Raw genomic sequence first — 144,179 nt, forward strand, 5'->3', positions numbered from 1 at the left:
TCCTGGATCAGACACAGAGCGAAACTCCTCCACACCTTCCCATCACACATTCCCAGGGTCAGACACATAGTGAAGCTCCCTCCACACCATCCCATCACACACTCCTGGGTCAGACACAGAGTGAAACTCCCTCCACACCGTCCCATCACACACTCCTGGATCAGACACAGAGCGAAACTCTCTCCACACTGTCCCATCACACACTCCTGGGTCAGACACAGAATGAAACTCCCTCCACACTGTCCCATCACACACTCCTGGGTCAGACACAGAGCGAAACTCCCTCCACACTGTCCCATCACACATTCCCAAGGTCAGACGCAGAGTGAAACTCCCTCCACACGGTACCATCATGCATTCCTGGATCAGACACGGAGTGAAACTCCTTCCGCACTGTCCCATCACACGCTCCTGGGGTCAGACACAGAATGAAACTCCCTCCGCACATTCCCATCATACACTCCTGCATCAGACAGAGCTAAGCTCCCTCCACACCGTCCGATCACACACTCCTGGATGAGACACAGAGTGAAACTCCCTCCACACCATCCCATCACACACTCCTGGATCAGATACAAAGCGAATCTCCCTCCACACCGTCCCAACACACACTCCTGGATCAGACACAGAGTGAAACTCCCTCCATACCGTCCCATCACACACTCCTGGATCAGACACAGAGGGAAACTCCCTCCACACTGTCCGATCACACACTCCTGGTCAGACACAGAGCTAAACTCCCTCCACACTGTCCCATCAACACACTCCTGGGTCAGACACAGAATAAAACTCCCTGCACACTATCCCATCACAAACTCCTGAGTCAGACACAGAATGAAACTCCCTGCACACTGTTCCATCACACACTCCTGGGTCAGACACAGAGCGAAACTCCCTCCACACTGTCCCATCACACACTCCCAGGGTCAGACACAGAGTGAAACTCCCTCCACACTGTCCCATCACACACTCCTGGATCAGACACAGAGTGAAACTCCCTCCACACCATCCCATCACACACTCCTGGATCAGATACAAAGCGAATCTCCTTCCACACCATCCCAACACACACTCCTGGATCAGACACAGAGTGAAACTCCCTCCATGTTGTCCCATCACACACTGCTGAATCAGACACAGAGTGATGCTCCCTCCACACTGTCCCATCACACACTCCCGGATAAGACACAGAGCAAAACTCCCTCCACGCTGTCCGATCACACACTCCTGGATCAGACAGAGCAAAACTCCCTCCACACCATCCCATCACACATTCCCAAGGTTAGACACAGAGTGAAGCTCCCTCCACACCATCCCATCACACACTCCTGGATCAGACACAGAATGAAACTCCCTCCACACTGTCACATCACACACTCCTGGGTCAGACACAGAGTGAAGCTCCCTCCACACCGTCCCATCACACATTCCTGGATCAGACACAGAGTGAAACTCCTTCCGAACTGTCCCATCACATGCTCCTGGGGTCAGAAACAGAATGAAACTCCCTCCGCACTGTCACATCATACACTCCTGGATCAGACAGAGCAAAACTCCCTCCACACCATCCCATCACACATTCCCAGGTTTGACACAGAGTGAAACTCCCTCCACACCGTCCCATCACACACTCCTGGATCAGACACAGAGGGAAACTCCTTCCACACCGTCCCAACACACACTCCTAGATCAGACACAGAGTGAAACTCCCTCCATGTTGTCCCATCACACACTGCTGAATCAGACACAGAATGAAATTCCCTCCACACTGTCCCATCAACACACTCCTGGGTCAGACACAGAATAAAACTCCCTCCACACCATCCCATCACACACTCCTGGATCAGATACAAAGCGAATCTCCTTCCACACCGTCCCAACACACACTCCTAGATCAGACACAGAGTGAAACTCCCTCCATGTTGTCCCATCACACACTGCTGAATCAGACACAGAATGAAATTCCCTCCACACTGTCCCATCAACACACTCCTGGATCAGACACAGAATAAAACTCCCTCCACACTGTCCCATCACAAACTCCTGAGTGAGACACAGAATGAAACTCCCTGCACACTGTTCCATCACACACTCCTGGGTCAGACACAGAGCGAAACTCCCTCCACGCTGTCCCATCACACACTGTTCAATAAGACACAGAGTGATGTTCCCTCCACACTTTCCCATCACACACTCCTGGATCAGACACAGAGTGAAACTCCCTCCACACCATCCCATCACAAACTCCTGAGTGAGACACAGAATGAAACTCCCTGCACACTGTTCCATCACACACTCCTGGGTCAGACACAGAGCGAAACTCCCTCCACGCTGTCCCATCACACACTGTTCAATAAGACACAGAGTGAAACTCCCTCCACACTGTCCCATCACACACTCCTGGATCAGACACAGAGGGAAACTCCTTCCGAACTGTCCCATCACATGCTCCTGGATCAGACAGAGCAAACTCCCTCCACACCATCCCATCACACATTCCCAGGGTTAGACACAGAGTGAATCTCTCTCCGCACGCCCGATCACACACTCTTGGATCAGACAGAGCAAGACTTCCTCCACCCCATCCCATCACACATTCCCAAGGTCAGACACAGAGTGAAACTCCCTCCACACCGTCCCATCACACACTCCTGGACCAGATACAGAGCGAAACTCTCTCCACACTGTTCCATCACACACTCCTGGGTCAGACAGAGAATGTAACTCCCTCCACACTGTCCCATCACACACTCCTGGATCAGACACACAATGAAACTCCCTCCACACTGTTCCATCACAGACTCTTGGGTCAGACACAGAATGAAACTCCCTCCACCCTGTCCCATCCCATACTCCTGGGTCAGACACAGAGTGAAACTCCCTCCACTTTATCCCATCACACACTCCCGGATCAGACACAGAGCAAAACTCCCTCCAAGCTGTCCGATCACACACTCCTGGATCAGACAGAGCTAAACTCCCTCCACACCATCCCATCACACATTCCCAAGGTCAGACACAGAGTGAAGCTCCCTCCACACCGTCCCATCACACATTCCTGGATCAGGCACAGAGTGAAACTCCGTCCGGACTGTCCCATCACATGCTCCTGGGGTCAGACACAGAATGAAACTCCATCCGCACTGTCACATCATACACTCCTGGATCAGACAGAGCAAAACTCCCTCCACACCATCCCATCACACATTCCCAGAGTTAGACACAGAGTGAATCTCCCTCCACACCATGCATTCACACATTCCTCGATCAGACACAGAATGAAACTCTCTCCGCACATTCCCATCATACACTCCTGGATCAGACACAGAATGAAACTCCCTCCACACGCCCGATCACACACTCTTGGATCAGACAGAGCAAGACTCCCTCCACACCATCCCATCATACATTCCCAAGGTCAGACACAGAGTGAAACTCCCTCCACACTGTCCCATCACACACTCCTGTGTCTGACACAGAATGAAACTCCCTCCACACTGTCCCATCACACACTCCTGGATCAGACACAGAGTGAAACTCCCTCCACGCCGTCCCATCACACACTCCTGGACCAGATACAGAGTGAATCTCACTCCACACCGTCCCATCAAACACTCCTGGATTACACACAGAGCGAAACTCTCTCCACACTGTCCCATCACACACTCCTGGGTCAGACACAGAATGAAACTCCCTCCACACTGTCCCATCACACACTCCTGTGTCAGACACAGAGCTAAACTCCCTCCACACTGTCCCATCACACATTCCCAAGGTCAGACGCAGAGTGAAACTCCCTCCACACGGTACCATCATGCATTCCTGGATCAGACACAGAGTGAAACTCCTTCCGCACTGTCCCATCACACGCTCCTGGGGTCAGACGCAGAATGAAACTCCCTCCGCACATTCCCATCATACATTCCTGGATCAGACAGAGCAAAGCTCCCTCTACACGATCCCATCACACATTCCCAAGATCAGCCCCAGAGTGAAGCTCCCTCCACTCCGTCCCATCACACACTCCTGGATGAGACACAGAGTGAAACTCCCTCCACACCGTCCCATCACATACTCCTGGAGCAGACACTGAGGGAAACTCCCTCCACACTGTCCCATCACACACTCCTGTGTCAGACACAGAGCTAAACTCCCTCCACACTGTCCCATCAACACACTCCTGGGTCAGACACAGAATAAAACTCCCTCCACACTGTCCCATCACAATCTCCTGAGTCAGACACAGAATGAAACTCCCTGCACACTGTTCCATCACACACTCCTGGGTCAGACACAGAGCGAAACTCCCTCCACGCTGTCCCATCACACACTGTTCAATAAGACACAGAGGGAAACTCCCTCCACACTGTCCCATCACACACTCCTGGGTCAGACACAGAGGGAAACTCCCTCCACACTGTCCCATCACACACTCCTGGATCAGACACAGAATGATCTCCCTCCACACCATCCCATCACACACTCCTGGATTAGACACAGAGCGAAATTCTCTCCACACTGTCCCATCACACACTCCTGGGTCAGACACAGAATGAAACTCCCTCCACACTGCCTGATCACACACTCTTGGATCAGACAGAGCAAGACTCCTTCCACCCCATCCCATCACACATTCCCAAGGTCAGACACAGAGTGAAACTCCCTCCACACCATCTAATCACACACTCCTGGGTCAGACAGAGAATGAAACTCTCTCCACACTGTTCCATCACACACTCCTGGGTCAGACACAGAATGAAACTCCCTCCACCCTGTCCCATCGCATACTGCTGGGTCAGACACAGAGTGAAGCTCCCTCCACACCGTCCCATCACACATTCCTGGATCAGACACAGAGTGAAACTCCTTCCGAACTGTCCCATCACATGCTCCTGGGGTCAGACACAGAATGAAACTCCCTCCGCACTGTCACATCATACACTCCTGGATCAGACAGAGCAACACTCCCTCCACACCATCCCATCACTCATTCCCAGGGTGAGACACAGAGTGAATCTCCCTACACACCATCCCATCACACACTCCTGGATCAGATACAGAGTGAATCTCCCTCCACACCGTCCCATCACACACTCCTGGATCAGACACAAAGTGAAACTGCTTCCGCACTGACCCATCACACGCTCCTGGGTTCAGACACAGAATGAAACTCCCTCCGCACATTCTCATTATACACTCCTGGATCAGACAGAGCAAAGCTCCCTCGACACGATCCCATCACACATTCCCAAGATCAGACACAGAGTGAAGCTCCCTCCATACCGTCCCATCACACACTCCTGGATCAGACACAGATTTGAAGTTCCCTCCACACCATCCCATCACACACTCCTGGATCAGATAGAAAGCGAATCTCCCTCCACACCGTCCCAACACACACCCCTGAATCAGACACAGAGCGAATCTCCCTCCACACCATCCCATCACACACTTCCAGGGTCAGACACAGAGGGAAACTCCCTCCACACTGTCCCATCACACACTCCTGGATCAGACACAGAGTGAAACTCCCTCCACACTGTCCCATCACACACTTCAATAAGAGACAAAGTGATATTACCTCCACACTATCCCATCGCACACTCCTGGATCAGAACAGAGCAAAACTCCCTCCACACTGTCCAATCACACACTCCTGGATCAGACAGAGCAAAACTCCATCCACACCATCCCATCACACATTCCCAAGGTCAGACACAGAGTAAAGCTCCCTCCACACCATCCCATCACACACTCCTGGATCAGATACAAAGCGAATCTCCCTCCACACCTACCCAGCACACACTCCTGGGTCAGACACAGAATGAAACTCCCTCCGCACTGTCCCATCACACACTCCTGGGTCAGACACAGAATGAAACTCCCTCCGCACTGTCTGATCACACACTCCTGGATTAGACACAGAGTGATGTTCCCTCCACACTGTCCCATCAAACACTCCTGGATTAGACACGGAGCGAAACTCTCTCCACACTGTCCCATCACACACTCCTGGGTCAGACACAGAATGAAACTCCCTCCACACTGCCCGATCACACACTCTTGGATCAGACAGAGCAAGACTCCCTCCACACCATCCCATCACACATTCCCAAGGTCAGATACAGAGTGAAACTCCCTCCACGCCGTACCATCACGCATTCCTGGATCAGACACAGAGTGAAACTCCTTCCGCACTGTCGCATTACACGCTCCTGGGGACAGACACAGAGTGAATCTCCCTCCACACTGTCCCATCACACACTACTGGGTCAGAAACAGAGAGAAACTCCCTCCATGCTGTCCAATTACACACTCCCGGTTTCAGACACAGAGTGAAACTCCCTCCACACTGTCCCATCAACACACTGCTGAATCAGACACAGAGTGATGCTCCCTCCACACTGTTCCATCACACACTCCCGGATCAGACACAGAGCAAAACTCCCTCCACGCTGTCCGATCACACACTCCTGGATCAGACAGAGCTAAATTCCCTCCACACCATCACATCACACATTCCTGGATCAGACACACAGTGAAACTCCTTCCGAACTGTCCCATCACATGCTCCTGGGGTCAGACACGGAATGAAACTCCCTCCGCACTGTCACATCATACACTCCTGGATCAGACAGAGCAAAACTCCCTCCACACCATCCCATCACACACTCCTGGATCAGACACAGAGCAAAATTCCCTCCACACTGTCCAATCACACACTCCTGCATCAGACAGAGCAAAACTCCCTCCACACCATCCCATTACACATTCCCAAGGTCAGACACAGAGTGAAGCTCCCTCCACACCGTCCCATCACACACTCCCTGGATCAGACATAGAGTGAAACTCCCCACAAACAGTCCCATCACACATTCCCAGGGTCAGACACAGAGCTAAACTCCCTCCACACTGTCCCATCACACACTCCTGGGATCAGACACAGAGCATAACTCCCTCCACACCATCCCATCACACACTCCAAGGTCAGACACAGAGTGAAGCTCCCTCCACACCATCCCATCACACATTCCCAGTGTCAGACACAGAGTGAATCTTCCTACACACCATCCTATCACACATTCCTGGATCAGACACAGAGTGAAACTCCTTCCGCACTGTCCCATCACACACTCCTGGGTGAGACACAGAATGAAACTCCCTCCGCACATTCCCATCATATACTCCTGGATCAGACAGAGCAAAGCTCCCTCCACACGATCCCATCACAAATTCCCAAGATCAGCCACAGAGTGAAGCTCCCTCCACACTGTCCATCACGCACTCCTGGATCAGACACTGAATGAAACTCCCTCCACACTGTCCCATCACACACCCCTGGGTCAGGCACAGAGCGAAACTTTCTCCACACTGTCCCATCACACACTCCTGGGTCAGACACAGAATGAAACTCCCTCCACACTGCCCGATCACACACTCTTGGATCAGACAGAGCAAGACTCCCTCCACACCATCCCATCGCACATTCCCAAGGTCAGACACAGAGTGAAGCTCCCTCCACACTGTCCCATCACACACTCCTGGATCAGACACTGAATGAAACTCCCTCCACACAGTCCCATCACACACTCCTGGGTCAGGCACAGACAGAAACTCCCTCCATGCTGTCCAATCACACACTCCCGGTGTCAGACACAGAGTGAAACTCCCTCCACACTGTCCCATCAACACACTCCTGGGTCAGACACAGAATGAAACTCCCTCCACACTGTCCCATCACACACTCCTGTGTCAGAAACAGAATAAAACACCCTCCACACTGACCCAGCACACACAGCTGGATCAGACACAGAGCAAAGCTCCCTCCACGCTGTCCGATCACACACTACTGGATCAGACAGAGCAAAACTCCCTACACACCATCCCATCACACATTCCCAAGGTCGGACACAGAGTGAAGCTCCCTCCACACCATCCCATCACACATTCCTGGATTAGATACAAAGCGAATCTCCCTCCACAACGTCCCGTCAGACAGTCCTGGATCAGACACAGAGTGAAACTCCCTCCACACCGTCCAATCACACACTCCTGGATCAGAGACAGAGTGAAACTCCCTCCACACCGTCCCATCACACACTCCCAGGGTCAGACACAGAGTGAATCTCCCTCCACACCATCCCATCACACACTCCTGGGTCAGACACAGAATGAAACTCCCTCCGCACTGTCCGATCAAACAGTCCTGGATCAGACACAGAGCGAATCTCCCACCACACCATCGCATCACACATTCCCAAGGTCAGACACAGAGTGAAGCTCCCTCCACACCATCCAATCACACACTCCCAGGGTCAGACATAGAGTGAAACTCCCCACAAACAATCCCATCACACATTCCCAGGGTCAGACACAGAGCTAAACTCCCTCCACACTGTCCCATCACACACTCCTGGGATCAGACACAGAGTGAAGCTCCCGCCACACCATCCCATCACACACTCCAGGGTTAGACACAGAATGAAACTTCCTACACATCGTCCTATCACACATTCCCAGGGTGTCAGACAGAGTGAAACTCTCTCCGCACTGTCCCAACACACACTCCTAGGTCAGACACAGAATGAAACTCCCTCCACACTGCCCCATCACACACTCCTGGGTCAGACACAGAGAGAAACTGCCTCTACGCTGCCCCATCACACACTCCTGGGTCAGACACAGAATGAAACTCCATCCACACTGTCCCATCACACACTCCGGGATAAGACACAGAGCAAAACTCCCTCCACACTGTCCCATCACATACTGCTGAATCAGACACAGAATGACACTCTCTCCACGCTGTCCCATCACAAACTCCTGGATCAGACACAGAGCGAATCTCCTCCACACCATCCCATCACACACTCCTGGATCAGACACAGAGTGATCTCCCTACACACCATCCCATCACACACTCCTGGATCAGATGCAGAGTGAATCTCCCTCCACACCGCCCCATCACACTCTCCTGGATCAGACACAGAGCGAAACTTTATCCACACTGTCCCATCACACACTCCTGGGTCAGACACAGAATGAAGCTCCCTCCACACTGCCCCATCACAAATTCCTGGGTCAGAGACAGAGAGAAACTCCCTCAACGCTGGCCCACCACACTGCTGAATCAGACACAGAGAGAAACTCCCTCCACACCGTCCTATCACACACTCCCAGGGTCAGACACAGAGTGATGCTCCCTCGACACTGTCCGATCACACACTCCTGGGGTCAGACACACAGTGAATCTCCCTCCACACCGTCCCATTACGCAGTGCTGGATCAGACACAGAGCGAATCCCCCTCCACACCGGCCCAACACACATTCCTGGATCAGACACAGAGCGAAACCTCTCCACACTGTCCGATCACACACTCCTGGGTCTGACACAGAGCGAAACGTCTCCACACTGTCCGATCATACACTGCTGGATTAGATACAAAGCGAATCTCCCTTCACACCGTCACATCACACACTCCTGGATCAGACACAGAGTGAAACTCCCTCCACACCGTCCCATCACACACTCCTGAATCAGACACAGAGCGAATCTCCCTCCACCCCATCCCATCACACACTCCCAGGGTCAGACACAGAGTGAAACTCCCTCCACACCGTCCCATCACACATTCCTGGATCAGACAGAGAGTGAAACTGCTCCGCACTGTCCCATCACACGCTCCTGGGGTCAGACACAGAATGAAACTCCCTACGCACATTTCCATTATACACTCCTGGATCAGACAGAGGAAAGCTCCCTCCACACCATCCCATCACACATTCCCAAGATCAGACACAGAGTGAAGCTCCCTCCATACCGTCCCATCACACGCTCCTGGATCAGACACAGCGTGAAACTCCCTCCACAACATCCCATCACACACTCCTGGATCAGATACAAAGCGAATCTCCCTCCACACCTTCCCAGCACACACTCCTGGATCAGACGCAGAGCGAAACTCTCTCCACACTGTTCCATCTCACCCTCCTGGGTCAGACACAGAATGAAACTCCTTCCACACTGTCACATCACACACTCCTGGGTCAGAGACAGAATGAAACTCCCTCCACACTGCCCCATCACAAATACCTGGGTCAGAGACAGAGAGAAACTCCCTCTACGCTGGCCCATCACACACTGCTGAATGAGACACAGAGAGAAACTCGCTCCACACTGTCCTATCACACATTCCCAGGGTCAGACACAGAGTGATGCTCCCTCGACACTGTCCGATCACACACTCCCAGGGTCAGACACAGAGAGGAGCTGTGCTGACTGAGCTGGGAGAAATCGAAGGAAAACTACTGGATAAAGTTCGTGGAATACTTTGGAGGTGGCTCTAAAAGTCTCTTGGACAACTGAGTGAGTTACGGCGTTGGCGTGGAAGCTCGGTGTGGAGTTTTTGCTGCCGGTTTGGACTGGGTTTGTTGGCGGCTGCTTACTGCGTAGCTCCCAGCTGCGGCCGCTGGCAACTCGCCAGTAAGCCGGTTCGCTCCAAAACCGGAGGCAAACGCCGTCGTTTTCCCCCCATTGACATCGGGGCAACGTTCCTCCTCCATTGTTTTCCTGATTTTTCGTCCGGTGTCGGTGTCGGTGCCGGTGCCGGAGCATCTGGAAGGACGTTTCGGCCTCTCCCGGCCTGGGTCTCTGCAAGTCCGACGGAGCCTTTCCTGGCGCCGAGCCAGCGAGGAACTGTCGACTGCAAACTTTCCCGGCCAGTTATTCGACTCGCTCCAGGACTTCTAACTGGCACCGCCGCAAAATTCTCGGACTGGAAAGAGCGCCAGCATGCCGGACCGGTCTCCAGGGAGTCGCGGGCCTTCGGGGAGTTACGCAAGGGCGGCTGCCTCCCCGGCCTCGGACAACGCCCTGTTTCGGTCGGTGAAGGTGGAACGTGGGGTGCAATGTATTTTGCGCCCTGGAATGACACTAGAAAAGTGTACGGAGGCAATGGAGGACCTTGTGGGGAAAGGTGGTATTCTGGCCACCGAGAAGGAGTTCGGAAAGGCGGTGTTCTATCTGGTGAATGAAGAGCTAGTGCACCGGGCCCTAAGCAGGGGAGTCACGGTGGACACCATCTTTTTACCTATGGAGCTGGTGACGGCCCCCACGCAACGTATCGTGCTTGGGCATGTTAAGCCTTTCATTCCAAATGAGGACTTGCTTCCCCCACTGGCCCGTTTAGGGCAAGTAAGGTCGGAGATTACTGCCATCCGACACAAATTTAAGAGACGCACCCTCCGCACCGTAATCTCTTTCCGGCGTCAGGTTTTCATGCAGCTGGAAAGGGAGGACGATGTTGAGGGCCGCTTTACTGTCCGGCACGAGGGAGTAGATTATCAGGTGTACTGGAGCTCCGAGCGCCCACGGTGCCATGCGTGCAGGGAGGTGGGGCACTTTCGGAGGGACTGTCCTGCCGCCCGGAACCCGAGGGAGCCCACTTCGGGCACCAGTGCCGCAGCTACCTCTGCCCCTGATCCTACTCCTGCGCGTGCGCCTGCACCTGCATCTGACCCTGCCCCTACCCCTCACCCTGCCCCTACCCCTACCCCTGTCCCTACTTCTACGGTTGGGTCGGTCCCTGCTCCTCTCCCTGTAGTTCAGGTGGGGGACGGGGTGGAGTCTGTGCGGAGTAAGAAGGCAAAGGGGAAATCTAAACATAGTAAGAAGCGGGCCTTTGAGGCCGCAGAGCTCACACCCATTTCGTCTGAAGTGGAGCGTGGGGCTCGGGGAGGTGCGCAAGCAGACGGGGCGATGGAAACAGAAGGCGCCGCCCCATCGGTGAAGCCTGCACCTGTGTGCTCCTCCAGCGTGAAGAGGAGAAGGGAACGTTCCCGCAAGAGGGCAGGGGATGTAGATGCGGGGGAGTCCCAGGAAGGGGTGGGAATCCGGGTAGGGGTTGGTTCTAAACCTGAGTCCTCAGATGTAGCCACCAGTCCTGGGGTAGATGGTGTGGTTGTGCAAAAGGCTTGTGATAGGCCTGTTTGCACAAATGAGGCAGCCCTGGAGGCCTCCACCCAGGACCTACAAGTCAGCGCCTCTCTGGAGGCCAGTGTACCGAATAGTGTAAGAGGAGACGAGGCAAAGCTCTCTCATTCTCAGCACCAGGCGGCTTATGAATCCCTTGGACCAAAGGTGCCGGGTTCCCCTCTATGCCTGCCCCCTAGGGAGGACGATATTCTGTGCACATCGACCCCAGCAATAAATGACTTGCAGGGAGTCCCTGGGGATTGTCTCTCCACTGTCGCAAATGTGGATGAGGCTGATGCGACGGTGGAGAAGGCAGGTAAGAGCGAGGTGCCCGCTGCGCGGTGTGGGTCGCAGGCGCAGCCATCTATTGGAACATGCGGGGAGGCCGATGGGGATTCTGTCTGCAGTGACGGGTTGGAGGGGGACTCTTTCGATAGTGAAACAATGGACATCCTCACCCCTCCTGAGAAATCCCCATTGATACCTGTAGAGGAAATTAAGCATTTCATTCTCACCTCTGAGGGTGCCAAGCACCGGCCTCAGCTAGCCTCGCTTCGCTGGCCCAGCATGCCGAGGCTGGTGAGGTCCCTGCGAGTCATCCTCAGACGAAAGGGAAAGGGAAAGAGGAATGCGGTGGTGGGGAACGACAGACGGCAACTAAAATCTTTCCTGGATGACCTAGTAAGGGACATCAGAGGGAGAAGCAGCCTCGCTCCTACGGGGGATGGTGGGTCACAGGGTGTTGCTGGTACCGCTCGAGCCCGGAAAGCAAAAGGTATCCTTGCTTTCTTTCCGGACAGTGTGGTGGAAGGCGCCTCCGCTCTCACCGAAATGGGCGCAGCTGCTGAGACCTAGTGTGTTCCCGCCATGAAGCTTACCATAGCTAGTCTCAATGTAAACGGCAGCAGGGGTCCTCTTCGCAGGCATAACAATCTCTCAGTCCTCAGGGATGGGCGGTATACGGTGAGTTTCCTGCAGGAAACCCATACCATCCCTGGGGACGAGTCTGCTTGGCTCCTGGAGTGGCAGGGCGGGGTCTACATGAGCCACCTCAGCTCCATTTCTAGCGGGGTGGCGATCCTGTTGGCCCCGACCTTCCAGCCAGTAATTGAAAGAGTCCAAGACGTTGTGCCCGGCCGTCTGCTCCACCTGGTTGTGCGCCTGGATGGCGTACCATTGCATTTTATCAATGTGTACGCTCCCAGGCGCGGTGTGATGCAGACGCGCCTATTCTGTCAGCTGTCCACCCTGCTGAGCTCCATCGATCCTGGGGACTGCGTCATCCTCGGGGGAGATTTCAATTGTACCCTCGAGGCGGAGGACCGTTCGGGCCTCCAACGCGACCCAGCATCGGCAAAAAAGTTAAAGGAGCTAGTCGGCTCCTTTGACTTGGTGGACAGCTGGCGGAATTTTCACCCCAACTCTAGCGCCTTCTCGAGAAGGTCTAGAGAAGGAGGTTCCAGGATAGACCGCATTTACATCTCTCGGGCCTACGCCTCCCGCGTGTCGGCGTCCTCCATGCGGCCAGTGTCGTGCTCGGATCATCACCTTGTGTGGATGGAATTTATTCCACTACACCCTCGGGTGGGATCCGGGTATTGGCATTTTAACAACCGGCTGCTGGAGGACAGCCGTTTCCGGGATTCGTTCCGAGCGTTCTGGGTCTCCTGGAAGGAGAGGCGGGAGAGTTCTGCTCCCTACGGCTATGGTGGGATGTGGGCAAAGCCCACATCCGGTTTTTATGTCGGGAGTACACTAGGGGGTCGACAAAAAGGCGGGGCTCTGAGATTGAGCGGCTTGAGAGAGCATTGCTTGACCTGGAGTCCCGCCTCGGTCCGACCACTGGAGACCAGCAGCTGTGGCAGGAATACCAGGAGAAGAAGGACGCACTAAGGGACTTGCAGCTTCAGCAGTCCCGAGGTGCGTACGTGAGGTCACGGATCCAAATGCTGCAGGATTTGGACCGTGGCTCACCCTTCTTCTACTCGTTGGAGAGGTGGCGGGGAGTTCAAAAGCAGCTAGTGGAATTGCTGGCTGCCGATGGCTCCTCCATCACGGACCCTGATGGAATTAACAACGAGGTCCGTTCATTCTATCGGTCCTTATTCTCGCCTGATCCGTCAAATGCGGAGGCGTGCAATGAGGTCTGGAAGGATTTGCCTAAGGTCAGTCCAGAGGATGCAGTGCGTCTGGATGCCCCCCTGACTCGGGAGGAGCTGTCCACTGCCCTTCGGCAACTCCGGAGGGGCAAGTCCCCTGGTTTGGATGGACTGAGTGTTGAGTTTTATCAGGCTTTTTGGGATGTCCTGGGGGATGATTACAGCCTTGTCCTAGGGGAGAGCCTAGCCACCGGAGAAATGCCCCTCTCATGGCGAAGAGCTGTTGTGGTCCTACTGCCCAAGAAGGGAGACCTCCGCCTGCTAAAGAACTGGCGGCCGGTCTCCCTCTTGTGCGCGGACTACAAGATCTTCGCCCGGGCAATGGCCAACCGTCTGGGTTCGGTAATTGGACAGGTGGTCCATCCTGACCAATCTTACACGGTCCCGGGCCGCTCCATCCAGGACAATGTCCACCTAGTACGGGACCTGATCCACCTGCTCCAGGAGACTGGGACCCCGGCGGCGTTTCTTTCTCTTGACCAGGAGAAGGCGTTTGACCGGGTGGACCACAGTTTCCTGCTGGGCACCCTGCAGGCTTTTGGGCTCGGACCACACTTTGTGGCCCGAGTTCGGCTCCTGTACTCTGCCGCAGAGTGCCTAGTTAAGATCAACGGATCACTGACAGGACCTATCCACTTCCGAAGAGGAGTGCGTCAAGGGTGCCCCATGTCCGGTCAACTGTATGCGATCTGTGTCGAGCCATTCCTCGGCCTTCTTCGGCGAAGGCTGACAGGTCTGGTTCTGCGCGAACCGGACATGAGGGTCGTCCTCTCGGCCTACGCCGATGACGTACTCCTCATGATGACAGACCCCTGTGACCTGCGGAGGATGCGCGAGTGCCAAGATGTTTTCTCGGCGGCATCCTCCGCCAGGATCAACTGGGCGAAATGTTCCGGACTCTTAGTAGGCCAGTGGCAGGTGGACTCCCTGCCGGAGGAGATGAGAGCTTTTGAGTGGAGCACCAGACGTCTTCTCTATCTGGGAGTCTACCTGAGTCCTTCTGGGGAGACCTGGCTGGCGAACTGGCAGGACCTGGAGACAAAGGTCATGGCCCGGCTAGGGCGCTGGTCAGGCCTTCTCAGGGTGCTTTCCTATCGAGGCAGGGTGGTGGTCATAAACCAGCTGGTGGCCTCCATGTTGTGGTACCGGATGGTCACCTTGGCCCCCCCTGCCCCTTTTGTTGCGAGAATGCAGAGGAAGCTGGTGGACTTCTTCTGGGGAAACAGGAAACACTGGGTCTCTGCAGCGGTTCTGAGTCTCCCAGTAGGAGAGGGCGGACAGTCGCTGGTGTGTGTACGCACACGACTGGCGGCTCTCCGCCTCAGGACTCTGCAGAGATTCCTGTACGCCGAGCGCCCTCCCAGGTGGCACGTGTTGGCGACTTTCTTCCTCCGGAGGGGCTGCTGCCTTCACGAAGATATGCAGCTACCACCGGCAGGCGTCAGCCGTGCTGCTTTGCAGAGGCTGCCCGGCTTCTATCAGGACCTACTGAGAGTCTGGAACATGGTTGCCTCAGGCCGGGAATCCCCTCCTCTGGCAGAGGGCGGGGTCCTGGCCGACCCTTGCCCTGCCTCAGCGGATGTCGGTGCGGCTCAGGTGTGTGGATCGACTCAAGCTGAGCTGCTCGTCGGGCCCAGGCCCCGCAGCCTTACCCGAGAGACGAATCCACACAACTTGAGCCGTCTTTCATCGACACCCACAATCCCATTCAGGGATGCAGGCAGGAGGTACCTTTATGGGCTGCTGCTCCACACCCTCCACTTCCTCGCCTTTGTCCACCGTCCCGACACGCCATGGCGGTCGGTCTTTCCAGCTGGAGGTGAGGGGGGTCCCCAATGGAAGTCCCTTTACAAGGGAGTCCTCCCCATGCACCTTGGGGATCTCGGCTGGAGGGTGCTGCATAAAGCGGTGCCCTGCAATAAGTTCTTCAGTCTGTACACGGATCTCCCAGCCGCGTGTCACTTCTGCGGGCTGGAGGAGACCGTGTACCACATGTACGTGGAGTGTGTGAGGCTGCAGCCCCTTTTCGCGTTTTTGCGTGGGCTGCTTCTCGCCTTCTGGTTGCATTTCAGTCCCACCCTATTTATATATGGTCATCCAGTAAGGAGGGGGGCACAGAGGGATGAGGATGTCCTTGTCAACTTGCTCCTGGGGCTGGCGAAAATTGCCATCCGTGGCTCCTGGAAAAGGGTGGCAGGAGGTTCTCCCCGGGCGGACTGCCTGGCTATGTTTAGGGGGTATGTTCGTGCCCGGGTGAACATTGAAAAGGAATACGCACAGTCCACGGCGACCGTAGAGGTGTTCCGGGACCGTTGGGCTCCGCGGGGTGTAAATGCCATCATTGATGAGGATGGCAATATATTGGTTTAAGATGTATTGTCTGTATGTAGTGTAGTAAATATGTTAGTCACTGGGTTTGTAAATATTGTATAGCACCGACATTTGTAATAAAGAATTTTGTAAAAAAAAAAAAAAAAAGGGGTCAGTGACACAGTGAATCTCCCTCCACACCGTCCCATCACGCAGTGCTGGATCAGACACAGAGCAAATCTCCCTCCACACCATCCCAACACACACTCCTGGGTCAAACACAGAGCGTAACCTCTCCACACTGTCCCATCACACACTCCTGGATCAGATACAAAGCTAATCTCCCTCAACACCGTCCCATCACTCACTCCTGGATCAGACACAGAGTGAAACTCCCTCCACACCGTCCCATCACACACTCCTGTGTCAGACACAGAGTGAAACTCCCTGCACACTGTCCCATCACACACTCCTGGGTCAGACACAGAATGAAACTCCCTCCACCCTGTCCCATCACACACTCCTGGGTCAGACACAGAGTGAAACTCCCTCCACGCTGACCATCACACACTGTTGATTCAGACACAGAGTAATGCTCCCTCCACACCATCCCATCACACACTCCTGGATCAAATACAGAGTGAATCTCCCTGCACTCCGTCCCATCACACACTCCTGGGTTAAGACACAGAGTGAAACTCCATTCACACCTTTCCATCACACACTCCTGGGTCAGACACAGAGCGAAACCCTCTCCACACTGTTCCATCACACACTCCTGGGTCAGACACAGAATGAAACTCCCTCCACACTGTCACATCACACACTCCTGGGTCAGACACAGAATGAAACTCCCTCCACACTGCCCCATCACAAATTCCTGCGTCAGACACAGAGAGAAACTCCCTCTACGCTGGCCCATCACATACTCGCAGGGTCAGACACAGAGAGATGCTCCCTCGACACTGTCCCAGCACACACTCCTGGGGATAGAGAAACAGTGAATCTCGCTCCACACCGTCCCATCACGCAGTGCTGGATCAGACACAGAGCGAATCTCCCTCCATACCGTCAGAACACACACTACTGGATCAGACACAGAGCGAAACTCTCTCCACACTGTCCCATCACACACTCCTGGGTCAAACACAGAGCGTAACCTCTCCACACTGTCCCATCACACACTCCTGGATCAGATACAAAGCTAATCTCCCTCCACACTGTCCCATCCCACACTCCTGGATCAGACACAGAGCAAATCTCCCCCCACACTGTCCGGTCACACACTCCTGGATAAGGCAGAGCAAAACTCCCTCCACACCGTCCCATCACACATTCCTGGGGTCAGACACAGAGCGAAACTACCTCCACACCATTCCATCACACATTCCTGCGGTCAGACACAGTGAAACTCCATCCACACCGTCCTATCACACACTCCTGGGTCAGACACAGAATGAAACTCCCTCCACACTGCCCGATCACACACTCTTGGATCAGACAGAGCAAGACTCCCTCCACACCATCCCATCACACATTCCCAAGGTCAGACACAGAGTGAAACTCCCTCCACACCGTCCCATCACATATTCCTGGATCAGACAGAGAGTGAAACTGCTTCCGCACTGTCCCATCACACGCTCCTCGGGTCAGAGACAGAATGAAACTCCCTATGCACATTCCCATCATACACTCCAGGATCAGACAGAGCAAAGCTCCCTCCACACGATCCCATCACACATTCCCAAGATCAGACACAGAGTGAAGCTCCCTCCACACCATCCCATCACACACTCCTGGATCAGATACAAAGCGAATCTCCCTCCACACCGTCCCAACACACACTCCTGGGTCAGACACAGAATGAAACTCCCTCCACCCTGTCCCATCACACACTCCTGGGTCAGACACAGAATGAAACTCCCTCCACCCTGTCCAATCACACACTCCTGGGTCAGACAGAGCAAAACTCACCCCACACCATCCCATCACGCATTCCCAGGGTGAGACACAGAGTGCATCTCCCTCCACACCATCCCATCACACACTCCTGGATCAGACACAGAGTGAAACTCCATCCACACCGTCCTATCACACACTCGTGGGACAGACACACAATGAAGCTCCCTCCGCACTGTCACATCATAAACTCCTGGATCAGACAGAGCAAAACTCCGTCCATACCATCCCATCACACATTCCCAGGGTTAGACACAGAGTGAATCTCCCTCCACACCATTCCATCACACACGCCTGGATGAGACACAGAGTGATCTCCCTCCACACCAACCCATCACACACTCCTGGGTCAGACACAGAGCAAAACTCCCTCCTCGCTGTCCCATCACACACTGCTGAATCAGACACAGAGTGATGCTCCCTCCACACTGTCCCATCACACACTCCTGGATCAGACACAGAGCAAATCTCCCCCCACACTGTCCGATCACACACTCCTGGATAAGACTGAGCAAAACTCCCTCCACACCGTCCCATCACACATTCCTGGGGTCAGACACAGTGAAACTCCATCCACACCGTCCTATCACACACTCCTGGGTCAGACACACAATGAAACTCCCTCCGCACTGTCACATCAAACACTCCTGGATCAGACAGAGCAAAACTCTGTCCATACCATCAGATCACACATTCCCAGGGTTAGACCAGAGTGCATCTCCCTCCACACCATCCCATCACACACTCCTGGATCAGACACAGAGTGAAACTCCATCCACACCGTCCTATCACACACTCGTGGGACAGACACACAATGAAGCTCCCTCCGCACTGTCACATCATACACTCCTGGATCAGACAGAGCAAAACTCCGTCCATACCATCCCATCACACATTCCCAGGGTTAGACACAGAGTGAATCTCCCTCCACACCATTCCATCACACACGCCTGGATGAGACACAGAGTGATCTCCCTCCACACCAACCCATCACACACTCCTGGGTCAGACACAGAGCAAAACTCCCTCCTCGCTGTCCCATCACACACTGCTGAATCAGACACAGAGTGATGCTCCCTCCACACTGTCCCATCACACACTCCTGGATCAGACACAGAGCAAATCTCCCCCCACACTGTCCGATCACACACTCCTGGATAAGACTGAGCAAAACTCCCTCCACACCGTCCCATCACACATTCCTGGGGTCAGACACAGTGAAACTCCATCCACACCGTCCTATCACACACTCCTGGGTCAGACACACAATGAAACTCCCTCCGCACTGTCACATCAAACACTCCTGGATCAGACAGAGCAAAACTCTGTCCATACCATCAGATCACACATTCCCAGGGTTAGACCAGAGTGCATCTCCCTCCACACCATCCCATCACACACTCCTGGATCAGACACAGAGTGAAACTCCTTCCGTACTGTCCCATCACACACTCCTGGTGTCAGACACAGAATAAAACTCCCTCCATCCTGTCCCATCACACTCTCCTGGGTCAGAGACAGAGCGAAACTCCCTCCACACCATCCCGTCACACACTCCTGGATCAGACACAGAGTGAAGCTCCCTCCACACCATCCCATCACACACTCCTGGATCAAATACAGAGTGAATCTCCCTCCACACCGTCCCATCACACACTCCTGGGATAAGACACAGAGCGAAACACCATCCGCACAAAGAGCGAAACTCTCTCCACACTGTCCCATCACACACTCCTGGGTCAAACACAGAGCGTAACCTCTCCACACTGTCCCATCACACACTCCTGGATCAGATACAAAGCTAATCTCCCTCCACACCGTCCCATCACTCACTCCTGGATCAGACACAGAGTGAAACTCCCTCCACACCGTCCCATCACACACTCCTGGGTCAGACACAGAATGAAACTCCATCCACCCTGTCCCATCACACACTCCTGGGTCAGACACAGAGTGAAGCTCCCTCCACACCGTCCCATCACACACTCCTGGGTCAGACACAGAATGAAACTCCCTCCACCCTGTCCCATCACTCACTCCCGGATCAGGCACAGAGAAAAACTCCCTCCACGCTGTCCGATCACATACTCCTGGATCAGACAGAACAAAACTCCCCCCACACCATCCCATCACACATTCCCAGGGTTAGACACAGAATGCATCTCCCTCCACACCATCCCATCACACACTCCTGCATCAGACACAGAGTGAAGCTCCCTCCACACCATCCCATCACACACTCCTGGATCAAATACAGAGTGAATCTCCCTGCACTCCGTCCCATCACACACTCCTGGGTTAAGACACAGAGTGAAACTCCATCCACACCTTTCCATCACACACTCCTGGGTCAGACACAGAGCGAAACCCTCTCTGCACTGTTCCATCACACACTCCTGGTTCAGACACAGAATGAAACTCCCTCCACACTGTCACTTCACATATTCCCAAGGTCAGAGACAGAGTGAAACTCCCTCCACACCGTCCCATCACATATTCCTGGATCAGACAGAGAGTGAAACTGCTTCCGCACTGTCCCATCACACACTCCTGGATCAGATATAAAGCGAATCTCCCTCCACACCTTCCCAGCACACACTCCTGGATCAGACACAGAGCGAAACTCTCTCCACACGGTTCCATCACACACTCCTGGCTCAGACACAGAATGAAACTCCTTCCACACTGTCACATCACACACTCCTGTGTCAGACACAGAATGAAACTCCCTCCACAATGACCCATCACAAATTCCTGGGTCAGAGACAGAGAGAAACTCCCTCTACGCTGGCCCATCACACACTGCTGAATCAGACACAGAGAGAAACTCCCTCCACACTGTCCTATCACACACTTCCGGGGTCAGACACAGAGAGGAGCTGTGCTGACTGAGCTGGGAGAAATCGAAGGAAAACTACTGGATAAAGTTCGTGGAATACTTTGGAGGTGGCTCTAAAAGTCTCTTGGATAACTGAGTGAGTGACGGCGTTGGTGTGGAAGCTCGCTGTGGAGTTTTACTGCCAGTTTGGACTGAGTTTGTCGGCGGCTGCTTACTGCGTAGCTCCCAGCTGCGGCCGCTGGCAACTCGCCAGGAAGCTGGTTTCGCTCCAAAACCGGAGGCAAAGCCGTCGTTTTCCCCCCATTGACATCGGGGCAACGTTCCTCCTCCATTGTTTTCCTGATTTTTCGTCAGGTGCCGGTGCCGGAGCATCTTGAAGGACGTTTCGGCCTCTCCCGGCCTGGGTCTCTGCAAGTCCGACGGAGCCTTTCCTGGCGCCGAGCCAGCGAGGAACTGTCGACTGCAAACTTTCCCGGCCAGTTACTCGTTTCGCTCCGGGACTTCTAATCGACAGCGCTGTAGGATTCTCGGACTGGAAAGAGCGCCAGCATGCCGGACCGGTCTCCAGGGAGTCGCGGGCCTTCGGGGAGTTACGCAAGGGCGGCTGCCTCCCCGGCCTCGGACAACGCCCTGTTTCGGTCGGTGAAGGTGGAACGTGGGGTGCAATGTATTTTGCGCCCTGGAATGACACTAGAAAAGTGTACGGAGGCAATGGAGGACCTTGTGGGGAAAGGTGGTATTCTGGCCACCGAGAAGGAGTTCGGAAAGGCGGTGTTCTATCTGGTGAATGAAGAGCTAATGCACCGGGCCCTAAGCAGGGGAGTCACGGTGGACAACATCTTTTTACCTATGGAGCTGGTGACGGCCCCCACGCAACGTATCGTGCTTGGGCATGTTAATCCTTTCATTCCAAATGAGGACTTGCTTCCCCCACTGGCCCGTTTAGGGCAAGTAAGGTCGGAGATTACTGCCATCCGACACAAATTTAAGAGACGCACCCTCCGCACCGTAATCTCTTTCTGGCGTCAGGTTTTCATGCAGCTGGAGAGGGAGGACGATGTTGAGGGCCGCTTTACTGTCCGGCACGAGGGAGTAGATTATCAGGTGTACTGGAGCTCCGAGCGCCCACGGTGCCATGCGTGCAGGGAGGTGGGGCACTTTCGGAGGGACTGTCCTGCCGCCCGGAACCCGAGGGAGCCCACTTCGGGCACCAGTGCCGCAGCTACCTCTGCCCCTGATCCTACTCCTGCGCGTGCGCCTGCACCTGCATCTGACCCTGCCCCCGCCCGTGATCCTGCCCCAGCCCCTCACCCTGCCCCTACCCCTACCCCTGTCCCTACTTCTACGGTTGGGTCGGTCCCTGCTCCTCTCCCTGTAGTTCAGGTGGGGGACGGGGTGGAGTCTGTGCGGAGTAAGAAGGCAAAGGGGAAATCCAAACATAGTAAGAAGCGGGCCTTTGAGGCCGCAGAGCTCACACCCATTTCGTCTGAAGTGGAGCGTGGGGCTCGGGGAGGTGCGCAAGCAGACGGGGCGATGGAAACAGAAGGCGCCGCCCCATCGGTGAAGCCTGCACCTGTGTGCTCCTCCAGCGTGAAGAGGAGAAGGGAACGTTCCCGCAAGAGGGCAGGGGATGTAGATGCGGGGGAGTCCCAGGAAGGGGTGGGAATCCGGGTAGGGGTTGGTTCTAAACCTGAGTCCTCAGATGTAGCCACCAGTCCTGGGGTAGATGGTGTGGTTGTGCAAAAAGCTTGTGATAGGCCTGTTTGCACAAATGAGGCAGCCCTGGAGGCCTCCACCCAGGACCTACAAGACAGCGCCTCTCTGGAGGCCAGTGTACCGAATAGTGTAAGAGGAGACGAGGCAAAGCTCTCTCATTCTCAGCACCAGGCGGCTTATGAATCCCTTGGACCAAAGGTGCCGGGTTCCCCTCTATGCCTGCCCCCTAGGGGGACGATATTCTGTGCACATCGACCCCAGCAATAAATGACTTGCAGGGAGTCCCTGGGATTGTCTCTCCACTGTCGCAAATGTGGATGAGGCTGATGCGACGGTGGAGAAGGCAGGTAAGAGCGAGGTGCCCGCTGCGCGGTGTGGGTCGCAGGCGCAGCCATCTATTGGAACATGCGGGGAGGCCGATGGGGATTCTGTCTGCAGTGACGGGTTGGAGGGGGACTCTTTCGATAGTGAAACAATGGACATCCTCACCCGTCCTGAGAAATCCCCATTGATACCTGTAGAGGAAATTAAGCATTTCATTCTCACCTCTGAGGGTGCCAAGCACCGGCCTCAACTAGCCTCGCTTCGCTGGCCCAGCATGCCGAGGCTGGTGAGGTCCCTGCGAGTCATCCTCAGACGAAAGGGAAAGGGAAAGAGGAATGCGGTGGTGGGGAACGACAGACGGCAACTAAAATCTTTCCTAGATGACCTAGTAAGGGACATCAGAGGGAGAAGCAGCCTCGCTCCTACGGGGGATGGTGGGTCACAGGGTGTTGCTGGTACCGCTCGAGCCCAGAAGGCAAAAAGTATCCTTGCTTTCTTTCCGGACAGTGTGGTGGAAGGCGCCTCCGCTCTCACCGAAATGGGCGCAGCTGCTGAGACCTAGTGTGCTCCCGCCATGAAGCTTACCATAGCTAGTCTCAATGTAAACGGCAGCAGGGGTCCTCTTCGCAGGCATAACAATCTCTCAGTCCTCAGGGATGGGCGGTATACGGTGAGTTTCCTGCAGGAAACCCATACCATCCCTGGGGACGAGTCTGCTTGGCACCTGGAGTGGCAGGGCGGGGTCTACATGAGCCACCTCAGCTCCATTTCTAGCGGGGTGGCGATCCTGTTGGCCCCGACCTTCCAGCCAGTAATTGAAAGGGTCCAAGACGTTGTGCCCGGCCGTCTGCTCCACCTGGTTGTGCGCCTGGATGGCGTACCATTGCATTTTATCAATGTGTACGCTCCCAGGCGCGGTGTGATGCAGACGCGCCTATTCTGTCAGCTGTCCACCCTGCTGAGCTCCATCGATCCTGGGGACTGCGTCATCCTCGGGGGAGATTTCAATTGTACCCTCGAGGCGGAGGACCGTTCGGGCCTCCAACGCGACCCAGCATCAGCAAAAAAGTTAAAGGAGCTAGTCGGCTCCTTTGACTTGGTGGACAGCTGGCGGAATTTTCACCCCAACTCTAGCGCCTTCTCGAGAAGGTCTAGAGAAGGAGGTTCCAGGATAGACCGCTTTTACATCTCTCGGGCCCACGCCTCCCGCGTGTCGGCGTCCTCCATGCGGCCAGTGTCGTGCTCGGATCATCACCTTGTGTGGATGGAATTTATTCCACTACACCCTCGGGTGGGATCCGGGTATTGGCATTTTAACAACCGGCTGCTGGAGGACAGCCGTTTCCGGGATTCGTTCCGAGCGTTCTGGGTGTCCTGGAAGGAGAGGCGGAGAGAGTTCTGCTCCCTACGGCTATGGTGGGATGTGGGCAAAGCCCACATCCGGTTTTTATGTCGGGAGTACACTAGGGGGTCGACCAAAGGGCGGGGCTCTGAGATTGAGCGGCTTGAGAGAGCGTTGCTTGACCTGGAGTCCCGCCTCGGTCCGACCACTGGAGACCAGCAGCTGTGGCAGGAATACCAGGAGAAGAAGGACGCACTAAGGGACTTGCAGCTTCAGCAGTCCCGAGGTGCGTACGTGAGGTCACGGATCCAAATGCTGCAGGATTTGGACCGTGGCTCACCCTTCTTCTACTCGTTGGAGAGGTGGCGGGGAGTTCAAAAGCAGCTAGTGGAATTGCTGGCTGCCGATGGCTCCTCCATCACGGACCCTGATGGAATTAACAACGAGGTCCGTTCATTCTATCGGTCCTTATTCTCGCCTGATCCGTCAAATGCGGAGGCGTGCAATGAGGTCTGGAAGGATTTGCCTAAGGTCAGTCCAGAGGATGCAGTGCGTCTGGATGCCCCCCTGACTCGGGAGGAGCTGTCCACTGCCCTTCGGCAACTCCGGAGGGGCAAGTCCCCTGGTTTGGATGGACTGAGTGTTGAGTTTTATCAGGCTTTTTCGGATGTCCTGGGGGATGATTACAGCCTTGTCCTAGGGGAGAGCCTAGCCACCGGAGAAATGCCCCTCTCATGGCGAAGAGCTGTTGTGGTCCTACTGCCCAAGAAGGGAGACCTCCGCCTGCTAAAGAACTGGCGGCCGGTCTCCCTCTTGTGCGCGGACTACAAGATCTTCGCCCGGGCAATGGCCAACCTTCTGGGTTCGGTAATTGGGCAGGTGGTCCATCCTGACCAATCTTACACGGTCCCGGGCCGCTCCATCCAGGACAATGTCCACCTAGTACGGGACCTGATCCACCTGCTCCAGGAGACTGGGACCCCGGCAGCGTTTCTTTCTCTTGACCAGGAGAAGGCGTTTGACCGGGTGGACCACAGTTTCCTGCTGGGCACCCTGCAGGCTTTTGGGCTCGGACCACACTTTGTGGCCCGAGTTCGGCTCCTGTACTCTGCCGCAGAGTGCCTAGTTAAGATCAACGGATCACTGACAGGACCTATCCACTTCCGAAGAGGAGTGCGTCAAGGGTGCCCCATGTCCGGTCAACTGTATGCGATCTGTGTCGAGCCATTCCTCGGCCTTCTTCGGCGAAGGCTGACAGGTCTGGTTCTGCGCGAACCGGACATGAGGGTCGTCCTCTCGGCCTACGCCGATGACGTACTCCTCATGATGACAGACCCCTGTGACCTGCGGAGGATGCGCGAGTGCCAAGATGTTTTCTCGGCGGCATCCTCCGCCAGGATCAACTGGGCGAAATGTTCCGGACTCTTAGTAGGCCAGTGGCAGGTGGACTCCCTGCCGGAGGAGATGAGAGCTTTTGAGTGGAGCACCAGACGTCTTCTCTATCTGGGAGTCTACCTGAGTCCTTCTGGGGAGACCTGGCTGGCGAACTGGCAGGACCTGGAGACAAAGGTCATGGCCCGGCTAGGGCGCTGGTCAGGCCTTCTCAGGGTGCTTTCCTATCGAGGCAGCGTGGTGGTTATAAACCAGCTGGTGGCCTCCATGTTGTGGTACCGGATGGTCACCTTGGCCCCCCCTGCCCCTTTTGTTGCGAGAATGCAGAGGAAGCTGGTGGACTTCTTCTGGGGAAACAGGAAACACTGGGTCTCTGCAGCGGTTCTGAGTCTCCCAGTAGGAGAGGGCGGACAGTCGCTGGTGTGTGTACGCACACGACTGGCGGCTCTCCGCCTCAGGACTCTGCAGAGATTCCTGTACGCCGAGCACCCTCCCAGGTGGCACGTGTTGGCGACTTTCTTCCTCCGGAGGGGCTGCTGCCTTCACGAAGATATGCAGCTACCACCGGCAGGCGTCAGCCGTGCTGCTTTGCAGAGGCTGCCCGGCTTCTATCAGGACCTACTGAGAGTCTGGAACATGGTTGCCTCAGGCCGGGAATCCCCTCCTCTGGCAGAGGGCGGGGTCCTGGCCGACCCTTGCCCTGCCTCAGCGGATGTCGGTGCGGCTCAGGTGTGTGGATCGACTCAAGCTGAGCTGCTCGTCGGGCCCAGGCCCCGCAGCCTTACCCGAGAGACGAATCCACACAACTTGAGCCGTCTTTCATCGACACCCACAATCCCATTCAGGGATGCAGGCAGGAGGTACCTTTATGGGCTGCTGCTCCACACCCTCCACTTCCTAGCCTTTGTCCACCGTCCCGACACGCCATGGCCGTCGGTCTTTCCAGCTGGAGGTGAGGGGGGTCCCCAATGGAAGTCCCTTTACAAGGGAGTCCTCCCCATGCACCTTGGGGATCTCGGCTGGAGGGTGCTGCATAAAGCGGTGCCCTGCAATAAGTTCTTTAGTCTGTACACGGATCTCCCAGCCGCGTGTCACTTCTGCGGGCTGGAGGAGACCGTGTACCACATGTACACGGAGTGTGTGAGGCTGCAGCCCCTTTTCGCGTTTTTGCGTGGGCTGCTTCTCGCCTTCTGGTTGCATTTCAGTCCCACCCTATTTATATATGGTCATCCAGTAAGGAGGGGGGCACAGAGGGATGAGGATGTCCTTGTCAACTTGCTCCTGGGGCTGGCGAAAATTGCCATCCGTGGCTCCTGGAAAAGGGTGGCAAGAGGTTCTCCCCGGGCGGACTGCCTGGCTATGTTTAGGGGGTATGTTCGTGCCCGGGTGAACATTGAAAAGAAATACGCACAGTCCACGGCGACCGTAGAGGTGTTCCGGGACCGTTGGGCTCCGCGGGGTGTAAATGCCATCATTGATGAGGATGGCAATATATTGGTTTAAGATGTATTGTCTGTTTGTAGTGTAGTAAATATGTTAGTCACTGGGTTTGTAAATATTGTATAGCACCGACATTTGTAATAAAGAATTTTGTAAAAAAAAAGGGGTCAGAGACACAGTGAATCTCCCTCCACACCGTCCCATCACGCAGTGCTGGATCAGACACAGAGCGAATCTCCCTCCACACCGTCCCAACACACACTCCTGGATCAGACACAGAGCGAAACTCTCTCCACACTGTCCCATCACACACTCCTGGGTCAAACACAGAGCGTAACCTCTCCACACTGTCCCATCACACACTCCTGGATCAGATACAAAGCTAATCTCCCTCCACACCATCCCATCACTCACTCCTGGGTCAGACACGGAGTGAAACTCCCTGCACACTGTCCCATCACACACTCCTGGGTCAGACACAGAATGAAACTCCCTCCACCTTGTCCCATCACACACTGCTGAATCAGACACAGAGTGTTGCTCCCTCCACACCGTCCCATCACACATTCCTGGATCAGACACAGAGCAAATCTCCCCCCACACTGTCCGGTCACACACTCCTAGATAAGGCAGAGCAAAACTCCCTCCACACCATCCCATCACACATTCCCAAGGTTAGTCACAGAGTGAATCTCCCTCCACACCATCCCATCACACATTCCTGGATCAGACACAGAGTGAAACTCCCTCCGCACCGTCCCATCACATACTCCCAGGGTCAGACACAGAGAGGAGTTGTGCTGACTGAGCTGGGAGAAATCGAAGGAAAACTACTGGATAAAGTTCGTGGAATACTTTGGAGGTGGCGCTAAAAGTTTCTTGGACAAATGAGTGAGTGACGGCGTTGGCGTGGAAGCTCGGTGTGGAGTTTTGCTACCGGTTTGGACTGGGTTTGTTGGCGGCTGCTTACTGCGTAGCTCCCAGCTGCGGCCGCTGGCAACTCGCCAGTAAGCCGGTTCGCTCCAAAACCGGAGGCAAACGCCGTCGTTTCCCCCCATTGACATCGGGGCAACGTTCCTCCTCCATTGTTTTCCTGATTTTCGTCCGGTGTCGGTGCCGGAGCATCTGGAAGGACGTTTCGGCCTCTCCCGGCCTGGGTCTCTGCAAGTCCGACGGAGCCTTTCCTGGCGCCGAGCCAGCGAGGAACTGTCGACTGCAAACTTTCCCGGCCAGTTACTCGTTTCGCTCCGGGACTTCTAATCGACACCGCTGTAGGATTCTCGGACTGGAAAGAGCGCCAGCATGCCGGACCGGTCTCCAGGGAGTCGCGGGCCTTCGGGGAGTTACGCTAGGGCGGCTGCCTCCCCGGCCTCGGACAACGCCCTGTTTCGGTCGGTGAAGGTGGAACGTGGGGTGCAATGTATTTTGCGCCCTGGAATGACACTAGAAAAGTGTGCGGAGGCAATGGAGGACCTTGTGGGGAAAGGTGGTATTCTGGCCACCGAGAAGGATTTCGGAAAGGCGGTGTTCTATCTGGCGAATGAAGAGCTAATGCACCGGGCCCTCAGCAGGGGAGTCACGGTGGACAACATCTTTTTACCTATGGAGCTGGTGACGGCCCCCACGCAACGTATCGTGCTTGGGCATGTTAAGCCTTTCATTCCAAATGAGGACTTGCTTCCCCCACTGGCCCGTTTAGGGCAAGTAAAGTCGGAGATCACTGCCATCCGACACAAATTTAAGAGACGCACCCTCCGCACCGTAATCTCTTTCCGGCGTCAGGTATTCATGCAGCTGGAAAGGGAGGACGATGTTGAGGGCCGGTTTACTGTCCGGCACGAGGGAGTAGATATCCAGTAGATGTACTGGAGCTCCGAGCGCCCATGGTGCCATGCGTGCAGGGAGCTGGGGCACTTTCGGAGGGACTGCCCCACCACCCGGAACCCAAGGGAGCCCACTTCGGGCACCAGTGCTCCAGCTACCTCTGCCCCTGATCCTACTCCTGCGCGTGCGCCTGCGCCTGCATCTGACCCTGCCCCCGCCCCTGATCCTGCCCCAGCCCCTCACCCTGCCCCTACTCCTACGGTTGGGTCGGTCCCTACTCCTCTCCCTGTGGTTCAGGTGGGGGATGGGGTGGAGTCTGTGCGGAGTAAGAAGGCAAAGGGGAAATCCAAACACAGTAAGAAGTCGACCTCTGAGGCCGCAGAGCTCACGCCCATTTCGCCTGAAGTGGAGCGTGGGGCTCGGGGAGGTGCACAAGCAGACGGGGCGATGGAAACAGAAAGCGCCGCCCCATCGGTGAAGCCTGCACCTGTGTGCTCCTCCAGCGTGAAGAGGAGAAGGGAACGTTCCCGCAAGAGGGCAGGGGATGTAGATGCGGGGGAGTCCCAGGAAGGGGTGGGAATCCGGGTAGGGGTTGGTTCTAAACCTGAGTCCTCAGATGTAGCCACCAGTCCTGGGGTAGATGGTGTGGTTGTGCAAAAAGCTTGTGATAGCCCTGTTTGCACAAATGAGGCAGCCCTGGAGGCCTCCACCCAGGACCTACAAGTCAGCGCCTCTCTGGAGGCCAGTGTACCGAATAGTGTAAGAGGAGACGAGGCAAAGCTCTCTCAGTCTCAGCACCAGGCGGCTTGTGAATCCCTTGGACCAAAGGTGCCGGGTTCCCCTCTATGCCTGCCCCCTGGGGAGGACGATATTCTGTGCACGTCGACCCCAGCAATAAATGACTTGCAGGGAGTCCCTGGGGATTGTCCCTCCACTGTCGCAAATGTGGATGAGGCTGATGCGACGGTGGAGCGGGCAGGTAAGAGCGAGGTGCCCGCTGCGCGGTATGGGTCACAAGCGCAGCCATCTATTGGAACATGCGGGGAGGCTGATGGGGATTCTGTCTGCAGTGACGGGTTGGAGGGGGACTCCTTCGATAGTGAAACAATGGACATCTTCACCCCTCCTGAGAAGTCCCCATTGATACCTGTAGAGGAAATTAAGCATTTCATTCTCACCTCTGAGGGTGCCAAGCACCGGCCTCAACTAGCCTCGCTTCGCTGGCCCAGCATGCCGAGGCTGGTGAGGTCCCTGCGAGTCATCCTCAGACGGAAGGGAAAGGGAAAGAGGAATGCGGTGGCGGGGAACGACAGACGGCAACTAAATCTTTCCTAGATGACCTAGTAAGGGACATCAGAGGGAGAAGCAGCCTCGCTCCTACGGGGGATGATGGGTCACAGGGTGTTGCTGGTACCGCTCGAGCCCAGAAGGCAAAAAGTATCCTTGCTTTCTTTCCGGACAGTGTGGTGGAGGGTACCTCCGCTCTCACCGAAATGGGCACAGCTGCCGAGGCCTAGTGTGCTCCCGACATGAAGCTTACCATAGCTAGTCTCAATGTAAACGGCAGCAGGGATCCTCTTCGCAGGCATAACAATTTCTCAGTCCTCAGGGATGGGCGGTACACGGTGAGTTTCCTGCAGGAAACCCATACCATCCCTGGGGACGAGTCTGCTTGGCTCCTGGAGTGGCAGGGCGGGGTCTGCATGAGCCACCTCAGCTCCATTTCTAGCGGGGTGCGATCCTGTTGGCCCCGACCTTCCAGCCAGTAATTGAAAGGGTCCAAGATGTTGTGCCCGGCCATCTGCTCCACCTGGATGGCGTACCATTGCATTTTATCAATGTGTACGCTCCCAGGCGCGGTGTGATGCAGACGCGCCTATTCTGTCAGCTGTCCACCCTGCTGAGCTCCATCGATCCTGGGGACTGCGTCATCCTCGGGGGAGATTTCAATTGTACCCTCGAGGCGGAGGACCGCTCGGGCCTCCAACGCGACCCAGCATCAGCAAAAAAGTTAAAGGAGCTAGTCGGCTCCTTTGACTTGGTGGATAGCTGGCGGAATTTTCACCCCAACTCTAGCGCCTTCTCGAGAAGGTCTAGAGAAGGAGGTTCCAGGATAGACCGCATGTACATCTCTCGGGCCTACGCCTCCCGCGTGTCGGCGTCCTCCATGCGGCCAGTGTCGTGCTCGGATCATCACCTTGTGTGGATGGAATTTATTCCACTACACCCTCGGGTGGGATCCGGGAGAACAGCCGATTCCGGGATTCGTTCCGTGCGTTCTGGGTCTCCTGGAAGGAGAGGCGGAGAGAGTTCTGCTCCCTACGGCTATGGTGGGATGTGGGCAAAGCCCACATCCGGTTTTTATGTCGGGAGTACACTAGGGGGTCGACAAAGAGGCAGGGCTCTGAGATTGAGCGGCTTGAGAGAGCGTTGCTTGACCTGGAGTCCCGTCTTGGTCCGACCGCTGGAGACCAGCAGCTGTGGCAGGAATACCAGGAGAAGAAGGACGCACTAAGGAACCTGCAGCTTCAGCAGTCCCGAGGTCCGTACGTGAGGTCACGGATCCAAATGCTGCAGGATTTGGACCGTGGCTCACCCTTCTTCTACTCGTTGGAGAGGTGGCGGGGAGTTCAACAGCAGCTAGTGGAATTGCTGGCTGCCGATGGCTCCTCCATCACGGACCCTGATGGAATTAACAACGAAGTCCGTTCATTCTATCGGTCCTTATTGTCGCCTGATCCGTCAAATGCGGAGGCGTGTAGTGAGGTCTGGAAGGATTTGCCTAAGGTTAGTCCAGAGGACGCAGTGCCTCTGGACGCCCCCCTGACTCGGGAGGAGCTGTCCACTGTCCTTCGGCAAATCGGGAGGGGCAAGTCCCCTGGCTTGGATGGACTGAGTGTTGAGTTTTATCAGGCTTTTTGGGATGTCCTGGGGGATGATTACAGCCTTGTCCTAGGGGAGAGCCTAGCCACCGGAGAAATGCCCCTCTCATGGCGAAGAGCTGTTGTGGTCCTACTGCCCAAGAAGGGGGACCTCCGCCTGCTAAAGAACTGGCGGCCGGTCTCCCTCTTGTGCGCGGACTACAAGATCTTCGCCCGGGCAATGGCCAACCTTCTGGGTTCGGTAATTGGACAGGTGGTCCATCCTGACCAATCTTACACGGTCCCGGGCCGCTCCATCCAGGACAATGTCCACTTAGTACGGGACCTGATCCACCTACTCCAGGAGACTGGGACCCCGGCAGCGTTTCTTTCTCTTGACCAGGAGAAGGCGTTTGACCGGGTAGACGACAGTTTCCTGCTGGGCACCCTGCAGGCTTTTGGGCTCGGACCACACTTTGTGGCCCGAGTTCGGCTCCTGTACTCTGTCGCAGAGTGCCTAGTTAAGATTAACGGATCATTGACAGGACCTATTCCCTTCCGAAGAGGAGTGCGTCAAGGGTGCCCCGTGTCCGGTCAACTATGCGATCTGTGTCGAGCCATTCTTCAGTCTTCTTCGGCGAAGGCTGACAGATCTGGTTCGGCGCAAACCGGACATGGGGGTCGTCCTCACGGCCTACGCCGATGATGTACTCCTCATGATGACAGACCCCTGTGACCTGCGGAGGATGCGCGAGTGCCAAGATGTTTTCTCGGCGGCATCCTCCGCGAGGATCAACTGGGCGAAATGTTCCGGACTCTTAGTAGGCCAGTGGCAGGTGGACTCCCTGCCGGAGGAGATGAGAGCTTTTGAGTGGAGCACCAGACGCCTTCTCTATCTGGGAGTCTACCTGAGTCCTTCTGGGGAGACCTGGCTGGCGAACTGGCAGGACCTGGAGACAAAGGTCATGGCCCGGCTAGGGCGCTGGTCAGGCCTTCTCAGGGTGCTTTCCTATCGAGGCAGGGTGGTGGTCATAAACCAGCTGGTGGCCTCCATGTTGTGGTACCGGATGGTCACCTTGCCCCCCCCCCCCGCCCCTTTTGTCGCGAGAATGCAGAGGAAGCTAGTGGACTTCTTCTGGGGAAACAGGAAACACTGGGTCTCTGCAGCGGTTCTGAGTCTCCCAGTAGGAGAGGGCGGACAGTCGCTGGTGTGTGTACGCACACGACTGGCGGCTCTCCGCCTCAGGACTCTGCAGAGATTCCTGTACGCCGAGCACCCTCCCAGGTGGCACGTGTTGGCGACTTTCTTCCTCCGGAGGGGCTGCTGCCTTCACGAAGATATGCAGCTACCACCGGCGGGCGTCAGCCGTGCTGCTTTGCGGAGTCTGCCCGGCTTCTATCAGGACCTACTGAGAGTCTGGAACATGGTTGCCTCAGGCCAGGAATCCCCTCCTCTGGCAGAGGGCGGGGTCCTGGCCGACCCTTGCCCTGCCTCAGCGGATGTCGGTGCGGCTCAGGTGTGTGGATCGACTCAAGCTGAGCTGCTCGTTGGGCCCAGGCCCCGCAGCCTTACCCGAGAGACGAATCCACACAACTTGAGCCGTCTTTCATCGACACCCACAATCCCATTCAGGGATGCAGGCAGGAGGTACCTTTATGGGCTGCTGCTCCACACCCTCCACTTCCTAGCCCTTGTCCACCGTCCCGACACGCCATGGCGGTCGGTCTTCCCACCTGGAGGTGAGGGGGGTCCCGAGTGGAAGTCCCTTTACAAGGGAGTCCTCCCCATGCACCTTGGGGATCTCGGCTGGAGGGTGCTGCATAAAGCGGTGCCCTGCAATAAGTTCTTTAGTCTGTACACGGATCTCCCAGCCGCGTGTCACTTCTGCGGGCTGGAGGAGACCGTGTACCTTATGTACGTGGAGTGTGTGAGGCTGCAGCCCCTTTTCGCGTATTTGCGTGGGCTGCTTCTCGCCTTCTGATTGCATTTCAGTCCCACCCTATTTATATATGGTCATCCAGTAAGGAGGGAGGCACAGAGGGATGAGGATGTCCTTGTCAACTTGCTCCTGGGGCTGGCGAAAATTGCCATCCGTGGCTCCTGGAAAAGGGTGGCAGGAGGTTCTCCCCGGGCGGACTGCCTGGCTATGTTTAGGGGGTATGTTCGTGCCCGGGTGAACATTGAAAAGGAATATGCACAGTCCACGGCGACCGTAGAGGTGTTCCGGGACCGTTGGGCTCCGCGGGGTGTAAATGCCATCATTGATGAGGATGGCAATATATTGGTTTAACATGTATTGTCTGTTTGTAGTGTAGTAAATGTGTTAGTCACTGGTTTTGTAAATATTGTATAGCACCGACATTTGTAATAAAGAATTTTGTTTTAAAAAAAGGGTCAGACACAGAGTGAAACTCCTTGCACACTGTCCCATCACACATTCCCAGGGTCAGACACAGAGCGAAACTCCCTCCACACCGTTCCATCACACATTCCTGGGGTCAGACACAGAGCGAAACTCTCTCCACACTGTCCTATCACACACTCCTGGGTCAGACACAGAGTGAAACTCCCTTCGCACTGTCCGATCACACACTCCTAGATCAGACACAGAGCGAATCTCCCTCCACACTGTCCCATCACACACTCCTGGGTCAGACACAGAGCGAAACTCTCTCCACACTGTCCCATCACACACTCCTGGGTCAGACACAGAATGAAACTCCCTCCACACTGTCCCATCACACACTCCTGGGTCAGACACAGAGAGAAATTCCCTCCACGCTGTCCCATCACACACTCCCGGGGTCAAACAGAGTGAAACTCCCTCCAATGCAAGGCCACAGGAGACAGATAAATGGTGACTGTCAGCAGAGTAAAGGGAGAACATCAGATAGTAGAGAGTACCCCTGTGACCTTCCCCCTCAACAATAAGTACTCCATCTTGAGTACTGGTGGGAGGGGGAGGGACCTACAGCGACTGTGCTTTTGGCTTGGAGTCTGGCCCTGTGACTCTGAGGAGAGAGGAACCTAAGAGGATGGCAGCGGTAATAGGAGACTCTATAGTTTGGGGGACAGATAGGCGATTCTGTGGACATGAAAAACAAACACAAATGGTAGTTTGCCTTCCAGGTGCCAAGGTCTGCAATGTTTCTGATCAGCTCCACAATATTCTGAAACGAGACGGTGAGCAGCTAGAAATTGTGGCAGACATTGGTACCAATGACATAGGTTGAAAAAGGGAAAAGGTCCTAAAAACAGAATACAGGGAGTTAGGAAGGAAGTTGTGAAGCAGGACCTCAAGGGTAGTAATCGGGATTGCTGCCTGTGCCTTGCGACAGCGAGGATAGGAATAGAATGAGGTGTCAGATAAATGCGTGGCTGAATAATTGGAGCAGGAAGCAGGGATTATGATTTCTGGATAACTGGGACCTCTTCTGGGGCAAGTGTGATCTGTTCAAAAGGGATGAGTTGCACTTGAATCCGAGTTGCACTTAAATTCTTGCAGGCAGGTTTACTAGCTGGAGCTGTCAGGAGTAGTTTAAACTAATATGGCAGGGGGACGGGAACCAGTATGACAGAGCTGAGAATGAGTCAGCGGGTTTACATGATGGGTGTAACATGAATGTAAGGAAGGTCAAGCCAATGATTGGGTACAAATGCAGACAGGGAAAAGAGTTAAATTGCACCACAGAGGTAAAATTTAAAAGGATGAAGAATGCAGGACTGAAAGTTCTGTATTTAAATGTGGGTAGTATTCAGAATAAGGTGGACGAACTTGTGGGGCAATTAGAGATTGGTCAGAATGACGTGGGCATCACTGAGTCATGGCTGAAAGAAGGCCATAGTAGGGAGCTTAACATCAAAGGACATACCTTGTATCGAAAGGACAGGTCGGAAGGCGTAGGCGGTGGTGTGGTTGTGTTGGTAAGAGATTGATTACATCTTCACAAAAAGGTGACAGGGTCAGAGAGTGTTAAATCTTTGTAGGTGTAGTTAAGAAACTGCAAGGGTAAAAAAAAATTATGAAATCCAAATAGTAGCCAAGATGTGGGGTTGAGATTGCAAAGGGAGCTGGAAAAGGCTTGTAATAAGGGTAATGACACAATTGTAATGGGGGACTTCAATATGCAAGGGGAAAATCAGGTTGGCATCAGTTCGCGAGAGGGAACTTGTTGAATGCCTACAAGATGGGTTTGTAGAGCAGCTTGGGCTTAAGCCTACTCAGGGAAAGGCCATCTTCAACTGGGTGTTGTGTAATAACCCAGATCTTATTAGGGAACTCAACATAAATAAGTTCTTGATTAGCCAGGGCATCAAAGGGTATGGGGTGAAAGCAGGGGAGTGGGGATGACCATAAGAATTGGATCAGCCCATGATTGAATGGCGGAGCAGACTTGATGGGCCGAATGGCCTACTTCTGCTTCTATATCTTGTGGTCTTATAAAGGAACCCTTAGGAGGCAGTGATCATATCATTGAATTCATACTGCAATTTGAGAGGGAGAAGCATAAGTCACAAGTATCAGTATCACAATGGAATAAAGGGAATTGCAGAGGCATGAGAGAGGAGCTTGCCCAGGTAGATTGGAGGAGGATACTGGCGGGGATGACGGCAGAGCAGAGGTGACTGGTTTCTAGGAATAGTTCACAAGGCACAGGGCAAATATGTCCCACTGAAGAAGTAGTTCTCCGATGGCAGGGGAGGCAACCATGGCTGACAAGGGAAGTTAGGGACTGCATAAAAGCCAAGGAAAGGGCATATATGGTAGCAAAAATGAGTAGGAAGTTGGATGATTTGGAAGTTTTCAAGTCCAACAAAAGGCAACTAAAAAAGCTAGCCAATAATATAAATCAGGTTACTAAAAGTTTCTTTAGTTACATAAAGAGTAAAGGGGAGTTGAAAGTTGATATTGGAGCACTGGAAAATGATGCTGGTGAGGTAGTAATGGGGGACAAAGAAATGGCAGATGAACTTCATGAGAACTTTGCATCTATCTTCACTGAGGAAGACACTAGCAGTGTGTCAGTGGTCCGTGTGTGTTGGGGGGTAGAAGTGAGTGCCATTGTGACTACAAAGGAAAGAAATTGCCAGGCAATGCAAAGGTCTAAAGGTGGATAAGTTACCTGGGCCAGATGGTCTACATCCTGAGAGAGGTTGCTGAAGAAATAATGGATGATCTTTCAAGAATCACCTGATTCTGGCATGGTTCTGGAGGACTGCAATTTGCAAATATCACTCCACTCTTTAAGAAGGGAGGAAAGCAAAAGGAAATGATTGGCCAGTTAGCCTAAGCTCAGTGGTTGTGAAATGTTGGACTCTATTATTAAGGATGAGGTTTCAGGATACTTTGATAAAATAAGTCAAAGTCAGCATGGTTTCTGTAAAGGGAAATCTTGCCTGACAAGTTCTTTGAAGAAGTAACAAGCAGGGTGGACATAGGAGAGGCAGTGGATGTCATTTATTTGGATTTCCAAAAGGCATTTGATAAGGTGCCACACATGAGGCCGCTTAACAAGATAAAATCCTATGGTGTTACAGGAAAGATAATGGAATTGATGGCTTTGTGGCTAAGTTTGCGGATGATACGAAGATAGGTGAAGGAGTATGTAGTGCTGAGGAAAGAACGCAATTGCAGCAGGACTTAGACAAATTAGAAGAATGGGCAAAAAAGCGGCAGATGGAATACAGTGTTGAAAAATGTATGATAATGCATTTTGGTAAAAGGAACAATAGTGTGGACTATTATCTAAATGGGAAGAAAATTCAAACTTCAGAGGTGCAGAGGGTCTCAGAAGTCCTTGTGCAAGACTCCCAGAAGATTAATATACAGGTTGAGTCTGTGGTAAAGAAGGCAAATACAGTGTTCACTTTTATTTCATAAGGAATAGAATATAAAAACGAGGAGATAATGTTGAGCCTCTATAAGATACAAGTCAGGCTGCACTTGGAGTATTGTCAACTGTTTCGGGCCCCATTTCTCAGAAAGGATGTGTTGTTATTGGAGATGGTCTAGAGGAGTTTCACGAGGATGATTCCAGGAATGAAGGGTAAACATATGGGGAGTGTTTTGGTAGCTTTGGGTCTGCACAGACCGGAATTTAGAAGAATGCAGGGGATCACATTAAAACCTACCGAATGGTTAAATGACTAGACAAGGTGGATGTGGAGAGGATGTTTCCTCTGGTGGGGGTATCCAGAACCAGAGAGCACAGCTTCAGAGTTGAGGGTGACCTTCTAGAATGGAGGTAAGGAAGATCTGTGGAATCCTCAATCCCCAGCAGGACCAAACAATCCCAAAGCACATGGACACCCTACAAGTACAGAAGATACAGGAGTGGAACTAGGCCATTTAACACATCCGCCATTTCATTATGGCTGATCTATTTTTCCTCTCAGCCTTAATCTCCTTCCAATTTCCCCCATATTGCTTCATGCCCTGACTAATCAGGAATCTATCAACCTCTGGCTTAAATATACATAAAGACTTGGCCTCCACAGCTGCCTGTGTCAACAGATCCACAGATTCACCACTCTCTGGCTAAAGAAATGACTTCTTAACACCATTCTAAAAGGACACCTCTATTCTGAGGCCTTTAACTCTCCCACTCTTGAAGATATCCTCTTCACATTCACTCTATCAAGGTCTTTCACCATTCAATGAGCTCCCCCTTCAGTCTTCTGAATTCCAGTGAATACAGGTCAAGAGCCATCAAACACTCTTCATTGACAAGCCATTCGATCCTGGAATAATTTTGGTGAACCTCCCTTGAACCGTCTCCAACTTCAGCACATCCTTTCTAAAATAAAGAGCCCAAAATCACTAATACTCTGAGGTCTCACTAGTGCTTTGTAAAGTCTCAACATTATATTGTTTTATATTCTAGTCTTCTTGAAATGAATGCTAACATTGCATTTGACTTCCTCACCACAGACTCAACCTGCAAATTAACCTTTAGGAAATCCCACACAAGCTCTCCCACGTCCCCTTTCAACTCTGATTTTTGTATTTTATCTCCATTTAGAAAATAGTCTACGCTTTTATTTCTTCTACCAAAACACAAAATCATACTCATCCCAGAACTGTATTCCATCTTACATTTCTCTGCCCATACTCCTAATCTGTCTAAATCCTTCTGTATTTTACTTCCTCAAAACTGCCTGCCCCTCCATCTTTGTATCATGTTCCTTCTGAAATGACACTCGAACATGCAACCGTGGAAGTAGGGCAGGTACACATAATTAGTCTGTGTTTATAGGCTATCTTATGTATTTAAAATTAGTCTTTTTTATTAATGTGCTCTTAATCTTTTTGTGTTCTTTTTGCACTGTGTTGGATCCAGAGCAACAATTCTTTCATTCCGCAGTTCTGCCAGACGGCGGAGAGTGGTGGTGGTGGAGGGGAACTGGTTGGGTGTGTTAGATATCTCAAGTCCTGGTTATGCCACCACTGACACCAGGCAGACAATCTCTGCGGAGTACTGATAATGTCTGGGATCACCCATCTTGTAAAGATACTGCCCAGAAGCCAATGGCAAAACACTTCTGTTGAAAAATTTGCCAAAAACAATCATAGTTATAAAATCACCCATATCATATGACATGGCACATAACGACGATAAATGATGCCTGAAAACAATCTTGAATCTGGAAGGCAGTTGGGATTCTGATAAAGGGTCTCAGCTTGAAATGCTGAGTGTTTATTCCTCCACAGGTGCCACCTGGCCTGCCAAGTTCCTCCTGTATTGTGTGTGTGTGTGTGTGTGTGTGTGTTGCTCTGGATTTTCAGTATCTGCACACTTTTATTATGTCGCTGTCCACTCCACCCTGCACTGAAGCATTAGATTTCTCATCAAATTTCACGATTCTTTTTATTTCAAACATTTCCAAATGACACATTACATGTATGCACGCTCATGTACAGTGCTGTGTGTGTAAAAGAAAGAAGACATGAGCCAGAACGAGAACGCATGTCTGGCATGTTTTCAGAGAAAACGAAACTACTTTATAACACATTGTGCCTGCCTCAACAAAATGTTCCAATTGCTACACCAAGTCCCTCTGCCCCCAAGGGCAACGATAATGAACACTGCGCTGGACATATTGGGGCAGCTCAGAAGAAGTCCACATCCTCTGGGGCATCCAGGTCTCTGTACTCCACAATGTTTCTGGGATCCCCCCGCAAAATCCTGCAACAAAATCAAGAGGTACTGTTAGTGAGTGGTGCAGAAAAGCCAAGACTAGGTCAGCCATGGTTGTAGTCAGTGGCAGTCATCTTGGGAGTTGGGGGGGGTCAATGAGACCTGATTCCTGCTCAGTGTCTTTACGGAAACTACTATGTTGTGTGCACAGTACATTGGCTGCACAGAGCATTCGTACTTCAAGCTCACTTTATGAGCTTCTGTTGATGGAAGATAACAATCACTCTTCCTTCCTGCCAACTCATGGTACATTTCACAACACAATGCTGCAATTTTCTACAGCTTCCAGCAGCAAACTTCCTCTTTAAAATGAAGTTTGTGGTCATAGCTAGCTTGATTGAAAAGCTGCAGACTGCACAGGTTCTAATGAAACTACATCAATCTAAAACATTAACACAGGTACTTCCTCCACAGCGGCCACCTGAGTTGCTGAGTATCTGGAGTCATAGAGCACTACAGCACAGAAACAATCTCTTCATGCCAAGCAGTTACTCTGCCTGGTGCCATTGACCTGCACCTGGACCACAGCCTTCCATCCACGTACATATCCAAACTTCTCTTAAATGTTACAATCGAACCCACAATCACCACTTCCGTTGGCAGCTCGTTCTCCACTCACACAATCCTCTAAGGCAGTAAGTTCCACCTCAGGTTCCCCTTCAACTTTATCTCACAACTCCCTAGATCTAGTATTAGGCAACCTCAGTGGCTTTGTGAAGGGCAGATCGTGTCTAACAAGCCTGACAGAGTTCTTTGAGGAGGTGACCAGGCATGTAGGTGAGGGTAGTGCAGTGGATGTGATCTACATGGATTTTAGTAAGGCATTTGACAAGGTTCCACACGGTAGGTTTATTCAGAAAGTCAGAAGTCATGGGATCCAGGGAAGTTTGGCCAGGTGGATTCAGAATTGGCTTGCCTGCAGAAAGCAGAGGGTCGTGGTGGAGGGAGTACATTAGGATTGGAGGGTTGTCCCACAAGGATCGGTTCTGGGACCTCTACTTTTCGTGATTTTTATTAATGACCTGGATGTGGGGGTAGAAGATCTGCACCCCAACCTCCTTCCTATTTTTAGAACGAGATAACAGGTCCTTCATCCCACGATGTTATGTTGACCTTTTGACCTACTCTGACATCAATCTAATCCTTCTGTCCCACAAAGCCCTCCATTTTTCTACCATCTATGTGCCCATATCAGAGTTTCTTCAATGTCCCTAATGTAGAGCTTTCCAGGCACCCCCTCCCCACTATGTAATAAAACCCACCTGACATCCCCTTTATACTTTCCTCCAACCACCTTAAAATTATGCCCCCTCTCGTATTAGCCATTTCCATCCTGAGAAAAAGTGCCTGGCTGTCCACTCGATAGAAGCTAGCAGAGATTTTCATGCCTTTCCTGTCCATTCCCAAAATGTCCACACCTTTTGAAACAAATTCAAACACCCACAATTTTATCAGTCGTGGAAGGCGAAGAAAACATCACTGACTAGTATGTCTCCAGGAGTCACGACTAAACTTTCAATAGCCATGCCCCATTACTCCATGCAGGATGGAGTGATTTACCATTGGAGTGGCCGTAAGCAGCCCGTATCCCACCTTCGGAACGGAAACCATTCTCCCAAAGAAGGGATCTAATGGAAGAGTGGGACTGAATCTGATAAGCTACACAAACATCTGTCCTCTGCCCTCTGCCCAGGGTCTGATACCATACATTCTGAACCTTCGCCTTCGAATATACAATATTACAGCACAGTACAGGTCCTTCGGTTCACAATGTTCTGCTGACTGTTTAAGACCAATCCAAGTCCTCCCTCCTACACAGCCCCCATTTTTCTTTGATCCACATGAAAAATAGAGGGCTATGGGTAACCCAAGGTAAGGACATGTTCGGCACAGCATTGTGGGCTGAAGGGCCTGTGTTGTGCTGTAGGTTTTCTTTGTTTCTATGCCGATCAATGACCCTAATCACTCCACTATAGAAACATAGAAACATAGAAAATAGGTGCAGGAGTAGGCCATTCGGCCCTTCGAGCCTGCACCGCCATTTATTATGATCATGGCTGATCATCCAACTCAGAACCCAGCCTTCCCTCCATACCCCCTGACCCCTGTAGCCACAAGGGCCATATCTAACTTCCTTTTAAACATAGCTAATGAACTGGCCTCAACAGTTTGCTGTGGCAGAGAATTCCACAGATTCACCACTCTCTGTGTGAAGAAGTTTTTCCTAACCTCGGTCCTAAAAGGCTTCCTCTCTATCCTCAAACTGTGACCCCTCGTTCTAGACCTCCCCAACATCGGGAACAATCTTCCCGCATCTAGCCTGTCCAATCCCTTTAGGATCTTATACGTTTCAATCAGATCCCCCCTCAATCTTCTAAATTCCAACGAGTACAAGCCCAGTTCATCCAGTCTTTCTTCATATGAAAGACCTGCCATCCCAGGAATCAATCTGGTGAACCTTCTTTGTACTCCCTCTATGGCAAAGATGTCTTTCCTCAGATTAGGGGACCAAAACTGCACACAATACTCCAGGTGTGGTCTCACCAAGGCCTTGTACAACTGCAGTAGTACCTCCCTGCTCCTGTACTCGAATCCTCTCGCTATAAATGCCAGCATACCGTTCGCCTTTTTCACCGCCTGCTGTACCTGCATGCCCACTTTCAATGACTGGTGTATAATGACACCCAGGTCTTGTTGCACCTCCCCTTTTCCTAATCGGCCACCATTCAGATAATAATCTGTTTTCCTATTTTTGCCACCAAAGTGGATAACTTCACATTTATCCACATTAAATTGCATCTGCCATGAGTTTGCCCACTCACCCAACCTATCCAAGTCACCCTGCATCCTCTTAGCATCCTCCTCACTGCTAACACTGCCACCCAGCTTCGTGTCATCCGCAAACTTGGAGATGCTGCATTTAATTCCCTCATCCAAGTCATTAATATATATTGTAAACAACTGGGGTCCCAGCACTGAGCCTTGCGGTACCCCACTAGTCACCTCCTGCCATTCTGAAAAGGTCCCGTTTATTCCCACTCTTTGCTTCCTGTCTGCTAACCAATTCTCCACCCACACCAATACCTTACCCCCAATACCGTGTGCTTTAAGTTTGCACACTAATCTCCTGTGTGGGACCTTGTCAAAAGCCTTTTGAAAATCCAAATATACCACATCCACTGGTTCTCCCCTATCCACTCTACTAGTTACATCCTCAAAAAATTCTATGAGATTCGTCAGACATGATTTTCCTTTCACAAATCCATGCTGACTTTGTCCGATCATTTCACCGCTTTCCAAATGTGCTGTTATCACATCCTTGATAACTGACTCCAGCAGTTTCCCCACCACCGACGTTAGGCTAACCGGCCTATAATTCCCCGGTTTCTCTCTCCCTCCTTTTTTAAAAAGTGGGGTTACATTAGCCACCCTCCAATCCTCAGGAACTAGTCCAGAATCTAACGAGTTTTGAAAAATTATCACTAATGCATCCACTATTTCTTGACAACCCTCCTATATTTTCCTCCAGTCACCTTAAATGGCTGTCCCCTTGTATTGGCCATTTCTGCCCTAGCAAAAAGGCACTAGATGTCCACTTAATCTATGCCTCTTGTACACCTCTATCAAATCCCCTATCATCCTCTTTCACTCCTATCCTCACAAGCATTATCGCTGAGGTTTTGTGGGTTAGTACGTAGAACAGTACAACCCAGTACAGGTCCTTCATCCCACAATGTTGTGCTAACCCTTTCACCTACTCCAAGATCAATCCAATCCTTTCCTCCATTTTTCTTTCATCCAGCTCTCCTATAACATATCAGTTCTTGCAGCCTGTTCCAAAGTGAATACCCCAGTTATCTTCCACTCTGTCTACAGAGATGAACTTTGACATCTCCAGAGTCATTGTGAAATTACACCTGCATCCTCTCCACTGCTCTCGCATCTTGCCTTTGCTCCAAAGAGAAAAGGCGTAACTCACTCAACCTATCCTCATATGACAGCCTCTCTACTCCAGGCAGCACTCTGGTAAATCTTCTCTGCTCCCTCTCTAAAGCTTCCATGCCCTTCCTATAAAAAGGTGACCAGAACTGAACACAACATCCTAACCAGGGTTTTATAGTTATTTAGACAATATTCTAAGTATTGTCTGACCAGGGTGTTATAGAGTTATTTGCACAACGCTGTTGTTGTATGGACTTGTTTATACACAACTCACATTCAGAGTGAATTACACCTTTTTCAATTTAATTTCTCCCACATGCACCTCATGCCTGCCCCACCATACAATAACATCACGACCGACCCAATCACGGCTTCAAATCCACTTTCCAAATCACTTTGAAATCTTGTAATTCAAATCTACACTCATTTTATACATGAATATACTCAGTAAGTTTTGTCCTCTGGCAGAGAATTCTAAAGAATTGAAAAGAAATTCCTCGCCTCCGTCATAAGTAGACACGGAAAACAGTTGGCCCACAGCTGGAGAACAGTGTCCAGATCTGGGCACAACCTTTCTGGCAAGACGTGAGGGCAGTGGAGAAGATGCAGAAGTGATTTTCCAATGGCTCTGGTGGTGACAAAATTCCTTTCGGTTATGGATGAAAGGTGAAATATTCACTCAGAGAGGGTGGTGAGAGTGAGGAATGAGCTGCCATGTATAAGTGGTGGACACAGATTTGATTTGAACATTTACGAGAAGTTTGAACAGGTGCATGGATGGGGGGTATGGGGGGCTGTGGTCCAGTGCAGGTCAGTGGGACTAGGCAGATTCATGGCTCAGCACAGACTAGATGGGCCGAAGCGCCTATTTCTGCACTGTAGTGCTCTATGACTTCAGACACTCAGCAATTCAGTTGGCTACTGTGGAGAAAGTGCCCGTGTTAACGTTTTAGATTGATGTCATCACATCAGAACCCGGTGCAGTATACAACTTTTCGATCACCATTCTTTTCTAGCTATGACCACAAATTTAATTTTAAAAAGAACTATGTAGAGTAACGGTTTGACATAGACTGGATAGGCTGAAGAGCCCGTTCCTGTGGTGAGGTACTCTGTGACTCCGTTACAGACTAGCAACAAACATAAACACATTCTGTTAGAACTCAAACTCACAGCAATTCTCCATGAACAGGCTCCTGTACTGACCTGTTTCTTGGCTTTCCGGGATATCCTCCTTGTCCTCGATATGCATCATAAGATCCCCGCCCGGCATACTGAGGAGGGGGGTAGGCAGGTCCTGCTGAAGGCAAAGCACAAATGTAATTAGGTTATGTTTGTTAATTGACATTATGAGGTGGGCTCAGCAGTCCTGTGCACACTCCATTAACACCTACACAGGGAGAGTGGACAGGAGTTCTTGGAAATTAGGTGTTCCAATGATCAGTAATCTGATGTGACAAGCTACCAGAGCAGAGTGAAGCCATTCAAATCTGCTCCTCCAGTCAATCAAGGCGGATTTTTTAACTCTCTCAACCCCATTCTCCTGCCTTTTCCCTGTAACACTGGACACCCTTATTCATCAATACCTATCCACCTCTGCCTTAAATACACCCAATGACAAAGCCTCCACAGCCATCTAATGGCAAGGAACTCAACAGATTCAGTACCCTCTGGCTGAAGAAATTCCTCATCTCTGTTTTACATCCAAAGAACATAGAATAGGATAGCAGCAAACACGCCATTCGGCTCATGACATTGTGCTGGCCAATTTATACTAAATGTCGTCCTGTGTATCATCCATATCCCTCCATTCCATTCATATTCGTGTACCTATCTAAAAGCCTCCTAAGCTCCATCAAACTGCTTCCTTGCTGGTCACCCATTTTAGGCACCTACCACACTCTGTTAAAAAAAAAAAATATGCCTGCTCCTCAAACCTTAACATTCCTATGTTTGACATATCTACCCTGGAGAAAAGATTCTGAATGTCTGCCCTTTCTATGTCTCCCATAATTTTAGAAACCTCCATCGTGTCTCCCTTAGCTCCTGACTCTACGGAGGATAATCCAAGTTTGTCCAGCTTTTCCTTATAGCTCATACCCACTAATCCAGACAGCATCCTGGTGAATCTCTTATGCCCCCAACAATCAAAGCGCAGTGTGACTAAAGTTTTATACAGCTGCAACATGACTTTCTTACTCTCATAGTCAACACCTCCTCAAATGAAGGCGAGCATGCTATATGCATTCTTTACCACTTTATCCACTTGTGTAGCCACTTGCAGTGAACTATGGAGTTGAATGTAAAGATCTCTCTACTATAAAAGGGGGCTACCATTAATGGTATATCTTTTTTTTTCATTTGACCTCAATGTGTGATAGCTCACACTTGTCCAGATTAAACTCCTCATTCCTTGTATTGTGATACCGTGCCCTTAGATTTTAGTATCTCCTACAAAAGGAAACATCTTCTCCATATCCACTCTATCCAGGTCTTTCAGGATCAAAGTTTCAATGAAATTCTCTTCCCCCGCCCCCACCATCCTTCTGAATCCCATCGAGTACAGCCACATCTAACACACCTTCTACCTTAACTTGGTTTCTCCCTCCGTTCATGGTACCCAATTTGAATTCTCCAGCGTTTTGTGCTTTCCACTACCCCCAAAAAAAAGTTATTAACTTTATAGTAGACTCATTATAAACAGATAGCTGTTTCTAGATGTTCCAACGCAGCCAGGACAGGAATAGCACAGGTTAGCTACGAAGTAAAACTCCCATCACCAGTGAGTATAGATAGGGTAAGTGCAAGCAGGCTTTTTCCACTGAGATTGGGTGAGACTGGAGCTAAAGGTCATAGGTGTAATATTTAAGAACTTAATTAGATTAGCTTTATATGTCACATGTACACTAAAACAGAGTGAAATGCATAGTTTATTTATTTACTTAGTGACACAGCTCGGAGAAGGCCCTTTGAGTCGCATTGCCCCAGCAACCACTGACAACCCCAATTTAACCCTAATCTAATCACAAAACAATTTACAATGACTAATTAACCTACCTGGTAAATCTTTGGAATGTGGGAAGAATCTGGAGCACGTGGGGAAAACCCATATATTCCAGGGGAGATCGTACAGACTCCTTACAGAAGATGCTGGGATTGAACTCTAAACTCCAACGCCTCGAGCTGTAATAGTGTCGCGCTAACTGCTACTCCATCGCTTGCATCAAATCAAAATCAGTAAGAATTGCACTGGGCAGCCAGCAAGTGTCACCATGCTTCTAACACCAACATAGCATGCCCACAACTCACTAACCAGAACCCGTACATCTTTGGAATGTGGGAGGAAACCTACGCAGCCATGGGGAGAACTTGCAAACTCCTTACAGACAGCTGGTGTTGTAATAGTGTTACGCTAACCCGGAACTACTTCGCTCACTGGGTGGTGAGAGTATGGAACAACCTGCCAGCAGGATTGGTGGATGTGAGTTCCACTGGAACAGTTAAGAGAAGTCTGGATAGTTACATGGATAGGAGAAGTATGGAGTCCAGGTGTGCATCAATGGGACTAAGCAGACTAACATTTTGGTATGGACTAGATGGGCAGAAGGGCTTGTTTCTGTGCTAAGACAGCAGAAACCACTACTTATTTATGAAATACGTTAGAAAGAGTGTGCAAAAAGCCTAACAAACAATTACAAAATGATCTGATTCTCTTAGACATCCTGCCACTCTGTGAAATAATCTAACAATCTTAACACACACACACATGAACAGCTAACATCAAGTGTGCAGAGCAGACAAGATTGCAGACACTTTCTGAAACGGTACTCAAGGCAAATGCAACAATAGTGATGAGAAAACTAATGTCACTCTGCTCCCCTGTAACCCTCTTTCACTGCCCTCCTCGTGGTCTCCACTGTTGTTTGGCCTCTTTGCCTGTAATATTACCCCTCCCCTCCCTCCTCCCGTTCTCCAATCTGGCTCCCCTTTTACCTCCTCTTTTCTCCTCACTTGCCCATCACCTCCCCCTGCTGTCCCTCCTCCTTCCCTCTCTCCCATGGTCCACTCTCATCTTCTGTAATATTCCTTCTTCTTCAGTCCTTTACCTCTCGCACCCATCACCTCCCAGCTTCTGACTTCATCCCACCCCTCCACCCAACCATCTCCCCCGCTATGTGGTCTCACCTATCAAGTTCTAGCTTGCACTCCTTCCACTCTCCCCACTTCTGGCTTAAAACCCCTTCCTTTCTGGTCCTGATGAAAGGCCTCAGCCTGAAATGACAACTGTTTATTTCTCTCCACAGATGCTGCCTGGCCTGCTGAGTTCCTCCAGCATTTTGTGTGTGATGCCTGGATTTCCAGCATCTGCAGAATCTCGTGTTTATGCCTGACAGCCACATCTGAGAGGATGTGGTCTGAAGCCAGCAGTGCTGGTGCTCCACACCTGGACCTGCTAGCAGCTTGTCACACCACGCAAAACATTCACATCATCGTCACCAATTAAATGGGCCCTGAAAACTCTCACTCATTTCTCAATCACACTTTATTTAGACCAGTGGTTCCCAAAGACCAATTAAATGGGCCCTGAAAACTCTCACTCATTTCTCAATCACACTTTATTTAGACCAGTGGTTCCCAAAGGCGGCAATAGGAGTTTCTAAGGGGCTATAGAGATAAAGGAGGTGGGCACGGGGGTGGGGTTGGGGCACGCTCACTTGCAAGGGGAGGAACAATGGGGAGAGATTACAGGCTTAATTTTAAAAATGAATTACTTATTATAAGCAATTGATTACAATGATCACATAATCACCTCATCTCTCACTAATCCATTGTTACATAGAAAATAGGTGCAGGAGTAGGCCATTCGGCCCTTCAAGCCTGCACCGCCATTCAGTATGATCATGGCTGATCATCCAACTCAGAACCCTGCACCAGCCTTCCCCCATACCCCCTGATCCCTTTAGCCACAAGGGCCATATCTAACTCCCTCTTAAATATAGCCAATGAACTGGCCTCAACTGTTTCCTGTGGCAGAGAATTCCACAGATTGACCACTCTCTGTGTGAAGAAGTTTTTCCTAATCTCGGTCCTAAAAGACTTCCCCTTTATCCTCAAACTGTGACCCCTAGTTCTGGACTTCCCCAACATCGGGAACAATCTTCCTGCATCTAGCCTGTCCAATCCCTTTAGGATTTTATACGTTTCAATCAGATCCCCCCCTCAATCTTCTAAATTCCAACGAGTATAAGCCTAGTTCATCCAGTCTTTCGTCATATGAAAGTCCTGCCATCCCAGGAATCAATCCGGTGAACCTTCTTTATACTCCCTCTATGGCAAGGATGTCTTTCCTCAGATTCGGGGACCAAAACTGCACACAATCCTCCAGGTGTGGTCTCACCAAGGCCTTGTACAACTGCAGTAGTACCTCCCTGCTCCTGTACTTGAATCCTCTTGCTATAAATGTCAGCATACCATTCGCCTTTTTCACTGCCTGCTGTACCTGCATGCCCACTTTCAATGACTGGTGTATAATGACACCCAGGTCTCGTTGCACCTCCCCTTTTCCTAATCGGCCACCATTCAGATAATAATCTGTTTTCCTGTTTTTGCCACCAAAGTGGCAAAATGTGAAATAACTTCACATTTATCCACATTAAGTTGCATCTGCCATGAATTTGCCCACTCACCTAACCTATCCAAGTCACCCTGCATCCTCTTAGCATCCTCCTCACAGCTAACACTGCCACCCAGCTTCGTGTCATCTGCAAACTTGGAGATGCTGCATTTAATTCCCTCATCCAAGTCATTAATATATATTGTAAACAACTGGGGTCCCAGCACTGAGCCTTGCAGTACCCCACTAGTCACTGCCTGCTATTCTGAAAAGGTCTCGTTTATTCCCACTCTTTGCTTCCTGTCTGCCAACCAATTCTCTATCCACATCAATACCTTACCCCCAATACCGTGTGCTTTAAGTTTGCACTCTTAATCTCCTGTGTGGGACCTTGTCAAAAGCCTTTTGAAAATCCAAATATACCACATCCACTGGTTCTCCCCTATCCACTCTACTAGTTACATCCTCAAAAAATTCTATGAGATTCGTCAGACATGATTTTCCTTTCACAAATCCATGCTGACTTTGTCTGATGATATCACTGCTTTCCAAATGTGCTGTTATCACATCTTTGATAACTGACTCCAGCAGTTTCCCCACCACCGATGTTAGGCTAACCGGTCTATAATTCCCTGGTTTCTCTCTCCCTCCCTTTTTTTAAAAAGTGGGGTTACATTAGCCACCTTCCAATCCTCAGGAACTAGTCCAGAATCTAAAGAGTTTTGAAAAATTATCACTAATGCATCCACTATTTCTTGGGCTACTTCCTTAAGCACTCTGGGATGCAGACCATCTGGCCCTGGGGATTTATCTGCCTTTAATCCCTTCAATTTACCTAACACCACTTCCCTACTAACATGTATTTCCCTCAGTTTCTCCATCTCACTGGACCCTCTGTCCCCTACTATTTCCGGAAGATTATTTATGTCCTCCTTAGTGAAGACAGAACCAAAGTAATTATTCAATTGGTCTGCCATGTCCTTGCTCCCCATAATCAATTCACCTGTTTCTGTCTGTAGGGGACCTACATTTGTCTTAACCAATCTTTTTCTTTTCACATATCTATAAAAGCTTTTACAGTCAGTTTTTATGTTCCCTGCCAGTTTTCTCTCATAAACTTTTTTTCCCCTTCCTAATTAAGCCCTTTGTCCTCCTCTGCTGAACTCTGAATTTCTCCCAGTCCTCAGGTGAGCCACTTTCTCTGGCTAATTTGTATGCTTCTTCTTTGGAATTGATACTATCCCTAATTTCCCCTGTCAGCCACGGGTGCACTACCTTCCTTGATTTATTCTTTTGCCAAACTGGGATGAACAATTGTTGTAGTTCATCCATGCAATCTTTAAATCTTGCCATTGCATATCCACCGTCAACCCTTTAAGTGTCATTTGCCAGTCTATCTTAGCTAATTCACGTCTCATACCTTCAAAGTTACACTTCTTTAAGTTCAGAACCTTTGTTTCTGAATTAACTATGTCACTCTCCATCTTAATGAAGAATTCCACCATATTATGGTCACTCTTACCCAAGGGGCCTCTCACGACAAGATTGCTAATTAATCCTTCCTCATTGCTCAATACCCAGTCTAGAATAGCCTGCTCTCTATAGTTGGCTCCTCGACATGTTGGTTCAAAAAACCATCCCGCATACATTCCATGAAATCTTCTTCCTCAGCACCCTTACCAATTTGGTTCACCCAATCTACATGTAGATTGAAGTCACCCATTATAACTGCTCTCAAGGCTTTGCTTGAATCACATTATAGCTGTTGGAAAGGAATGTGACACTTCTGTATTTGGCAAATCATAAGAATCTGGACTGGAAAAAATGGTGTAATTTCTGGGCTCGCCCACAAATTATGAACATCCATTACTGCAGTACAATGTTAGCTAGTACAATTCCCATCCCCTAATCATGCAGTAACACAATTCCTGAGAATTAGGGTATGCTGTTCAACGGGGTAAAGTTCAGACTCTGCCCTTTCAAATGGTCTTGCCCGCATTTCTCTAGCCCACAGCTCTCAACCGAGGTATCGCTGCCCCTCCTTATGTACCTTCAGGCAAAGAGTCAGGTTTTGCCTGAGCTATTATGATGTCATAACTTCCCCCTTTATTGACCGCAGCACTTGAGGTTGGGCTTAAATAATAGGTGATTCACTGTGGTTGTTAAATCCATATGACAATGGCAAAAGCAGGACAAGCAAAAAAGCGAAGTATGGATGTATACCAGCAACAAACAACCAACAGTAGCTAATATGACCATTGTGTGATTTTTTTTTTCAAATGAGGAAATGAAACCATCTAGGCTCCTTGAACATTTGAAGAGAATACACTCTGATAAGGCAAGCGAGAACGTGGGCTATTTTCAGTCACTTGAAAACTTTCAGAAATGGAAAACATTTCAAAACATGTTTGCCAACACTTCACAACCAAACATGCTTCCTACAACATTTAATTGCAAGGGCACATGTTGTGTCTTCCCCAAGTGCATGAAGGAAAGCTGAAATGCCTTATTTCCTGGGAATCACAAAGGGTAACAGAAAGCTGCCAGAGATGCTGTATCTTTACTGAGGGAGGGCTAAGACTATGATTAAGATTAGCTTTATTTGTCACATGTACATCAAGACACAGAATGAAATGTGTGGTTTGTGTCAACAACCAACAGGATCTGAGGATATGCCAGGGGAAGCCCACAAATGTGGGAGGAAACCCACGATTGATAATTGGGAAAACACAAACTCCGTAGACAACGGTGGGATTGAACCCCAATGTTCCACCGATAGCTGGTGCTATAGAGCTTACTGCTACGCTACCGCGCTGCCCCAGTACTACCAGTCCACAGTGCCACCACTCTCTTCTCTACTGCATCACCCAACCTATGCTCCAAGGTACAGTGTGTCTCTCTCACACATGCTTGAAAGAAAACCAAAAAGCCTCATTGGCTGGGAACCTGAAAGGGTTAATAGAAAACTGCCAGAAATGCTGTGTATTTATTGAGGGCAAGCAAGTTGCCTGTAGTTATCCTACCTCCATATCCCATGACAGGGGGACGCGGCTGACCAAATCCCAGCAGGCCTTGAGGAGAAGGATGAGGGTAACCCATGGCTGGAGTTAAACCTGCAAGACAAACGCACCTGGCTTCGTAACTACATTTGCTGTACAGTTTTCATACCAGAATTTCAAAGCACACGCCTGAACAGGAACCGAAAGATACCAGAGAAGCATTGAATATAAAACAGAGAAAGGAATCTCTAGTCTGTGACTCACCTGTACTATTTGATGGGAATCTATACTCAGAGGCTGCCATTTGCTCTGTGCTCTAAGGAAGAGCTACCCTGCCTCCAACACATCTCCTCACTCACTAAAAATTTGTACTCTACTCCCCAACTCACTGCCACTTTACCTTAACCCCTCCCTATCAGTATAATGATCCAAAAATAGGTCGCTTTGTACAGTTCCCACCCTCCCCAGAACAGTCCCATTGCTCAACGAATTTAATGTCCTGTTCTGCACCTTCTCTCCTGTTACAATCTGTCACATTACTGCAGCTATTTCTACAACTTGGGTGTCAACGTCTAAGGTTCTCTCCTGAGCCCAACATACTGATGCAATTATGAAAAAGGCATGTCCCTGACTATATTTCATTAGGAGTTTGAGGATATTTGGTACGTCACAAAGACTCTAGCAAATTGAGTCCTTCATGATAGCAGCAGTCATCATGAAGGCACTTCACCATACAGAACATGCCCTCTCTTCTTTACTATGATTAATGAGGAAGTCATGAATTTATTTACTATTTTACTGAGATATAGGGCGAATAAGCCCTTTTCCCTTTGAGCTGCGCCACCCAGCAATCCCCCCAGTTAACTCTAGCCTAATAATGGGACAACTTACAAATGAACTACCAACCAGTACATCTGTGGACTGTGGGAGGAAATCAAAACACCTGGAGGAAACCCAAGCGGTCACAGGGAGACAACAAGAGGAACTGAACCCGGGCATCCAGTACTGTAAAGCATTGTGCTCATCACTACACTACCACGCCGCTACAATCATAACAACATGTCACTCAATATTAGCAAGACCGAGGAACTGTTTATTGACTTTAGGAGGAGGAAACCAGAGGTCCATGAGCCAGTCCACTGGGGGTATCAGAGGCGGAGAGGGTCAGCAACTTTAAGTTCCTTGGTGTTATCGTTTCAGAGGACCTGTCCTGGACCCAGCAGTTACGAAGAAAGAATGGCAGCGCCTCTAATTCCTTGAAGTTTGCAAAGATTCGGTATGAGATCTAAAAACTCTGACAACCTACAGATGTGTGGCGGAGAGTATATTGACTGGTTGCATCACAGCCTGGTATGGAAACACCAATGCCCTTGAACGGAAAATCCACCAAAACGTGGTGGTTATGACTCTCCCCACAACGAGCTACAAGGAGCACTGTCACAGGAAAGCAGCATCCACCATCAGCAACCCCACCACCAAAGTCATGTTCTCTTCTCACTGCTGCCATCTGGAAGAGCCTCAGAACTCACACCTCTTTGTTCTGGAACAGTTATTTGCCCTCAACCATTAAGCTCTTGAACCAGAGGGGATAACTTCGCATGCCCCATCACAGAACTGTTCCCACAATCTTGTGGGCTCACTTTCAAGAACTCAACTCACGCTCTTGATATTACTGCTTATTAATTATTATTTCCCTTTTCCTTTTGTATTTGCAGTTTGTTGTTGTTTTTTGCTCATTAGTTGTTTGTTCATCCTGTTGTGTGCAGTCTTTCAGTGACTATATTATGGTTTCTGGATTTACTGAGTACACCCACAAGAAAACAAATCTCAGGGTTGCATATGATGACATATATATACTTTGATAATAAACTTACTTTGAATTTTGACTTTGAAGTCTCCTTCTCCCATGGTGCACTCTCCTCTCCTATCAGCCCTTTGCCTCTACCACCCATCCCTTTCCAGCTTCTTATTTCATTCCCCCCCCCGCCCCCACCTTCTCCCTCACTGAGTCTCACCTTACCACTTGTTAGCTGGAACTGCTTTCCTTCTCTCCACCCTCTTATTCTGGCTTCTGACCCCTTCCTTTCCAGTTCTGATGTAGGATCTTGGCTCATAACATTGACTATTTATTCCCCTCATAGATTCTTGCTGAATTCCTCGACTATTTTGTGTGTATTGCTCTGGATTCCTGCAAGAAGTCTCTGTTCCCCAACTCTACAAGCTCGAAGGTGTGACAACCAATAACTTTGAATAGAAAATCCTTCAAAAGGTAGTGGATTCAGCCCAGTACTTAATGGGAAAGGCCCTCCCAACCACTGAACACATCCCGCTGCTGTGGAAAAGCAGCATCCATCATCAAGGTCCTCACCACCAGGGGGCGTCACGTGATGACGTGGGATTGAGACGTGTAAATCCAGCTCTCCCACAACAAATCAGTAAAGTACCGTTTAAACAAAACAAAGTTAATAAATATTTTCTGAAAACTATTTATAAACTTTGTAAGACTACTTTACGATATGCCTCCTAAACCGCAACAAAAGAAGTCTGCTGTTGCGAAGCAGCCGCGAGAGGGGAAGAAAAAAGGGCCTACTGCAACGATGGAGCCTTGGACTCAGGTTGGATCTCCTTCGGTAGAACAGGGAGCAATGGCGGTGGTAACGGGTTCTTCGAAGAAGGCACCGGAAATGCGCATGCACAAAGAAGAGCACATGCGCAAATCGACACAACGCAAACTACAAGAACCGACAGCCACTGCAATTGAAAATGACTCAGAGTCAGAATTGGATTCTGCAGAGAACACAGATGAAGAAGAGGAGGAAGAATTGGAAGCGACTGGAAGTAAAGGAGATGATAGAGACATAAGAGAGGCTATATTGCAATTAACGGCTGAACTAAGAAAAGTAAGAGAAAAGCTTAGAGATACGAAGATGTGCTATAATAAAGTTATGGAAAGACAGGACAAAATGGATAAGAAGCTTCAAAAGATGGAAAGAGCAATGGGGCATATGAATGATAGAGTGGAAAAAACAGAAAATGATCTGCTTGTCTGGAATTCGGAAAGAAATCGACTCTTGGAGAAAGTGGACATGTTGGAAAATTTTAGTAGACATAATAATATTAAAATTGTTGGTCTTAAAGAAGGTACGGAGGGAGAAAAACCAATAGAATTTTTTCAAAAATGGATCCTGGATGTTTTGCAAATGGAAGAGGAGGTTCGACCAATTGAAATTGAGCGGGCACATAGAGCTCTAAGACCAAAACCAAAAGATGACCAATATCCACAATCGATTTTAATAAAATTCTTAAGATTTCAAGACAAGGAAAGGATTCTACAGGCAGCTGCTCGAGCTGCCAAGGATAGAAAAGGGCCATTGATAATTAAAGGGAACAAAGTTTTTTTCTACCCTGATATAAGTTATGAACTTTTGAAGAGAAGGAAGAAATTTAATCCAGTGAAAAAAACCCTATGGGATCATGGTTATCAATTTATACTGCGTTATCCTGCAACCTTGAAGATTTTTTTGCCTGGTGGAGAAAAAAGATTTTTTGATGACTACCAGAAAGCAGAGCAGTTTGTGCGAGATTCTCTGAATATTTACCACATACAAGAACAAATCCAGGGGAGCGAGATAGATTGAAGATGAAGATTGGGTTAAAGAATGGACTTGTTGGATTTTTGAAGCTGGATGAATGCATAAATATATCATTAATTATACGAGGGGGGTAAGAAAGGTTAAAACTGGAGGAATATTAGTTGGGAATAGTAACATTAATTTTGCCTATATATATATATAATTTTTTTGTTGCGGGGGAGCTGGAAAAAGCACTGATCGATTGCTACGCTAGTCATGTGTGCAAGCGTGGCTTTTGCCACGACCCGTAAAATGGAGGGGGGGTAGTGTTGTGTATCTTTTCATTCACAACATTAGTGGGGGGGTATTTTGTTTTTTCTTTTTTTGTACTCTTTCTATCTTTTCTTTCCTTTTTGCCTGGAAGGTTGGGAGGGAAACACATAGCAACATGGTGAAGTTTAAAGAGATTCCCCAAGGAACTACGAGAGTTGAGAAGATAAGTAATGTTTTAGATTGGAGTAACTTTGTTAAGAATAATGACTAATTTATTGAATTTTTTGAGTTTTAATGTTAATGGGCTTAATGGACCAGTGAAAAGAAAAAGAATCTTAACACATATTAAAAAAATGAAGATAGATTTAGCTTTTTTACAGGAAACGCACCTAACAGAAACAGAACATCAGAAACTAAAGAGAGATTGGGTGGGTAGTGTTGTTGCGGCTTCATTTAATTCAAAAGCGAGGGGAGTAGCAATTTTGATCAATAAAACGTTACCAATTAGAATACAAAATGTAATAACTGATTCTGCAGGGAGATATGTGATTATACATTGTCAACTTTTTTCTGAATTATGGACTTTTATGAATATTTATGCACCAAATGAAAATGATGCAAAATTCATACAAGAAGCTTTTCTGAATTTGGCAGATGCACATGAAAAAATATTAATTGGAGGAGACTTTAATTTTTGCTTAGGCCCAGTCTTAGATAGATCAACCAAGGCTGTTATAAAATCGAAGGTAGTAAATTTAACTTTATCATTGATGAAGGATTTAAATTTGATTGATATATGGAGAAGAATCAATCCTAAAGAAAGAGACTATTCGTTCTATTCCCATAGACATAAAACTTATTCAAGGATAGATTTGTTTCTATTATCAATGCATATTCAACAGAGTGAAAAATATGGAATATAAAGCAAGAATATTATCAGATCATTCCCCTTTATTAATGACGATAATAATGGCTGATAAGGAAAAAGTGGCTTATAGATGGAGATTTAATTCAACATTATTAAAACGTCAAGATTTCTGTGATTTTATGAAAAAGCAGATTCAATTTTTTTTGGATACAAATTTTCATTCAGTGGATGATAAATTTATATTATGGGATGCAATGAAAGCATATCTTAGGGGCCAGATAATAAGTTATACGTCTAAAATTAAGAAAGAATATATGGCAGAACTAGATCAATTGGAAAAAGAGATTACAAAAATAGAAAAAGAATCTCAAAGATATATGTCAGAAGAAAAACGAAGACAACTTGTCAATAAGAAGTTACAATATAATACGCTTCAGACATATAGAACGGAAAAAGCAATTATAAGAACTAAACAAAGGTATTATGAGTTAGGTGAGAGAGCACATAAAATTCTTGCCTGGCAGTTGAAAACAGAACAAGCTTCCAAAACAATAAATGCAATTAGAACAAGGGCAAATAAAATATCTTATAAACCTCTTGAAATAAATGAAACTTTTAAAAATTTCTATTCTGAATTATATCAATCAGAATCCCAAAATGATGTTAATGAGATAGAAAGGTTTTTATCACAAATTTCTCTTCCAAAATTGAATTTGGAAGAACAGAGGGGATTAGATATGCCTTTTACATTAAAAGAAGTTGAAGAAGCTTTAGGATCACTCCAAAGTAATAAATCTCCAGAAGAAGATGGTTTTCCACCTGAATTTTATAAAAAATTTAAAGATTTATTATTTCCTCTTTTTAAGGAACTAATACGTCAAGCAGAAAAAATACATAAACTTCCAGAATCTTTTTCAACAGCGATTGTAATAGTATTGCCAAAAAAAGACAGAGACCCTATGAAACCAACATCATACAGGCCTATTTCTTTATTGAATACGGATTATAAAATAATAGCAAAAACTTTATCGAATAGATTATCTAAATATTTACCAAAATTAATACATATGGATCAAACAGGATTTATTAAAAATAGACAATTGGCAGATAATGTAACCCGGCTACTCAGTATAATTCATTTGGCACAAAAAAGGGATGAGAAGAGTATAGTAGTAGCTTTGGATGCAGAAAAAGCATTTGATAGATTAGAATGGGATGTTTTATTTAAAGTATTAGAAAAATATGGGTTAGGAACATCTTTTATAAATTGGATTAAAACTTTAAATTCTAACCCAAAAGCTGAAGTAGTGACAAATTCTCAAATTTCAACACCATTCCAGTTAAAAAGGTCAACTAGACAAGGTTGTCCATTATCACCTGCTTTATTTGTACTGGCGATAGGGCCATTAGCAGAACTAATCAGAATTGATCCAGATATTATGGGTTTTAGAGTTAATCAGGAGGAATATAAAATTAATCTTTTTGCCGATGATGTTTTGATCTATTTAACAAACCCACAACATTTGTTACATAAATTATCTTCTAGATTGGATGAATATGGGAAGGTATCAGGTTAGAAAATAAATTGGGATAAAAGTGAAATTTTACCTCTTACTAAAGGAGACTATAGTCAATGTCGATTAGTAACCCAATTTAGATGGCCGGTAAATGGTATAAAGTATTTAGGTATAAGACTTGATAATGATGTAAAGAATTTATATAAATTTAATTATTTACCACTGTTGAAAAAAATTCAGGAAGATTTTGACAAATGGATGATACTACCAATAACATTAGTAGATAGAGTCAATGTTGTAAAAATGAATATATTTCCTAGATTACAGTATTTGTTTCAAACATTACCAATACAATTGCCACAGAAATTTTTTCAAGAGTTAAATAAATGTGTGAGAAAATTTCTTTGGAAAGGTAAAATGTCAAGAATATCATTGGAAAAATTGACATGTAAATTTGGGTTAGGAGGGTTACAACTTCCAAATTTTAAAAACTATTATAAAGCAAATCAACTTAGATTTATTGCACCTTTCTTCGATGATCAAAAACCAGCATGGATTAAAATAGAACTACATAAGATAGGAGAAAATAGACCTGAAGATTTTATATATAAATGGGAATCTAAATGGATACGGGAAAAGAAAGAATCTCCTATATTAACACATTTGATTGATTTATGGAATAAGATAAATGTTGATAATGAAACACAGAAATCTCTATTAGCAAGGAGACCTTTGTTTCAAAACAGACTTATTCCTTTTACAATGGACAATCAACTTTTATATAATTGGTACCAAAAAGGGATTAAATTTATAGGAGATTGTTTTGAACGAGGTATATTGATGTCATTTGAACAATTAAAGGATAAATATAAAATATCTAATAATACTTTCTTTTGTTACTTTCAATTAAGGGCTTACTTAAAAGGTAAGCTGGGTCAAACAATGTTTTTGCCAAAACCTAATGAAATTGAAATTTTAATTCAAAAAGGGAAAATTAAAAAATTTATTTCTTGTATGTATAATTTGATTCAAGAACAGACAATTAAACAAGGAACCCATAAGTCAAAGCAAAAAATGGGAAACAGATTTGAATATTAATATTGATGAAACAAATTGGTCAAGACTCTGTCTTGACAGTATGACAAATACAATAATGTTCGACTTAGATTAGTACAATATAATTTTTTACACCAATTATATACTACACCACAAAAAATAAATAGATTAAATTCAAATCTATCTGATAAATGTTTTCAGTGTAATCAAGAAATTGGTACTTTTTTACATTCTACTTGGTCTTGTTTTAAAATTCAACCCTTTTGGATAAATTTAAGAGTCTTATTGGAACAAATTACTGGAACTCAACTTCCACATAACCCTGTATTATTTCTATTAGGTGATATTGAAGGGATAAAACCGAAACTTAAATTGAATAAATATCAGAAAGAATTTATAAAAATTGCATTGGCAGTAGCTAAGAAGACTATAGCAGTTACTTGGAAATCTGATTCGTATTTAAGTATGGATCGTTGGAATAATGAAATGGCTAGTTCTATTCCACTTGAAAAAATTACTTATAATTTATGAGATAAATATGTAACATTTTTGAATATTTGGTGCCCTTATTTACAAAAGATAGGATGGCATATTTAAGTGCTCCGATAAAGACCTTGGTCCCTTGGGGAAAGTAACGAATAATTATACCAAATTTATTTTGAATCCCATGGAGCACGTGGAAACCTTCCAACACCCAGGCGGTTCTTTTCTTTTTTCTCTCTTTCTTTCTTTTTAGCTAGGACTATATATATGGGGGGGGGGAGGGTTAAGGGGAGGGGGGAGGGTAGATTTTATCTTTTCATGTATTCTTTTTGAAAACTCAATAAAAATTATATTACAAAAAAAAGGGTCCTCACCACCCAAGCCACACTCTTCCATCAGGTAGAAGGTACAAGAGCCTCAGGACTCACACCACCAGGTTCAAGAACCTTACCACCCCTCAACCATCAGGCTCTTAAACAAGAGGATAATTACACTCATCTATTGAGACCTTCCCACAATGGTCTCACTTTAAATACTCTTTATCTTGTTATTTCATTCTCTCGTTATTTTGTGTTATTTATTTATATTTGCACTTCAGCAGTTTGTTGTCTTCTTGCTCTTTCATTGATCCTGTTTACAGTTACTATAGATTTGCTAAATTTGCCCACAGAAAAAGAATCTCATGTACATGGTGACATATATATAAATTTTATTTTGAACGTAGAACTTTGGAAGGGTCTCATGAAGAACTCACCCATTGCCTGGGCTCCTGGTGCAGGGGGCTGATTGGGTTTCATCTCCGGCAGAGCGGGCCGCTTAGCATCCATCAGGAAGTGATTAAAGAATGCAACTTCCTTTTTAACCTCTTCGATCTTTTCACTGTGCTTGTTGAAGATGTGCTTGCGCACAAACTCTGGGCCCTGCACACAAAATACTGATGGTGAACCAAGATGCAAAATCAAAGACAACACATGTACCTGGAGGTTCCAGAGCAGCTACTGTATAAATAGTTAGCAACTGACAGCCACCAACTGGGCAAGAGATACAGAAGCCTTAGGTCCCACCACCAGGCTCAGGAAGTTATCCTCAAGCATCAGCGCGGATAAATGTACTCATTTCAACAGTGAACTAATTCCACAACCTATAGACTACACTTGGCCAGCTGGTGATGCAGTGACATCAGCGCCGGACCCCGGAGCAAAGGTTCCCGAGTTCGAAATCACGTTTTCCATCCATGCCAGGTTCAGTGTCAAGCTTGCAACTTGGCCTCATAAAAAAAAAACTGCGCTGTGAGAAGGACGTGGGGGACCACTCACAGAATCTTTCCTCCAAGACAACAACTTAAAAAACATTGGTCGTCGAGGCTCTGGCAGAGTATGGCACACAACAAAAAAAAAGACTACACACACTCACTTTCAAGGACTCTACAACTCATGGTCTTGGTATTATTTAAGTATTTTCATATTATTTGCAGAATTTTTGGCTGATGTTCGGATAATTTAAACACCAGCCCAGATAGATTGTAAATACAGGGTGCCAGGACTGGAGACGGATCTCCTCTCTCCATGGGAGCAGAGGCTGTGAATCTGCCTATTGCTACGCACTTTATGTCTCCGAGCTTCTTGGCGATATGCCCAGCTATATGATGAACTTGAGACCCAGGCATTGGGCCTACTTCTGCTGCTCTGAAAACTTGGGTCTATGAGCTTAATTTGGTTAGGAATGTTGTTGCTCACTCCAATCGTTTGATAATAAAAATGTACTCTGAATTGTTCTTTTGCACACTGGTTGTCAGTATTTGTAATTTCACAAACAAGAGAAAATCTGCAGATGCTGGAAATCAAAGTAATACACACAAAATGTTGGATGAATTCAGCAGGCCAAGCGCATCTATGGAAAAGAGAAAACAGTCGACGTTTCAGGTCGAGATCCTTCATCAGGAATATAACAAAAAGACAAGTAATAAATTTATTTTGACTTTGACAGCGGTACATCCCTGCTCTATGGAATTCCTTACATGGAGCATGGAAACCCACCTTCCCTGATAGTGATTCGATTAGATTAGCTATATCTGTCATTGTTTGCGTCAATGACCAACCCAGCTGAGGATGTGCTGGAGGCAGCCGGCAAGTGTAGAGAGAGACTGTATCAGGCCATCATCTCTGATAAAATTATTGTCCAAAATATTAATAAAATCTTGAAATACACAATTGAAAGGATAAAATTAATGTAGATGGAATGATTAAAAGGTTCATCTGTCCTTCCCACAAGGGAAATTGCCTGCTCTCCCTCTCTGACACTGCAGAATACTTCTCACTTTGTTCTTCTAAGCAATTGTCCTTTTCTTCTGCGTGATAAAGCCAACTTCAGTTGGACAATTCATCCCATGACCTCCACGGCTGTTAATCGAGATTCCTCTGCTGCAACACAGTCACCAGCTGTGCTATGGATATGACAGGTTCTGTCAGGACGCCAGATGCAGAATCAAACAGTTGCTCAGGTAATGCCCCCTGCAAGGCTCCTCAATAACTAAAGCTGCAAAGGAAGCCAAGACTCCAGGGTGTGAAGCCAACAAACAAGCATCGAGGACTCAGACAATTAGTTGCAAATGGAATGGGAATAAACGACAGAGGGAGATGGAGTTATACAGGCCAAAAGAACACTCAGGGATCGTCTTTACCTTGAACTTCTTTCCACTCAGAGGACACAGCCATTTGTCCTTGGCAAGTTCCTGTGTATTAGCAACGATAAACTTCTCCACTTCCTGCTCAGGATCTTTCTTGCCCATCTTCGCTGCTTCTTCCTCGGAAAGACTTTCCCTCACACTAAACAGAGGCGTCAATTTCTCCTCAAACATCTTCTGCCACTCCACCACTAAACAGAAGCACAAGGCAAGTTAATAATGGATCCCCCATGGCAATAAAGAGTACAACTTGGCATATTTTCCACTCAAGCAACCAGGAGGAAAATCTGCAAAGTTATCAACAAACAAGAATAATGTCTGGTATTTTCAAATTATTTCACTGCCATTGCACTGAAGTTCCAGTTAAACCACCAGCAAATGTAGATACAATGACCAGGGATAGGAATTCCATTTCTAACATTATTTACAGGTCTCCCCCACTATCCGAAAGTAGAGCGTTCCTATGAAACTTTTCGTAAGCCAAAATGGCGTAAAGCGAAGAAGCAATTACCATTACCATTAATTAACACGGGAACAATTTTTGAGTGTTCCCAGGCCCAAAAAATAACCTACCAAATTATTCCAAATAGAAACATAGAAACATAGAAAATAGGTGCAGAAGTAGGCCATTCGGCCCTTCGAGCCTGCACCGCCATTTATTATGATCATGGCTGATCATCCAACTCAGAACCCCGCCCCAGCCTTCCCTCCATACCCCCTGACCCCCGTAGCCACAAGGGCCATATCTAACTCCCTCTTAAATATAGCCAATGAACTGGCCTCAACTGTTTCCTGTGGCAGAGAATTCCACAGATTCACCACTCTCTGTGTGAAGAAGTTTTTCCTAATCTCGGTCCTAAAAGGCTTCACCTCTATCTTCAAACTGTGACCCCTTGTTCTGGACTTCCCCAACGTCGGGAACAATCTTCCTGCATCTAGCCTGTCCAATCCCTTTAGGATCTTATATGTTTCAATCAGATCCCCCCTCAATCTTCTAAATTCCAACGAGTACAAGCCCAGTTCATCCAGTCTTTCTTCATATGAAAGTCCTGCCATTCCAGGAATCAATCTGGTGAACCTTCTTTGTACTCCCTCTATGGCAAAGATGTCTTTCCTCAGATTAGGGGACCAAAACCGCACACAATACTCCAGGTGTGGTCTCACCAAGGCCTTGTACAACTGCAGTAGTACCTCCCTGCTCCTGTACTCAAATCCTCTCGCTATAAATGCCAGCATACCATTCGCCTTTTTCACCACCTGCTGTACCTGCATGCCCACTTTCAATGACTGGTGTATAATGACACCCAGGTCTCGTTGCACCTCCCCTTTTCCTAATCGGCCACCATTCAGATAATAATCTGTTTTCCTGTTTTTGCCACCAAAGTGGATAACTTCACATTTATCCACATTAAATTGCATCTGCCATGAATTTGCCCACTCACTCAACCTATCCAAGTCACCCTGCATCCTCTCAGCATCCTCCTCACAGCTAACACTGCCACCCAGCTTCGTGTCATCTGCAAACTTGGAGATGCTGCATTTAATTCCCTCATCCAAGTCATTAATATATATTGTAAACAACTGGGGTCCCAGCACTGAGCCTTGCGGTACCCCACTAATCACCGCCTGCCATTCTGAAAAGGTCCCGTTTATTCCCACTCTTTGCTTCCTGTCTGCTAACCAATTCTCCACCCACACTAATACCTTACCCTTAATACCGTGTGCTTTAAGTTTGCACACTAATCTCCTGTGTGGGACCTTGTCAAAAGCCTTTTGAAAATCCAAATATACCACATCCACTGGTTCTCCCCTATCCACTCTACTAGTTACATCCTCAAAAAATTCAATGAGATTCATCAGACATGATTTTCCTTTCACAAATCCATGCTGACTTTGTCCGATCATTTCACCGCTTTCCAAATGTGCTGTTATCACATCCTTGATAACTGATTCCAGCAGTTTCCCCACCACCGACGTTAGGCTAACCGGTCTATAATTCCCCGGTTTCTCTCTCCCTTTTTTAAAAAGTGGAGTTACATTAGCCACCCTCCAATCCTCAGGAACTAGTCCAGAATCTAACGAGTTTTGAAAAATTATCACTAATGCATCCACTATTTCTTGGGCTACTTCCTTAAGCACTCTAGGATGCAGACCATCTGGCCCTGGGGATTTATCTACCTTCAATCCCTTCAATTTACCTAACACCACTTCCCTACTAACATGTATTTCGCTCAGTTCCTCCATCTCACTGGACCCTCTGTCCCCTACTATTTCTGGAAGATTATTTATGTCCTCCTTAGTGAAGACAGAACCAAAGTAATTATTCAATTGGTCTGCCATGTCCTTGCTCCCCATAATCAATTCACCTGTTTCTGTCTGCAAGGGACCTACATTTGTCTTCACCAGTCTTTTCCTTTTTACATATCTATAAAAGCTTTTACAATCTGTTTTTATGTTTCCTGCCAGTTTTCTCTCATAATCTTTTTTCCCCTTCCTAATTAAGCCCTTTGTCCTCTTCTGCTGAACTCTGAATTTCTCCCAGTCCTCAGGTGAGCCACTTTCTCTGGCTAATTTGTATGCTTCTTCTTTGGAATTGATACTATCCCTAATTTCCCTTGTCAGCCACGGGTGCACTACCTTCCTTGATTTATTCTTTTGCCAAACTGGGATGAACAATTGTTGTAGTTCATCCATGCAACCTTTAAATGCTTGCCATTGCATATCCACCGTCAATCCTTTAAGTGTTATTTGCCAGTCTATCTTAGCTAATTCACGTCTCATACCTTCAAAGTTACCCCTCTTTAAGTTCAGAACCTTTGTTTCTGAATTAACTATGTCACTCTCCATCTTAATGAAGAATTCCACCATATTATGGTCACTCTTACCCAAGGGGCCTCTCACAACAAGATTGCTAATTAACCCTTCCTCATTGTTCAAAACCCAGTCCAGAATAGCCTGCTCTCTAGTTGGTTCCTCGACATGTTGGTTCAAAAAACCATCCCGCATACATTCCAAGAAATCCTCTTCCTCAGCACCTTTACCAATTTGGTTCACCCAATCTACATGTAGATTGAAGTCACCCATTATAACTGCTGTTCCTTTATTGCACACATTTCTAATTTCCTGTTTAATACCATCTCTGACCTCACTACTACTGTTAGGTGGCCTGTACACAACTCCCACCAGCGTCTTCTGCCCCTTAGTGTTACGCAGCTCTACCCATATCGATTCCACATCTTCCCGGCTTATGTCCTTCCTTTCTATTGCGTTAATCTCTTCTTTAACCAGCAACGCCACCCCACCTCCCCTTCCTTCATGTCTGTCCCTCCTGAATATTGAATATCCCTGAACGTTGAGCTCCCATCCTTGGTCACCCTGGAGCCATGTCTCTGTGATCCCAACTATATCATAATCATTAATAACAATCTGCACTTTCAATTCATCCACCTTATTACGAATGCTCCTTGCATTGACACACAAAGCCTTCAGGCGCTCTTTTACAACTCTCTTAGCCCTTATACAATTATGTTGAAAAGTGGCCCTTTTTAATGCTTGCCCTGGATTTGTTGGCCTGCCACTTTTACTTTTCTCCTTAGTACTTTTTGCTTCTACCCTCACTTTACACCCCTCTGTCTCTCTGCACTGGTTCCCATCCCCCTGTTGTGAGCTAACCTCCTCACGCCCAGCCTCTTTAATTTGATTCCCACCCCCCAACCATTCTAGTTTAAAGTCACCTCAGTAGCCCCCGCTAATCTCCCTGCCAGGATATTGGTCCCCCTAGGATTCAAGTGTAACCCGTCCTTTTTGTACAGGTCACGCCTGCGCCAAAAGAGGTCCCAATGATCCAAAAACTTGAATCCCTGCCCCCTGCTCCAATCCCTCAGCCACGCATTTATCCTCCACCTCATCGCATTCCTACTCTCACTGTCGCGTGGCACAGGCAGTAATCCCCAGATTACTACCTTTGCGGTCCTTTTTCTCAACTCCCTTCCTAGCTCCCTATATTCTCCTTTCAGGACATAAAACCCAAAAAAAACGGCACGTACACGCATGTGCACACATCTGCCCGTGCAAGGCTTCACAGTCAAGATATTTTTTCTTGGGGTAAACACAAGCTTAAACCGGGCGCCTTCTTTTGTAAAAGCGAAAATCCTCTTTGGATTTCTTTCGGTTAGCGAAAACAGGTACTAATGTAGGTCTTTCGTAAAAGCGAAGTGGCGTAAAGCGGGGGACACCTGTATTACATATAACGTTAAAGCACAGTACAGACCCCTCACCCCATGATGGAGTGTCGAGGTTTTAACTGACTCCAGGATCAATCTAACCCTTCTCTCGAACATAGCCCTCCATTTTTCTGTCATTCATATGCTTATCTAAGAGCTTCTTAAACATCCCTAATTTGCTTTTTTCCCCCCAGAGTTAATATGAAGGAAGCTTCATTTTAAAGTGTTTGGAGGAAAGCATAGGGTTGGATGTCAAAGGTAGTCTCTTTTTAGAGTGGTGGGTGCATGGAACGCGCTGCCAGAAATGGTGGTACAGGCAAATACATTACAGGCATTTAAGAAACTCTTAGATAGGCACATCTTCCAAGAGAACCACAACCTTGTCGTGGTTTGGAGGCTTGCATGCTTCAATGACGTAGACAGCTATGTTGCCTGGAGTCAGAGCTGTGAGGTTTGGTTCCACCCGGGACTTGCATGATTGGCAGTAGTGAAAACTGAGAGGAAGCTACTGATACGATGAAGGAAGCCTTGAACACCACCAGAGAGGAGGACCTTCATTGCTGCCCTAAATGGAAGCGGTGAAACGGGCAGTAAGCAAGCAGGTAGATAGGCACATAGATGACTGAAGTATGTATGTGGAGAGGGTGTTTCCTATAATGGGGGAGAAAAGGATCAGAGAGCACAGTGTCAGAATAGAAGCAAGTCCCTTTAGAACAAAAATGAGGAGGAATTTCCTTAGCCAGAGGATGGTGAATCTGTCGAATTCATTGTCAGACGACTGTGAAGGCCAAGTTATTGGTTGTATTTAAAGTGGAAGTGGATAGGTTCTTGATTAGTAAGGGTATCAAGTGGAGAATGAGGTTGTATATTGTGTGTTCTATGATAATCTGGCGGCAATACAGCTGAAGGTACTGATAACAGTGTGTTACCGTTCCCACAGGCACCATCACTCTCGGTGCAGTGTCCCACCTGATGCCCACAGGCTGGTGACCAGCAGTGGGAAGCCGCACTGTTTATTCACCTTTCCCACCACAACCACTCCCCAAATCAGTAGAGCACTCGGCCTCAATGCTACCTTCATGCTGCGAGACTCGGTTAAGGGGCAGAGGTCCGCGCACGTGTACAATCCCACACCGATTGGGCATTTCATCTTCATTTGGATATTCACAGGTGTTGTAGTAATCGATGGAATGCACGATGCGCAGGTAGAGCAGCAGCTTGTCTAGAACCTGCAAAGCAAGCATCATTACAAAGATTAATGCAGGCTCTGTTAGTTAAGACCATAACACACAATGATACTGGCTGAGGGATAAACATTAGCTCAGATACCATAGAGAAATTGCCTCTCTTCTTCAAAGTAATATTCTGCAGTATGTACATCTACCCGAGGGGAAAACAGGGCTTCTATTTACCTTCACATCCAGGTGCAGTGCTCCCTGCGTATCATGGCCCCCACCCCAATTGTGACTGTCCCCCAGTACAGCACCCCCACCCCTCAGTGTGGCCCCCTCTGAGTATCACCCCTCCCAGTGTGACCTGCTCTCAATTCAAATACTGCTGGGCTGTGAATTTCCCGGACACTTCGCATTATTTTCAGTCTAATTTCACACACAAACGTACTCCGCACCTTAATCAGCTTCTCGTCTCTCTCAATGTTGACCTCTGGATTTCCCTCCTTTGGTCCATCGTCAGTTGTGTCAGTGGGATTTCCCAGTAACTCTTCTTCCTCTGCACTCACCTCCTCTATCAGGTAATCTGTGATGTTTTTTAGGATGGGGTTCTGGGAAGACAGGCTCTGCAGAATAAAACACAAACCACTGTAAATGAGAGCAGATGATGAGTGATATTGACAGTCAAATCTGTTGAACAGACATTTCCCAGCTCCTTTGCTGCTAACCTCATGTTAAACAGTCAAACATTACTATAACAGTCATTGTTGTAGTTCAAAGGTGGGACAGGTGTTAGATTTGGTGCTTCACAGCGTCGGGGGGCTGGGGTTTATCTTGATTGGTGCAGATTCTTCACCTCGGGTCAAACGCCATCCATAAATTCTCCGATGATGCAATGTTTTAGGACAGTTTCTTCTTCCCCGTCCTCAGATTTCTGAATGATCCATGAACACCAGAAGACTACCTCACTATTTTACTCTTCTTTCATGATTTATCTTTTATATATACTTACTATAATTTATGGTAATTTTTATGTATTGCTGCCACAAAGCAATAAATTTCACGACGTAAGTCAGCAATAATAAACCTGATTCTGACTCACCCAGCTGAAGTGGTTTTCTTTTGTAAGTAGGTTATCAGGCTACTGTAGATTACCCCTCTGTGTAGATTAATGGGAAAAAAGAATCACAGGAAACTGGCTGGGCATGAGGAGGTTTAACAGGGAGCTTGCTGACTACTGCTGTATCTGCCTTGAAAGTTGCAGTGTCTCAAATTAAATGCCTAGCAACTGGGCTTCAGGAAATTCAAAATTCAAAATAAATGTATTATCAAAGAATGCCTACGTCACCTGAGAGTTATTTTCTTGCAGGCATTTACAAGAAAATAAATACAATAACATTTGTGAAAAACTATACATATATAGAGAAGCCACACTGTGTAAATAAAAATAAACAATACTGAGAACATGAACTGTACAGTCCTTGAAAGTGAGCGTGTAGGTTGTGGAATCAGTTCCCAAAAAGGTGCTGTTAACACACAAGTATCATTCAAATCATCGAACTTCCACCTAAATAACAAGCAACACACTTAGAAGTTGCTGGTGAATGCAGCAGGCCAGGCAGCATCTCTAGGAAGAGGTACAGTCGATGTTTCGGCTGAGACCCTTCCTCAAATCTCTTACTATCTCTTCCTTCAGTTAGTCCTGACGAAGGGTCTCGGCCCAAAACGTCGACTGTACCTCTTTCTAGAGATGCTGCCTGGCCTGCTGCGTTCACCAGCAACTTTGATGTGTGTTGCTTGAATTTCCAGCATCTGTAGATTTCCTTGTGTTTGCGCACCTAAATAACAAGCTCAGTTGTTAATAAGTTAAGTGAGTCAAATGACGAGCTGTGGCAAAATTTTGTTTGCACTCGCACTGATTAGAACGCAGCTAACCAAAAGTCATACTGCAAATGATTCAACCTTCCTGCTTTCATGGATTAATACAGTAACACAAACAAAATGCTGGAGGAACTCAGCAGGTCAGCCAACACTAATGGAGTAGAATAAACAGCTGACATTTTGGCCAAACTGGAAAGGAAGGGGGTAGAATAAGGAGGTTTTTATTTGTTGTGATACAGTGCAGAATAGATACTGCAATCCTTTGAGCCGCACCACCCAGCAATTCCCCGGTTTAATCATAGTCTAACACGGACAATTTACAGCGATCAATTAACCTATCAACCGGTACATCATTGGACTGTGGGAGGAAACCAGAGCCCTCAGAGGAAACCCATATGGTCACGGGAGAAAGATTCAACCTCTTTACAGGCAGCAGGGGGGAAATGAACCCAGGTCGCTGGTGCTGTAAAGCACTATCTGGGATGAGGGAGGAGGAGTACAAGCTTTCAGGTGTTAGGTAAGACCAAGTGAGTGAGTGGGAGAGGATGAATGAAGTGAGAAGCGGGGCGGGGGGGCGCAATAAGTGGAAGAGGTAAAGGGCTGAAGAAGAAGGAAGCTGATAGGAAAGGACAGTGGTCCATGGGAGAAAGAGGAGGAAGAGCACCAGAGGGAGGCAATGGACACATGAGAGATGAAACAGGGTAAGCAGGGAGCCAGAATGGGGATGGCCAAAGAGGGAACAGTGGGGAGAGATTACCCGAAGTTAGAGAAATCCATGTTCATGTCATCAGATAGGAGGCTGCCCAGAAGTAATATGAGGTGTTGCTCCTCCAACCTGAGAGAGGCGCCATCATCTCCCTTACTTTCCACTCCTGATGAAGGGACTCTGCCCAAAATGTCAACCATTTATTTTTCTCCTGTCTGATCTGAGTGTTGCTCTGGATTTCCAGTATCTGCAGAACCTCTTGTGCTAATCTAGCAAATTGCCTTAGTCAATCAGATTATGACAGAGAAAGGTAAAGAGATAGAAACCTCAAGTGATTGAAGTTCTAGAGTTAATGAAAGACGAAGGAAAATGTTAGTTAACATACAGAAAACAAAAGCCTCTCAACAGCAAATGATGTTTTAGACAGATGTTCTGATAACAGCAGGATAACAACCACTTCTCAATTTATTACCCAGAACCTCTAGTTGATGTAAACATTTATAGAGTGCCTCCCCAACAAGAAGGCTTCATCCTTTACAGTATGATACAACACTGAGCCAGGCACAGTGGGAAGCACAATAGATCCTATTATAGGAAAGGGGGTGGTGGGAGAGAACGATGATTGGGGTAATAGCACAAGATGGTGAGGGTAGGCACAATGAGGGATGAAGTCGACTGGGGGTGGATGAGGTCAGAAAGGGGAATGCAAAAGGTGCAGGTGGGAGAGTGTGGGGGGTGAGGGAGGTTGGGTTGGACAGAAGGGAGAATGGAGGGGGGTAGGGGGGAGGTCACATAAGTGTTTATACGTACTCAGAGAAGAAAGAACCAGTGAGGTTGAATGTGAATCACTCACAGGTAGAGATAGGAAAACTTATACATGGGGAATAAAGAAATGGCAGAAGTAATGAGCGATTACCTGCTTATCTATCATTGAAACTTTCTTTGTCAGAAGTAAGAATTTTTTTTATATGGAGAGTAAGTGGGTGTGTGAAACACCCTGCCAGGGGTGGTGGCAAGGGCACATACATTAGAGATATGTGGTTAAAAGAAAAATGGAAGGTTATGTGGGAGGGAAGGGTTAGGTTGATCTTGAAGAAGAAAGACCTTAACTCTGAGTGAAGTCATCGGGACATCATCATGACGGCGTTTTTAACAGGATTTCTTATTTTTACGAGGCCGAGTTGCTAGTTCGATGCTCAACCCAGCACAGATGGAAAGCGTGCAAAGGAGCCTGCTGGATTCGAACTCGGAAGCCTACGCTTCGAAGTCCAGCGCTGATGCCACTATGCCACCAGCTGGCTTAAATTGATCTTGGGGTAGGTTAAAAGGTCAGCACAACATCATGGGCCTGTATTGTGCTGCAGCGTTCTATGTTCTATTATTGTCACACATATTGAATCAGAGTCATGTTTATTATCAGCGGCATGTGGTGTGAACCTTGTTAACTTAGCAGCAGCGGGTCAATGTAATACATAATCTAGCAGAAAGAAAAATAAAATAAAATAAAATAAAAATAATAAACAAGTAAATCAATTACGTATATTGAACAGACTAAAAAAAACGTGCAAGGGTACAGTGTAAAGCTTGGCTTGCATACTGTTCAACAAACAGAAAATGCTGAAGGAACTCAGCATGTCAGGTAGCACTGATGGAGGGGAATAAATGGACAACTCCAGATTGAGAACCTTCACCGGGACTGTTCATTACACGTTGCCAGGAGTGATGGTAAAGACAGATACATTAGGGGCATTTAAGAGACTCCTAGATATGCACATTAATGATAGAAATCTGGAGGGCTATGTGGAAGGGAAGGGGTAGATTGATGTTGGAGTAGGTTAAAAGGTTGGTACAGCATTGTGGGCCGACAGGCCTATACTGTATTGCAATGTTATGTTCATTACTAATTCCGAATTCGTAACCAGATCTTGATTGTGCTCTATGTTCTACATATTTTATGTTCTAAAACCTACCAGTTTTATCAGACAATCAAGGATCTAGTGAGAATGAGGAACTGAAGTAAGTATTAGCCAAAAAAATGTTAGAAAAATTGGTGTGAGAGGTGATGGTCAGGATCTGATAACCTACATCCCAGAGTTACGAAAGGAGGGGGTACAGACAGATTACGCTCTTGTCATCATTTTCCAGGGCTCTGCAGATTTTGCAGATCAGAGGATCACAATTATGGCCCTACTATCTAAAGAAGGGAAAAAAAATGGTTGGGATCACTGACCTTTCACCTTCAAATGTTACTGACCTCAACTCTCCCATCCTCGTTCACAGTTTCTGATGACCAGAGCTGCGAGCGGTCATCCAGCGAGTGGATGAGTTTAGCAGCCAACTTGATGTCATTGCGTACAATCTGCTTGTGTTGCGTGATGCCATTGATGCTGCGGACACGTCTAGCCAGGTCTCGGTTCACCACTGGACTCAACTCGCAGTCTCGTAGCTGTGGAGGAAGTAATACATTGCTGAGACGGCAGAGACATGTTGCCTGTGTTCCAGACCAGGCCAATACCCCTCTTCATTTCCACACCACTGCACCTCTAGTGTATGTCTGCAGCGTTCCCCTTAAACAGACCTGACCATCAGACAATGCAGCAGAATTAGGCCATTTGACCCATTGAGTCTGGTCTACCATTCCATCATGTTCGATTTATTATCCCTCTCAACCCTATTGTTCTGCCTTTGAATAATCAAGAACCCATCAATCTCTGCTTTAAATATACCCAGTTACTTGGCCTCAACAGCCACCTGTAACAATGAATTATACATATTCAACATAATCTGGTTTTAGACTCTCCCACTATTGGAAACATCCTCTCCACCCCCATTCTATCTAAGCCTTTCAATACCCGGTAATTTTCTATGAAATCTTCCCTCATTCTTCTAAACTTCAGTGAGTAGATTAGATTAGATTAGATTCAACTTTATTGTCATTGTGCCAAGTACAGATACAAAGCCAATGAAATGCAGTTAGTATCTGACCAGAAATGCAAAGAATAATGTTATTTACAAAATAACTGTGAATAAAAAGTAAGTGCTACAGCACATAAATATAAAAGTACTGAGACAGTACAATATGGGTGCAATACTGCTTAGCACTGTGATGTGAGGTTCAGCAGGATCACAGCCTCAGGGAAGAAGCTCTTCCTGTGCCTGCTGGTGCGGGAGCTGAGGCTCCTATAGCGCCTAACGGATGGGAGGAGAGTAAAAAGTCCAGGCCCTGAGCCATCAGACGTTCCTCATACATTAATCTTTCATTCCTGGAATCATTCTTGTGAACCTCCTCTGGACCCCCTTCAATGCCAGCACCTACTTATTTATGAGGCCCAAATTGGCACACAATACTCTATATGCATTCTGACCAATACCTTACAAATCCTCAGCAATACATCCTTGCTTTTATGTTCCAGTGCTCTTGAAATGAATGGTAACATTCTATTTACCTTCCTTACTACTGACTCAGCCTGCAAGTTTACCTTTAGTGTCTGCATTGTTCAACCAACTCAGGTGAACAAGAATTCCCTCCCTGGGGACAAAAGCTTTCCATTTTCCAAATATGGGAAGGAAACATTGTGAGGACGCAGGGAAGGAATATCAGGGAGGAACTGAAATGGAAAACCCAGCCCAGGCAGAATGAACCAAATCACCCTACAATACTGCAATCTGCCTTAAATATTCCTGCTCTTTCCATTACTAGGAGTTTGAGAAGATTTAGTATGTCACCAAAGACTCTAGTAAATCTCTACAGATGTACCGTGGAGAGCATTCTAACTGACTGCATCACCATTTGGGATGAAGACTCCACTCCACAGGATCGGAAAAGGCTGCAGAGGGCTGTAAACTCACAGCTCCATCATTGAGAACATCTTCAAAAGGCAATGACTCAAGGCGGCTGCATCCATCATGAAGGACCCTCACCATTCAAGACATGCCCTCTTCTCTCCGCTAACATCAAGATGGTGGTTCAGGAGCCTGGAGACACACACTCAACATTTTAGGAACAGCTTCTTCCCCTCCACCATCAGTTTCTGAGCAGTTGATGAACACTACCTCACTATTTTTGCTCTGTTTTGCAATTTTAATTTATAGCATATTTTATGTATTGCACTGTACTGCTGCCACAAGACAATAAATTTCACAATATGTCAGTGACAATAAACTTGATTCTGATTAACCTCTGTAGGAGCCAAGACTTGGAAGCAAACAGTGGCATGCAAAAACTTGGGCACCCCAGTTAAAATTTCTGTTACTGTGAATAGTGTTACGTACGCTGTAACTGGGTTGCCAAACCAGCAGAAATGGACCACTAGTTGGAGTCTGGTTTACTAGAAACTAATAAAGTTTTATTAAAGAAATAAGTAACACAGTACTCTAATCGTAAGGATATAAATGCAACAGGTTAGCAATGATAAAACACACATGTACACAGAACTAGGGTAATAGGAATCAACCAAGCTCTATCGCAGTCTAGGGGTAAAATGATCAGTCTCAAGTGACGCAGAGTTCAGTTCACAGTAATCGCTGTTGTGCCGTGGGGGGGGAGGGGGAGAGGGAGAGGGAGAGGGAGATATGCAAATTTGATTCAAGCAGACCTTTGATGTTCTCCGCGGTTGGCTTTCGGGCAACCCTTTTATGTCTTCTATCCCACTGTGGTCACCGACTGTGACCCCTCTGTTCCGGATACGACCGTTCTTCTGCAGTGAACCCGGCACCCAGGCAAGGGCCGACACACACACCAGGTTCCCGCCGATCGTACCTTTTCACCCTGTGAGTCTATGGTCGGTTCCCGCGAACCGGACCTCCAAACTCTCACCAACTTGTGAGGGCACACCACTCTTCCAGGGTCTCATTATCTTGTGGTGTCGTGCCTTAGCGAACCTGTTCTTTTTATCCTCCTGCTGGGGTATCGCCTGTCCGTCAAACTTCAAACAGTTCAGGTTCAAAGCAACCGGTCTGTCAGTATTCTGAATTGTGTTTCTTTTCCGTTATCTCTCTCTCTCCTCTCTCATTAACATTTTGAATGTTTCTCCATTTGACTCCCTTATCTCTCTCATTAGCATCAATCGTCTGATAACTTGGTTTGTCGTCACAACAGCTAAGCGAGTAAAAGATGACCTGATTTCCAGAAGGCATAAAGTTAAAGAGACACATTTCTTTAATATTTTAAGTAAGATTACTTTTTTATTTCCATCTTTTTACAGTTTCAAAATAACAAAAAAGGAAAAGGGCCCAAAGCAAAAGTCTGGGCACCCTGCATGGTCAATACTTAGTAACACTCCCTTGGCAAGTATCACAGCTTGTAAACGCTTTCTGTAGCCAGCTAAGAAGAGTCTTTCAATTCCTGTTTGTCGGGATTTTCGCAAAAGGCTTCTCGTTCTGTGAGATTCTTGGGCCGTCACGCATGCACTGCTCATTTGAGGTCTATCCACATATTTTCGATGATGTTTAGATCGGGGGATCGTGAGGGCCATGGCAAAACCTTCAGCTTGCGCCTCTTGAGGTAGTCCATTATGGATTTTGAGGTGTGTTTAGGATCATTATCCTGTTGTAGAAGCCGTCCTCTTTTCATCTTCAGCTTTTTTTTTACAGACGGTGTGATGTTTGCTTCCAGAATTTGCTGGTATTTAATTGAATTCATTCTTCCCTCTACCAGTGAAATGTTCCCCATGCCACTGGCTGCAACACAAGCCCAAAGTATGATCAATCCACCCTCAGTTGGAGAGGTGTTCCTTTCATGAAATTCTGCACCCTTTTTTCTCCAAACATGCCTTTGCTCATTGCGGCCAGGAAGTTCTATTTTAACTTCATCAGTCCACAGGACTTGTTTCCAAAATGCATCAGACTTGTTTAGATGTTCCTTTGCAAACCTTTGACGCTGAATTTTGTGGTGAGGACGCAGGAAGGGTTTTCTTCTGATGACTCTTCCATGAAGGTCATATTTGTGCAGGTGTCACTGCACAGTAGAACAGTGCATCACCACTGCAGAGTCTGCTAAATCTTCCTGAAGGTCTTTTGCAGTCAAACGGGGGTTTTGATTTGCCTTTCTAGCAATCCTACTAGTAGTTCTCTCGGAAAGTTTTCTTGGTCTTCCAGACCTCAATTGACCTCCACCACTCCCGTTAACTGCCATTTCTTTAATTACATTACGAACTGAGGACACGGCTACTTGAAAAGGCTTTGCTATCTTCTTATAGCCTTCTCCTGCTTTGTGGGCATCATTTATTTTAATTTTCAGAGTGCTAGGCAGCTGCTTAGATGAGCTCATGGCTGCTGATTGTTGGGACAAGTTTTGAAGAGTCAGGGTATTTATAAGCTTTGAAATTTGCATCACCTGGCCTTTCCTAACTATGACTGTGAACAACCCTAATAAGTTAATTAAGGTCTGAGACCTTGGTAAAAGTTATCTGAGAGCTCAAATCTCTTGAGGTACCCAAACTTTTGCATAGTGCTCCTTTCCCTTTTTGCCCCCACTCTAAAATTGTACAAAAATAATACACTAATCTTGTTTAAAATGTTTAAAAGAATGTTTCATCTTTAACTTTATGATTTTTGGAGATCAGTTCATCTTCTACTCACTTAACTATTCACAGTAACAGAAATTTTGACCAGGGGTGCCCAAACTTTTGCATGCCACTGTAGGTCAAAAGAATGTCTACTCATGGTCACTCTACTTGTTTAACACTGGACACCCAATGATGTCTGGTAACTGACACAGGGGCCACTACAGTTGACACCACATTCCAGATAGCTCAGGTCTTTGGTATGCATTATTCTGCTCTGATCGACAGAAAACAGACATTCATTCAGCAGTGAGCTCTGTTACAGAGAGTCAGTCCTGGAGGCCTCATTAAAACTTGGTAAACTACCAGAATTCTTTTATAGAGCATCGATCTCTTTAATATTAAAGAAGGATAAAGACCCTGCTCAATATGCATCTTATAGACCAATATCCTTATTAAATGTTGACTCTAAGATTTTTTCTAAATTATTAGCAAATAGACTAGAAAAAGCACTTCCTTATATTATTTCGGAAGACCAAATGGGTTTTATTAAGAATTGCTACACTTTTTATAATATTCGTACATTTTTAAATATTGTCTATACCCCGTCACAAAACGATCCGGAATGCGTCATTTCCCTAGACGCTGAAAAAGCTTTTGACAGGGTCGAATGGCCTTACTTATTTAAGGTGCTTGAAATGTTTAACTTCAGCCCGAAATTTATATCCTGGATCAAATTGTTATACCATTCTGCTACGGCCTCAGTTCGTACTAACACCCTAAATTCACCTGTTTTTCCTCTTTTTCAAGGTTGTCCTCTTAGCCCTTTATTATTTGATATAGCATTAGAACCACTTGCAATTGCTATTTGAGAATCTCCTAATATTATTGGTATAACTCGTGGGTTAAAGTCTCATAAAGTATCATTTTAAGCTGATGACTTACTTTTATATATTTCCAATCCCCAAAAATCTATTCCAGCAGCTTTAGATTTATTTGCACAATTTCTTCAGGATACAAACTAAATCTTAATAAGAGTGAACTTTTCCCTATTAATAAGCAAGTTCCCTTATATCAGAATCTGCCGTTTAGATTGGTTAATAATCATTTTTCATATCTTGGGATTAAAATTACCTGTAAACATAAGGATTTATTTAAGACTAATTACTTACCCTTAAATGACCACATTACACAACTTTTCTTTAAATGGTCTCCACTTTATTTAACTTTGACTGGTCGTATTAATGCTGTTAAGATGTTTATTCTGCCAAAATTTTGATATATATTTCAGGCATTACCGATTTTTGTTCCAAAATCCTTTTTTGATAAAGTAGACTCTAAAATCTCTTCATTTATTTGGCAAAATAAAAACCCACGATTGGGTAGAATACACCTACAGAAAGCTAAGAGAGAGGGACGCTTGGCAGTACCTAACTTTAGATTTTATTATTAGGCAATTAATATTTGACATATGAAATTTTGGTTACTTGACCAAGAAATAATATCCATTCCTAAATGGGTAGTATTGGAATTATATTCTGTTCAAGGCCATGCACTTGGCTCTATATTAGGATCTTCTCTTCCTTCCGATTTGAAACGCTATAATCAGGTTTGCAACCCGATAGTTAAACATTCCTTACGTATTTGGTTTCAATTCTGAAAAATTTTCTGATCTTAATCAATTTGTGTTAGCGATTCCTATTATTGGCAATATATTGTTTCTTCCCTCCTCTACGGATCGTGTCTTTCAAATTTGGAAGACTAATGGTATATCACGGTTTTTGGACTTATTTTTCGATGGCTCCCTTATGTCTTTTGAACAGTTATCTAACGAATACAATTTACCAAGAACACATTTTTTTTTAGATATTTGCAAGTTAGAAATTTCCTAAATACTATACTTTCTTCCTTTCCAGCGTTAACCCCAAAAACATTTTAGACGCTATCATTAACCTCAACCCGTGTCAGAAAGGTGTAACGGCTACTATTTATAATACTATCATGAAACTTAGGAAAGCTCCATTCGATAAGATTAAGACTGACTGGGAAAAGGAATTGGGCCTTATTATCCCGGCGGATGACTGGGCTCACATTTTACAACTAGTTAATACTTCCTCTATCTGTTCCAAACATTCCTTAATTCAATTTAAAGTTGTCCATAGAGCACATAGGTCTAAGGATAAATTAGCTCATTTTTATTCTCAAATTAACCCTCTTTGTGATAGATGTCATGGGGAGATAGCTTCCTTGACCTACATGTTTTGGTCTTGTCCTACTCTGGAAACTTTTTGGAAAGATACTTTTAATACTATCTCAAAGATTTTTAATAGTGATATTTCCCCCAATCCTATTACTGCTATCTTTGGATTACCTAAAACTTCTAGTAATTTATCCTCCTCAGTGCGTAGAATGATTGCATTTCTTACTTTAAGGGTGAAAGGATGTATTCTACAACATTGGAAGGAGATTAGTGCCCCAACTACGTTTTTTTGGTTCTCACAGACGATACTGTGTCTAAATTTGGAAAAAATCAGAAGTAATCTTTATGATACTTCAGTTAAATTTGAACACACCTGGAGATCTTTTATTCAATATCTTCATTTAATGTAACTTTTTTTTCCTCTCTGATCATACATACACTCCTTTCGTGGATTTTATCTGCTATTAGCAGAGGTCGGGTTTGAGGACGTGATTGTTTAATCTGTTCAAGTCTACTATTCATCTAGTTAGCACATTGCTTTCTTCGTAAGTTAGTTGCACGGTAGGTTTTTTTTTGTTTTTTTTTCTTGTTTATCGATATATATGGAAAATTAGTATACAATTATATTACCTTGTTATTTTATAACTAACTTATACTTTTTGCATTTTTTTGGTATTAATATTACTTGTATATTTATATCTTAACAATGTATTGGTTGCTATATGTTTTACCTTTTATGTACTAATTCAATAAAAAGATTTAAAAAGAGAGTCAGTCAATCTGTGCAGCAGCTCATGCATGTCAGTGGATTAATATGGACACCAGGGACAGCATCCCTGAGCAGAGGGAAAACAGCTGAGTCCATTGGAGTCTGGAGGCCTGTCCTGTCCTGCGGTTTGTGGGTGGGGGGCAGGAACAGGGTTTGCTTTACTGTTGTTGTTTTGCTCCAAGTTGTTCTACCAAGCAGGCTACGTTGGTGCCAAGATGTATGGCAACACTTGTGGACTGCCCCACCACATCCCTAACTCAGCTGGTTGTTAACCTAAAATGCATGTTTCAATGTACATGTGATAAATAAGCTTGAATTAACAGACCTACAACACAAGACACAGGAGCAGTATTAGGCCATTCAGCCAATCAAGTCTGATCTGCCGTTCCATCATGGCTGATTTGTTATCCCTCTCAATTGCATTCTCCCCAATAACCTTTGAAACCCTGGCTCATCAAGAATCCATCAACCTCCGCTTTAAATATACCCAAGGACTTGACCTCCTCAGCCATCTGTGGCAATGAACTCCACTGATTCACCACCCTCTGGCTAAAGAAATACCTCTTCATCTCTGTTCTGAAGGGGCAGCATTGTATTCTGAGACAGTGCCCTCCAGACCTAGACTCTCCCACTATTGACAAGGATGATCAAATATCTGCTCATCGTGGGCTGTTGTCCAAGAACAGCAATTGTTAATCCACTGTTCAAAAATGGGAGCAAGGATAAATCTAATAATTACCAGCCAGACAGCTTAACCGCTAGGGTGGGAAAGCTTTTAATAACTGATGAGGAACAGGATTTACAGTCACCTGAAGAGAAATGAATTAAGGCAAGACAGCATATCTAATACTCCCTCCTAAATAGCCCTCCATTTTTTCTATCGTTAATGTGCCTAAGTTTCTTAGATGTCCCTAATGTAACTGTCTGTACCAGCACCCCTGGTAGAGCATTCCATACACCCACCACTCTATGTAAAAAACATACAGTCCTGTACAAAAGTCTTAGGCACATTTATATAGCTAGGGTGCTGAAGGCTTTTGCACGGCACTGTATTTGTCAACATGGAGGGGAGAGCAAGTTTGTAAATCTGGTGGCAGCAAAGCAATTTGTGAAAGGCAAGGGTACAGCGCTGCAGGAGGGGTGTGGGACAGATGGCAGAGGAGGAGTGCCTGGGCAGACGCAGACATGCTTAAGACACCAGCCAAGGTCATTTGATTCCAAACAACTGGTTTGTTGATCATTACAGAAAGTCTCTCTGGTGCTTCCCACTCCCTCTCCTCTCCCTGCCCCTTTTCCCATCCATAATTCCCCTCTCCCTGCCCCCTTCCCACTCTCAGTCCACAATAGAGTCCCATATCAAAATCAAGTCACACGTCATGAAATTTGCTTTATTTTTGTGGCAGCAGTACAGTACAATACATGAAATTACAACAGCACTCTGCACCCTAGCTCTATATATATGTGCTTAAGTACTGTATCTCAAAAATCTCCCCCATATTTTCCCCCAATCACTTTAAAATTATACCCCCTGCTCTGAGAAAAAGTCTCTGGCTAAGCCTCATATCATCTTGTACATCTCAATCAAATTACCTCTCATCCTCCTTCAGTCCAGAGGAAATCCTTAGCTTGCTCAACTTTTTCTCAGAAGACATATTCTCTAGTCCAGAATAACCTGAATCATATTTGACTAGTTTGATAAGATTCTTCAATGAGTCAATGTGAGGTAATGTAGTTAATACACTGCACATGGATTTCCAGAATGCCTTTGATAAAATGTTCCCTAACTGGCACATTAGCAAAGTTGAAGTACATTTATAACGAGGATGCAAAGCTGGCAAAGTAACAGGCTGGGGAGTTTCCAGACTCTAGGAGGATGAAAAGTCACTGCCTTAGGGATCAATTTAAATATAATTTATACAACACAACACTTGGCAGCATTCTGAAGGGAATAGTGATTGACCACGAAAGGACAGGAACAGGCTGGGAGAATTGGCAGATTACTTTATTCCAGAGAAATGTGACGAATACATTTTTTTTAAAGGAAGAGTGAAGTAATATAGAGTAAAGGACAGTGTGGTGAAAGAGGGCAGTATAAAGGACCCTGATGATAGATATCCACAAGAAATTGAAAGTGGCAGGTGAGTCAGGAAAATGGTAAAGAAGCACAAACAGACACCTTCTTAACAATGGACACATAAATATAAAAGCAGGGAAGGTATGCTGAATCTTCGCCTAGCCTCAGAAAGACCATAAGACATAAGAGCAGAATTAGACTGTTCAATCATGGCCGATTTCTCTACCCTCTCAAGCCCATTCTCCTGACTTCACCACATAACCTTTTGACATCTAGCTAATAAACAACCTATCAACCTCCGTTTTAAATATATGCAATGACCTGGACTCCATAGCCACATGAATTACACAGATTCACCACCCTCTGGGTGTGTGGAATGTGCTGCGCAGGGTGGAGGTAGAGGTCTCATCTGGAGTATTGATTGAACTTTAATCGCCACTTCAGAGGAGGGGATATGAAGGCTAATAAAGTTCTTGCGACAAAGAATAATCATTGTGATGATAAATTAGAAAAGCCAGAAATTTTTTTTTGAGGAGGAGGCTTGCTATAAATGTGGAATTACTGGACTGAGGTGGAGAGTGAGAGCATTCCCTTTCCTGGATGGGGTTAAGTACTGGAGATCACAGTGAAGGGGAGGGCAAATTAAGGGTGCCGTGCGACAAAAAACATTCTTACACTGCACTTGGTTGGAATCTGAAATGTGTGGCGTGCAGATGTGGTGAGGCAGCTCCATTGTGGTCTTCAAGAAGGAACTGCATAAATTAAAGGTGGAGACAACTTTGAAAAGCTATGATGAAGGGGCCAGTGTTGGAACCAAGGATGTTGATATAGAGGGCTCCCATGGACATAATGGACTGAAAGGCTTTTCCACCACGCTATAAATGACTCAGTGAAGTTTGAATATGAATCAAAACAATTCCAGGATCAACTTACTCTGATATCTTGGAAATTCCAAAGATTCAAGGTTCAAAGTAAATTATCAAAGTACATATGCAGAATACAACCCTGAGGTTTGCCTTCCCACAGACAGCCACAAAACAAAGCATGCTGTAACTATTACCTAAAGTCCAAAAGTGAATTAAGATAAAGGGTTAAAATTTAATTATCAACTTACTCTGATATTCTGGAGATTCCAGCAGATTTCCTTGATGTTGACGCTTCGATCGAAGGTGACCCAGGCTCTCCGGAAGAACCTAACAAAGAATGATATTGAAATGCTTCAGCTGGCGATGAGATAAGTCTCACACTCTTCTTGATGAACTACTCCATCCAGTGGTTACCCCTCAGCGGCACAATCTCTCTTTCAGCTGCTCTACATCATTTTCAGCCATCAGCACATTGTCAAGCAGAACATGACAAGGGCACACACCCCCGTGGGAGAAAGAACAGCAGTACCCTAGAACCCTCAGAGCGCGCTCACGGCACCATGTCGGCCCGCTGACAGCATTCATGTTTGAGCAAAACAGGGTCTCACTTCCTCCAGAACATTATAAACAGGAACAAGGAGATGTGAGGCAAATGCTACTCCAGCCCCTATACTCCTCCCTCAACTACATTCAGGGTCACGAACAGTGCCTCCAGGTGAGGTGACACTACACCTGCGATACTGTTGGTGTCATCTACCATATCCGGTGCTGCCTCCTCTACATCAGTGGGACCCAACACAGAATGGGGAACTGCTTTGTTGAGCATCTTCGCTCCAATCGCCACAACAGGCAAGATTTTCTGGTGGCTCCCATATATATTCAACTTCCCATACCCATTCCAAGATGTCTGTCCACGGCCACCTCGGCTGCCACAATGAAGCCACTCTTGGATTGGAAGAGCAACGTCTCATTCCGTTTGGTTAGCCTCCAACCTAACGGCTTGAACATCAATTTCACTAACTTCCAGTATTTTCTTCCTCCTCTCCACTTCTCTCATTCTGGCTCCCAACTCCCTCTGGTGCCCCTCTTTCTCTTTTCCCCATGGTCCAATCAGATTCCTTCTTCAGCCCTTGCCCCCCCCCAACACAACCACTTTCCCCTATCACTTATCACCTGCCAGTTCGTACTCCTCCCCTTCCCCTTACACTCTTATTCTGGCTTCTTCCCCTCAGATACTGCCTGACTTGCTGAGGTCCTCCAGCATTTTGTGTGTATTGCTCAAGATTTCCAGCATCAGCAGAACTTCTTTGTGTTAAGGGTGAGGCATTTGCCCGCAGCCCTGCCCTGCCCTTCATTGGGATCATGAACCTTCTAACCCGGCTCCTGAACCTGGATTGCCTGAATATCTACAATTCTATCTATATCTGTTCTGAAGAAACACACACAAATGCTGGAGGAACTCAGCAAGTCAGGCAGCATCTAAGGAGTGGACGGGCTGTCAACATTTCAGGCTGACAGCCTTCATTAGGACTGAAAAGGAAGGAGACCGAAGCCAGAATAAGAAGGTGGGGGTAGAGGAAGGAATACAAACTGGCAGGTGATAGGAGGTACAAGGAGAGGGGAGATGGGGTGGGGAGAGGGAGGTTGTAGTGAGAAGCTGGGAGATGATAAGTGGAAGAGGTAAAGGGATGACGAAGGAGGAATCTGATAGAAGAGAATATTCTACCCTACATTATAATGCTTTTAAGCTTATATTTCAGGAGGCCATCCCTGGTATTAGCACTATAACACTAGCAGCCTTTTAATTGTAACTGAGACTTGGTTCCACCGAACTGACCAATCCACCTCCTGTGCAGGAAGGCACATCCGTGGCAGGAACTCTGCCAGCCTTCCACGCTGCTACCATCTTCCTGTATCTGGTACCAAGTTTAATAAAGAACATGAAGATGAAGAACCATGGAAAGGCAGCAATAGCGGAGAGGCGGCTTTCCCTGACAGCCACCAGAATGCCTGAGCAGTAACACTACACCTCCCGAACAAAAAAACTTTACTGTACAGTACAGATTCTTCAACCCACGATGTTGTGCCAACCTTTAAACTAAACTAAGATCAATCTAACACTGCTTTTACACTGCTTTCCATTTTCCTATCATCCATCTGCCCAAGTTTCTTATATGCCCCTAATGTATCTGGCAACACATTCCATGCACCCACTACTCTGTGTAAAAAACATATCTTTGACATCCCCCCATACTTTCTTCCATTTATTTTAAAATTATATCTCCTTGCATTTCCACCCTGGGAAAAAAAAAGTCATTAATTATTTACTCTATCCATGCCTCTATTATACTGCACAGCTCTTATCAAGTCATCTCTCATCCTCCTTCATTCCAAAGAGAAAATCCCTCGCTCACTCATCCTATGCTCGTAAGACATGCTCTCTAATCCAGGCAGCGTCCTGGTAAATCTCCTCTGCACTCTCTCTAAAGCTTCCACATTGTTCCTATGAGTTGATCAGAATTGAGCACAATATTCCAAGTCTCAGGGGTTTAGGCAGTATCTTAAAGGGCCATGCTGAAGGAACACCACACTGTGAGAAGTCTGCGGTACGTGGAATGACCCTGGTGTTCACAGCTCAGTAGTGCACCAGGCCACGCATTCTCTTCACATACAGAATTTTCCACTTACCTGCGCTCTGGTTGTGGGTCAGACAACGCCACTCTCATGAAGCCAGGGAAACGTTTACAAAGCTGTATAGATAGAAAACAAAACCTGTTTATTATACTTCTAGATATCCGCCACACAACAGCTCAGTGAGTGGAATCGGGGGTGATGGCACTGGAACTTCAGACCAAGCCATGGGCTGCAGCTTCAGGAACATCACCATTCAGATTAACGCCAGGACTGCAAGCAGCATTAAGTCTTAACACAGCAGTCATTGACTGCACTGCCAGATGCTTCGGTGAGCAACCGGAGTGCACTGCATCCTGGCCATGCTCTCTTCCTACTACCACCATCAGGCAGGAAGTGTAGAAGCCTTAGGTCCCAAACCATCAGGTTCAGGAACAGTTATTAACCTACAAACATTAGACTCCTGAACCAGTGTGGATAGCTTCAATCAGCGCAACTCTAAACTGATTCTACAGCTTACAGAATTACCTACAAGTCTGCAACTAATGTTGCTGGCATTATTTATTTACTTTTTTAATTATTTGCATAAATTGGCCTTTTTTTGTAAATTGGTTGTTTCTCAGTCTCTGTTTATGCATAGTTTTCAGAATTCTATTGTATTTTCTTGGATATACCTGCAAAAATGAATCTCAAGGTAGTATATGGTGACATATACATACTTTGATAATGAATTTTACTTTGACTTTGAGATGTGTTGATAAATGCAATGGGGCACAGAACATGGGATCCAACAAACAGAATCAGGGTTCCCTCCCCCGATGAGTGCAAAGGCACCGTGTGGAAGTGGGCTGTGGAAAGATTACCACACTTCCTGTGCCCTTCTTGGCTTGGGAGTATTAAGTGGACAACATAAACATATCTTTGGATCTGATTCTATTTTCAATCTACATTAGACTGCTTGCTCCATCACACAGTTGGAGAGTAGATTCACTCACCGATATGATTTCAGCCTTGGAGATGTTTGGAGCAATGCTCCTCATGAACAATGAACAGGTTTTGTGAAGTGGCCGGGGCTTCGGAGTAACATCCGTTTCCTTCTTCTCCTCCTTGGGTTTTTCTTTAAGCTTTTCTTCCTCCTTCCTTTCCTGCTTCGGTTCATCTGTAAAACACCACAACGATAATTTCTGGCAGATCTCCTGAGCCAACCCTTCAGGAGATGCAAGGCCAGTTTCTATCAGCCTGCCAGGGCTGTGGTTATGTGGTGTGAGAGGGCAGTATGGTAAAAGGCCACTAGAAAAGCAAGTCATCTCTAGATCAGTGTTGGATACTGAGGGACTCACCTTCTTTCTGGATCTTCTCATCATCTTCCTTTTGCTTCCCTGTATGAAGATAAAAGTCTCATGAAAAATTGGTTCAAATATCTGTATGCTAACCATGCGCGCTACGACTTGGAGAGAGACAAGTGGTCACTGGCTCAGTGGAGGACATGTAGCTGTGGGCAGTGCATTGGTGAAGCACTGGGTCAGTGGGGGGGGGGCCAGGAGGGCAGGCACTGGATTGGTGGGAGACTGGAAGTCATGTGAACTGGTTTGGTGGTCCAGCATAAAGTCACTCCTCAGCAACATTAGAGTTAGACAAAACTGGCTTCTTGTGTGGAACTCCTATTTTGCTCGGGAACCTGGAAGGTAAACTGAACTACAGAACTCTACCCAGAAGGCGTCCCCCTCCTAGACCAGAAATAATTTTGTATGTGGCGCAAGTCATTAGAGGAAAAGGGAAGAGGTTGGACTAGAATCTGACAACAACGCAGATACCGAGGGTCTGGCCCCAGCAAGCAAGGACTCCGGATCAAGGGTTTGAACCACCTGGAGGAAATGCGTCAAAAGAAAATGAAAATAAGAATGTCAAACCTGCTGCTGTCCTAAAACACCAGCAGTTCCAGTTCTGGGCTGATGTGTAACCATGGCTTTTGCTGGTTATATCGTCTAGTCAGCTTTTACCTAATCTTGCGCTGCCGGTTGGCAGGAAAAGAGTTCTCAGAAAGCTCTTTTTTTTTCCCAGCTGCCAGGGTGATGTATCACAGGGATTAGTGACCAGGATTCAACGTTTTATAATTTATTTTTGACGGCACCAAAGGCAGGGTTGCCAAATGAGTTATAATAAAAAGCTGTTAAGAGGATATAAAATAACTACAAGTCCTCACAGGTAGTTTGAGTAGGCAGAGATCTGAAAAATGGAGAATAACATAGAAAATATGAAATTGATCATTTTGGCAGAAAACATGAAAAGAAACACATTATCTGAGAGTTTGCAGAGGTACAGAGGGATCTGGGGGTGCTGGAGCAAGTCTTCAGGCACACCAGGTGAACAAGGACATTCACTAAAAGGGAGAAATTTCAATTTAATTTTAAGATAAGTACATGGATGGGGAGGGTTATGGAGGGCTACAATCTAGGTACGTCACTCAAATAGGCAGAATAAAACCAGCACTGACTAGATGGGCTGAAGGGCTTGATTCTGTGCTGTAGTGCTCTGTGACTCTATAACGTTACCTGCTTATTGCAATGGCAATTGTACAAAAATGCTCAGTCATCTGAATGATTAACCAACGTCTAGAATACCATGTATTGGTCTCCTTACTTACAGAAGCTTGTAACTGTGTTGGAATCAGTTCCAAGGTTACTGACCTGATACGTGGAATGGAGATTATCTTATGAAGAAAGGATGGACAGGATGAGCTGATATCTGCTTATGTTTAGAAGACATTGGGCAGCAAGTACTGGCCTTAGGTCTCATACAGCCAGGTTCAGGAAGAGTTACTACTCCACAACTATCAGGCTCCTGAAACAGCATGGCTAACTTCACTCAACACTACTCTGAACTGATTCTACAATCTACAGACTCACTTTCAAGAACCCTACAACTGTTGTTCTCAGTATTTTATTTTTGTACCTTTCTAAGATTAAACAGCTTGTCATAAGAAGAGCATTTGATTGCTCTGGGCTTGTATTCACCAGAATTCAGAAAAATGAGGGATGACCTGATTGAAACTTATCGAATGGTGAAAAGCCTTGATAGAGTGGATGTGGAGAGGATGTTTCCTATGGTGGGAGAATCTAAAACCAGAGGGGACAGTCTCAGAGTAGAGGGGTGTCCTTTTACAATGGAGATGAAGAGGAATTTAGCTTGAGAATGGTGAATCCGTGGAGGCCAAGTCTTTATGTATATTTAAGGCAGTGGTTGATTGGCCAGAGCATGAAGGGATATGGGGTGGGGCGAGAAAGACAGGAGATTGGGGCTGAGAGGAAATATTGGTCAGCCATGATGAAAAGGCAGAGAAGATTCAATGGGCAAAATGGCCAAATCTGCCTCTATGTCATACAGTCTAATTTGTCCCCTCTCACACATTGGTTGTTTGTCAGTCTTTGTTTATGTATAGCTTCTCAAAAGTTTACTGTATTTCTTTATTTTTCTGTAAATGCTTGCAAGAAAATTGGACAGGTACATGTATGGTAGGGATATGGAGGGCTATGGTCCCAGTGCACATCAATGGGAATAGGCAATTTAAATGGTTTGGCACAGACTAAATGGGCCAAAAGCCCTGTCTCTGTGCTGTACTTTCCTATGACTCAAAAATGAATCTCAAGGTAGCATATGGTACTTCGGTAATAAATTTGACATTAAGAGAGGGCACAGTTGAGATGTACAGGATTGGGATGGATAGTTACAGTAGATGCAGAATCTAGAAATGAGGATCACTATTTAAAAATAAGAGATTATTGATTAAAGGCCAGTGTGACAAGCTTTTTCTCACAGCAGTTTGGAATTTATTCCTCAAAAAGATAATGGGCCAAGAATGGCTGTGAGGCAGGAGGTGAAGGGGCAGGTGTAGCACTTGTCCCGCTTGCAGGGATAAGTGCCAGGAGGGAGATCTATGGGGAGGGACAAATGGACAAGGAAGTCATGAAGAGAGTGATCCTTCTGGAAAGTGGAGAATGTGGGGGAGGGAAAGATGTGTTAGATGCAGAGTACCAAGAAGAAGATCAATGGAGAGGAACACACCAACATCTGTAACTTGTAACTTGGCAAAGGTCGAGTGGTGAAACACTCTTGAACTCTCAAGAGTTGCACATGGTACTATAAGTATAATGAAAACTTCACAGTACCTGGGTCCTCATCGTCCTTTCTTTCAACACCTGGTGGCACAATTTCTGGCTCAGACTCTGAGTCGGAGGCAGTGGCATCATCCTCATCGTAGCTGTCATCTCCACTATGCTTCCTCTTACGCTTCTTCGCAGCCTGAATGTTTACACAGGGGCATGTGGTGTCAGCTAGTGAGCAGGATCCACAAAACACCCACACTAAAACTCTGCATGCTAATGCTCACAGATCCACAACCAATGGTTTCAGCCGTGTTAAGGCAGCTGATGCTGAGATACATTCTAGGATGTACTGGGACACATCATCAGTGATGTAACCTGGGGTCATCAGGTGTTTTGGGTCTTTCAACATCAGACACTTTCACCCAAATGATCAGGCCCTGACTATGTCCCAGCTGCATTGGTTCACAGGTCACACCTCTTGATCCTCAGCCATCTGGAGACTCGCTCAGCAGCCTCTGTGACGGTCCTAATGGCACTTTTATCTGCAGCCCCTGTAATGCCAATGACAGAGTGGGTTCTGCACAGCAAGCAGCCAGCAAATTCTCTACACTTCACCTTAATAGGCTCCACCCCATCTCTGGCAATGCTCTACCAGATCCTGGTATTTGGCTTTCATACACTCAAACACCTGCTCAGTCCAGTCTTCCCAAGGCACTGTCAATTCGACCATGACCACCTGCTTTGAGGTTTTTGACAGAATGACCAGGGATGATGATGCAATCATGTCAGGGAACTTTAACTGCTTGCCAAGATAGACTTTCAGTTGCCAGTCAGGTGCTATGGTGAGCAAGCCTGCTGGTGATCTAGGTTGAGGATGTGGTTAGTCACCAGTTTTAACAAAGGCTATGGGCTTTCTGGATTGGCTGAGGTACCTACTGTTGTTAATGGCCAGCTAAATCTCCTGAGGCTGACAGTCTCAGCCCTCACTGGAGTTCAGAAGTTCAAGAGGCAGCTTGACGAGGAATCAAGGAAGACGATGGCTTTTTCACTGGTTGAAGTGAAGTCTAAGACAAGGAGGTACATCCTTCAAATCATAGCCAATCTTTTTCAGAAAGCTTACTAAAAGCATAAACCCTTCACACATAAGGCAGCAGATATACAGAGGACAGCATATCACCAAAGACTAACAAATTTCCACAGAAATATCATGAAGAGCATTCTGACTGGTTGTACCACTGAACGGGATTGGAAAAAGCTGTACAGTTAAAAATGGACACAAAAGTTTATTTCACCAAGCACCTAACAGAAAAACCTGATCTATTTTCCATTCCCATTCCGACATGCCAGTTTACGACCTCCTCGATTTCTAGAACTTCCCATAATTACCTCCCCCCTTCACCATTCCCATTTCTCTCTCTCACTTTATTTCCTTACCTGCCCAATACCTCCCTCTGGTTCTCCTCCCCATTCCCTTTCTCCCATGATCTTCTACCCACACCTAATTCCCTTTTCTCCAGCCCTTTATCTCTTTCACCAATCAACTGCTCAGCTCTTTACTTAACCCCTCCCCCTCTCCCGGTTTTACCTATCACCTACTGCAGGATCTCCCAGTGGCCACCCATTTTAATTTCACTTCTCATTCCGATATGTCCATCCATGGCCTCCTCCACTGTCCGGATAAGGCCACACTTAGGTTGGAGGAACAACAGCTTGTATTCCGTCTGGGTAGCCTCCAACCTGATGGCATGAACATCAATTTCTCAAACTTCCAGTAATGCCTCCCCCCCACTCCCTTTGTCCCTCTCTCATGTTATCTCCTTGCCAGCCCATAGCCTCCCTCTAGTGCTCCTCCTCCCTTTCTTCTTTCTTCCACGGCCTTCTGTCTCTTTCACTTCCTAGCTCTTTGCTTCATCCCTCCCTCTCCAAGTTTCACCTGTCGCCTGGCGTTTCTCTCTCCCCTCCCTCCATCTTTCAAATCTACTCCTCAGCTTTTTTTCTCTAATCCTGCCAGAGTTTCAGCCCGAAACATCACTGTACTTTTTTCCACAGATGCTGCCTGGTCTGCTGAGCTCCTCCAGCATTTTGTGTGCATTGCTCGAATTTCCAGTATCTGCAGATTTTCTCGTTTGTGATTTGACCTTGTACTTCTTCCTTCCCATCCCCACCTTCTTACTCTGAGATTGCTTTTTTTCCAGTCCTGATGGAGGGTCTCGGCCCCAACATCGACTGTTTATTATTTTCCTTAGATGCTGCCTGGCCTGCTGAGTTCCTCCAGCACTTTGAGTGTGTGTGAGTTGCTCTGGATTTCCAACATCTGCAGACTTTCTCATGTTTGTGACAAAAGATTATTTTGATTTTAAAGGTTATTATCCCACTGAGAGCTAATACAGGGGCACAGGATTACAGATCAATCTCAAACTCATTAAGGACTAAACAAGGATACAGAGGGACCTTTTCAATGAGAGGGTTGAGTGAGTTGGGACTCCTCTATGGCTGTGGGCAACTGTTGAAAGTGCCCTACATCCAGACCACAGATTTTGGAGTGTCAGGTCTCATCTATTCCTGTTGTTTAGGTGGGGTGCTGATGGGCAAGGGTAAGACAGAACACACTGGTCTCCTGCTCTTGATCTCCACAGGCCAAGTGAGCAGAGCCCTAATGGTGGCCTGTCACGAGACAAGTCACAGCCAACTCGCCTGACGAAGGGACGTTGACTGTTTATCCCCCTCCTGTCCTGCTGAGATCCTTCAGCATTTTGTAAATGTTGCTCCAGCCAACTCGATACACTGGTGGAAATGGGTACCTGCTGCATTCCTGAGCTACTCCTCAACAAAACAACCTACTGCCCACTGAAGAAAATGCTTTAATGGCACAAACCACAAGTAAAAAGTGAACACATCACCTTCGCAGGCACAGAGCTGTCCTTGGCCGGTTCTCTTTGGGTAGTATCACCCTTGTCTTCCCCATCCTCGCCTTTCTCCTCATCGTGCAGCTCCTTCGGTTTTCCATCATCCTTGTCCTGTTGCACCTTTGCATCGCCTGTCTGCTCACCTCCTTCTGCCTGGGAGGAGTTACTCACATTACACAGCAGTGCACAAACAAAGTCTACACACACATACACTCTGTAAGGATGCTGCCTGGGTTAGAGAGCATGCTTTATGAGGATAGTTGAGCGAACTAGGGCTTTTGTCTTTTTTTTTTGTAAAGGAGGATGAGAGATGTACGAGATGATAAGAGACAAAATTGGTGAGGAAAGGCTGAGGGAGATGGCAGCTGAGAGTTGGATTGACATATTTAGAGGAGAAAAGGTAGGGCAAGACTCATAAACGACAGCTGAGACTGGCTGCATGGCCTCTTGACCGAATATCTGTGTGCTCCAGACTATAAACCAAGAACAGAGGGGGCAACATCTGTAGTTTACACTGACATAGCTATTTCTAACTTCAAGCCTTGCATCACTGGGAACCAGGAGGAAACAATTACCTTTTTGGCATCTTCTTCCTTTTCTTTATCTACTGCCTTCCTGTCATTATCTAAGATCCTCCCCTCCTCCTTCTTCACAGGCTCCATTTTGTCTGTCTTTTCCTCTTCATCTTCAAGGTCTAGAATTTTTACATCAATCTGTGTTCCACCTTCCATCTTTATAACAGCTGCTCAACAGAGAATGAAAAGATGTTTATTCAAGAGGACATGCGAACATAGTGTACTGTATCTACTGAAGAAAGCATGAAGCCGGGGCACAAGTAAGGAGTTGCTTTACTGTAGTATGAGAGAACATCTCAGTGTCTCACAATGCCAAAGTCAATATCAATTTATTACTATAAGTATATACATGAAACCATATACCATATTCAGATTGATTTTTGCAGGCATTGAGAAGAAAATTTTAAAAAACACAATAGAGTTTATGAATTATACATTAACTCTAAAAAACAACCAATGTGCAAAAGAAGACAAAATATGCACAAAAATACTGAGACTGTGAGTTGTAGACTCCTTGAAAGTAAGACTATAGGTTGTAGAACCAGTTCAGAGTTGAGCTTATGCACACCAGTTCAGGAGCATGATGATGGTAGGGTATTATTAATAGTAAGACTCTTGGCAGTGTGGAGGATCAGAGGGATCTCAGGGTGCGAGTCCATAGGACGCTCAAAGCAGCTGCGCAGGTTGACTCTGTGGTTAAGAAGGCATACAGTGTATTGGCTTTCATCAATCGTGGAAATGAATTTAGGAGCAGAGAGGTAATGTTGCGGCTATATAGGACCCTGGTCAGACCCTACTTGGAGTACTGTGCTCAGTTCTGGTCTCCTCACTACAGGAAGGATGTGGAAACCACAGAAAGGGTGCAGAGGAGATTTACGAGGATGTTGCCTGGATTGGGGAGCATGCTTTATGAAAACAGGTTGACTGAACTCGGCCTTTTCTCTTTGGAGCAACGGAGGATGAGAGGTGACCTGATAGAGGTATATAAGATGACCAGAGGTATTGATCGTGTGGATAGTCAAGAGGCTTTTTCCCCAGGGCTGAAATGGCTGCCACAAGAGGGCACAGGTTTAAGGTGCTTAGGAGTAGGTACAGAGGAGATGTCAGAGGTAAGTTTTTTTTTTACACAGAGTGGTGAGTGCGTGGAATGGGCTGCTGGCAACAGTGGTAGAGGCGGATACGATAGGGTCTTTTAAGAGACTCCCAGATAGGTACATGGAACTTAGAAAAATAGGGGGCTATGGGTAACCCTAGTAATTTCTAAAGTAGGGACATGTTTGGCACAACTTTGTGGGCCGAAGAGCCTGTATTGCGCTGTAGGTTTTCTAATAACTATTCCTGGTGGTGTGGGACCCAAGGCTCCTGTAATTCCTGTCTGAACTATCATTGTAATTAATGAAACAGCAATGGTCCCACACCCCCCCCCCGCAGTGCAGTACTCTCCACTGCAGCCCCTCCAACTGTACAGCATGCATTCAGTGCTTCCCCTCTTACTCCCCAAACCCTAATCTTCCAATACTTAGTGCAATACAAAAGCAGTTGGTCTGAGGGTGGAGTTAGGGTCATTTTTCTGCAGTATTGTTACTGACCAAGGTGGGGCAGATAGAAGATGGGGGAATGGGAACTGGAGAGGGGAGAGCAGCAGAAGGGAGGGAGAGACAGAGACCAGTCACACCAGCAGCAATGAGACAACCATATGGAGGGGTCACAGGCCACAGGCCATGGTCAGAAAAGGCTGCAGAGGGTTGTAAACTCAGCCAGTTCCATAGCAGACACAACCCTCCCCACTACTGAGCACATATTCAAAGGCAATGGCTCAAAAAGGTAGCTGCCATCCAGGATGTGCCCTCCTCTCATTGCCATCATCAGGGAGGAGCTACAGGAGCCTGAAGTCACACAGTCAACATTTTAGGAACAGTTTTTTTCTCCACTACCCTTAGATTTCTTAATGGATCATGAGTACACAAACACTACCTCATTATTTTTGCTCTCTTTTTCCTTGACATATTTAACATATGTTAAATATAAATATAAATATATATACACACACATGAATATATACACTTACATATACACACACACACACATATATATATAAAATTGTAATTTATATTTCATTTTATATATTACATCAGCCAGTGGAGTAGTGGCATCTGCAATGGACTTCGGGGTGAGTGGTCCGGGTTCAAATCCGGCCGGCTCCTTGCACGCCGTCCATCCGTGCTGGGGATATCAAGCTAGCAACTCAGCCTCATAAAACAGATAAACATTAAAGGAGCAGCAAGGTTGCCACCTGATATGCCAAATAAGGAGCGGGGAGGAACTTTACCTTTATGTATTGCAGTGTACTGCTGTTGCAAAATGAATTTCATGACACATCTCAATGATCACAAACCTGACTCTGACAACAGCAACAATTACCTGCATCTAATGCCTTCATGATGATGTTGGCCTTATCAATGTCGAGTGAGAGGCCATCAAACCAGCCGTGCTCCATCAGATAACAGTAAACACTGAGCCGCGTGCGAAGGCCAAAGTCAGCCTCCTGCTTCCGCTTCCCAGCCTCATCCGGGTGGTACTTAGAGCGGAACCTTTGAAAATGCAAAGACAATTTTGTTTGTTGGTGCAAATCGGAGCATGAAGCAATGGCAAAAGCAGCACAGAAGTTCATTAGAAAACATGCAGCAAGCAGGGATTCACCAGAGGAGAGAGAGGGATCAAACAAGGCAGGATAATCACTCAAACTGCCACTGCTGTTTGAGGATATTGGGTGTGCACCTTCTTTGAATGACATTCAATTGTTGCTGGACTCTCAGTCTGCAGATCAGAAAGGGGCAGGTAAAGGTGAGCATTTTATACTGTAATGTGTGACAAGTCTTGTCCTTTGTGTACGGGGCCAAATCTAAAAACGTAACCGTGAAGTATCTACATAAACACTAGTGTTCCCTGCCCTACACTGCAACAGTGCATCAGCCTGGACCAAAGGTGGGCTGCAGCATCCCAGGGAGCAGTTTAACCAGGATGGTAATCTCCCCGGGACCCCCCTTTGTAATGTAACTGGCTCTGTGTGTCGATGTGCTTGATACAACAGGGTTCTGGTCATCGTGCTGCAGCTTCTCATTCAACCCCAAACCCAATGGAATTCTATTGTTGTGATTCAGCACAATGTTTTTGGTTGACAGAATGCCCGTTACAGTATTTGGGTATAAAATGGACTCCAACAGATTTGTAACTGTACCAACATTGTTTTTTTTTACTTGAGATATGGGATTGTGGCTACCTGTATGTGGTGTGGTACACAGCAGCATCAGCAAGCTATTTATCTCTTCCCTGTTGGGTGACAGGAACAGCTGGATCCCACTTCCCCACTGTACTCCCACAAATCACTCAACTCTCTTTGCACTTTGGCCTTCATAAATCAAAGCATTAAGTAGAGTTGGAATGAATAACAGTTCAGCAGGGACTAGATGGATTGAAGGGCACTTCTGTGCTGTAGTGCTCCACGACCATCTGATCATTTAGCGCTATCAGCACTCTAAGCTGTTTTTAGTAGTAGTATTGCACTATAACCTGTAGATATCAGCACTACAAGATGCAATTTGGCCAGAGGAAACCTGTCCAGTGCAGGAGGAACAATTCTGATTCCTGCACCTTCCTGCTTTATTGTTTTCAGCAATCAACTCTAACTTCATGGAAGTTCCTTGTTCCCAGGGGCAGGGGATGTAGCATATTATCAGCCCTTGCTATATGACTTCAAATTCCTGGTGTGTGGTGCCAACAGCGAGCAGGAACATCTCTACTTTGCAATGCGATAACGGCAGTTTCAGCTATTCAGCAATCATCAACACAGCTCAGGGACACGGGCCACAAGCCCAAACGGGATTTTATAAAGAAATCCGCAGAATGTTTGGATCTTTTAATCCAAGGGTTTGGACATTGTACCTATCAAAGGGTATGTTCCATGAAGGGGGAAGAGCGTGGTAATTATGCAGGTCAGGTGGCATCTGTGGAAACAGCAGCAACCTATGTTTCAGGTCTGGAACTTACATCAGAACCTTGAATGGGTGCCTTGAACATCAAACATTAACTGGCTCTCGCTTAACAGATGCTGCTTGACTTACCAAGTATTTCAGCATTTTCTGCTTCTGAAGTAAATTTTTTAAAAATCTTAATTTACAGAGATTGATCAAAATCTGTGGGCGAGGCTAATGGGATCTACAGGCCCAAGAACAGGTGACTGACCAACAAGGAGAATTTGCTGTTACAGTCATAGAGCACTACAGCACTGAAACAGTCCTTCAGCCCATCCACTCTGTAATTCGACCCCATCCCATTGACCCACACCTAGGCCACTGTCCTCCATGACCTTCACATCCATGCACTTCTCCAAACTTCTCAAATATTCCCTGCTGTTAATCAGCTGATTCAAGGAACACAGGGGAAAGGTGTTAAAGACATATAGGAGACGTCCAATGCCTCCAAAGCATGATATTTCTGCTACAGGTTGCTGGACTGCTCTCTTTGGGAGCAGGCAATGAGAGGGTTCGGGAAGATTAGGGGGGATTTCAGGAGGAGGATAAGAGCTTGTCAGATTTGGACAGGGCAAGAATGGACAGCTGTTTCCATTAGAAAATGAACCGAGGGCCAGGAAAGATAGATATAAAATTTGAGAACAGAAGCTTTTCTCCCTCATGAACGGTAATTGTAGGGAGATGAAAAGAGAATGGCACTCTAAAGGGGAATTAGATCGACGGGAAAGAATAATTTAACCCTATGTGGATATGGGACTGATGGGATAGAAGGCAACACTGGATTGATCGGTTGAATGTCCTCCTCCTGAGCCACAAATTCTGCTAACTTTAAAAGCTGGGACACTCTAGCCTCTACAGTATCCTTCCTTTAATCCTCTGCACTGCTGTACCACGGCCATCACCACATCTTTACAAAACTCATTGTGGGAGAGACACTCATTTGGACATGGGCCCTTTCTTGTATTAGCACTGAATTCCTGCCTTGCTTTTTAACGTCACCTCTGGAGAACCCCAAACAATTAGAAAGGACAAAACAAATAAAAAGCCCTAGCAAAAGAACATGAACAAATCACCAATTATAATTTTGTTTTTTTTAAAAAGCAAAGAAACCTTTTACTTCAAGAATTATTGTTTTGGCAGCTTACGTACGGATAAAATAATAATACTTAGGTGTCGAAGTCATCTTGAAGAATCTCAAGTGTGCGAGCGAGCGTTTTGTTGCTTCGTTTCATTTGCACTGATTGTGACCCTCACTAACTAAGCACTAACACTTTGGGATTACTAGACACTGCATTGTGCGCAGTGTGTGGCTAACTAGTAGTTCTCATACAAGGGTCTCCATTGCAGCGTGCCAGGATTTGCTTCACATTTTGCCCTCCTGCACCTTGTCTTCAAAGGGGGGGAAGAAAGGTGTCAGAATTAACATTATACAAACAAAAAAAGACTGCAAACTCCAGATAACAAAAGGACAAAAAAATGAAGAGATCAGTTAAAAAACGATATTTTCCCTTGCATCAGCTCATTTTGGTGACAAGGCAGACGTGTGCTATGTTGCTGCCTCCCACGTCCAAGACACACCGACAAATTTCCTGGATAAATTCTGTAGGTGGAGAGAAATACTCAGGCAGGAGAAAAATACACACACAGGAGAGAATGTGTCAGCAGTTTGGATCTCATACTTTTAAATAACTGAGGTGGTTACTGTAATTGTGTCTCCCGCACGCCCCCTACCCCCTGCCCCCCGGCTCAGAGATCGGTGGCCAGTTTTCTCAGCATTACTCACCTTGGCGAGTGGTGATAATCCTCTGGGGTTCCGCTCACTATTGCAGCCCTGCTCCTAAAGGTGCTGGGCCTGTGGGGAGGCTGAACCCTGATCGCACTTCATCATTGGAGTCAATACTCAGCACGGTAACATAGTGGTCAGCATAAAGCTTTACAGCACCAGCAGACCAGGTTCAATTCCCACCACTGTCTGTGAGGAGTTTGTACGTTCTCCCCATGACCATGTGGGTTTCCTCCCAAAGTAGCACAGGTGAGTAGGTTAATTGGACACGTGGGTGTAATTGGGTGGTGCAGGCTCACTGGGCCAGAATAGCCAGTTACTGTGCTGTAGCTCTAAATAAACAAAATAAATAAGCGACGCGATGGCGTTATCGGTTAGGTCAGGTATGGGCTTCCATGTCCTTGCTGTTTCAGGTCCAGGAACTATCGTTAGAAGATCTGGCTACCACCCAACCCAAACACTCCCATAAGACAAAGGAGCACAATTAGGCCATTCAGCCCATCAAGCCTGCCCTGCAAGTCCCAAGAGTCAGTCTCCCTTTCCATCCTGAGGGATGACTCTATAAAAGTCTAATATTATACTGATCATGGTTCTTCCCCCCCACCCCCCAAACTAAAGCATGTGGACAGTAAACCTGGCACATTACCAGTGCTGTGTCACTGGTCACCACTACATCTGCCCGATGCCCAGATTCTTTTGCACAGGGAGGGAACAGAAGGGCATTTTCCTTAACATCAGAGCAGGCCATGGTGGGGGGGTTGGGTAACAAACCCCACTACTCTTGTGGTAGGAGTGTACAGCCCTTAGCCACAAAAGGAACTAATGGACACGGGATGTGGGGGGTCAACATAATCCGGTATTTTTGATTTTTGCTGTTCGATGCCCTGTTCTCAGCTGGATGTGAGTGGACAGGGTGGGACCACAGATTACCACTGATCCCACTGCTGTACATACCAATCCAAAGGGGCCAAATAGCTCCCTCTCTACTTCCTACAATGCTGCACACCACCATCAGCGATAGTACAGTGTTAGTACCTACTGTGTCACCACGGACTAACCACAGGGTACTTCAGGGACTCAATTCGCACCGCTATTTGTAAGGATAAAGATTAAGATCAGCTTTATTTTTTACGTGTACATCAAAACATACAGTGAAATGGGTTGTTTGCATCAAATCATATCAGCAAGGATTGTGCAAACTTTTGACGCAAGCATAGCTTGTCCACAACTCATTAACCCTAACTCGTGCAACTTTGGAACGTGGAAGGAACTGAACGCAGATCTTATAGCTGGCGCTGTAAGGCGCTGCACTAACAGCTACACTACTGTGGAGTTTGTACATTCTCCCGCAACCATGTGCGTTTCCACCAGGTGCCCTGGTTTCCTCTTGCATTCCAAAGACTTACGGTTAGAGTTAGCGAATTGTGGGCATGCTATGTTGGCGCATGGCGACATTCGTGGGCTGCCCCTAGCACATCCACGATTGTGTTGGTTGTTGGCACAAACGGTGCATTTCACTATATGTTTCCATGCACATGTGACAACAAAGATTATCTTTATTCTTCAGGTTTCAGCTCTCTGTTTAACAGATGTCACATTCCTGCATGCTTCTGATGGGCAGAAGGGAACCTGGAAGCAATGAGATCCAAACATCTTACACATACACACACACACACCCCTGTCATTACTGTCTCAGAGCAGGAAAGTGGTGCTGCCTTCGCTGTCACACCATGGCACATGCCTATAGGCACCTGTCAGAATGGCTCATGGCCCGGTGGTGCAGCAGCAACTGGTAGGAAGGGGAACGGGCATAGAAACCACAGCAGCCGCCCTCCCCTCATGTACTCCACCACACGATCGACTCTAAAGCAGAAGGTCTTTCCCTTTGAAACATAAACAAATGTTCAGTTCACCTGCCCCACACCAGACAGCAAACACACGGGGACCTGAAACCCCGTCAGCCATGACCAGGGAGCGATTGAATGTTGGTTTTCCATGAGCTTTTACTCCCCTACCTGAGTCACTGCTCAGGAAGGTGATGGTAAGCCTCCTCCCTGAGCAGCTGCATGAATTACACCGCCGGTGTTGCTGGCAGATTCAGGCCCAGTGACGGTGAAGGAACGGTCAAACACTTCCAGCTTGGGGCGGCGTGAACCACGACAGCAAACTGCAGAGTGAACCCCAGGAAAGGTCAGATAAGACCATAAGACATAGGGGCAGAATTAGGCTATTCGGTCCATCGTGTCTGCTCTGCCATTCCATCATGGCTGATTTATTATCCCTCTCCACCCCATTCTCTTTATCTCCATAACCCTTGACACCCTTACTGATCAAGAATCTACCAACTTCAAATATATCCAATAACGAGGATTCACTGCCATCCGTGGCAATAACTTCCACATTCACCACCCTCTCAGAAATTCCTCCTCATCTCTGTTCTAAAGAGACGTCTTGGTATTCAGAGGCAGTGCCCTCTGGTTGTAGACCCCACACCCCAACTATAGGAAACATCCTGTCTATTATCATATTTCTTTCATCTATGTGCCCATCTAGAGTTCCCTGAAAGCCTCTATCACCACCCCCTGGCAGGGAGTTCCATGCCACTCCCACTCTGTGTAAAAAATAACTCTGACATAACCTATGCCCTCTGGTCTTAGGCTCCTCCACTACTGGAAAGATCCTCTCCACATCCACTCAATCCAAGCCTTTCAAAATTCAGTAGGTTTCAGTCAGATACCCCTCATTCTTCTAAACTCAGGTGAAAAGACCATCAAATGGCCTTAATACATACATTAACCCTTTCATTCTCAGGAACATTCACTTGAACCCTCTCTGGACCCTATCCAAAGCTAGCATATCCATCCTTAGATAAGATGCCCAAAACTGCTCACAAAACTCCAAATACAATCTGACCAATGCCTTCTAAAACTTCAGCATTACAGCCTTGCCTATATACTAATCCTCTCTAAATGAATGCTAACATTTTATTTATCTTCCTTTCCACTGACTCAACCTGTAAGTTAACCTTTAGGGAATCCTGCATGAGGACTCCCAAGTCCCTTTTGCACCTCAGATTTCTGAATTTGTTCCCATTTAGAAAACAGTCCATGCCTTTATTTCTTCTTCTACCAAAGTGCATGCCCAGACACTTCCCGACACTGCATTCCATCTGTCATGTCTCTGCCCGTTCTCCTAATTTGTCCAAGTTCCTCTTCAGTCTTCCTGCTTCCTCAACACCACCTGCCCCTCCACCTTTGTACCATCAGCAAATGGCCATGAAGCCATCAAGTCTATCATCTGTTCATTGACATATAACGTGAAAAGAAACTGATCCAATACCAACCCCTGTGGAACACCACTGGCATTCAATCAGAAAAGGTTCCCTTTATTCCCACACTTTGCCTTCTGTCCAAGATCGTTGGACCCCCTCCCGCCCCCTTTGACACATCGATATACTGCACAAGTTACAGACCAAGCACACCATCAGCTTCTTCCCCTCACAGACAGATATCAGACAAACACAATGAATCACTAGAACTAGGAAACATAACCTCAAGATTCAGAAGAATAGGGTGGAAATGAGGAGGAACTTCTTCCCCCAGAGAGTAGTGAATCAGTGGAATTCTCTGCTCAGAGATGCAGTAGAGGCTACATCATTAAATATACTTAAGACAGTTAGATAGATTTTTGCATAGCAAGTGAATTAAAACCTAAGGGGAAAAGGTAGGTAGGTGAAGCTTGAGTCCACAGCCAGATCAGTCATTATCTTACTGAATGGTGGAGTCTTGTTGGGCCAGATGGCTGACTTCTGCCCCTAGTTCATATGTTCTTATGTCATCAGTCTGCCCTCCCCCTCATTGAACAACACTGGATAAACCCAGTGCACTGATAGCCAACCTCTTCCTCCCACCCGCCCCCAGATAAACATGCTCCAACCAGTGCAGGAGAGACATTTTAAATGAAAGTTCTGTACAGGGAGCGGGGAGTAATAATTAGTGCAAGTTTTTCAGTCCTGACCTGGTGGAGTGGATGAGGTAGGGGAGGGAGGCTGTGCAGAGGGGAGCAGCTGATCGGGGGTTTTTTTTGCAAATGTGCTCTCCAACATTATAGGGTAGGAGAGGGCAATTTCCCAACCAGTGACCCGAGGATTAGGGTATCCAACCTGGAGCTCAGGTGATAAGGTACAACCACTGACAAGAATTCAGATCTTGAAGGGAAGCTTTACCTCAAGCTCACTCCCAAAGGCTAAGAGACTTGGGAACCAGGATAGTTGCTCAGTGAGCCTTGGAAATCCAGTCATTTAACACAGTTAACAATTTCAATAACAGAGTTACAGAGACCAAGAGAAGTAACATTATTTTTTACCAATTGAAAGCAATTTCAACACCAGCAAAGATTTCAGTCTGGAAAAGTGAATGAAACAGCACTGCCCCATGGAACTTGGGGCACATCCCACTGCAACAGGGTTAGGGGGATACAAGCTTCATTGCCAGTTGGGAATCTTGCCTGTACAGTTGGTATAAGGCAAGGCTTGGATTCAGGGGTTGCAACGGCAGAAGAGCAGAGGTCTCCACACAGGACGAGAGAAGTCCCACTAGAAATGGGTGGAGACAGACCCATCACCATTACTCACTGCCGCACACTGGAGAATGTGGAAGACAGCCAGAGGGAAGGGCCTGTTCTCTGCCACCCTCACGGTTCTGAGCTCAGGCAGACCAGAGTTGGTGTGTGCGCAAGGAGGGAAGAATCAGAAACCTAACATGTCACTACTGAACCACACCTGGCTGCATTTATTAAGCAAATGGTCAAGAACACGCAAACACCGGCCTCCCAACCTGTGACCTCACCATTCCTCGTCCTTGTGGGCCAGAAAGAAGTCCTGCATCTGCTGACGGCGGAACTCGATCTTGTAGTCATTGTAGCGCTTCACAGATTCGGTCTCATCAACAGAGTCGTCCAGGGACAGCAGGAACTCTTTGAAGGTCTTCATCACTGGGGGTGGAGGTCCCACCTCCATCTCGTGCAGGTTGCCCAACCTGGGGGTGGGAAGGAGACTAACAGCGTCGGTACAGCATGGCCACTAGCTTCACCGAAAATTGGCACTAGACCCTCATCCCTTGCTTACAAATCACCTATTCAACCACAGTACATTACCCCAGCACGCTTGGGTGGGAGGGGAATCGTAAGAGTGATTGAGGGCATGCAAGAGAGAATAAGTGGTGCTGAACTACACTGTATTATTGGTATTTTCTTTGCAGTTTTAGCTTTTCTATGCCTGCTTTTATTTTATATAATTATCCATGAATATGAAATTGTTCAGAGTGTCCACTAATGGTTACAGTTCTGTATTCAGAATCAAATTTGGGTTGTCACGTGGTAGCACATTATAATACATCATAGAAATATGAATTAGAGCAAAACTATCTGTGTTAAATAAGTAGTGCAAAAAAAGAGGGGAGAAAAAAGTAGTCAGGTAGTGTTAATGGGTTCAATATCCATTCAGAAATCTGATGGCGGAGGGGAAGTTGTTCCTGAATCGTTTGAGTGTCTGCCTCCTGGAAGTTTCTTTGGTATTGCATTATTTGAATAGGGGCTATCTGATTGGTTAACTCTTATCTACAAATCCCCCCACCCTGTTACTTGTAAAAATGTCATTCCCTTCTCTCGCTTCCTCCGTCTCTGCTGCACCTGCTCTCAGGATGAGGCTTTTCATTCGAGAACAACGGAGATGCCCTCCTTCTTCAAAGAAAGGGGCTTCCCTTCCTCTACCATCAACACTTCCCTCAACCACATCTCTTCCATTTCAAGCATGTCTGCTCTCACACCATCGTCTCGCCACTCTACCAGGGATAGGATTCCTCTTGTCCTCACCTACCAGCATCCAGCACATAATTCTCCATCTCCAACAGAATCCCACCACCAAGCACATCTTTCCCTCCCCTCTACCTTCTGCTTTCCATAAGAATTGCTCCCCACCCAACTCCCTTTTCCATTTATCCCTCCCCACTGATCTCCCTCCCGGCACTCAACTTTGTAAGCAGAACAAGTGCTACATCTGCCCCGATACCTCCTCCCTCACTACCATTCAGGGCCCCAAAGAGTCCTTCCAGGTGAGGTGACACTTCACCTGTGAGTCTGTTGGGGTCATATACTGTGTCTGGTGCTCCTGGTGTGGCCTCCTGTATATCAGTGAGACCCAACATAGATTAGGAGACCGTTTCACCAAGCATCTACACTCCATCCGCCAGAAAAAGCGGGATCTCCCAATGGCCACCCATTTTAATTCCACTTCCCATTCTGATATGTCTATCCATGGCCTCCTCCACTGTCATAATGAGGCCACACTCATGTTGGAGGAACACCACCCTATATTCTGTCTAGGTAGCCTCCAACCTGATAGCATGAACTTCAATTTCTCAAACTTCCAGTAATGCCCCCCACTTCACCATACCCCATTCCATTTTGCCTCTCTCACCTTATCTCCTTGCCTGCCCATTGCCTCACATGGAGCACCTCTCCCCTTTTCTTTCTTCCATGGTCTTCTGTCCTCTTCTATTAGACTCCCCCTTATCCAGCCCTGTATCTCCTTCACCAATCAACTTCCCAGCTCTTTACTTCACCCCTCCCCCTTCAGGTTTCACCTATCACATTACGTTTCTCTCTCCCCTCCTCACCTTTTAAATCTTCTCCTCAGCTTTCTTTCCCCAGTCCTGCAGAAAGCTCTCGGCCCAAAACATCAACTGTACTTTTTTCCATTGCTGCTGCCTGGTCTGCTGAGTTCCTCCAGCATTTTGTATGTGTTGCTTGGATTTCCAACACTGGCAGATTTTCTCTTGTTTGTAATGGGAGTGGAATGTCTCTTATCTAAGGAATTCAACGGATTTAGCAAACTGGTATAAGAAGAATAGAGCACGTAGGCCAGGGGTTCCCAACCTGGGGTCTATGGACCCTTTGCTTAATGGTGTTAGTCCATGGCGTAAAAAGGTTGGAATCCCAACGCAGCCTCTGACTCTCTTTCTTTTCTTTGTTCTTCCCTGCCGCTGCTAGGCTCTTTCTACTCTGTTTCCAATCCCTTTGTTCTCTCAGTGCTTAATAAAATAATTGTGAAGCAACAGGTTTTATGCCTCTTTCTTGACTTCCAAAAGAACATTGGATCAAAAGCATCAGAATCCAATAGTGGTGTGGTAGGTGCAGCACAGTTAGCATAGCACCAGTACAGCGTGTAATGTGAAGGGTTGGTTTACTTGCCAGTCGAAAGTTGCTTCCACCGTGCTGGTTGTTGATTGACCCTTCTGAGAGATGCAGCAGCTCTTTCCCATTGGTTGCCTTGTGTGCCATGGCATCAGTGCGTGCTTCTGGGCGCCTCAGTTGTGTAAGGATAGCAGGTGCAAGAGACTCGCTGACTTTTTCTCTTTGTCTCCAGGGGCCCATCTTCACACTGAGGTCGCGACAAGCTCTGAAGAGCCATTGGGAAAGTATGCTGTAGATATAGGAGGGCCCCCGCGCACACTTATTTAAGTACTTGTTGAATGTTTAGTTTTGCACTTGAGTAACTTGGGGAGACTTAAAAGTTTCTGTAACTTGGGGTGACTTAGATATTTGGTTGTTTTACTGCTTTTCTGTAAATAAATTATTAATGTTAATCTGCTTCTTTCTAATCAAGTGTCTTCTGTCTCACTTCCCAAACCCCTACAGTGAATCTGCTTCCTCGTTCCACAGCACCAGTGGCCCAGGTTCAATTCCCTCCACTGTCTACAAGGAGTTTGTACATTCTCCCTCATAACCACATGGGTTTCCTCCCACATCCCAAAAGGCACATGGGTTAGAGTTAGTCACGAGTGTAATTGGGCAGCACGGGTTCATTACTGTATCTCTAAGCATATACTGTAAGTCCTCTCCTACAAACAGCAGAACCAATTCTTCCCCCTGCCCCCCACCCCGAGTATTGTAATTATTCTTTCTAATCTGTCCTATGTGTTTTTAATGCTATTTTTACAATGCTGTGGCTGTGGAAGTGTGGTTATCGTATCAGGTGATTTTTGTATTTCCCAACATACAAACAAAACCGACCTACTGAATCTGGGGGTCGGCCTGAACATCCTTCTGTTTGGGTAAGGAGGCAAAGCTGTTCAGTATTCCAGGTGTGGCCTCAATTACAGCCTGTACAACTGGAACACAACCTCCCTACTTTCAAACTCCAAAAGCTCTTTCCTATCACGTTAGGGTAAGTATGTTGTGGGCATGCTATGTTAGAGACGGAAGGATGGCGACACTTGTGGGCTGCCCCCAGCACATGACATAAATGATGCATTTCACCACATGTCCCAATTTACATGTGACAAATACAGCTAGTCTTTTTAAGTTTCAGAGAAATAAGTGGGGGAATTGGAGTGATAGGATTACACATCTCCGTGGGCTGAACATCACTACACCCCACCACATGCAGATTGAGGAGCCGAAACACTGAGACCTCCTACCCGGGACCTACAACACCTGAGGTGGATGTGGAAAGCTACACTCTATCAGCCGCGGGACTCTGCACTGTGGGTGACCTCACCTTGCCTGGATGGGAATCCCATGGTGTTGCTGCATCATGTGAATATCCGGGTGCCCCCAGGGCTGCGGGGGGCCATAGCTGGGACCTCCCCCGCCAGCATACGGCATTTCATAGCCTGTGTGGTAGGGGTCCGCAACGTGATCCTCCCTAAGGGGAAAGACACAGCATATCAGCAAATCCTTCACACCCACAATGAGTTACAAAGTGGGTGGGTGGGGGAGCAACCTGGTGCTGCATAGTCAGATGCTCAAAGTCAGCAGGCCAGCTGATTTAAACACATCAATGTCACCTGAACTGCTCACAGCAGCAAAGAATTTGAATGCAGGTTTTCTATGAGACATGTACAGTAAAACTCCAATAAACCTGAGACTCTGATGGTACCTGACGTGCAGATTTCTCAGACCTGTGGATGTTACTCCAACGAATGCCAACACACACCTTTTACTTAATTTAATTTTAATTTTAAAAACTGTTAATGGCATCAGAGTAGCATAGTGGTTAATGATCAGGGTTGAATTCCCACCGCCGTCTGTAAGGCAACTGTAAATTCTCCCTGTGACTGCGGGCATTTCCTCCGTTTGCTACGACATTCCAAACTCATACGGTTCAGGCTACTGTGTTGTGTGCATGCTGGAATGGCATCAGAAATGTACGGACACTTGCACCCTGCCCCCAGCACATCCTTGGACAGTGTTGGTCGTTGACACAAACAACTCATTTCACTGTATGACAAATCTTTCTCTAAGAAAATTTTCTGCAATCACATAATAACCAGAAGAGTTTCAAGCAGCAGGAAATGGCTCCCGAGTTTAAAGGGGGCACAGGAAACAAAACCCAGCAAGTCAGAGCTTGTCAAAAAAACAGAGCTCCCAACAACATATCTACACAAGTTCCTAATCCCTACAGATACTGAGCCCAACATAAACCAACCACATTCCTGGTAAGACACAACCAACTTCACACAGATAATGAGGAGTCAATGTACCAATGGGTGGGTCAGGTGCCGACTCCCTGGGGATTCGAGTCGATTAGATACAGGAATGCTGCCACATCACCGGGCAGGCCTCAGCAGCATCACAGTAGATGGTCTGGACGCCAGAAAAAGGCATGCCAGGGTCTCCAGTTCCAACGTTTGGACTAGTTTAAACATTTGAGCTATTTTGAACGTTTGGATCTTGGACTATTAGACCTTGGACCAATTGGACTACTTTGAAAGTGTGGACTATTTAAAAGTTTGGACCTTGTCTGCAGTTACAAGGAAAGCTGGAAATGTTTGGACTATTGAAACGGGACGAGGTGGTCTTGATGACTATCATAATGTTAAACACCCTGAACTCAGGAGTGTTGAAGTTGCTGAGTGGATGCAGAGCTAAGTTATATGGAGGGGAAGGCTATCACAGGCATGGTCGCAGCATACTGATTTCTAAAACAGGACTTAAGGAACAGCAGCTTAGCTACAGAGGACAGCGTACCTGCAGCAGCATAACGCACTCACTCCACAGCTCCAGTACTCACCAATCCCGACGCACTCGCTTCTGGGGAGGGCTGAGGTCGTGTCGTGGTGGAGAGAAACGCTCCCTTCTCCCTCTGTCATAGTCTCGGTACTCTCGACTTCTCCGCTCTCTCCCCCTGTCCCACTCTCTGCAAGGCAAGGAAAGACTCCACTTTAGCAGGGCAGTCAGAGACATTCAGGAAAGCATGGTGTAGACAGCAATAGAGTGTGCGCCCCTCGCATTGAGCCTATAGGTTGGGCACGACGTTACTGTGAGAGCTGGGATGTCAGGGCAGCTCAGGACAAGAGGTGACATGGTAGGTAGTGGTTAGCACAATATTTTACAGTACAACAACCCAGGTTCATTTCCCACCACTACCTATAAGGAGTTTGTACATTCTCCCCATAAACAAGTGGGTTTCCTCCTGGTGCTCTAGCTTCCACTCACAGTGCAAAGTCGTACTGACTGGTCGGTTAACTGGTCATTGTAAATTGTCTTGTGATTAGGTTACGGTTAAATTAGGGGTTGCTGGGCCTGTTCTACGCCGTATCACAATAACAATGCACAGGCTCAGTCCAAAGCCCGGACAGCTTTACCCACCAATAGAATGAGGGTGAACTCAGCAGGCCGGCTGAGTTCCTCCAGCATTTTGTGTGTGTTGCTCGGACTTCCAATGTCTGCAGATCTTCTCTTTATCGTGAATAGAATGAGGGTCATGTGCAAGAAAAACAATTCATTCATTGGTTGGATCCCAAAACAGTCACACAAAGGAAGCCCATATTTTCCCTATAAAGCACTCATCCCACCTCAATTCTATGGGCTCTGCAGGCAACAAGGAGTTGATATACCAGTCAGTGGGCTAGATGCTGATCCGTTGAACAACCAGATACTGGAAACTAAAGCATTGCTTGTCACTACCTCACTAGTTTGCTCTCTTTTTGCATTGCTTTTTCATTGATTTTATAGTTATAGAACACTACAGTAAAAACAATCAACATCTTTACGCTATAATTACTGTAATTTATAGTACTGCACTGTAGTGCTACCACAAAACAGCACATTCCACTGCATAGGCCAGTGATAATAAACCTGATTCGGATTAATCCCGAGACCTGAGGATGGGGGAGGAAGCTGCCCTTGTTACCAGATATTGCAGATACCACCCCCCTCCACATGCCACTCCTATAGACCCGCTGCCCCTCAGGTTTCACTCACACACTGCAGCCCACCGGGCCACTGGTTCCGTAAAACTCCATCTGTCTGCTTAGTTAAAGTATCTCGCAAGCACTATTGAAAAGAAAGCTGGAGTTCCCTCCATGTCTGGACTCCACCAACACCTCTTGTTGAATTTTCCGCTTCATGTTGTGGGAACTAACTATGAGAATGATCTTTGGAATGAAAGAGTTCACGTATGAGAAGCTGAAATGGCTGGAGTTTGGAAGAATGGTGGGGGGGTGGGGGGAGAATCTCATTGAAAACTACTGAACGTTGAAAGTCCTGGATAGAATGGACATGGAGAGGGTGTTTCCTATAGTGCGCCCGAGGGTACAACCTCAGAAGAGCATCCCTCTAGAACAGAGATGAGGGTGCCACAGTAACGCAGTGCTGAATGCAACGCTGTTACAGCTTGGGACATCAGAGTTCACAGTTCAATTCTGGCATCCTCTGTAAGAAGTTTGTATACATTCTTCTCCTGAGCGCGTGGGCTCCTCTGGCTTCCTCCCACAGTCCAACGGCGTACTGGTTAATAGGTTAATTGGTCATTGTAAATGGTCCTGTGATTAGGTTAGGATTAAACAGATGGGTTGGGCTGGAAGGGCCTGTTCCAGGTTGTATCTCCAATAAGGAGGAATTTTCTTAGACGGAATCCATGGGATTCATTGCCACAGGTGGCTGTGGAGGCTAAGTTACTGGGTAAAGCGGAGGCTGGTAGGTTCTTGATTAGTCAGGGTGCCAAGGTTATGGAAAGAAAGCAGGGGAATAATAAATCAGCCATGATGGAATGGTGGAACAGACTCAATGGGCCAGATGGCCTGATTCTGCTCCATTGTCTCATTGTGGGGGAACCAAAATGGAAAATGGAGAATGGAAAGAGAGAAAAGGGAGGGTGGAGAAATTAATAATCATACCAAAAGATTGAAGGCTACCCAAACGGAATACAAGGTGTTGCTCCTCCAACTTGAGTATGACCTCATCCTGGTATAGTGGAGGCCATGAACCAACATGTTGGAGCGGGAATGGGAAATTGATAATGAAATGGTGGCCATTGGAAAATCTCCATTTACTCCTGGGCCACGTGCATCCAAAGTGGAGAAGGGAATTTCAGGATGGCATTCAGCTCATGGGTCAGCAACACATGGAAACTCCAACATAAATGCGGGAGAAGTGCACTCCTAAACAAACAATCTACATTCATGACAAGGAGCTACAGCAGCACCCACTCTGGTCCAAACGATGATCTCAGAGCCAGAATTGGAGCAGCTTTCAACCTAGATCTTGAGGGAAGGAAAATCCCAGCCTGACCTATCATTCCAATCATCCCGTCGCCTGTCATCTCTCTCCCGGGAACGGTCGTAGTCGCTCCTTTCACGGCGGAACTTATCCCTGCGCCGCCGGTCGTACTCGTCATCGCTGTCACCCATGACCCTGCTCCTTCACTCAGTGATCTACCAGAGAGGAAAGACAGGTGAGTGAGATGGTGGCCTGTGGGGAGGTTGACGGCATCCTGAAACTGTTTGCCCCACTCCTATCAGACCACCAGATTCAAAAATAGCTGGTTCACCAAGAAGTGTAAAACTAATCAACACCTCCTCCACTACTGCATTGTTTCCTGTCAGTCACCTAGTGTATAGCATGGACATACAACCAATGTATACAAGCTATTGTATGTATTTATATTCATTGTATGTCTGTTTTTAGTATTAATGTATTCTTTATCTTTTTAGTTTTTTGTATATCAGATCTGGAGTAACAATCGTTTCATTTTCCTTTACACTTGTGTGCAGGAACATTAAACAACCTTTGAATCTTGTGGAGCAGTTTTTCCCAGGATGGTCTCAGCAAGGACAGCTCCAAGAAGACGCAGTGAAGCCAAGACTGTGTGCCTCAAAGGAAAACTTGGAGATTTTATTAGAGGCACTCAAAATAAAGGCTTAAACTACGGAACTGATGATGTTCAGTGGCAGGAACACAGAGCAAGGAGATTCTGCAAAAGACAAAATACATGGAGCAAAATGGAGAGTGGGAAAGACTGGTGGGGGGGGATTTGTTCACGATGTCAACATGATGTCGTGATTATGGATTCATTTTGGACAAACTCTTTTTGCACTTGCTGATACAGTTTTCATCTCCTTTCCTGAGTAGGCAACTCTGCTATCCCACATTCTAATCTACCTCCAACAATTTAATACCCAGAAATACACTCAATAAATGAGCCCTGTGTGATAAAGCATTCCAAAGATTCACCTGAGAAGAGAATTTTTCCTTATCTCTGTTTTAAATAGCCTTCTTCATACCCTGAAATTGTAACTTCCTGCATTATTAAGGACCTGGTACATTACGATGAGGGAAAGAGGCCAGACATACTCAATCTTTCCACACTTCCAGGAACCATCCAGTGTAGATTTGCTGCCCTCCTCCAGCCTTTCTCAGGAAGAACAAAACTCTATCCAATACTGCCTCAGCAAGTGCAGCTAGGTTACTCCAAACTGAATCCATGAATCCATCTCACATCATCATCCTGCTCAACCCATGAACAAACTCCCAACAACCCCCCCCCCCCGAGTCTCTCTCCATTCTGCCTCCAAGAGCTTTCTCTCCCAGGGTGTCTCCTGTCTCCATCTCCTGCATAAGACCATAAGACATAGGAGAAGAATTGTACCATTCAGCCCCATTGAGCCAACTCTGCCATTTTATCATGGCTGATCCTGGATCCCGTCAACCCCATATACATGCCCTCTCACCATATCCCTTGATGCCCTGACCAATCAGGAATCTATCAACTCTCAGCTTTAAATATCCCCAAAATCTCCACTGCAGTCTGTGGCAGAGCATTCCACAGATTCACCTCTCTTTGGTTAAAAAAATTATTCCTTACCCCATCCTAAAAGGTTGCCCCTCAATTTTGAAGCTGTGCCCTCTAGTTCTGGATATCCCGACCAGAGGAAACACCCTCTCCACATCCACCTTACCCAGTCCTTTCAACATTCAGTAGGTTTCAATGAGATCCTCATTCATTCTTCTGAATTCCAGTGTGTACAGGCGCTAAGCTGCCAAATGCTCCTGTTAACCCCTTCATTCCTGGAACAATCCTCGTGAACCTCCTCTGGACTCTCTCCAATGACAACACATTCTTTCTGAGATATGGGGCCCAAAACTGTTCACAACACCCCAAGTGCAGCCTGACTAGTGTATTATAAAGCCTCAGCACTATCTCCTTATTTTTATATTCTATTCCCCCTTGAAATAAATGTCAACATCGTATTTGCCTTCTTTACCACAGACTCAACCTGTATGTTAATCTTCTGGGAGTCTTGCACGAGGACTCCCAAGGCTCTCTACAGCTCTGATGCTTGAATTTTCTCCACATTTAGATAACGGTCTCCACTACTGTTCCTGTTACCAAAATGCATTATTACACATTTCCCAACACTATTTCATCTGCCACTTTTTTTGGCCCATTCTTCTAATATGTCTAAGTCCTGCTACAATCGCATTGCTTCCTCAGTACTACCTACCCCTCCACCTATCTTTGTACCCCCATCAGCTTTGCCAGAAAGCCATCACTTCCACCACTCTCTCCATAACCTCCATGGTCTTTCTCCCTCCTGGGTCACACCCCCCAACTCCCTCCATTCCCCCTTTCTCTACCCCATCTTTCCCTACTCCAGGTCCCCCACACTCTCTCCATTCCCTTCACCCACTTAAGCTATCTCCTCTGCCTCCCAGGGTACCTCCCTCATTCTCTCTATACTAACCCCAGGGTCTCCCCATCTGACCACCCACTCTCTCCATAGCCCCCCCCCACCCAAAGATCTTTCTTTGCACAGAGTCTCTCCACCTCCTGAGTCTCTACCACTCTCTCCATAACTCTCTGGGTCTTCCCCCTCCCAGGTCTCCCCCACACTCTCCATTCCCTTCACCCATTAAGGCATCTCCTCCACAACCTCCCCCCCAGGGTCTTCTGCACTCTTTCCCTACCCCAGATCTCTTGCACACCCTCCACTCCCTTCCTCCCTTTAAACTGTCTCCTCTCTTCCCCCTTCCCAAGGTCCCCCCCTGCAACTCTCTTCATATCTCCACTGTCTTCCACCCCTGGTCTCCCCCACTCTCTCCATTCACTCACCCTCATCTCCATCACTTTCTCCATACCACTTCCAGTCTCCCACAATTTTCCCTTCCCAGGGTCTCTCCACCTCCACCAGGGTCACACTCACTTTCTCCATTTTGGCCAGGGTCTCCCACACTACCTCCATTGCCCCCAGGGTCTCTTCCTTCCCAGGATCTCCACCATTATCCCTAAAACCCAGTCTCTGTCCCTCTCAAGGTTCTCCCCCCCCCCCCACAACCACCACCACACTCTCTGTATATCCTCAGGGTCTTCCCACCTCTCTCCGTTCCCTCCCCCCCCCCCCAAAAAGCCATCTCTTCTGTCCCCAGGGGCTTTCCCCTCCTAGGATCTCTTCAAACCTCCCCAGGGTCTCCCTCACTCTCCCCATACCGTTCCCAGGCGTCCACTCTTAATACTTTCCCCTCCCTGTTATCTCCCCCCCACCCTCTCCATTTCCATCTCTCCTGTGCCCGCCAGGTTCCCCACCACTACCCGCCTTTTCATTACTACTGGACAGTCAGCTTCCACTCCCTGTCGAAAGAGAATTAGACAATCCCACCAGAAAACCGGGGCGAGGGGAGGAACATGGGACCATCACAGGGGTATTCCAGAGGGCTAGCAACGGTCGATAGTCCAAGTTGTCATCCTCAATCAGCAACCCGACCTACTTAGATCGGGAAACCCGTTCTAATCGCCGGCTAGGCAATATCTAGCTGCAGGGAGGCCGCGGGGTTGGGGTTGGGGTTGTGGCTGTGGCTCAGGACCAGGCCACCCCCTTCCACCTCGGTCGCCGAAATTAACCTGGGCCCGAGGCTCTGCCACGCTACCGTTGTCCCGAGCAAGGGGCCAGTAACCGACAATAACGCAACTCTCCGACTAAGATAACCAACCTCTCGGTGCACCGCTTTGATCTGTCTACCGAGCTCTTTTCAAAGCCCGCTGCACGACGCGCCGCCAATAGCGGCAAGAGTAGACCTCGCGCCGCACTACCAGTGGTCCTCCCAAGACAGCGACGCCCAGGAGTGCCCGTGGTCCTCCCGCGACGGCGACGCTCAGGAGAGCCCGTGGTCCTCCCACGACAGCGACGCCCAGGAGTGCCCGTGGTCCTCCCGCGACGGCGACGCCCAGGAGTGCCCGTGGTCCTCCCGCGACGGCGACGCTCAGGAGAGCCCGTGGTCCTCCCGCGACAGTGACGCCCAGCAGAGACCGTGGTCCTCCCGCGACAGCGACGCCAACAGAGACCGTGGTCCTCCCGCGACAGCGACGCCCAGCAGAGACCGTGGTCCTCCCGCGTAGCGACGCAATGAATGTCTGATAAAAAAATAACGTGATTTCCGAGATGTTAGTGGACAAGGTGATGAGAGACCCCTGTGCATCAATTAAATGTCCAATAAGAGCCGATTCCAACTCTTGGAGACCCAAGAGACATTGTGGCTGGGGTCCATGTATATAGATTATTACAATTTCTCCTCAGGTGGCCTCTTCTCATTGGTGGTACAGGAGTCAGAAAACTCAACACAGCATCACTATTTTGTTCCCTTTCTATACCATGTATTTTTTAAAAATATATTCTTCCATTTATTATCATAGTCTGTATAACCTATCCAACTTTGAATCGTGTCTCCTTACAGGCAGCCACAGAACAAGAAACCCAAAAGACCTCTTTACAAAAAGACCAACAAATACCAAATGTGCAGAGACAGAAGAAAAACACAAATCATGCAAACAATAAAAGGCCCAAAATGTCGTCTGTACCTCTTCCTATAGATTCTGCCTGGCCTGCTGCATTCACCAGCAATTTTTATGTGTGTTGCTTGAGCATTCAGAACAAAACTGAGTCCAGAGACACGACGCTCAGAGCAGCTGGAGCAGGTTGACAGCCTCAGACTCGGTGCTGTGGAGAGCAGCGAGCAGAATTGGCTGACTCTCGCCTCCGGTCCTGACACCCTGCCTTTTCAATCCATCTGGCCAAGCATTTAAATTGTCCAAACATTGGGTCACTAGGACCCATGTCCCGCCACATTGACATGTTCTGGGCCTCGACCCTGTTGCCACGTTCCAGCCCATACCCACCCTTTCTAAATCGGCCCAGCTTAGAACGATCAGACCTCGCTCCCATTTTTGGTAGATGGGCGCCGAGGCTCCGAAACTCCTCCGCTCTGCTTATACCAACTCCGTCTCAACCTCACTCCAACCACTCAAACAGGCCTCAACCTCGCTCTGAGGTTCACACCCTCACACCTAACCCCTCGAGTCAGCCTCACCTTCACCCGCCTCTTCGTTGTTTGCAATGATCATTTACCACAATTTTCCACAGGAAAGTGCTATTAATGAAGTATTTACATAGAACATAGAAATACAGCACATTACAGGCCCTTTGGCCCACAATGTTGTGCTGACTAGAAACTGCCTAGAATTTCCCTAGTGCATAGCCCTCTATTTTTCTAAGCTCTTAAAAGACCCTATTGTATCTGCTTCCACCACCGCCACCAGCAGTGCATTCCACGCACCCACCACTCTCTGTGTGAAAAACTTACCCCTGACATCCCCTCAGTACCTATTTCCAAGCACCTTAAAACTGTGCTCCCTTGTGTTAGCCATTTCAGCCCTGGGAAAAAGCCTCTGACTACCCACACGATCAATGCCTCTCATCATCTTATACACCTCTATCAGGTCACCTCTCATCCTCCATCGCTCCAAGGAGAAAAGGCCAAGTACACTCAGCCTATTCTCATAACACACACTCTACAATCCAGGCAACATCCTTGTAAATTTCCTCTGCACCCTCTCTATAATATCCACATTCTTCCTGTAGTGAGGTGACCAGAACTGAACACAGTACTCCAAGTGGGGTCTGACCAAGGTCTTATATAACCGCAACACTACCTCTTGGCTCTTGAACTCAATTCCATGGATGATGAATGCCAACACACCATATGCCTTCTTAACAACACTGTCAACCTGCGCAGCAGCTTTGAGTGTCCTAACAATACAGACCCCAAGATCTCTCACATCCTCCACACTGCCAAGAGTCTTACCATTTACATTATATTCTGTCTTCATATTTGACCTATCAAAATGAACCACCTCACACTTATCTGGGTTGAACTCCATCTGCCACTTCTCAGCCCAGTTCTGCATCCTATCAATGTCCCGCTGTAACCTCTGACAGCCCTCCACACTATCCACAACACCCCCAACCTTTGTGTCATCAGCAAACTTACTAACCCACCATTCTACTTCTTTATCCAGGTCATTTATAAAAATCACAAAGAGGAACAGAACAGAACAGATCCCTGTGGAACACCATTGGTCACCGACCTCAATGCAGAATACGAACCACCCTTTGCTTTCTGTGGGCAAGAAAATGCTGCACCCACAAAGCAAGGTCTCCTTGGATCCCATGCCTCATTACTTTCTGAATGAACCTTGCATGGGGAACCTTAGCAAATGCCTTAATGAAATCCATATACACTACATCCACTGCTCTACCTTCATCAATGTGCTTTGTTACATCCGCAAAGAATTCAATCAGGCTTGTAAGACACAACCTGCCCTTGACAAAGCCATGCTGACTATCCCTAATCAGATTATGTCCCTCCGAATGTTCACAAATCCTGCCTCTCGGGATCTTTCCCAACAACTTAGTGCTATTGGGGAGGTTTTAAACTAGAATTGCAGGGGGATGGGAACCAGAGTGCCAGAGCTGACAGTGTGGCTGGGGTGAAAATAAATGATGTTAAAAGTTCAAGCAAATCCGCTAATAGAAAGGTTGTGAGAGGTGGTAAAAATCTTCTGAGGTGTATATATTTCAATGCTAGGAGTATTGCGGGGAAGACGGATGAGTTGAGGGCGTGGATTGACACGTGGAATTATGATGTTGTAGCAATTAGTGAAACTTGGCTACAGGAGGGGCAGGACTGGCAGCTTAATATTCCAGGGTTCCGATGTTTCAGATGTGATCGAGGCAGAGGAATGAAAGGTGGGGGAGTGGCATTGCTTGTTAGGGAAAATATTACAGCAGTGCTCAGGCAGGACAGATTAGAGAGCTTGTCTACTGAGTCCTTATGGGTGGAGCTGAGAAACAGGAAAGGTATGGCCACATTAGTGAGATTGTATTACAGACGACCCAATAGTCAACGAGAATTGGAAGAGCAAATCTGCAGAGAGATAGCAGGCAACTGCAGGGATCATAAAGTTGTGGTGGTAGGGGATTTTAATTTTCCATACATTGATTGGGACTCCCATACTGTTAGGGGTCTAGATGGTTTAGAGTTTGTAAAATGTGTTCAGGAAAGTTTTCTAAATCAATATATAGAGGGACCAACGAGAGGGGATGCAATATTGGATTTCCTGTTAGGAAACGAGTTAGGACAAGTGACGGAAGTCTGTGTAGGGGAGCACTTTGGTACAAGTGATCATAACACCATTGGTTTCAATTTGATCATGGACAAGGATAGATCTGGTCCTAGGGTTGAGGTTCTTAACTGGAAGAAGGCCAAATTTGAAGAAATGAGAAAGGATCTAGAAAGCGTGGATTGGGACAGGTTGTTCTCTGGTAAAGATGTGATTGATAGGTGGGAAGCCTTCAAAGGAGAAATTTTGAGAGTGCAAAATTTGTATTTTCCTGTCAGGATTAAAGGCAAAGTGAACAGGAATAAGGAACCTTGGTTCTCAAGGGATATTGCAACTCTGATAAAGAAGAAGAGGGAGTTGTATGAAATGTATAGGAAACAGGGAGTAAATCAGGTGCTTGAGGAGTATAAGAAGTGCAAGAAGATACTTAAGAAAGTAATCAGGAGGGCTAAAAGAAGACATGAGGTTGCCTTGGCAGTCAAAGTGAAGGATAATCCAAAGAGCTTTGACAGGTATATTAAGAGCAAAAGGATTGTAAGGGATAAAATTGGTCCTCTTGAAGATCAGAGTGGTCAGCTATGTGCGGAACCAAAGGAAATGAGGGAAATCTTAAATAGGTTTTTTGCGTCTGTATTTACTAAGGAAACTGGCATGAAGTCAATGGAATTAAGGGAATCAAGTAGTGAGATCATGGAAACTGTACAGATTGAAAAGGAGGAGGTGCTTGCTGTCTTGAGGAAAATTAAAGTGGATAAATCCCTGGGACCTGACAGGGTGTTCCCTCGGACTTTGAAGGAGACTAGTGTTGAAATTGCGGGGGCCCTGGCAGAAATATTTAAAATGTCGCTGTCTACGAGTGAGGTGCCGGAGGATTGGAGAGTGGCTCATGTTGTTCCGTTGTTTAAAAAATGGATCGAAAAGTAATCCGGGAAATTATAGGCCGGTAAGTTTAACGTAGGTAGTAGGTAAATTATTGGAGGGAGTACTAAGAGACAGAATCTACAAGTATTTAGATAGACAGGGACTTATTAGGGAGAGTCAACATGGCTTTGTGCGTGGTAGGTCATGTTTGACCAATCTATTGGAGTTTTTCGAGGAGGTTACCAGGAAAGTGGATGAAGGGAAGGCAGTGGATATTGTCTACATGGATTTCAGTAAGGCCTTTGACAAGGTCCCGCATGGGAGGTTAGTTAGGAAAATTCAGTCGCTAGGTATACATGGAGAGGTGCTAAATTGGATTAGACATTGGCTCGATGGAAGAAGCCAGAGAGTGGTGGTAGAGAATTGCTTCTCCGAGTGGAGGCCTGTGACTAGTGGTGTGCCACAGGGATCAGTGCTGGGTCCATTGTTATTTGTCATCTATATCAATGATCTGGATGATAATGTGGTAAATTGGATCAGCAAATTTGCTGATGATACAAAGATTGGAGGTGTAGTAGACAGTGAGGAAGGTTTTCAGAGCCTGCAGAGGGACTTGGGACCAGCTGGAAAAATGGGCTGAAAAATGGCAGATGGAGTTTAATACAGACAAGTGTGAGGTATTGCACGTTGGAAGGACGAACCAACGTAGAACATACAGGGTTAGTGGTAAGGCACTGAGGAGTGCAGTGGAACAGAGGGATCTGGGAATACAGATACAAAATTCCCTAAAAGTGGCGTCACAGGTAGATAGGGTCGTAAAGAGAGCTTTTGGTACATTGGCCTTTATTAATCAAAGTATTGAGTATAAGAGCTGGAATGTTATGATGAGGTTGTATAAGGCATTGGTGAGGCCGAATCTGGAGTATTGTGTTCAGTTTTGGTCACCAAATTACAGGAAGGATATAAATAAGGTTGAAAGAGTGCAGAGAAGGTTTACAAGGATGTTGCTGGGACTTGAGAAACTCAGTTACAGAGAACGGTTGAATAGGTTAGGACTTTATTCCCTGGAGTGTAGAAGAATGAGGGGAGATTTGATAGAGGTATATAAAATTATGATGGGTATAGATAGAGTGAATGCAAGCAGGCTTTTTCCACTGAGGCAAGGAGGGAAAAAAACCAGAGGACATAGGTTAAGGGTGAGGTGGGAAAAGTTTAAAGGGAACATTAGTGGAGGCTTCTTCACACAGAGAGTGGTGGGAGTATGGAATGAGCTGCCAGATGAGGTGGTAAATGCGGGTTCTTTTTTAACATTTAAGAATAAATTGGACAGATACATGGATGGGAGGTGTATGGAGGGATATGGTCCGTGTGCAGGTCAGTGGGACTAGGCTGAAAATGGTTCGGCACAGCCAAGAAGGGCCAAAAGGCCTGTTTCTGTGCTGTAGTTTCTATGGTTCTATGGTTCTAACTTGCCCACCACTGAAGTCAGACTCACTGGTCTAGTAATTTCCTGGGTTATCTCTACTCCCTTTCTTGAACAAGGGAACACGTTTGCAACCCTCCAATCCTCAGTACTTCTCCCGTCCCTATTGATGATGCAAAGATCATCGCAAGAGGCTCAGCAAAATCCTCCCTCACTTCCCACAGTAGCCTGGGGCATATCTCATCTGGTCCAGGTGACTTATCTAACTTGATGCTTTTCAAAAGTTATAGCACATCCTCTTTCTTAATGTCTATTTGCTCAAGCGCTTTAGTCCACTGTAAGTCATCCCCACAATTGCCAAGGTCTTTTTCCCTGGTGAATTCTGAAGCAAAGTATTCATTAAATACCTCCGCTACCTTCTCTGACTCCGTGCACACGTTTCCACTAGCAATAGACAATAGATAATAGGTGCAGGAGTAGGCCATTCAGCCCTTCGAACCAGCACCACCATTCACCGTGATCATGGCTGATCATCCACAATCAGTACCCTTTTCCTGCCTTCTCCCCCATATCCCTTAACTCCGCTATCTTTAAGAGCTCTATCTAACTCTTTCTTGAAAGAATCCAGAGAATTGGCCTCCACTGCCTTCTGAGGCAGAGCATTCCACAGAACCACAACCCTCTGTGTGAAAAAGATTTTCCTTAACTCCGTTCTAAATTGTCTACCCCTTATTCTTAAACTATGGCCTCTGGTTCTGGACTCCCCCAACATCGGGAACATGTTTCCTGCCGCTAGCTTGTCCAATCCCTTCATAATCTTATATGTTTCAATCAGATCCCCTCTCATCCTTCTAAACTCCAGAGTATACAACCCCAGTCGCTCCAATCTTTCAACATATGACAGTCCCGCTATCCCGGGAATTAACCTCGTGAACCTACGCTACACTCCCTCAATAGCTAGAATGTCCTTCCTCAAATTTGGAGACCAAAACTGTACACAATATTCCATGTATGGTCTCACCAGGGCCCTGTACAACTGCAGAAGGACTTCTTTGCTCCTATAGTCAATTCCCCTTGTTATGAAGGCCAGCATGCCATTAGCTTTCTTCACTGCTTGCTGTACCTGCATGCTTACTTTCAGTGACTGACGAACAAGGACACCTAGATCTCATTGTACTTCCCCTTTTCCTAACTTGACACTGTTCAGATAGTAATCTGCCTTCCTGTTCTTGTCACCAAAGTGGATAACCTCACATTTATCCACATTAAACTGCATCTGCCATGCATCTGCCCACTCACTCAATCTGTCCAAGTCACCCTGCGTTCTCATAACATCCTCCTCACATTTCACACTGCCACCCAGCTGTCATCTGCAAATTTGCTAATGTTACTTCTAATCCCTTCATCTAAATCATTAATGTATATTGTAAATAGCTGCGGTCCCAGCACCGAGCCTTGACCAATCAGCCTATCGCACCTGATTGGTCCTATTCTCACACGGCTCAACCTCTTGCTCTTCACATACTTGTAGTTTGCCTTCAGGTTTTCCTTAATCCTGTCCACCAAGGCCTTCTCATGGCTCCTACCGGCTCTCCTTCTTCCATTCTTAAGCTCCTTCCTAGAACTCTCGTAATTTTCTAGAGCTCTAACAGTACCTAGTTTCTTGAATCTTTTGTAAGCTTTTCTTTTCTTCTTAACTACACCCTTTGTTCACTACGGTTCTTCAACCCCACCATCCTTTCCCTGCCTCAATGGAACATACCTATGCAGAACTCCATGCAAATGCTCCCTGAACATTTACCACATTTCTGCTGCGCATTTCTCTGAGAATATCTGCTCCCAATTTATGCTCCCAAGTTCCTGCCTAATAGCATCATATTTCCCACCACCCTAATTAAACATTTTCCCAAATTGTCTGCTCCTATCCCTCTCCAGGGCTATGGTGAAGGAGATAGAGTTGTGATCACTACCTCCAAAATGCTCTCCCACCAAGAGATCTAACACCTGCCCAAGTCCATTTCCCAATACAAAATCAAGTACAGCCTCCCCTCTAGTTGGCTTATCGACACATTGCGTCCGGAAACATTCCTGAACACACCTAACAAACTCCACCCCATCTAAACCCCTTGCGCTAAGTAGATGCCAATCAATATTAGGAAAGTTAAAATCTCCCATCACAACAACCCTATTATTATTGCACCGTTCCAGAATCTGCCTCCCTATCTGCTCCTCTATGTCCCTGTTACCATTGGAGTGTCTATAAAAAACACCCTCTTTCCTGTTTCTGATTTCCACCCACACTGACTCAGTAGACCATCCCTCCATGATTTCCTCCTTTTCTGCAGCCGTGACACTATCCATAATTAGCAATGCCACACCCCCACCTTTTTTGCCTCCCTTTCTGTTCTTTTTGAAACATCTAAAGCCCGGCACACTCAGCAGCCATTCCTGCTCCTGAGACATCCAAGTCTCTGTAATGGCCACAACGTCACAGTTCCACATATTGATCCACACTCTGAGTTTATCTGCCTTGTTTATGATACTCCTTGCATTAAAATAGACACATCTCAAACCATCAGGCTGAGTGATGCTTTGCTCTAATATCTTCCTGTCCTTCCTCACAAACTCCTTACAAGCTTCTCTACTTGTGCGCCAACTGCCCCTCACTTTGGTCCCCACCGCCCTGCAATTCTTCCCAACAGCATTAGCAAACCTCCCCACCAGGATATTGGTCCCCCTCAGATTCAAATGTAACCTGTCCTTTCTGTACAGGTCACTCCTGCCCAGAAGAGGTCCCAATGATCCAGAAATCTGAATCCCTGGCCCCTGCTCCAATCTCTCAGCCACGCATTTATCCTCCACCTCACTCTATTCCTATACTCACTGTCACGTGGCACAGGCAGAAATCCCGAGATTACTACCTTTGCGGTCCTGCTTCTCAACTTCCTTCCTGACTCCCTATATTCTGCTTTCAGGACCTCCACCCCTTTCCTGCCTATGTTGTTGGTACTATGACCTCTGGCTGCTCACGCTCCCATTTCAGGTTATTGTGGACATGCTCAGAAACATCCTGGACCCTGGCACCTGGGAGGCAAACTACCATCCTTGTTTCTTTTTCATGCCCACAGAATCGCCTGTCTGACCGCCTAACTATAGAGTCCCCTATCACTGCTGCCTTCCTCTTCCTTTCCCTACCCTTCTGAGCCACAGGGCCAGACTCTGTGCCAGAGGCACGGCTGCTGTTGCTTCCCCCAGGTAGGCTGTCTCCCCCGCCCTCCAACAGCCCTCAAAATGGAGTACGTATTGTTAAGGGGACAGCCACAGGGGTACTCTCCACTACCTGATGGCCTCTTCCCTCTCGTGACGGTCACCCACTTATCTGTGCCCCCGGGGTGACTACCTGCCTGTAGCTCATGTCTATCACCTGCTCACTCTCCCTTACAAGCTGAAGGTCATCGAGCTGCATCTCCAGTTCCTTAATTCGGTCTGTATGGAGCTGCAGCTCGATGCACCTGGTGCAGATGTGGCCATCAGGGAGGCTGGAAGTCTCCTGGACATCTCACATCTGACAAGCAGAACAAAAAACTGGCCCCGCAGTGATACCCACTATTCTAATGCACCGAGTCCCGCGAAACACTCCTTTATTAAACTTTTCTCTCTGACCTGTGTGAATCTCTCTCTCTCACCGAATCGATTGGTCTGCTGCCAATGTTGTATTTCTTACAGTATGAACCATCTTCAGCAGCCGCCATGTACTCTGTGCTAGTTTTACATAGTGCACTGTATTGCTGCCGCAGCCACAGTCAAATATTGGTGACCTGCTGAAGGGGCTCCCAGGTGCCCTAACAAACTTCACTCACAACACACTGGAGGAACGCAGCAGGTCAGGCAGCATCCGTGGAAATGATCAGTCAACGTTTCCACTGATGCTGCCCGACCTGCTGAGTTCCTCCAGTGTGTTGTGAGTGAGGTTTGTTAGGAATCATCCCAGATCAAGATTCAAGTTGCACATGGAAACACACAGCGAAATGCATCATTTGCGTTAACAACCAACGGAACTTAAGGATGTGCTGGGGGCAGACGTTCCAGTACCAGTACAGCATGCCCATCATGTTCAGCAGAACAGCACAGAACACAACAAATAGCTGAAACGTTTAAGGTGAATAGATGGGGGAACTTCTCTACTGAGAGGGACTTGAGGGTGTAGAATGAGCTGCCAGTACAACTGGTGCATATGAGCTTGATTTCAATGTTCAAGAGAAGTTTGGATAGGTACATGGATAGGAGGGGTATGGAGGGATATGGCCCGGGTACAAGTTGATAGAAGTAGGCAGTTTAAATAGTTCAGCATTAATTAGATGGGTTGAAGAGCCTGTTTCAGTGCTGTACTTTTCTATGACTCTATAACAAAATAGAACTCAACAAGCACCAAAACTACAAAAGCAAAAACAAGCCCTGTTCGTCCCTGTCACCCATCAACATACCTCCAGCAGACTTGGACTTGGGCCAGCAGACACCGGATTTCTACTTCCCCAGTGCACCCGAAGTGACTCGCAGACTTCGCTCCAGCCAATGGGCGTTGTCTTCCAGACATCTGATTTGACCTTTGGGCCACAATCCTCACCGATCATCAAACACTAGGCCTCGAACTGCAGGCCCGCTGATCCACGAACCTTGGGGGTGATCAGAACTCATTCCTCCTGCCCATGTGGGTCTCTGCCTGCGACTCTGGAGTTATAACATTACGGATAAAAGGGGGCATGAGAAGGTCTTGGCGAGTAGGGTAAAGGAAAACCCCAAGGCATTCTTCAATTATGCAAAGAACAAAAGGATGACAGGAGTGAAGATAGGACTGATTAGAGATAAAGGTGGGAAGATGTGTCTGGAGGCTGTGGAAGTGAGCGAGGTCCTCAATGAATACTTCTCTTCGGTATTCACCAATGAGAGAGAACTTGATGATGGTGAGGACAATATGAGTGAGGTTGATGTTCTGGAGCATGTTGATATTAAGGGAAAGGAGGTGTTGGAGTTGTTAAAATACATTAGGACGGATAAGTCCCCGGGGCCTGATGGAATATTCCCCAGGCTGCTCCATGAGGCGAGGGAAGAGATTGCTGAGCCTCTGGCTAGGATCTTTATGTCCTCGTTGTCCACGGGAATGGTACCGGAGGATTGGAGGGAGGCGAATGTTGTCCCCTTGTTCAAAAAAGGTAGTAGGGATAGTCCGGGTAATTATAGACCAGTGAGCCTTACGTCTGTGGTGGGAAAGCTGTTGGAAAAGATTCTTAGAGATAGGATCTATGAGGCATTTAGAGAACCATAGACAGGGACAGTCAGCATGGCTTTGTGAAGGGCAGATCGTGTCTAACAAGCCTGATAGAGTTCTTTGAGGAGGTGACCAGGCATATAGATGAGGGTAGTGCAGTGGATGTGATCTATATGGATTTTAGTAAGGCACTTGACAAGGTTCCACACGGTAGACTTATTCAGAAAGTCAGAAGGCATGGGATCCAGGGAAGTTTGACAAGATGGATTCAGAATTGGCTTGCCTGCAGAAAGCAGAGGTGTGGTGGAAGGAGTACATTCGGATTGAAGGGTTGTGACTAGTCGTGTCCCATAAGGATCATTTCTGGGACCTCTACTTTTCATGATTTTTATTAACAACCTGGATGTGGGGGTAGAAGGGTGGGTTGGCAAGTTTGCAGATGACACAAAGGTTGGTGGTGTTGTGAATAGTGTAGAGGAATTTCGAAGATTGCAGAGAGACATTAGTAGGATGTAGAAGTGGGCTGAGAAATGGCAGATGGAGTTCAACCCGGAGAAGTGTGAGATGGTACACTTTGGAAGGACCAACTCCAAGGCAGAGTACAAAGTAAATGGCAGTGTGTGGAAGAGCAGAGGGATCTGGGGGTACATGTCTACAGATCCCTGAAAGTTGCCTCACAGGTAGATAGGGTAGTTAAGAAAGTTTATGGGGTGTTAGATTTCATAAGTCGAGGAATAGAGTTTAAGAGTCATGATGTAGTGATGCAGCTCTATAAAACTCTGGTTAGGCCACACTTGGAGTACTGCGTCCAATTCTGGTCGCCTCACTATAGGAAGGATGTGGAAGCATTGGAAAGGGTACAGAGGAGATTTACCAGGATGCTGCCTGGTTTGGAGAGTAGGCATTATGATCAGAGATTAAGGGAGCTAGGAGAGAAGGAGGATGAGAGGAGACATGATAGAGGTGTACAAGATAATAAGAGGAATAGATAGAGTGGATAGCCAGCGCCTCTTCCCCAGGGCACCAAGGTAAGGGGTGGGAAGTTCAAGGAGGATATCAGAGGGAGGTTTTTTACTCAGAGTGGTTGGTGCATGGAATGCACTGCCTGAGTCAGTGGTGGAGGCAGATACACTAGTGAAATTTAAGAGACTACTAGACAGGTATATGGAGGAATTTAAGGTGGGGGGGTTATATGGGAGGCAGGGTTTAAGGGTCAGCACAACATTGTGGGCTGAAGGGCCTGTACTGTGCTGTACTATTCAATGTTCTCTATAATTATGAATTAATAAAAATGGGAACCACTCCTCAGGAAATGAAACTTATATAGTTTAACTTCCAACTGATATTTTGTGGCTCGTGAATGGGTGTCATCGTCCCTTCTCGCAATCCCCCACCTTGCCATTTACCACAGGAATTGGGCCTCAATCACCTCATTTAATTTCCAATCATTCCCAGGTTCCACTATCTACACACACCTGCTTCCCATCAGAAACTGCAGGATAAAGACTCTGTGATCACAACAAGGAGCTGCTAGTTCATTGGCTGACTTGTGTGTGAGTAACCTTGTTCTATGGTTCTTAGGACTATCAGTTCTAAGTCTAGCATTGTTCCTGAATTCTCTGCTAAAACCAAGACTCCTGGGTAAAGACTCTCTTGGACACCAATTCCACGCTCTATGACTGTAATGCCTCCTGACTCGGCCTCCCTGCCCGTGTTCAGAACTTGGGTTTGTTTCACTGCCATGTCCCTGCAACAGAATGAACTGGCCACGATGAACCCAGCGGACATGGATCCCATGCTTCGGACACTATCCACGAATGTGCAGAAGGTCAGTGAACAAGTGGACCGGGTCTCCGTTTCCTTTTCTCCATTTGCTCCTAGAACCCCGGCTACACCGTACTGCTCAGGATGGCCTCGTCCCTGGAATCAGCAACACCATCCCCTCAAGAGCCGTATGTACCGGAGCCTGAACCCTACGCCGGGGACCTAGGTAGGTGCCGGGCCTTCCTGTTACAATGCTCTTTGAGCTGCAGCCACGTACCTACACTTCCGATAAATCAAAGATTGTGTACTTTATGGGGCTTCTCAGAGGGGATGCCTTGGCTTGAACAACCCTGATTATGGGATAACCGAACAGAGGTTTGTTCCTCCTACTCCTCCTTTGTCGCTGAACTGAGTCTTCGAACAATCCATTCGCGGTAAGGACGCTGCGAAACGGTTGCTTACTCTTCGCTAGGCTTCGCGAAGTGTGGCCAGGTATTCCATTGAGTTCCGGACCTCAGCCGCAGACTCCGGGTGGAATGATGAGGCCCTACGGGAGGTGTTTTGACAGGGCCTCTTGGACAAGAACAAGGAGGAGTTGGCCGCAAGGGAGGACACGGACTGTCTGGACTCTGATCTCGCTAGCCATTCGATTAGATTATCGACTTCAGGAGCATCTGAGAGAGAGAACCAGTCGCCCTGCTCCTCGGGGAAGCCCACAGTCCACCTTACCAGTCTCGGCCAGCCCCTCGTCCCCAGTCGCTTCCAGTGTGGCTCCAGCTCCGACAGTCCCCACTCCCCTGGGGGAGGAACCGATGCAGCTGGGATGGAACCATCTCTCTCCGGCCGAACGACTTCGGAGGTGGAGAGCTAGGGATTGTATCTATTCTGGCCAGCAAGGACATTTCCGGGATACTTGCCTCAGTGGCCAAAAGGAAAGGCACACCAGTGAAAGGGGGCGGGGGGTTGCTGGTGAGCTGGACAATACTCCCTTCAGCCCCACAGACTCTGATGCAGATGCTGGCAACCGTGAATTACCAACGACAGTTCCTGTCCCTATCCGCTTCGGTGGATTCCAGTGCTGAGGGCAATCTGGTGGACGAAGACATGGCCTCCCGGGCCGGAAAACCTTGTGAGCCGCTAACCACCCCCCTGGAGGGCCGGGCCCTGGATGGAAAACTGCAGGCTTGGATGACCTCTGACCTTGATCCAATCCGGCAACCATCGGGGGGAGGTATAGAAAATACATAGAAAACATAGAAAATAGGTGCAGGAGTAGGCCATTCGGCCCTTTGAGCCTGCACCACCATTCAGTATGATCATGGCTGATCATCCAACTCAAAACCCTGTCCCAGCCTTCCCTCCATACCCCCTGATCCCTTTAGCCACAAGAGCCATATCTAACTCCCTCTTAAATATAGCCAATGAACTGGCCTCAACTGTTTCCTGTGGCGGAGAATTCCACAGATTCACCACTCTCTGTGTGAAGAAGTTTTTCCTAATCTTGGTCCTAAAAGGCTTCACCTTTATCCTCAAACTGTGACCCCTTGTTCTGGACCTCCCCCAACATCGGGAACAATCTTCCTGCATCAAGCCTGTCCAATCCCTTTAGGATTTTATATGTTTCAATCAGATCCCCCCCCTCAATCTTCTAAATTCCAACGAGTATAAGCCTAGTTCATCCAGTCTTTCATCATATAAAAGTCCTGCCATCCCAGGAATCAATCTGGTGAACCTTCTTTATACTCCCTCTATGGCAAGGATGTCTTTCCTCAGATTAGGGGAACAAAACTGCACACAATACTCCAGGTGTGGTCTCACCAAGGCCTTGTACAACTGCAGTAGTACCTCCCTGCTCCTGTACTCAAATCCTCTCGCTATAAATTCCAGCATACCATTCGCCTTTTTCACCGCCTGCTGTACCTGCATGCCCACTTTCAATGACTGGTGTATAATGACACCCAGGTCTCCTTGCACCTCCCCTTTTCCTAATCGGCCACCATTCAGATAATAATCTGTTTTCCTGTTTTTGCCACCAAAGTGGATAACTTCACATTTATCCACATTAAATTGCATCTGCCATGAATTTGCCCACTCACCCAACCTATCCAAGTCACCCTGCATCCTCTTAGCATCCTCCTCACTGCTAACACTGCCACCCAGCTTGGTGTCATCCGCAAACTTGGAGATGCTGCATTTAATTCCCTCATCCAAGTCATTAATATATATTGTAAACAACTGGGGTCCCAGCACTGAGCCTTGCAGTACCCCACTAGTCACTGCCTGCCATTCTGAAAAGGTCCTGTTTATTCCCACTCTTTGCTTCCTGTCTGCCAACCAATTCTCTATCTACATCAATACCTTACCCCCAATACCGTGTGCTTTAAGTTTGCACACTAATCTCCTGTATGGGATCTTGTCAAAAGCCTTTTGAAAATCCAAATATACCACATCCACTGGTTCTCCACTATCCACTCTACTAGTTACATCCTCAAAAAATTCTATGAGATTCGTCAGACATGATTTTCCTTTCACAAATCCATGCTGAATTTGTCCGATGATTTCACCGCTTTCCAAATGTGCTGTTATCACATCCTTGATAACTGACTCCAGCAGTTTCCCCACCACCGACGTTAGGCTAACCGGTCTATAATTCCCTGGTTTCTCTCTCCCTCCTTTTTTAAAAAGTGGGGTTACATTAGCCACCCTCCAATCCTCAGGAACTAGTCCAGAATCTAAAGAGTTTTGAAAAATTATCACTAATGCATCCACTATTTCTTGGGCTACTTCCTTAAGCACTCTGGGATGCAGACCATCTGGCCCTGGGGATTTATCTGCCTTTAATCCCTTCAATTTACCTAACACCACTTCCCTACTAACATGTATTTCGCTCAGTTCCTCCATCTCACTGGACCCTCTGTCCCCTACTATTTCTGGAAGATTATTTATGTCCTCCTTAGTGAAGACAGAACCAAAGTAATTATGCAATTGGTCTGCCATGTCCTTGCTCCCCATAATCAATTCACCTGTTTGTCTGTATGATTCAGTCTCATTCATTCACCTCAAGCCCCGGTAGTTCTAGTGTACCCATGGCTGACCGAACACAATCCCCACATCCGGAGGATAGCCGAATGGAGCCTGTCTTGCCATGCCAACTGTCTGCGGTCAGCCCCATCTCCCAGAGAAACTACCGCGACCCTGCCTGTTTTGGAACCCCTCGACTTGTCCTGCGTCCCCACAGAGTACCATGACTTGAGACAAGTGTTCAGTAAACAACGGGCCCTTTCCCTGCCTCCGCATCCACCCAACTTTTCATGTTTCCCAGTTAAAGCCAGTTTCTGTCAGCTCCTTGTGTCCCCAGCTGAGACTCCCCCACCTGCCTGTATACTGTCTAAGTTGCATGCCATCTTGGTCAATGTCTCCCATCCACTACATAATGTACTGGGTGGGCACAGGAGTACATTCAGCCAGAGACTCATTCCACCGAGATGCAGCACAGAGCGTCATAGAAAGTCATTCCTGCCTGTGGCCATCAAACTTTACAACTCCTCCCTAGGAGGGTCAGACACCCTGAGTCAATAGGCTGGTCCTGGATTTATTTCATAATTTACTGGCATAATTTACATATTACTATTTAACTATTTATTACTATTTTCTATTGCTATCCTATTACTATTTATTATTTCTATGACTTGCTATTTACTAATAGTAATATGATTATTACTATTTCTATTACTATTTATTATTTATGGTGCAACTGTAACGAAAACCAATTTCCCCCGGGATCAATAAAGTATGACTATGATTATGTATCATCGACAACCATCTGGCATACACCGTCCGACGACTACTAGATGTGTGCCGTCAGGGCAGGGGTCTCCAATACCTGGTGGACTGGGAAGGGTATAGTCCAGAAGAGTGTTCCTGGGTCCCCCGCTCCTTCATCCTAGACCCTTCCCTCATCCAGGACTTTCATCGGGTCCACCCAGACTGGCCTGGTGGATCACCTGGAGGCTCCTGTTGGGGGAGGGGTGCTGTTCTGACAATCCCCCACCATGCCATTTATCTCAGCAACTGGGCCTCAATCACCTCTTAATTTCCAATCATTGCCAGGTTTGACTAACTACACATACCTGCTTCCCATCAGAGACTGCAGGATAAAGACCCTGTGATTGCAACAAGGAGCTGCCAATATGTCTAGTGCACATTCTGGAGCAGAGGGTGGTGGTAATCCACCATTAAGCTGGATGCCAACCGCCGTAAAACAAGATACAGACAGACAGGAGGAGCTGCCAGTTTGTTGGTCGACTCGTGTATGAGTAACCTTGTTCTGTGGTTCTTGGGACTATCAGTTCTAAGTCTAGTATCATTCCTGAATTCTCCTCTAAAACCAAGACTCTGGGTAAAGACTCTCTTGGACACCAATTCCATGCTCGCTACAACCGTAACACCTCCTGACCCTGCCTTTGTGCCCATGTTCAGCACTTGGGTTCGTTCCTCCGCCACGTCCTTGCAACAGTGGGTGTGAGACATTCAAAGTCGAAGTACATTTATTAGCGAATACTGCATTCAACTTCGAGAATCTCCTTTTGCAGGCAGCCACAAAACAAAGTAAACCCAACAGAGCCCATTTTAAAAAAAAAGTCCATCAAACACCCAATGTGCAGGGGGAAAAAGAACAAATTGTAGAAATGATAAAAGTAACATTCAGAACTGAAGCCACGTAGCCAGTCACGGCTGATCCATGAGCCTATTAGTTGTAGGCCACAGCCTCAGTTCAGCACACAGGAGTAAGCCTCACTGAGGCTACGTCCACACTACGCAGGATAATTTTGAAAACGAAGCTTTTTCTCTTCGTTTTGCCCTCCCGTCCACACTGAGCTGGCGTTTTCAGCCCCCGAAAACGGAGATTTTCGAAAACACTCTCCAGAGTGAATAAATCTGAAAACGTCTAATATCTGTTGTAGTGTGTATGGGGTAACCGGAGAGATTTAAAAACATTGTCATGACAACACCAGAACAACAATGCTTTTTCTGCTTCTGCTTGGTACTGCGCAAGCTGTTATAACGCGCAGTCGGTGTGAATGGCGTGAGAGTTAGATTGTAAAGTGAGCTTTTTTGACTATTTAAAAACGCTGTCATGACGTGCTGGAACAGATGTTCATTGTTTTCTTGAACGCCACCACCTAACAATTTCAGAACAGATGGCAATGAGACTGAAGCCAGAAGGGTTAGAAATGTACTCACCAAATACTTTGTCCTATAGCTTACTGAATAAATAAGTATACTCACTTTGCCCTGTTTTCTGTCCTTGCTTGTATGAAGGTGGTTTACCTATTTATGCAAGTACTTCTCTGACAATAGATGTGTAACAGCCTAATGTAACATTGTATGGAAATACAAGATAACGCTGATGCAGACGTTTTATACATTTAACAAGGGGCTTTATTAATGCAACAGAGTTAGTCAGTATTTCAATGTTCGTCGTCAGCTGGGTCATACTGTCCATGAACTCCCTGTCGGTTGCCTCCATACACTCCAGTATTTGTTTTTTTTTTAAGTTTTAAGTCCTCCTGCGCGAAAGCCAAGAGCAATTCTTTTTAAAGTTTTTCTACTCTGTAACTGGACAAACGCGCACCAAGTATATCGTTTCCTCTTCGCTTGTTTTCTGTGTGTCCTGCGCATGCCCAGTAGGAGGAGATTCGCCCAAATACCCGTTTTAATGAAGATGGAGGTATTTTGAAAAACGCTTAGTGTGGACGCCTGTCGTTTTTACTCGAAACCAGTGTTTTCAAAATTATCCGGCGTAGTGTGGACGTAGTCTGAGTTAAACAGCGGCCTGTCTTTCGTTTACTCATCTCTGTCCCTTTGAAACTACTTATGTCGGTGAACACTCCTGCAGTATTGCTGACCCTTAATGCACAGATCTGTTTGGTCACGAAACAATTTCTCCCCTCAGGCCATTAGGCTTCTGAACTCCCTGCCACATCACATTCGAAGTGTCACAGAATAATTTGGACTATACCCTACAATATTTAATTTATGTACTTTGTTTATTTATGTGTAATTCATTTGTAGATTTAATTCTTACGTCCCTTAGTTATTGTGATAAATGTGTGGTTATGTGCTTTACACCCAGTTCAGAGAAATGTCTCGTTTGATGGTTTAAATAGCAGTAAACTTGATTTGATTTGAAGTGTGATCTGACCAATGCCTTAAGCCTCAGCATTACGACACATCCTTGCTTTTGTATCCTGGTCCTCTTGAAATTAATGCCAACATTGCATTACCTTTCCTCACCACAGATTCAACATGCAGATTAACCTTTAGGGAATCCTGCACGGGGTCTCCCAAGTCCCTTTGCACCTCGGATCTCCCAAGTCCCTTTGCACCTCGGATCTCTGAATTTCCCTTCTGTTTAGAAAATAGTCTATGCCTTTTTTCCTTCTATCGGAGTACATAACCATACACTTCCCTTCACTATATTCCACCTGCCACCATTCTACACCACCTGCTGCAGAACAGAGACTGAATAAGCAACACACATCAAAGTTGCTGGTGAATGCAACAGGCCAGGCAGCATCTCTAGGAAGAGGTACAGTCGACGTTTCGGGCCGAGACCCTTCGTCAGGACTAACTGAAGGAAGAGCTAGTAAGAGATTTGAAAGTGGGAGGGGGAGGGGGAGGGGGAGATCCAAAATGATAGGAGAAGACAGGAGGGGGAGGGATGGAGCCAAGAGCTGGACAGGTGATTGGCAAAAGGGATACGAGAGGATCATGGGACAGGAGGCACAGGGAGAAAGAAAAGGGGAAGGGGGGGAAGCCCAGAGGATGGGCAATGGGTATAGTGAGAGGGACAGAGGAAGCAAAAGGAGAGAGAGAGAGAGAAAGAATGTGTGTATATAAATAACGAATGGGATACGAGGGGGAGGTAGGGCATTAGTGGAAGTTTGAGAAGTCAATGTTCATGCCATCAGGTTGGAGGCTACCCAGACGGATATAAGGTGTTGTTCCTCCAACCTGAGTGTGGCTTCATCTTTACAGTAGAGGAGGCCGTGGATAGACATGTCAGTGGGGAGGGATGGGGCGGGGACTCCAACATATTATTCTCCGTAACTTCCGCCACCTCCAACAGGATCCCGCCACTAAGCACATCTCTCCCCCTGCCCCGCTTTCCGCAGGGATCGCTCCCTACGCGACTCCCTTGTCCATTCGTCCCCCCCATCCTCCCCACTGATCTCCCTCCTGGCACTTATCTTTGTAAGCGGAACAAGTGCTACACATGCCCTCACACTTCCTCCCTTACCACCATTCAGGGCCCCAGACAGTCCTTCCAGGTGAGGCGACACTTCACCTGTGAGTCGGCTGGGGTGATATACTGTGTCCGGTGCTCCTGATGTGGCCTTCTATATATTGGCGAGACCCGATGCAGACTGGGAGGTCATTTTGCTGAACACCTACGCTCTGTCCGCCAGAGAAAGCAGGATCTCCCAGTGGCCACACATTTTAATTCCACATCCCATTCCCATTCTGACATGTCTATCCACGGCCTCCTCTACTGTAAAGATGAAGCCACACTCAGGTTGGAGGAACAACACCTTGTATTCCGTCTGTGTAGCCTCCAACCTGATGGCATGAACATCGACTTCTCTAACTTCCGCTAATGCCCCACCTCCCCCTCGTACCCCATCTGTTACTTATTTTTATACACACATTCTTTCTCTCACTCTCCTTTTTCTCCCTCTGTCCCTCTGAATATACCCCTTGCCCATCCTCTCGGTCCCCCCCCACTTGTCTTTCTTCTCGGACCTCCTGTCCCATGATCCTCTCATATCCCTTTTGCCTATCACCTGTCCAGCTCTTGGCTCCATCCCTCCCGCTCCTGTCTTCTCCTATCATTTTGGATCTCCCCCTCCCCCTCCAACTTTCAAATCCCTTACTCACTCTTCCTTCAGTTAGTCCTGACGAAGGGTCTCGGCCTGAAACATCGACTGTACCTCTTCCTACAGATGCTGCCTGGCCTGCTGTGTTCACCAGCAACTTTGATGTGTGTTGCTTGAATTTCCAGCATCTGCAGAATTCCTCGTGTTTGCGTTTTTAAAGAGACTGAATAAGCTGCATGTCGATCAACCAGGGTTCCAGCACTGGTTCCTGTCATACACAGATGATCACCTTACAATTGCACCCGCAAATCAAATCAAATCAAATTTAATTATCATTCAGACTATACACGTTCTTTCAGGGCCAAGGTGCATAACATACATTCCAAATAGCGTGCGAGAGAGAGAAAAAAACCATCGTTACGCAAGAAAACACATGTACAGTCCAAGAAACTGAGCGACATGCAAATTGATGGTACAGCTCCTGGCAATCCAGCTTGTCATTCTGCCTATCGAACGCTGTGCAGCACTGAGAGGAGAGGCCAGCTCCCAAGCGAATATGGACTCCACACTACACCGCCTGCAATGTCCTCTCACCTGGACTGCAGCAGCATGCAAGCCCGCTTGAGGTCCAGTCCTTGCTACAACCAAGGCCACGCTGCTGCCTCACCGCTTGTCTCACCACCAACAAGGGAAACAGGCCTGTGGCATCTCACATAACCAATGTCCACAGAGTCTTGCTATCACAAGGGTAGAATATGGTGATACATACGTACTTTGGTAATAAATTTACTTTGAACTTTGTGAAGGACAGTTAGCATCAGACAGGGAAGGGGCATTTGTGTTGGGTGGGTGAATGGAACTAGGAAGGGAAAGGGTCAAAGATGGGTGACAGAGGGCCAGGGGAGTGTGGAATGGGACAAAATGTGAGGGTGATGAGAAGTGGGGGGAAAGAAAAGAAAGAGGAGAAAAAGTTTTTAAAAACTTGGTGGGGTGTTGTCCATTTACTTAAAATTGGGAAACTCAGTTTTCATGCCAGTGGGTTATAGATTACCCAGGCAGAATATGAAGTGTTCGTCCTCTCGTCTGTATCCAGCACACTATCCTTCATCACTTCTGCCAGCTACAACGTGGATCCCACCACCAGCCACATCCCCTCCTTCCCACCTTCCGCAGGGACCAGTTCCACTGTGACTCCCAGGTCCACTCATCTCTTTCTGAACACGCACTTCCCCGCCCTCACAGTAGATGTAACCTCCATCCTGACCACCATCCAGGGTCCTGAACAATCTGTCAGGTGAGGCAAAGGTTCGCATAGAATTGGAATTTGCTTATTAAAATTATTGCTTATCAGTTGGGAGAAAGAAGACTGAGATTCAGAGCGGGAGTGTGAAGGAAGCCTTTTTTGAAATTTTTGTTTTTTTTCATCGGCGTTGAGAGAGGAAGGACTGTGCATGCGTGTGACATCGGGGAGTGAAACGAGGGAGATTTAAAAGGAACACAACCTTATATAGCGGGCAGTGGAGTTTGCAGGCTGCGGAGTGAAGGCTTGAGGGCTTTGGCTAAACGGCTTAGACGGAAACGGGTGAGGCGAAGAGGGTTTGGTTTTTCTTTTTTTTTTCACTTATTTGAAGAGAGGGGGGAATATGAGTGTGAGGGCAGCTTGTTGTTCTTGGTGCCGGATGTGGGAAGTCATGGAGTCTCCCAGCCTCCCGGACGTCCACATCTGTGCCAGGTGCGTCGAGATGCAGCTCCTAAGAGACTGCGTTAAGGAACTGGAGCTGCAGCTCAATGACCTTCGTCTTATCAGGGAGAGTGAGGAGTTGATGGAGAGAAGTTACAGGCAGGTGGTCACACCGGGGCTACAGGAAGCAGACAAGTGGGTCACGGTTAGGAGGAGGAATAGGAAGAATCGGGTAATACAGAGTATCCCTGTGGCTGTGACCCCTTGACAATAAGTACTCCTGTTTGAGTACCGTTGGGGGGGACAGCATATCTGGGGGAAGCAACACTGGCCATGCCTCCGGCACAGAGTCCGGCCCTGTAGCTAAGAAGGATAGGGAGTGGAAGAGGAGGGCAATAGTAATAGGGACTCAATAGTTAGGGGCTCAGATATAAGATTCTGTGAGCGAAGTCAGGAGACCAGGATGGTAGTTTGCCTCCCTGGTGCCAGGGTCCAGGATGTCCAGGAGGGAGAGGAGCCAGAGGTCGTGGTGCATAGAAAATAGAAAATAGGTGCAGGAGTAGGCCATTCGGCCCTTCGGGCCTGCACCGCCATTTATTATGATCATGGCTGATCATCCAACTCAGAACCCCGCCCCAGCCTTCCCTCCATACCCCCTGACCCCCGTAGCCACAAGGGCCATATCTAACTCCCTCTTAAATATAGCCAATGAACTGGCCTCAACAGTTTCCTGTGGCAGAGAATTCCACAGATTCACCACTCTCTGTGTGAAGAAGTTTTTCCTAATCTCGGTCCTAAAAGGCTTCCCCTCTATCCTCAAACTCTGACCCCTCGTTCTGGACTTCCCCAACATCGGGAACAATCTTCCTGCATCTAGCCTGTCCAATCCCTTTAGGATCTTATACGTTTCAATCAGATCCCCCCTCAATCTTCTAAATTCCAACGACTACAAGCCCAGTTCATCCAGTCTTTCTTCATATGAAAGACCTGCCATCCCAGGAATCAATCTGGTGAACCTTCTTTGTACTCCCTCTATGGCAAAGATGTTTTTCCTCAGATTAGGAGACCAAAGCTGCACACAATACTCCAGGTGTGGTCTCACCAAGGCCTTGTACAACTGCAGTAGTACCTCCCTGCTCCTGTACTCGAATCCTCTCGCTATAAATGCCAGCATACCATTTGCCTTTTTCACCGCCTGCTGTACCTGCATGCCCACTTTCAATGACTGGTGTATAATGACACCCAGGTCTCGTTGCACCTCCCCTTTTCCTAATCGCCCACCATTCAGATAATAATCTGTTTTCCTATTTTTGCCACCAAAGTGGATAACTTCACATTTATCCACATTAAATTGCATCTGCCATGAATTTGCCCACTCACTCAACCTATCCAAGTCACCCTGCATCCTCTCAGCATCCTCCTCACTGCTAACACTGCCACCCAGCTTCGTGTCATCTGCAAACTTGGAGATGCTGCATTTAATTCCCTCATCCAAGTCATTAATATATATTGTAAACAACTGGGGTCCCAGCACTGAGCCTTGCGGTACCCCACTAGTCACCGCCTGCCATTCTGAAAAGGTCCCGTTTATTCCCACTCTTTGCTTCCTGTCTGCTAACCAATTCTCCACCCACACCAATACCTTACCCCCAATACCGTGTGCTTTAAGTTTGCACACTAATCTCCTGTATGGGACCTTGTCAAAAGCCTTTTGAAAATCCAAATATACCACATCCACTGGTTCTCCCCTATCCACTCTACTAGTTACATCCTCAAAAAATTCTATGAGATTTGTCAGACATGATTTTCCTTTCACAAATCCATGCTGACTTTGTCCGATCATTTCACCACTTTCCAAATGTGCTGTTATCACATCCTTGATAACTGACTCCAGCAGTTTCCCCACCACCGACGTTAGGCTAACCGGTCTATAATTCCCCGGTTTCTCTCTCCCTCCTTTTTTAAAAAGTGCTTTTTGCTTCTACCCTCATATAGGTACCAATGACATAGGTTGGAAAAGGGGAGAGGTCTTGAAAGAAGAATATAGGGAGTTGAGAAAAAGAACGATAAAGGTAGTAATCTCGGGATTACTGCCTGTGCTACGTGACAGTGAGAATAGGAATGCAATGAGATGTAGGATAAATACGTGGCTGAGAGACTGGAGCAAGGGACAGGGATTCGGGTGTTTGGATCATTGGGACCACTATTGGTGCAGGCATGACCTGTACGAAGGGGACGGGTTGCATTTGAATCTTAGGGGCACCAATATCCTGGCAGGGAGATTTGCGAGGGCTACTGAGGTGACTTTAAACTAGAATGGTTGGGGGGAGGGAATCAAATTAAGGAGACGAGGAGAGGGGAGGTTGATGTAGGGGGAAAAAGAAGAAAAAGATAACAAAGTTATTTGCTCAGAGATTGGGAGGTGGAGAGTTTTTTAACTGCATCTATTTTAATGGTAGGAGCATTGTAAGAAAGGTGGATGAGCTTAGAGCATGGATTGATACCCGGAAATATGATGTAATGGCTATAAGTGAAACGTGGTTGCAGGAGGGGTGTAATTGGCAACTAAATATTCCAGGATTTCGTTGCTTCAGGTGTAATAGAATAGGAGGGGCAAGAGGGGGAGGTGTTGCATTGCTTATCAGAGAAAATATTACAGCGGTGCTTTGGCAGGATAGATTAGTGGACTCGTCCAGGGAGGCTATTTGGGTGGAATTGAGGAATAGGAAGGGTGTTGTGATGCTTATGGGGGTGTATTATAGACCACCAAATAGGGACTGAGAACTGGAGGAGCAAACTTGTAAGGAGATAGCAGATATTTGTAGTAAGCACAGGGTTGTGATTGTGGGAGATTTTAATTTTCCACACACAGACTGGGAAGCCCATTTTGTAAAAGGGCTGGATGGTTTGGAGTTTGTTAAATGTGTGCAGGATAGTTTTTTGCAGCAATACATAGAGATACCAACTAGAGAAGGGGCAGTGTTGGATCTCCTGTTAGGGAATGAGACAGGGCAGGTGACGGAGGTTTGTGTTGAGGAGCACTTCTGGTCCAGTGATCACAATACAATTAGTTTCAGTGTAATTATGGAGAAGGATAGGACTGGACCTAGGATTGAGATTTTTGATTGGAGAAAGGCTAACTTTGAGGAGATGCGAAAGGATTTAGGAGTGGATTGGGAAAATTTGTTTTATGGGAAGGATGTAACAGAGAAATGGAGGTCATTTAAAGGTGAAATTTTGAGGGTTCAGAATCTTTACATTCCTGTTAGGTTGAAAGGAAAGGTTAAAAGTTTGAGAGAGCCATGGTTTTCAAGAGATATTAGAAACTTGGTTCAGAAAAAGAGAGGGATCTTCAATAAATATAGGCAGCTTGGAGTTAATGAGGTACTTGAGGAGTATAAAGAATGTAAAAAGAATCTTAAGAAAGAAATTAGAAAAGCTAAAAGAAAATACGAGGTTGCTTTGGCAACTAAGGTGAAAATAAACCCAAAGGGTTTCTACAGTTATGTTAGTGGCAAAAGGATAGTGAAGGATAAAATTGGTCCCTTGGAGAATCAGAGTGGACAGCTATGTGCGGAGCCAAAAGAGATGGGGGAGATTTTGAACAATTTCTTTTCTTCAGTATTCACTAAGGAGAAGGATATTGAATTGTGTAAGGTAAAGGAAACAAGTAGGGTAGTTATGGAAAGTATGACGATTAAAGAAGAGGAAGTACTGCCACTTTTAAGGAATATAAAAGTGGATAAGTCTCTGGGTCCGGACAAGATATTCCCTAGGACCTTGAGGGAAGTTAGTGTAGAAATAGCAGGGGCTCTGACAGAAATATTTCAAATGTCATTAGAAACGGGGATGGTGCCAGAGGATTGGTGTATTGCTCATGTGGTTCCATTGTTTAAAAAGGGTTCTAAGAGTAAACCTGGCAATTATTGGCCTGTGAGTTTGACGTCAGTGGTGGGTAAGTTGATGGAAAGTATTCTTAGAGATGGTATATATAACTATCTGAACAGACAGGGTCTGATTAGGAACAGCCAACATGGATTTGTGCGTGGAAGGTCATGTTTGACAAATCTTATTGAATTTTTTGATGAGGTTACAAAGAAAGTTGACGAGGGTAAAGAGGTGGATGTTGTCTATATGGACTTCAGTAAGGCCTTTGACAAGGTTCCACATGGAAGGTTAGTTAGGAAGGTTCAATTGTTAGGCATTAATATGGAAGTAGTAAAATGGATTCAGCAGTGGCTAGATGGGAGACGCCAGAGAGTAGTGGAGGATAACTGTTTGTCAGATTGGAGGCCGGTGACTAGTGGTGTGCCTCAGGGAACTGTACTGGGTCCAATGTTGTTTGTAATATATATTAATCTGGATGATGGGATGGTAAATTGGATTGGTAAGTATGCAGATGATACTAAGATAGGTGGAGTTGTGGATGATGAGGTAGGTTTTCAAAACTTGCAGAGAGATTTAGGACAGTTAGAAGAGTGGGCTGCAAGATGGAAGATGGAGTTTAATGCTGAAAAATGTGAGGTGCTACATTTTGGTAGAACTAATCAAAATAGGACATACATGGTAAATGGTAGGACATTGAAGAATGCAGCAGAACAGAGGGATCTAGGAATAATAGTGCATAGTTCTCTGAAGATGGAATCTCATGTGGATAGGGTGGTGAAGAAAGCTTTTGGTTTGCTGGCCTTTATAAATCAGAGCATTGAGTATAGGAGTTGGGATGTAACGTTGAAATTGTATGAGGCATTGGTAAGGCCAAATCTGGAGTATTGTGTACAGTTCTGGTCACCGAATTATAGGAAAGATGTCAATAAAATTGAGAGAGTACAGAGGGGGTTTACTAAAATGTTGCCTGGGTTTTATCTCCTAAGTTACAGAGAAAGGTTGAACAAGTTAGGTCTTTATTCTTTGGAGTGTAGAAGGTTGAGGGGGGACTTGATAAAGGTGTTTAAAATTATGAGGGGGATTGATAGAGTTGATGTGGTTAGACTTTTTCCATTGAGAGTGGGGAAGATTCAAACAAGAGGACATGAGTTGAGAGTTAGAGGACAAAAGTTTAGGGGTAACATGAGGGGGAACTTCTTTACTCAGCGTGGTAGCTGTGTGAATGAGCTTCCAGCAGAAGTGGTTGAGGCAGGTTCTATGTTGTCATTTAAAGTTAAATTGGATAGATATATGGACAGGAAAGGAATGGAGGGTTATGGGCTGAGTGCAGGTCCATGGGACTAGGATAGGGTAAGAGTTCGGCACAGACTAGAAGGGCCAAGATGGCCTGTATCCGTACTGTAATTGTTATATGGTTACATAAAATTCAAACTGTATAATCAGAGCAAGTATATGTTACCATATCCCACCCTGAGTTCCATTTTCTTCCAGGTACTTATGACACAGTAGTGTAGCGATTGGCGCAGTCACTGTACAGCAATTGATCAAGTTTCAATTATCACCTCTGACTGTATGTTCTTCCTGTGACAGCATGAGTTACTTCTGGCTGCTCCAGTTTTCACCCACATTCCAAAGACTTGCGGGTTAGGGTTAGTGAGTTGTGGGCATGCTGTGTTTGCTGAGGGTTGACAGGTCAGTGTGTGAATTGGACGGAGAGTTGAAACGGTCAGCACCTCGGAGCTCGGGATGGCCACTGCAGACTGAGTTCAGGGGTTCTGTGAAATGAACCCCCAACTCAGTGCTTGGTCTTCTGACATAGAAAAGCCATGCCGGGAGCACTGAATGCAATGGGAAAGGCTGGAGGAGATACCATATATTATCAGTATGACGAGTACACTAGACAGTCTCTTCACT

The 144,179-nt window shown here is 47.0% G+C and overlaps 2 protein-coding genes across 5 annotated transcripts in view; both read right to left on the reverse strand.

Annotated features, from left to right (window-relative positions):
- LOC134347323 (E3 ubiquitin-protein ligase RNF19B-like) overlaps nucleotides 1-21,574 on the reverse strand; it is a 77,326-nt gene extending 55,752 nt beyond the window's left edge. Inside the window, exon 1 of the mRNA XM_063049718.1 lies at nucleotides 21,422-21,574. Coding sequence (XP_062905788.1) covers nucleotides 21,422-21,574 — 153 coding nt within the window. The remainder of the gene's footprint in view (nucleotides 1-21,421) is intronic.
- An 18,423-nt stretch (nucleotides 21,575-39,997) lies between these two features.
- On the reverse strand, nucleotides 39,998-116,169 carry srrt (serrate RNA effector molecule homolog (Arabidopsis)). Of its 4 annotated transcripts, none has more exons than XM_063048704.1 (21): nucleotides 116,037-116,169; nucleotides 112,341-112,483; nucleotides 109,840-109,965; nucleotides 108,325-108,471; nucleotides 104,615-104,803; nucleotides 96,375-96,544; nucleotides 93,954-94,120; nucleotides 93,373-93,531; nucleotides 90,536-90,668; nucleotides 87,710-87,748; nucleotides 87,365-87,528; nucleotides 86,427-86,488; nucleotides 83,987-84,065; nucleotides 73,581-73,772; nucleotides 69,198-69,365; nucleotides 68,646-68,799; nucleotides 63,345-63,538; nucleotides 61,419-61,584; nucleotides 52,920-53,009; nucleotides 45,489-45,579; nucleotides 39,998-40,328 (listed from the first exon to the last, which is right to left on the reverse strand). In XM_063048704.1, the coding sequence occupies exons 2-21, from the start codon at nucleotides 112,457-112,459 to the stop codon at nucleotides 40,253-40,255; spliced, it is 2,685 nt and encodes an 894-aa protein (XP_062904774.1). In that variant the 5' UTR covers nucleotides 112,460-112,483; nucleotides 116,037-116,169; the 3' UTR covers nucleotides 39,998-40,252. The 4 variants fall into 4 exon arrangements, with proteins under 4 accessions (XP_062904774.1, XP_062904773.1, XP_062904772.1 ...); XM_063048703.1 differs by having other exon boundaries at nucleotides 45,489-45,582; XM_063048702.1 differs by having other exon boundaries at nucleotides 104,615-104,821.
- Nucleotides 116,170-144,179: the final 28,010 nt, after the last annotated feature.

This window comes from Mobula hypostoma, chromosome 5, assembly GCF_963921235.1.
Source record: "Mobula hypostoma chromosome 5, sMobHyp1.1, whole genome shotgun sequence".
Classification (NCBI taxonomy): Eukaryota; Metazoa; Chordata; class Chondrichthyes; order Myliobatiformes; family Myliobatidae; genus Mobula; species Mobula hypostoma.

Excerpts from the sequence above, each read along its gene's own strand:
- srrt (XM_063048701.1), bottom strand. The coding sequence starts at position 112,459 with ATGGGTGACAGCGATGACGAGTACGACCGGCGGCGCAGGGATAAGTTC. Across the intron at positions 108,472-109,839 it reads AAGCGAGTGCGTCGGGATTG|GGAGGATCACGTTGCGGACC; the intron begins GTGAGTACTGGA and ends CTTTCCCCTTAG. Across the intron at positions 53,010-61,418 it reads ACCAGGAGCCCAGGCAATGG|GTTTAACTCCAGCCATGGGT; the intron begins GTGAGTTCTTCA and ends TTTGTCTTGCAG.